The following is a 120,187-nucleotide window of genomic DNA, read 5'->3' on the forward strand; positions in this document are numbered from 1 at the left end:
GGGAGCGTCGCTGCACAGCTACAGTTCAAGTCGGAAGTTTACATACACCTTAGCCAAATACATTTAAACTGTGTTTTTTACAATTCCAGACATTTAATGCTAGTAAAAATTCGCTGTCTTAGGTCAGTTAGGATCACCACTTTATTTTAAGAATGTGAAATGTCAGAATAATAGTAGAGAGAATGATTTATTTCAGCTTTTATTTCTTTCACCACATTCCCAGTGGGTCAGAAGTTTACATACACTCAATTAGTATTTGGTATCATTGCCTTTAAATTGTTTAACTTGGGTAAAACGTTTTGGGTAGCCTTCCAAAAGCTTCCCACAATAAGTTGGGTGAATTTTGGCCCATTCCTCCTGACAGAGCTGGTGTAACTGAGTCAGGTTTGTAGGCCTCCTTGCTCGCAAACGCTTTTTCAGTTCTGCCCACACATTTTCTATAGGATTGAGGTCAGGGCTTTGTGATGGCCACTCCAATACCTTGACTTTGTTGTCCTTAAGCCGTTTTGCCACAACTTTGGAAGTATGCTTGGGGTCATTGTTCATTTGGAAGACCCATTTGCGACCAAGCTTTAACTTCCTGACTGATGTCTTGAGATGTTGCTTCAATATATCCACATAATTTTCTTTCCTCATGATGCCATCTATTTTGTGAAGTGCACCAGTCCCTCCTGCAGCAAAGTACCCCCACAGCATGATGCTGCCACCCCTGTCCTTCACGGTTTGGATGGTGTTCATCGGCTTGCAAGCCTTCCCCTTTTTCCTCCAAACAAAACAATGGTCATTATAGCCAAACAGTTCTATTATTTTTCATCAGACCAGAGTACATTTCTCCAAAAAGTACGATCTTTGTCCCCATGTGCAGTTGAAAACCATAGTCTGGGTTTTTTATGGTGGTTTTGGAGCAGTGGCTTCTTCCTTGCTGAGCGGCCTTTCAGGTTATGTCGATATAGGTCTTGTTTTACTGTGGATATACAGTGGGGAGAACAAGTATTTGATACACTGCCGATTTTGCAGGTTGTCCTACTTACAAAGCATGTAGAGGTCTGTAATTTTTATCATAGGTACACTTCAACTGTGAGAGACGGAATCTAAAACAACAATCCAGAAAATCACATTGTATGATTTTTAAGTAATTAATTTTCATTTTATTGCATGACATAAGTATTTGATACATCAGAAAAGCAGAACTTAATATTTGGTACAGAAACCTTTGTTTGCAATTACAGAGATCATACGTTTCCTGTAGGTCTTGACCAGGTTTGCACACACTACAGCAGGGATTTTGGCCCACTCCTCCATACAGACCTTCTCCAGATCCTTCAGGTTTCGGGGCTGTCGCTGGGCAATATGGACTTTCAGCTCCCTCCAAAGATTTTCTATTGGGTTCAGGTCTGGAGACTGGCTAGGCCACTCCAGGACCTTGAGATGCTTCTTACGGAGCCACTCCTTAGTTGCCCTGGCTGTGTGTTTCGGGTCGTTGTCATGCTGGAAGACCCTGCCACGACCCATCTTCAATGCTCTTACTGAGGGAAGGAGGTTGTTGGCCAAGATCTCGCGATACATGGCCCCATCCATCCTCCCCTCAATACGGTGCAGTCGTCCTGTCCCCTTTGCAGAAAAGCATTTCCAAAGAATGATGTTTCCACCTCCATGCTTCACGGTTGGGATGGTGTTCTTGGGGTTGTACTCATCCTTCTTCTTCCTCCAGATGGTCATTGGCAAACTTCAGACGGGCCTGGACATGCGCTGGCTTGAGCAGGGGGACCTTGCGTGCGCTGCAGGATTTTAATCCATGACGGTGTAATGTGTTACTAATGGTTTTCTTTGAGACTGTGGTCCCAGCTCTCTTCAGGTCATTGACCAGGTCCTGCTGTGTAGTTCTGGGCTGATCCCTCACCTTCCTCATGATCATTGATGCCCCACGAGGTGAGATCTGGCATGGAGCCCCAGACCGAGGGTGATTGACTGTCATCTTGAACTTCTTCCATTTTCTAATGATTGCGCCAACAGTTGTTGCCTTCTCACCAAGCTGCTTGCCTATTGTCATGTAGCCCATCCCAGCCTTGCTCTGGAGTAGGTTTTCATCAAGGATCTCTCTGTAATTTGCTCTGTTCATCTTTCCCTCGATCCTGACTAGTCTCCCAGTCCATGCCGCTGAAAAACATCCCCCACAGCATGATGCTGCCACCACCATGCTTCATTGTAGGGATGGTGTCAGGTTTCCTCCAGACATTACGCTTGGCATTCAGGCTATTGAGTTCAATCTTGGTTTCATCAGACCAGAGAATCTTGTTTCTCATGGTCTGGGAGTCCTTTAGGTGCCTTTTGGCAAATTCCAAGCGGGCTGTCATGTGCCTTTTACTGAGGAGTGGCTTCCGTCTGGCCACTACCATAAAGGCCTGATTGGTGGAGTGCTGCAGAGATGGTTGTCCTTCTGAAAGGTTCTCCCATCTCCACAGAGGAACTCTGGAGCTCTGTCAGAGTTACCATCGGGTTCTTGGTCACCTCCCTGACCAAGGCCCTTCTCCCCCGATTGCTCAGTTTGGCCGGGCGGCCAGCTCAAGGAAGAATCTTGGTGGTTCCAAACTTTTTCAATTTAAGAATGACGGAGGCCACTGTGTTCTTGGGGACCTTCAATGCTGCAGACATTTTTTGGTACCCTTCCCCAGATCTGTGCCTCGACACAATCCTCTCTCGGAGCTCTACGGACAATTCCTTCGACCTCATGGCTTGGTTTTTGCTCTGACATGCACTGTCAACTGTGGGACCTTATATAGACAGGTGTGTGCCTTTCCAAATCATGTTCAATCAATGAATTGAATTTACCACAGATGGACTCCAATCAAGTTGTAGAAACATCTCAAAGATGATCAATGGAAACAGGATGCACCTGTGCTCAATTTCGAGTCTCATACCACAGGGTCTGAATACTTATGTAAATAAGGTATTTCCGTTTTTTATTTGATTAAATATGCAGAAATTTCTAAAAACCTGTTTTCACTTTGTCATTATGGGGTATTGTGTGTAAATTTGTAATTTAAATTTTTTATTTAATCCATTTTAGAATAAGGCTGTAACGTAACAAAATGTGTCAAAAGTCAAGGGGTCTGAATACTTAATGCCATTACAGCTTTTGTGCCAATTTGCACTATTTATCAATCACACTTGCCGCTTATAATGATGTTTAGGCTACTGATGTTTTCATCATTTGACCACAGGTCTTGCTAACCGTGCATCTTGGTGGTTAGGGTATTTTATTTTATTTTGTCGTTATAAAAATAAGCTATTACCATGTTCCAACACATTATCTTTCTATTTTATAGTTGTAAAAAAGGCACTCCACAAATAAAATTGATTGAACACTTGAACATTTGTGTTTTTTGTTTTTACATATAGCCTACAGTAAATTAAACTAATGAAAATGCTATTGTGTTATTTTAAATAAAATAAAAATGGTATTCTAATCTTACCTTCATAAACACAACCAAATTATTATTTTTGCGATAGCATATATGAAATGTATTAATTACACTGTTAGAATGTTGCAGTCAGAATGACTGTTCATTAGCTTGAAGGGGGGTCAAATACAATTTTATTAATCACATTTGTATTTATTTTATTTTATTTCACCTTTATTTAACCAGGTAAGCCAGTTGAGAACAAGTTCTCATTTACAACTGCGACCTGGCCAAGATAAAGCAAAGCAGTGCGATAAAAACAACAACACAGAGTTACATATGGGGTAAAACAAAACATAAAGTCAAAAATACAACAGAAAATATATATACAGTGTGTGCAACTGTAGCAAGTTATGGAGGTAAGGCAATAATAGGCCATAGTGCAAAATAATTACAATTAGTATTAACACTGGAATTATAGATGTGCAAGAGATGATGTGCAAATAGAGATACTGGGGTGCAAATGAGCAAAATAAATAACAATATGGGGATGAGGTAGTTGGGTGGGCTAATTTCAGATGGGCTGTGATCGGTAAGGTGCTCTGACAACTGATGCTTAAAGTTAGTGAGGGAGATAAGAATCTCCAGCTTCAGAGATTTTTGCAATTCGTTCCAGTCATTGGCAGCAGAGAACTGGAAGGAATGGCGGCCAAAGGAGGTGTTGGCTTTGGGAATGACCAGTGAGATATACCTGCTGGAGCGCAGACTACGGGTGGGTGCTGCTATGGTGACCAATGAGCTAAGATAAGGCGGGGATTTGCCTAGCAGTGATTTATAGATGGCCTGGAGCCAGTGGGTTTGACGACGAACATGTAGTGAGGACCAGCCAACAAGAGCGTACAGGTCACAGTGGTGGGTAGTATATGGGGCTTTGGAGACAAAACGGATGGCACTGTGATAGACTACATCCAGTTTGCTGAGTAGAGTGTTGGAGGCTATTTTGTAAATGACATCGCCGAAGTCAAGGATCGGTAGGATAGTCCGTTTTACGAGGGCATGTTTGGCAGCATGAGTGAAGGAGGCTTTGTTGCGAAATAGGAAGCCGATTCTAGATTTAACTTTGGATTGGAGATTCTTTATGTGAGTCTGGAAGGAGAGTTTACAGTCTAACCAGACACCTAGTTATTTGTAGTTGTCCACATACTCTAGGTCAGACCCGTCGAGAGTGGTGATTCTAGTCGGGTGGGCGGATGCCAGCAGCGTTCGATTGAAAAGCATGCATTTAGTTTTACTAGTGTTTAAGAGCAGTTGGAGGCTGCTGAAGGAGTGTTGTATGGCATTGAAGCTCGTTTGGAGGTTTGTTAACACAGTGTCCAATGAAGGGCCAGATGTATACAAAATGGTGTCGTCTGCATAGAGGTGGATCTGAGAGTCACCAGCAGCAAGAGCGACATCATTGATATACACGGAGAAAAGTGTCGGCCCAAGAATTGAACCCTGTGGCACCCCCATAGAGACTGCCATAGGTCCAGACAACAGGCCCTGTTACCATTCATCCCAGCCGTTGAATTCCCTCATACACACATATTTCACCTTACGCCATTTAAATGCCCAACAAAACATAAGTTCAATGGAACCCTCTATTGGCTCTACTACTATTTATACATTACTTATATAACCACTGTAGTTATGGTCCGATTACCCATTAAACCTTATCACATAACCTTATTACCTAATCAAACAACGGCACAACCTTAAACTCATATCGGCCAGCTGGTAGCCAAGCAACCAACCGCACCGTGTCAGCAACCGAGGTCGCCGGCTCCAATCCCCTAGCCGACCAGGCGAAAAATCTGCCGATGTGCCCCCGAGCAAGGCACTCAACCCCAATTGCTCCCATAAGTCGCTCTGGACAAGAGCGTCCGCCAAATTACCAAAAATGCAAATGTAAATGTTCTCTACTTTCTCACCCATGATGTACGTCTACGTTCGGGTGAGCAAGCCCATACGTATATATCGTTATAAATTTATAGGTACCTCTCAAATAATCGCCCCGTGGTGTTCCCAACCAACTCCCAGTCTATCATGGCTCCAAAAGCCAAACTTTCGCTGTCTCCAGCCCCTCCCCTCGCAACTCTACCTCTTCCTTGTCCAGGGGGAACAGGCTTTGTGAGGACGCCACAGTTCAATCATATCAGCTCAAACGTTTCAGTTCAGTCACACAATTCATCACTTTAGCTTTATGTTCCCAATTGTTATTAACGGGTTATATGGTTTAAGCAACTACAAACCCAACAGTTATCCCCAAATTATCCAATTTGAATAGTTCACATACGTTTTTTTTATTTTTTATTTTTTTATTTGTTTTTTCATCAAGGTACATTATCATTCACACCCTCATGCATACAGTAACACTCTAATTTAAAGTACCTCCTGTGGATCTCTAACCATAGCTTGCACCGTTTTTTTAAAGTTACCCCCTATGGATGTTCTAACCATAGCTCGCACCGTTTTTTAAAGGTATCCCCTATGGATGTTCTAACCATAGCTCGCACCGTTTTTTAAAGGTACCTCCTATGGTTGTTCTAACCATAGCTCGCACCTCCCATGGGTTTTAACCATCACAATTATCAAACATTTGCATGGTATTTTATCAAATCGAATTAGTAATCTATAATCGTTATTTATAGAGTAATAGAGTTCACTTACATCAAACAGGTGCTTCACAAAATTAATTTGGATAAAGCCAATGTGCAGAACTTTAGTTATATAACAATAGGTGTTTGCTTACCTTTTTAGAAGCCCGGGCACTTTGTGAAACACACGGTTCGACGACAGCGATTGTCCAATAGGCTGGGTGAATTCCAGCGAAGTTCTGCTACCAGATCACAGTCGGAGGTCACCAATTGTTAGAAATTGCGTAATTCAAATCTGGTATTGGAATAAGAATCAAGAGATCTTCAATCCAAGCTAAATTTATTATATGCAAAATGTATGTATGATAAGTATGTTGGTTCGTATACGGGCTCACTGAAATACCTCGCAGGGCAGACAGAGAAACTAAAACATTGTTACAGATTGTTCCTCAAATACTCTGACAGTTCTCAGTTCCCGCTCTCTGCTGGGCCTATCAGAGTAGAGGCTGAGCATGGTTTAGACTTACTCAGCCAATCCGTTGGCGCACCCCTGTTGCCAGGCATAAGTTCTTATTATAACAACCTGTCTTGGTGAGAAGAGCCAGCTCCCCTAGTCACCATTCCTACTGCCAAGGATGGTTCACAGATCACAAAGGACCAGTATAGTCTAGCATTTGGAGACACAAATTATTATCTTATCTTACCCCCTAAAACAGCTCTTCACATCAATCACAGCTTGCCAGGTGACACAACCTACATCAGCACAGTCCAGAATGTATTCTTTCTATGTTAGTCATCCCATCAATTATGAGAATAATAAATCCCTCACTCAAAGCATTTCATGGCTACAGATGTGAGTGCAGATATGATAGTCATTTAGACAGGTTACCTTGGCGTTCTTGGGCACAGGGACTATTGTGGTCTGCTTGAAACATGTAGGTATTAAAGACTGGGTCAGGGTGAGGTTGAACATGTCAGTGAAGAGACTTATCAGCTGGTCAGCGCATGCTCTGAGTACACGTCCTGGTAGTCTGTCTGGTCCTGCAGACTTGTGAATGTTAACCTGTTTTAAGGTCTTACTCACATCGGCTACAGAGAGCGTGATCACACAGTCGTCCGGAACAGCTGGTGCGCTCACGTATGGTTCAGTGTTGCTTGCCTCGAAGCCAGCATAGAAGGCATTTAGCTTGTCTGGTAGGCTCGCGTCACTGGGCAGCTCGCGGCTGTGTTTCCCTTTGTAACCCGTGATAGTTTGCAAGCCCTGCCACATCCGACCAGCGTCAGAGCCGGTGTAGTAGGATTCGATCTTAGTCCTGTATTGACGCTTTGGTTCATCGGAGGGTGTAGCGGGATTTCTCATAAATGTCTGGGTTAGTGTCCCACTCCTTGAAGGACTCTCGAGGCCCAGCAGTTCTGGTGTTAAAGCCCCCATGCAAAAATAATCACTGTATGTCTGATAAATCACTGTGTGTGTTTATTTCATGAAAATTACTCCAGATGTATTTACCTGAGCCTCCTTTTGCCATTGAAATGTTCAGTCTGATCATGTAGGCTTGTTGATACAAATTTAAATATATTTAAATACACAACCCTTATTGGCGGATAGGATCGTTTAGACTCTAGAGCCTACCCCGCTTACCCCTTCAGAATACGAGGATACATATGCAAATAAAAGATGACTGGTCATTGGTCAGAATAATCAGATCAGATTGTTATGTCATGATCTTGGCCAAAAACTCCATCCCACCTCAACAGGCTGAAATTCCAGGATTTATTTTCAAACAGCTCTTATACAAAAAGAGCATTATCATCATTTTCACAATTTCAGATTGTTATTTTGACCTCAGAGTAGAAATTTAAAAATAACAGGAAAATCATGCTTTTGACTGCAGTGGCGCTTTAAGGAACTTACAGTAACTTACTTTCACTGAGTTTACTAATGACAATGCTCTCACTTCAAATGATCCAATGACAAAGCCTGTGGTCTGGATACACCCCTTAGAGACAGGCTCTTTGCAGGCTAAATGTTATGGGTAGCAACAGTCAACCTGATTCCGCTGGTCTCCTCTTCATACACACACACACACATTAACACATGTTCACACAAACACACATTGGTCACCTCCTCATGTTCTTACAGGTAATAAACTGGACGCTCCCCTTGGCTGTGACTGTGCATGTGTGCCTGCCTGGACCATGGAGCATGTGTGTGTGGGTGTGAGTGTGAGTGTGTTCTGACAGAGGGATGAGTGAATGTGTGTCAGTTGACTGTCAGACCCTCACACCTGCCTCAACTTGCCCACAGGTTCTGTACTTATAACATAGTCAGGTCAGGGAGTTGTGTCCTCACTACGGTATGTTCTGACTCGGATGGAGAGCTTATCCCATCAACAGCCACACCCTACAGCCTGTCTACAGCTCTCTTTCTCTCTCTCACACAGTACACAGACAGGTTGACAGGTTTTTAATCTGTACCTTCCCGCACAAGTCCCTTGGAATTTCCAGTCACTACCACGACCAAGGATTCCACGGGTCACCATGGAGACCAAGGATTCCTGAGGTCTAGGGCAGGGCAGTCCCAGGTAGGTGTGATTTCACAGGTTGACTAACACACACACTCAGACACACATAAATCCTATGCATACTTGGACTGTGAGTGTCTGATATATTTATTGTCTGCAACATTTGCTGATGAGTAGAGAATGATCTCTATCTCGACGGAGGGCGTGTGGACAGAAGGGCGGACGGACGGACAGACCCCCTCTAGTAAGACAAGCTAATCCTGAGCAGACGGTCACACATGATGTTCATATCATCTGCATTCCTCACACTCAGCCTACCATGTGGGAGTGTGTGCGTTCGTGCATGTGAGCATATGTGTGTGTTACACTTAATCCTCCTTGTCCCCATTTGAAAGAAAAGACCATAGAGTTAAGTAAACCTGGTCCCACAGAAAGGAAATGAATAGAACTAACATAGTCCTAAATGCACAGTAACATAGCCTTTCCACATATTATGGAACTGTTGTGGCAGAATTGGGGTGAGCCGTTGTAACTTCTCAAGCGTTATGCTATTGTTCTTTGTTGGACTGTGATGTTATGCCTTTCATAGACTCCTGTTATGTCTGCACCCTAACACAAGGCCATTGTGTTCTGGAACTGTTGCGTGTATATAATAACTGTTGTGCAAACAATATGATTGTATTTTCACCTCCCACCATATAAGGGACATGTAACCATTTATGCTTTGAGTTCTTCCCTGTGAAAACAGAGATAGATCTCCCTCGCAGCTGCTTGATTAAAGATTTTTCCTATTATACCATAAATGGCCTTAATATTTGGATCAAGTTTTTCACAATAGAACATTGCAGTGAATTGGAATGTCTGTTCTATTTGTTCCTAATTCTATAAATGGTGCCCCTCCATATAGGGAGAACTGTGTGCCTCCTCCTGCCCAGAGCAGCTGTGGCTGAGACAGGGAACATCCTCTGTTGATCCTCCCCATCATATGGAGCTTAGGCACACACATGGCCAGGGTCTGTCATATGGATCATATGGAGCTTAGGCATGCAGTATGCAGAATGCACAGAGCTTATGCACAACTGTACATTGATTCCAGGGTGTGAGAAGAACATTAGCTTACCCATACTACCGAGTGGGCCAGTGGAGTCAGTGATTAGCTCACAACAACATGGTGGTACCCCAAGGTTTTTGGAATGTTGTGACCCAACTAAGGACAAAATCATGCCTCTACCCATAACCTAGTACTAGACTGTGACCCTAGATGAACTGGTCTTGACCCACCTTGGGTAAACACTTCTCCACACTTGAGCAATGACTGACACACCCTAAAGTTATTGTGAATCTCTGGATCGTCGACTTCCTGATAGGCCGCCCCCAGGTGATGAGGGTAGGCAACAACACATCCACCAAGCTGACCCTCAACATGGAGGCCCCTTAGGGGTGCGTGCTTAGTCCCCTCCTGTACTCCCTGTTCACCCACGATTGCTTGGCATGACTCCAACACCATCATTAAGTTTGCCGATGACACAACTGTGGTAGGTGGCCTGCTCACCGACGACAATGAGACAGCCTATAGGGAGGAGGTCAGATACCTGGCAGTATGTTGCCAGGACAACAGCCCCTCCCTCAACGTCAGCAAATCAAAGGAGGTGATCGTGGACTACAGGAAACGGTGGGGCGAGCACGCCTCCATTCACATCGTCGGGGCTGAAGTGGAGTGGGTCGGGAGCATCGAGTTAATCAGTATCCACATCACTGAGGATCTGGGACCAAAAGGCTTCTGAACAGCTTCTACCCCCAAGCCATAAGCCTGCTGAACAGTTAATCAAATGGCTACCCAGACTATTTGTATTGACCCCTTTTTATTTTTTGCACTAACTCTCTTACACTGGCTCTATGCACACATTCACACATACTACACTGACACTCCAACACACACACACACACACACACACACACACACACACACACATGCACACACACACATATTGACACCACACACACTCACACACACTCACACATAGACGCACTTTCACACTCTTCACATACGCTGCTGCTACTCTGTTTATTATCTATCCTGATTGCCTAGTCACTTTTACCCCTACCTACATGTAAATATTACCTCAACTACCTTGTACCCCCAGCACATTGACTCAGTACTGGTACTCCTTGTATATAGTCTCATTATTGTTATTTTATTGTGTTACTATTTCCTTTTTTATTTAGCACATTTTTCAAACTTTTTAACTCTGCATTGTTGGGAAAGAGCTCGAAAGTAAGCATTTCATGGTAAAGTCTACACCTGTTGTATTCGGCGCATGTGACAAATAAAATGTGATTTGAATCTCAAAATGTGTGTGTGTGTGTCATTCCCTTGGTTAACAGCCCCCTGAAGCATGAAGAAAAAGGGGCCAGAGGGAAAACAGAGCAGAGGAGAGAATCTGTTCCAACATGTAGAGAGAGAGAGAGAGAAACAGAGAGAGAGAAAGAATTCCACTAATCACAATCCAAAACCTCACCCTACCTACCCTGCAGTTACTCACCCCTCTCCCTCCCAAAACCCACCCCTTCCTCCTCACACATCCTAACCCTTCCCTATCTCTCCCAAAATCAATGTTCCTCCCACAAGCCATCCCAGCCAAACCCAACTCTTTCATACTCCTCCCTGTCGCGCTCACCCTTTGTCTCTCACCTCTCTCCTACCTCCCTGTCTCCCCCTCACAGGTCGACACAAACACACACTTCTCCTCAAGCACTGTGGCTGAGCTTTGGTTCCTGTCCTCACCAGAGACCCATCATGTTGACAGGTTTATTCCCCTGGTGATCAGTGATTTTCAGTGCATACCATAGCTCTGTGTGTCACAATCCAAACCTCAATCCAAACCTCAGCCAGATGGAGCACAGTAACCTTTATTTACCTAACTTATTCACAGGAACTGACTGTACAGGGATACGACTTTTACTCCCTTACAAATACAGCTAATTATAAACCCACACCCTGTTGTCTTATCCAGACGAGATAACATACCACACATTACTGAAGAAACCAACTGACCAGAAAAAATATTGAAATGTTGTGGTGTTTTTTTTCCCCAAAACCACATACTATGTTAAAGTTTGCAAATTGTTTTGTTAAGGAAGTTTGTTTTCATTGTTGTGCGTATGGTGTATCTAGAATGGTGTGTTGGTATATATTGTCTATGCAGGTGTTATTGAATGGTACAATATGTCTGTGTGATGTATATATTTGCTGTGCTTGTCAAATTTAAATATTGAATGTCACATGACAGCTTTATTGAATGTTGTGAAAACCAATAAACAAAATGTTCCAAAAAAATGAAGTTTGTTTTATACTTTTTCAACAAGCATTGCAAAATCTGACAAGGTAGGAAAAAAGCTTCTGTTGAGACAGGCAATGCTGAAACATCAGCAACATCTGATATGTCTTAATATTATTTACTCAATCATTCACTATACATCCTGTCTTTTCAGCAGAAGAGAATTCTGCTTCTCCTTAGCAAGGCACTGCTTAGATAATGTCATAATCTGATCTATAAATCACATAATTTATAGATAACTGAGCATGACCAGATTCCTACGATATAGAGATGAGTGAATCTGCACAGCGAGAACAAACAAGCAGAATATCTCCTTTATTTGATCCGGTCATTCCCACAGGATGAACACACCTATGTAGATGGCACACTGACAGGAGCATAAGAACAAACACACACACACTCATGACTGACACACTGGCACTAGGTACACACACACAGAGGGCAAGGAGTTAATTGGTCAAATCATTATCTACAGTAAGCCTGGGTACAATTCCCTCAAAGTGGAGCTAATGTACACAACATACTATACTATAGGGATACTGCAGACATACTGTAAGGATTGTCTATACCAGGTCAAAGCAAAACGTTCACATCACACTCAACTCACATTCTCATTTGATAAAATATTGAATATTACATTAATTATCAATAACATAATCCTCTGCGAGGTCTGACTGTACTACACCAGAGTAAAGGGTTTATGCATCAGTGCTGACACATTTCCTGTTTTGCACACCTTAGACTGCCAAATGACTGTGTCATAGTCATCATTATATTGCTGTGTGTGTGTGTGTGTGTGTGTGTGTGTGTGTGTGTGTGTGTAAACTTCTGACCCACTGGAATTGTGATACAGTGAATTATAAGGGAAATAATCTGTCTGTAAACAATTGTTGGAAAAGTTACTTGTGTCATGCACAAAGTAGATGTCCTAACCGACTTGCCAAAACTATAGTTTGTTAACAAGAAATGTGTGGAGTGGTTGAAAAACGAGTTTTAATGACTCCAACCTAAGTGTATGTAAACTTCCGACTTCAACTGTATGTATGTATGTATGTATGTATGTATGTATGTATGTATGTATGTATGTATGTATGTGTGTATGCGTGTGTGTGTGTATGGTAAGATGTGCCTGATCTGTTATTCATCAATACATTAAGCTCTGGTTGGATATTCTCTGAACACAATTCTAAATGCTTTATCAAAGCCACCTGGGACCAGAAGAGAGAACAGAAGGATGAAGAATGCACCCACTGCCTCTCAACTATTACAGGAATTTGCCCTACAATAGATTCTTAGTGTTTCTGGGTAACTGTAAAGCTTGATTTGAAACATAAGTTTGGCTTACATTACTTTGACAATATAGTAGCAGTAAACTTCATGTTTGTGTTTCTTTTCCTAAACAACACATTGTAGCAACTAAGGGAACAGCCAGAGCTGGGTTTGAACCAGCGACCCTGTGGAAATATGGTGAGTGCACTACCACATGCCAAGATCCTGACATGTTGGCAGAAGCTGTGGCACACACACAGTTGTCAACGTCACTTATTCACACTCAGTGGACTGAGCATAAATAGCAGTGCAGTGCCATCTACTGGCCATGTAGTTACATGCCTTAAAAAGGAACAGTAGTCCTACATGCATCCCCATGACTCAACGCTGACGTGAAGGCAATGAACAGGTGATGATCGATTCCTGGTGGGCATCCACCATGTTGCTTTCACCTAGCCTGTGTTTTCAGATGAAGGCAGATGAAGGAGAGGAAGCAACTTTAGACTATTGAGATGCAGCCTAGCCTAGCCTAGCCTAGCCTAGCCTATGCCCCACTTGCTGCTGCTGCTGTTGATCACAACACCTGCTCTTTCCATGACATAGACTGACCAGGTGAATCCAGGTGAAAGCTATGATCCCTTATTGATGTCACTTGTTGAATCCACTTCAATCCGTGTAGATGAAGGGGAGGAAACAGGTTAAAGAATGATTTTTAAGCTTTGAAACAATTGGAGACATGGATTGTGTATGTGTGCCATTCAAAGTGTGAATGGGCAAGACATAATATGTAAGTGCCTTTGAACGGGGTATGGTAGTAGGTGCCAGGCACACCGGTTTGAGTGTGTCAAGAACTGCAACACTGGGTTTTTCACGCTCAACAGTTTCCTGTCTGTATCGAGAATGGTCCACCACCCAAAGGACATCCAGCCAACTTGACACAACTGTGGGAAGCATTGGAGTCAACATAGACCAGCATCCCTGTGGACACACTTAACACCTTACAGAGTCCATGACCCAACAAATTGAGGCTGTTCTTGAGGGCAAAAGGGGGTTCAACTCAACATTAGGAAGGTCTTCCTAAAGTTTTGTACACTCAGTGTATTTACAGTCGAGTTGGTGGTAAGACATAATGCATGGTGGGCACACACAGACAGTGTAAATATACACTCTGTCATCTCAGTCAGCTGTAATGGTTGTTTTGCTCAACTGTGAGGGTGAGCACTGGCGCCGTCGGTAATTATCAAGTGTGTACAGCAGGATGGGGAAGTGTTTTCCGGCTTGTAGCAGTATCACAAGAAGACCGCCAGATGCCGCCATCACCTCTCGCTGATCTGAAGGTGAGTTCGAGCAGAGAGCGCCCAACAAATATCCAAAGCCTTCAACATTATTTGCGTGAAAAAGTTAACGTTGTCCATTCCTATTCCCCAAAAAATAAATAAATATAAAACATTTGTCAATATAGACTGTATTTTAAGGGTTTTGACGACAAGGTGCACAAGGTGTCTTACTGTCAAGGAGATTTTTCTTTGGCTTCTTGCCCACCCATTCGTCTCCCGGGTAACGTCACACCAGACAATTCATTCCACAGACCGTCTCATCCAGACGAGCAGACACCTGAAGCTTCACTCATTCCATGTCCTCGAAACCTGAAGATGACACCACTCAACCACATATAGGCTACAGTATTGAGTAAAAACAGAAGAGCGGGTTATTTGTTATGTCACAATAACTTTGGGCAATTTGATGAATTTATTAAGGAGAGGCAATCAATGGAGACTTGAACATTGGAGAACTACATTTTGAATATAATTCTCCCTGGAGGACTTTTATTATCCTAGAATGCAATTCTTCGCACAGGTTTGCATAGATATATGGCGCCATAACTTTACAGACTATTGCCACAGCTATGCAATCAACCCATACAACTTCAAATCACTACACCATGCACGAATCACAGGAATCTCCAACCTTACCGATTTCGACACCAATTCGTTTCTTCCCGGTGATGGTTATAAACGGGAATAACGGTCACTACAGTCCCGAGATTTATGAGTTTGGGTTCCTTACCGCTTACGATTGTTATGGATCATATACGGACTCTTCATCTCTCACCACGGACACAGGTGCGCAACGTAATTCATATATATTGTATAATTTAGCCTGTGAATTCCAGTGTGGCTGTGCCCATGATCACTGAATGTCACCGTTTGTATTAATGAATTACGCACAGGCACATCCAAACCTGACAGCTAATGGGCAATACAATCCTTTTTAGAAGCAGAACATAAAGCTATTTGTTCTTTCTCAGGGAAAGAGGAGAAGGATCCAGATGTCAGAATGGTCAACCTTGATCATTCAATTCCACTGTCTGCTCCAAAATATGGATGTATCAATAACAGGCAATTAAGCACAATTATGCACATCCACATGTGGGAGCAAGGCAGCAGTAAATGAAGTGGAGAGGACAGAACAGTCAGAAAGTCAAAGCCAATACTCTCCTTTTATGACTAGCCTGTACTTTCCATTTTAGTAGCCTATGATGTGGCAATTTCTGTACTTTTCAGAAACATTGTGTTGGTTCTTTATGCCAGGTTTTGTTTTAAACCTAGTGCACAGGCTACATTGTGTAAATCAATGATTGGCTTACCTCTGGTGAACTGACATCTGACCAAATTACACAAGATTTTAGTTCTGGGTTAACCAAGATCAATGACAGGCCTACTAATGGTCATACACATTTTCTCAGAGAAAGAGGAGAAGGAGACAGAAGTCAGAATGGTAAAGGGAAAACCAAAGAAAGTCCGGAAGCCTAGAACCTTCTACTCTAGCCTGCAGCTGTGTGTGCTCCAGAGCAGGTTGAGTGAGGCAGTGTCTGGCGCTACCTGAGCGCGCGGAGATTGCCGCGTCACTGGGACTCACACAAACACAGGTGCACTATGTTCATATTCTGACCATGATGGAGGATTTTAAATAGTATTATTTTCATTATGCTAAATGTATTTCATATGTAGGTACACTGTATATAAGTGCAATATGCTTTCTGGCAAGAGGTATGGAGATGTAAGGCACTTGACTGGAGGTAGCAGTGCGCTTGTACATATGATGGGAATTTCAAACACCTCATATTCAGTGGGGAGAACAAATATTTGATACACTGCCGATTTTGCAGGTTTTCCTACTTATAAAGCATGTAGAGGTCTGTAATTTTTATCATAGGTACACTTCAACTGTGAGAGACGGAATCTAAAACAAAAATCCAGAAAATCACATTGCATGATTTTTAAGTAATTAATTTGCATTTTATTACATGACATAAGTATTTGATCACCTACCAACCAGTAAGAATTCCGGCTCTCACAGACCTGTTAGTTTTTCTTTAAGAAGCCGTCCTGTTCTCCACTCATTACCTGTATTAACTGCACCTGTTTGAACTCGTTACCTGTATAAAATACACCTGTCCACACACTCAGTCAAACAGACTCCAACCTCTCCACAATGGCCAAGACCAGAGAGCTGTGTAAGGACATCAGGGATAGAATTGTAGACCTGCACAAGGCTGGGACGGGCTACAGGACAATAGGCAAGCAGCTTGGTGAGAAGGCAACAACTGTTCTCACAATTATTAGAAAATGGAAGAAGTTCAAGATGACGGTCAATCACCCTCGGTCTGGGGCTCCATGCAAGATCTCACCTCGTGTGGCATCAATGATCATGAGGAAGGTGAGGGATCAGCCCAGAACTACACGGCAGGACCTGGTCAATGACCTGAAGAGAGCTGGGACCACAGTCTCAAAGAAAACCATTAGTAACACACTACGCCGTCATGGATTAAAATCCTGCAGCGCACGCAAGGTCCCCCTGCTCAAGCCAGCGCATGTCCAGGCCCGTCTGAAGTTTGCCAATGACCATCTGGATGATCCAGAGGAGGAAAGGGAGAAGGTCATGTGGTCTGATAAGACAAAAATAGAGCTTTTTGGTCTAAACTCCACTCGCCGTGTTTGGAGGAAGAAGAAGGATGAGTACAACCACAAGAACAACATCCCAACCGTGAAGCATGGAGGTGGAAACATCATTCTTTGGGGATGCTTTTCTGCAAAGGGGACAGGACGACTGCACCGTATTGAGGGGAGGATGGATGGGGCCATGTATTGCGAGATCTTGGCCAACAACCTCCTTCCCTCAGTAAGAGCATTGAAGATGGGTCGTTGCAGGGTCTTCCAGCATGACAACGACCCGAAACACACAGCCAGGGCAACTAAGGAGTGGCTCCGTAAGAAGCATCTCAAGGTCCTGGAGTGGCCTAGCCAGTCTCCAGACCTGAACCCAATAGAAAATCTTTGGAGGGAGCTGAAAGTCCATATTGCCCAGCGACAGCCCCGAAACCTGAAGGATCTGGAGAAGGTCTGTATGGAGGAGTGGGCCAAAATCCCTGCTGCAGTGTGTGCAAACCTGGTCAAGACCTACAGGAAACATATGATCTCTGCAATTGCAAACAAAGGTTTCTGTACCAAATATTAAGTTCTGCTTTTCTGATGTATCAAATACTTATGTCATGCAATAAAATGCAAATTAATTACTTAAAAATCATACAAATGTGATTTTCTGGATTTTTGTTTTAGATTACGTCTCTCACAGTTGAAGTGTACCTATGATAAAAATTACAGACCTCTACATGCTTTGTAAGTAGGAAAACCTGCAAAATTGGCAGTGTATCAAATACTTGTTCTCCCCACTGTACTTCTGCATGTCTACTCCTCTCCCAGGTGAAGATCTGGTTCCAGAACCGTCGCTCCAAGTTGAAGCTGTGGAGAAATGGGCAGATGCCACCAAGACAGCAGGAGACCCCCTGTGACTCCCCTCGGTCCAGCAGCTCTCCTCAAGCAACGGTGCACTGGGGCCTCCAGAATCACGGGATTACAGATAAGCAAAGAGCGGGATTTATGCCTCCGAACACAAACGCCCCATCATTTTACAGTAACTACTCTTGGTACTCATCAACAGACTCTGTGGCACTCTCCCAGCTGAATCCAGTACTACATCAGCAATCTAATCCTACAGATGATGTGGGGTCAATTTACTGATATACGGGACCAAAGAGACTTGTGTGGACTGCTTTCACCTGGCAGAAATATGACGGATTTGGGCTTTTAATGTAGCAGATGAACAGTTTGACTAGTTTATTTCAATGAATTCCTGTATGTTTGAGAATAACGTTGTTGAGATTGAATATTGTGTAACAAATGTGCCATATTGTAGAGAAGGGAAGAATGTAGCCTAAGGAATTCAAAGGGATAGTGCGAGATTTTGGCAATTAAGCCCTTTCTCTACTTCCCCAGTCAGATGAACTCATGGATACCATTTTTATGTCTCTGCGTGCAGGTTGAAGGAAGTTGCTAACTAGCATTAGTGGCAGTCTATGGGAACAGCTAGACTTCCAGTCATTACGTTAATGCTAGTTAGCATTTGCGCTAACGCTACTGTAGTACCTATGAGTTCATCGGACTCTGGGTAAGTAGAAAAAGGTCTTGATTGACAAAATCCTACCCTATCCCATTAAAAGGCATCGCTTCAGTAGAATTATGTATGAAAAATGTATGCACTCACTAACTGTAAGTCGCTCTGGATAAGAGCGTCTGCTAAATGACTAAAACATTTTTAAAAATAATGTGTCTCCTCAGTGATATAAACTCAGCAAAAAAAGAAACGTCCTCTCACTGTCAACTGCGTTTATTTTCAGCAAACTTGACATGTGTAAATATTTGTATGAACATAACAAGATTCAACAACTGAGACATAAACTGAACAAGTTCCACAGACATGTGACTAACAGAAATTGAATAATGTGTCCCTGAACAAAGGGGGGGTCAAAATCAAAAGTAACAGTAACAGTCAGTATCTGGTGTGGCCACCAGCTGCATTAAGTACTGCAGTGCATCTCCTCTTCATGGACTGCACCAGATTTGCCAGTTCTTGCTGTGAGATGTTACCCCACTCTTCCACCAAGGCACCTGCAAGTTCCCAGACATTTCTGGGGGGGAATGGCCCTAGCCCTCACCCTCCGATCCAACAGGTCCCAGACGTGCTCAATGGGATTGAGATCCGGGCTCTTCACTGGCCATGGCAGAACACTGACATTCCTGTCTTGCAGGAAATCACACACAGAACGAGCAGTATGGCTGGTGGCATTGTCATGCTGGAGGGTCATGTCAGGATGAGCCTGCAGGAAGGGTACCACATGAGGGAGGAGGATGTCTTCCCTGTAACGCACAGCGTTGAGATTGCCTGCAATGACAACAAGCTCAGTCCGATGATGCTGTGACACACCGCCCCAGACCATGACAGACCCTCCACCTCCAAATCGATCCCGCTCCAGAGTACAGTCCTCGGTGTAACGCTTATTCCTTCGACGATAAAGCGAATCCGACCATCACCCCTGGTGAGACAAAACCGCGACTCGTCAGTGAAGAGCACTTTTTGCCAGTCCTGTCTGGTCCAGCGACGGTGGGTTTGTTCCCATAGGCGACGTTGTTGCCGGTGATGTCTGGTGAGGACCTGCCGTACAACAGGCCTACAAGCCCTCAGTCCAGCCTCTCTTAGCCTATTGCGGACAGTCTGAGCACTGATGGAGGGATTGTGCGTTCCTGGTGTAACTCGGGCAGTTGTTGTTGCCATCCTGTACTTGTCCCGCAGGTGTGATGTTCGGATGTACCGATCCTGTGCAGGTCTTGTTACACGTGGTCTGCCACTGCGAGGACGATCAGCTCTCCGTCTTGTCTCCCTGTAGCGCTGTCTTAGGCGACTCACAGTACAGACTTTGCAATTTATTGCCCTGGCCACATCTGCAGTCCTCCTGCCTCCTTGCAGCATGCCTTAGGCACGTTCACGCAGATGAGCAGGGACCCTGGGCAACTTAGGCCTCTTTAGTGTCCTAAGTTTTCATAACTGTGACCTTAATTGCCTACCGTCTGTAAGCTGTTAGTGTCTTAACGACCGTTCCACAGGTGCATGTTCATTAATTGTTTATGATTCATTGAACAAGCATGGGAAACAGTGTTTAAACCCTTTACAATGAAGATCTGTGAAGTTATTTGGATTTTTACGAATTATCTTTGAAAGACAGGGTCCTGAAAAAGGGACGTTTCTTTTTTTGCTGAGTTTACATAGGATGTGGTTTCTAATTGGACAAGAGGAAGTACAAAATAAGTTGCTAACAATGTAGAGCTGGAGGTTGACGTCATTAGAGATTATTAGTAGAGCAGAAAACATCATGAAGCCAAACACAGCATCAATAACATCATGTCATGACATAATCAGCCCAGTAGATTTACAATACTCTGCAAACCTTGCAGTCCTAATGAATTTAACACAAGATCATCTTATGATGACGTCAGTCATAGAAAATAATGTTCTCCTCTGATTGGAATCAATTTGATTTCCTGAATCGAAAAGTCCTAGTCCAAATGTGTTATAGCAATATTGACCACATATTGTTTCCAAATATTTTGTCAGACAAAAAAATTAGGATAGACAGATCTGGTTTACTAATTGAAAGTGAACAAACATTTTATTTAAATAATATAACTTATTTTTCTACACAGCAGACATACAAAAGAATGCAGTAGTGCAGTCTCATTTGAATCATATCTATGCCCAGTTTCCTATTCTCTCTGTGGCACTAAGCCCTGGTCCTGGGTCAGTTTGGTGCTTTACCTCTTCATAGATGTGGATGTGACAGGGTTGTTGAACTGAGAACAGTAATTACACTTCTATTGGCATCGGCTCGTCCTCCTCAGGTAGTTTGGTGAGAATATCCACTCCACCAGAGGTGATGACTACTGTGTGTTCAAACTGGGCCGACCTAAAGACAGGCACACGCACACACACACAGAGGTTATACAAGGATATCAGTGGCACTTTGTAGGCTGTAACTCTCCAGCCTTTTAGGGCGTAACTCTCAGCCCTATGTAGGCTGTAAGTGGCCTACCTCTTGTCGTCCGCAGACACTGCTGTCCACTTGTCCTTCAGGATTCTGAACTCTGATGATCCCTCCATCAATATGGGCTCTGCATACACAGATGCAACGTTAACACACACAGCTAGCTACACACACTTAGGTTGACATTAATACACACTGATATACATAGGAAATGTGACTGACCTATAGTGAAAGACATCCCTTCATCCATGGTCATATCATTGTCATTAGCTGTCAGATAAATGAGAAAGCGATATTTAGGATTTGTCCAATATACTGTATGGACCACAGACAACTGTTGCTGTGTGGTACTTACCATGGTGCAAGATCTCTGGGTGGCCGTGGAAGTAGGAGCCTATGCCATGTCCAATAAAGTAGGGAGATACATGGAAACCATTGGAGTGGGCTATATCACTGTAGGAGGAAGAGAGGGACATTAGATTATACAAAACAACAGAGGTATCGTGTGTGTGTGTGTGTGTGTGTGTGTACCTGATAGTGTTTCCTATAACACACAGTGGAGCCCCAGGTTTACAGGCAGTGATGGCCTCATCTCTACACTTCCTGGCTGTCTCCACTAGCTTTTGCCCAACCTCGTCCACACAGCCAATCAGGAACGTCTCGGAGGTGTCACCATGGTAACCCTCCAGATAGACCTGATGAACGGGGGAGGGGGGTCAGGAATGTGGAACGGTGGATCGTGCATGTGTGTGTGTCTGCATGAAGGGGGATAAAACTCACAGTCACATCAATGTTGATAATGTCTCCATCTTGTAGTTGCCGGGTGTCAGGTATGCCATGGCAGACCACGTTATTGACCGAGGTGCAGACTGATTTGGGGAAACCCCCGTATCTCAGGGGGGAAGGGTATGCGTTGTGACGAATCGTCTCCTGATGGACGATGAAATCTATCTCATCTGTCGTCATACCAACCTGGGGTCAGAGGTGAATACAATGATGTTATTAACTTGGAATGTAAGAAAACAGACAGACACACTCTCTTACTCTCTCACTATAACACGGGCACACACACACCTTAAGACTGCGTCCGGCCAGCAGCAGTATCTGTCTGGCTAGCTGGCAGGCTCTCGTCAGGCCCTGGATTTGCTCCTGGTCTTTGATCTCTATGTAGTCTGGCCAGTCAGGAACCTGACCACTGTTCACATAGTCAGGCCTCAGGATGTGCTACAGACAGCGAGAGAGAGAGAGAGACAAAGAGAGAGAGAGGAAGAGAAAGAGAGAGAGGGAGAGACAAAGAGAGATAGAGGGAGAAAGAGAGAAGGAGGGGGAAGAGTGTGACAGAAGGGGGTGGGGGGCAAAGAGGACATTCATTTTATTGTACCACAATGTATGAGGTAAGTGATGCGTTGTAACTTGGGCACTGTGTGGGTGGGCAGTGTCTGGCAGAGCGAGGTATGTGAATAATTGTGGGATTTTGAGTACATACTGTACCTTGGGCACTGAGTAGGCTGGTCTGACCACACCCGGTCTGACTATACTGTGAAAGCTCTTCCACTTCCTCCAGAAGAACCGGCGGTGCTGCTGGGATTGGACGCCCCAGGGTGGGCCACACCCCCACAGACCACACCCCTTCTGGAGGAAACCCCCCAACCCTGGAAAGAGACAGACACAGACAGACATACAGATAATCAGACCGCAAAGGAAACTAAACCCCTAATAGCCCATATGAATATTTCTAAACAGTATATAACTTTCTAACTTTAAACCCACTCACACCCACAAACACCTCTCTCTATCGCTCTCTCACACACAAACCCAGAGCCCTTCTCTTGTACAGGATAACCCAATAGCAATGATTGTAGGTCCTTGTGGCAGAAAGAGAGAGAGGAAGAGAGAGAGAGAGAGGGAGAAAGAGAGAAGGAGGGGGAAGAGTGTGACAGAAGGGGGGCAAAGAGGACATTCATTTTATTGTATCACAATGTATGAGGTAAGTGATGCGTTGTAAATCTTGTATTCTTGTGGGCGCGTTTGAGTGGATCACTTTTGTCAAGTTGCCTTTCAAAGTGTGTTGCATTATAGTTATAAAAATTGTCCTACTTGCAATATTAACTACAAAAACCATGTGATCAAAGGTCAAGCAGTTTTGATGAAGTCGCCTTTAAGTCGTTTTTCACCAACTGCATTATCGGAGGTAGTATTTGTCAACCAATCATTAGGGTGTTTTTGTTTGACCCACACAAGACTTGGCTGAAACAGGTACCAACTTTGCCTCTCCCTAACCAATTCATTCTACACACACACATTACGTTTTCAGTTTGTGAGTGTGTAATATGGGGGTATATAAAAGTTTATTTAGACATTTATACAGAAAAAACGTTTATAAACAATAGCAGCAATATTCACACTGCCATGTTGATCTGAGCCTTGCTGTTGGAAAACCAATACAGTGTCCGACTTTGGGCTGTCGCAGATGCACGTATTGTTCTTACTCTTCTCAACGAGCAGCGGGTGCTGCCGTGGGCCCCACCCCCGTCCCAAAGCGCTCACAGGCGGCCCAGTCCTCGCGTAGCAGTCCCTCCCAGCTGCGGTCAGAGCAGGAGATGTTCACCCCTCCGCGTCCAGACTGCAAATGAATCGCGCATTCGGGAAGCTGCCGCTGGCTGATGTAAATATAGAGTGTTTTGTACTCACTTCTTGTCTCTCCCACGACATTGGGCTCCCGAGTGGCGCAGTGGTCTAAGGCACTGCATCTCAGTGCTTGAAGCGTCACTACAGACCCCCTGGTTCGATTCCAGGCTGTATCACAACCGGCTGTGATTGGGAGTCCCATAGGGCAGCGCACAATTGTCCCAGTGTCTTTGTAAATAAGAATTTGTTCTTAACTGACTTGCCTAGTTAAATAAAGGTAAAATAAAAATAAATACATATTCCTCTCTCCTACAGCGTCCATCACAATTATATGCAAATTAGGTGATGATGTAATTTAGCGACTTTTAGGGCAGCCAATAGCTACTTTCCTTACTGAGGAGTTGGCAACCCTGCTCCCGCCTGCCGAACACTTGACGTCGTTAACAGAACTGCGGGATAACAGTGTCCGACAGGCGGGGGTGAAGGTCTGTCTACCCGTCGCCCCCACCTCCCGCTAGCACAGCAGGCGGGAGCCTGGGGCGACACCATATGCTAGCTTGTTAGTGACACAGTGTCGCCCCGCCTCCCACTAGAACAACAGGTGTGTTAGCGTGCTTGCTAGTTAGGGACACCGTGTTCTAGTTAGCGTGCTAGCACACGGTGTCACACACGCCTGGTGACAGTTAATATATTCTCCGTTTCCCCACCGGATCTACATTGACATTTTAGTCATTTAGCAGACGCTCTTATCCAGAGCGACTTACACTTAGTGAGTTCATACATTTTGATACAGATCTACGTCTCATCAAGCGGTGGGTGTTACAAGCACCGGGAATCTTCCATTTCAACTGCTCCTCCTCAACACTTAATGCCACCCCCGTTTTCATTCCTTTCAACGGCGCCCTGCTCCGGAGAGCAAAGCATGTCACAATTCTTGTCCTAATCCCGAGCGCCCTCTTAATCGGCTCTGGGTGGAGGAAACACTCCACTCTGAGTTACCTTCACCGATTCAACAATCCCCAACCTCTCCTCCACCCAACCTGACACCACATACAGATCAACCAAACAGCAAGGATCATCTCGGAATATTGATTATTAGGGAGTTCTTACCTGCTCTTGTTAGACGTTTAGCAGCACAGGGCGCCGCCATATTGTTTACAAGTAACATTAGTGGAGGATCACATTACGTTCATCTTCTTCTTCAATGAGGTTTAACGGCGGATTTGTTGCATTACCGCCACCTACTAGACTGGAGTTCAACTCCCTTATCTTTCCTTGAAAAATAAAATAAACCAAAGCAAAGAAATATCCTACCATCTAACACTACACTCACAACTTAAACACTACAACTAATGATTAACCCCACCCTTCTCCACTGTTTAAATACACTCACTCCTACCTCATGCCCTCAACCTGAATTGATGGGACATCACCACTTAACACTCCCTGTAACTCTTCTGCTGTCAAGTCTCGCACACCCAAATATCTCTCTGCAGCTGTCACCACCACCTCAATTTTATTCAATTTGCATTCCATCCCTGCAGTACAATTAATAACCATTGCTATAAACGCTAAAAATCCAATCCTGCTGAACCATATATCACTTTTTGGTTTATCCCTCTGTACTGGTACAGATCTACTACTCACACCATTTCTCTCAGGATCCCGCCCCCTTGACCCATCTTCCTCTACTTTCTTCACTGCCTCCGCATATGACAACTTCTTCTCTACTCTTACCCTGGATACCTCAACCTGCTTCTCTCGCACTGGACATGTCTGATCCCCAGCCCCATGGACACCCCAACAATTAGCACACACCACCACTTTCGGCAGGATAGAACGGCTGACTCCGGTAAGACAAGGGGTGGCGGTCTGTGTATATTTGTAAACAACAACTGGTGCACAAAATCAAATACTAAGGAAGTCTCAAGGTTTTGCTCGCCTGAGGTAGAGTATCTTATGATAAGCTGTAGACCACACTATTTACCAAGAGAGTTTTCATCTATATTTTTCATAGCTGTCTATTTACCACCACAAACCAATGCTGGCATTAAGATTGCACTGAATGAGCTGTATAAGGCCATAAGTGAACAGGAAAACGCTTATCCAGAGGCAGCGCTCCTAGTGGCCGGGGACTTTAATGCAGGGAAACTTAAATCCGTCCTACCTAATTTCTACCAGCATGTTAAATGTGCAACCAGTGGAAAAAAAACTCTAGACCACCTTTACTCCACACACAGAGACGCATACAAAGCTCTCCCTTGCCCTCCATTTGGCAAATCTGACCATAACTCTATCCTCCTGATTCCGGCTTATAAGCAAAAACTAAAGCAGGAATCACCAGTGACTCGGTTAATAAAAAAGTGGTCAGATGATGCAGATGCTAAGCTAAAGGACTGTTTTGCTAGCACAGACTGGAACATGTTCCGGGATTCTTCAGATAGCATTGAGGAGTACACCACATCAGTCACTGGCTTCATCGATAATGTCGTCCCCACAGTGACAGTACGTACCCCAACCAGAAGCCATGGATTACAGGAAACATCCGCACTGAGCTAAAGGGTAGAGATGCCGCTTTCAAGGAGCGGGACTCTAACCCGGACGCTTAAAAGAAATCCCGCTATGCCCTCCGACGAACCATTAAACAGGCAAAGAGTCAATACAGGACTAAGATTGAATCGTACTACACCGGCTCTGATGCTCGTTGGATGTGGCAGGGCTTGAAAACTATTACAGACTACAAAGGGAAGCACAGCCGCGAGCTGCCCAGTGACACAATACTTCCAGACGAGCTAAACCACTTCTATGCTCGCTTCGAGGCAAGCAACACTGAAGCATGCATGAGAGCACCAGCTGTTCCGGATGACTATGTGATCACGCTCTCCGTAGCCGATGTGAGTAAGACTTTTAAGCAGGTCAACATTCACAAGGCCGCAGGGCCAGACGGATTACCAGGACGTGTACTCCGAGCATGTGCTGACCAACTGGCAAGTGTCTTCACTGACATTTTCAACATGTCCCTGACTGAGTCTGTAATACCAACATGTTTCAAGCACACCACCATAGTCCCCGTGCCCAAGGACACTAAGATAACCTGCCTAAATGACTACCGACCCGTAGCACTGACGTCTGTAGCCATGAAGTGCTTTGAAAGGCTGGTCATGGCTCACATCAACACCATTATCCCAGAAACCCTAAACCCACTCATTTGCATACCGCCCCAACAGATCCACAGATGATGCAATCTCTATTGCACTCCACACTGCCCTTTCCCACCTGGACAAGAGGAACACCTACGTGAGAATGCTATTCATTGCTTAGCATTCAACACCATAGTGTCCTCAAAGCTCATCACTAAGCTAAGGATCCTGGGACTAAACACCTCCCTCTGCAACTGGATCTTGGACTTCCTGACGGGCCGCCCCCAGGTGGTAAGGATAGGTAACAACACATCTGTCACACTGATCCTCAACACGGGGGCCCCTCAGGGGTGCGTGCTCAGTCCCCTCCTGTACTCCCTGTTCACCCATGACTGCATGGCCAGGCACGACTCCAACACCATCATTAAGTTTGCCGACGACACTACAGTGGTAGGCCTGATCACCGACAATGATGAGACAGCCTATAGGGAGGAGGTCAGAGACCTGGCCGTGTGGTGCCAGGATAACAACCTCTCCCTCAACGTGACCAAGACAAAGGAGATGATTGTGGACTACAGGAAAAAAAAGAGGACTGAACACGCCCCCATTCTCATCGACGGGGCTGTAGTGGAACAGGTTGAGAGCTTCAAGTTGCTTGGTGTCCACATCACCAACGAACTATCATGGTCCAAACACACCAAGACAGTCGTGAAGAGGGCACGACAAAGCCTATTCCCCCTCAGGAGACTGAAAAGATTTGGTATGGGTCCTCAGATCCTCAAAAGATTCTACAGCTGCACCATCGAGAGCATCCTGACTGGTTGCATCACCGCCTGGTATGGCAACTGCTTGGCCTCCGACCGCAAGGCACTACAGAGGGTAGTGCGTTTGGCCCAGTACATCACTGGGGCCAAGCTTCCTGCCATCCAGGACCTCTATACCAGGCGGTGTCAGAGGAAGGCCCTCAAAATTGTCAAAGACTCCAGCCACCCTAGTCATAGACTGTTCTCTCTGCTACCGCACGGCAAGCGGTACCGGAGTGCCAAGTCTAGGTCCAAAAGACTTCTCAACAGCTTCTATCCCCAAGCCATAAGACTCCTGAACAGCTAATCATGGCTGCCCGGACTATTTGCAATGCCCCCCCACCCCCACCCCATCTTTTTACGCTGCTGCTACTCTGTTAATTATTTATGCATAGTCACTTTAACTCTACCCACATGTACATATTACTTCAACTACCTCAACTAGCCGGTGCCCCCGCACATTGACTCTGCACCAGTACCCCCCTGTATATATAGCCTCCCTACTGTTATTTTATTTTACTTCTGCTCTTTTTTTCTCAACACTTTTTTGTTGTTGTTTTATTTTAATTTTTTATTAAAAATAAATGCACTGTAAGTAAGCATTTCACTGTAATGTCTGCACCTGTTGTATTTGGCGCATGTGGCCAATAAAATGTTATTTGATTTCCCCACTGCTTCACACTCCTTTGTTTCATGCCCTTCTGCACACTTCTCACACCTTGGAATCTCCCTCCTACACACTGCTGCCACATGCCCATAAGTTTGACACCTGTAACATCTTAAGGTATTCGGCACATATGCTCGCACTGGATAACTTATATATCCTAACCTCACTTTCTCAGGCAAAGACTCAACTTCAAACTCAAAAGAACAGACAATGACTCTTCTGTTTCCCCACTCTCGCCCCCCTGTTTACGTCGCACCAAACGACGAGCATCACACACACCGGGAATCATCTCCTTCAGTTGGTCAACTTTTACATTCACTGCTACTCCAGTAATCACTCCTCTCAATGGCGCCTTTTTCTTAAGAGCGAATCAATTCACAGTTCTTTCCCCCATTTGTTTAACTCTGAGCGCCTTCTCCCTCTGCCCAACAGAAACACAAACAATTATCACTAGACCACTTCTGGTTACCCTCACCAATTCCACTTTACCCAACGCTCTTTTCACCAATCTTGAAACCACAATTGGATCAGCCAAAAGGCAAGGATCCATTTTTCCCACAAACTTCACTCCTACTGTCACAGACTCATCTTTATTCTGACCCGCTGTGCAATCCTCGGGCTCCGAGTTCTTCACCACACCTTCCACCTCCGATACATCACCCTCACTTCCATTTCTACTCCTGCCTTCAGCTCACTTTGCTTACATTTCCTACCACTCTTCTTTAACAAACCTTCTCCCTTTTCCCTGCCATTTTTAACTGACTTAAACTCACAATCTTCCTCCATTTCTCTCTTAGACCTCCTCTGCCTCTCTTTTTCCCTCCATTCCTCCTCATTTATCCAAGTATACGTCTCCTTATGATAATACTGCATTTCTCCAAACCTATATCTGTTTCTTGCCTTCTCTAAGGACTCCATTTTCCCCCTCGTCTATTCTATCCTCGGCCTTGACCTCGTCATTGCTCTCCTCTTCTGATCCGCTGTCCTCCTCTCCTGAATCACCATCCCTCATACGAGCTGTTATCCTCACTATCGTCGGGACTTACTCCCTTTCCAACTGCTCGTCTTTTCGCCGAAGACGCCATGCCATCGAACCTGCACAGTTTCCCGCCTCGCCCACGTCAGCCGCTGGTGGCAGAATTTTACACAACGTGAATCATGAAGGTAAAAACGCATACAAATTCCTGATCTTGGATCAGTATACTATTTACAACGATCACATGACATTCACCTCATGGATTGTATTTATTCTTTGGTATTCTTCTTCTTAGGTATTATGGCAGACTACAACCAAAAAAGGTATATTGCCACCACCAACTGGACAGGTTGAAAACCAAAACAAGGTAAAAAAAAAAAGATCCATGTGATATGGAAACTTACTTAATCCACCCAAATAAAAATAGTACATTGACAAAAACAAAACAAAACTCCCACTTCTTCCTTCTTTCAAATCTCAATATCTCCCTTATCAGGCTCTAGGGCCTGAGAGGATGGTATGGCTTGTGCCAATATTCCATGTAACTCCTCCGCCGAGAAATCTTTCAGCCCCAGGAACCGCTCCGCCGCATCCACAATGATATCTATCTTCCTGGACCTTCTCTCCACCTTGGCAGTGCCATTAATCACCATAGCTATAAAGCCCACAAAGTCCACCATCTTAACCTTTACAATGTCAGGGTCCTGCTGGTGAAAGGCAACCCCTGCAGCCTGCAGTGAAGGCCTATCCACCACCATGGACTCTTCAGGAGCACCATTCAAACCTTCAACCCTTTTAACAGCTACTTCATATGAAATGTTCTGGACAGCCCTGACTTTGGCCACCTCATTCGCTTTCACCCTTGTCGGGCAATCAAAAGATGTAGCTTCATGGTTCCCACCACAATTGCAACGTCACATTTTCCTCACTTTTAAAACACATTATATGATCTTTTCCACAACTTGGACATCTCGGCTTCTCCCTTCTGCAAACACTTGAAACATGACCAAAAGCTTTACAATGATCACACTGCATTGGTCTTGGAATTAATGCTCTCTCTGTAGTTTATATACCCCAACTGCACTTGAGTAGGGAGAGACTCCATTAAAAAAAACTAAAGAACAGATACTCTTCACTTTTTCACCATTCACCACACGATTCATCCGACGTGCATCAATCACTCCAGGAATATTTTTCATCTCTTCAAAATCAACTTCCCACAAGACTCCAGATATAACCCCCTTAAGGGGTGCCCTGTTCCGAAGAGACACACACAACACTTCAAACCTATCAAATCGTGTGAGACGCAACGCAAGTTCCTTCTGATCCGCAGTAGCACAAAACATCTAAACAAGCCCGCCTCTCGTGATCCTCACAGCCTTCACTTTACCCAGCACTCTCTCCACCAGTTTGGATATCTCAAATGGTTTCTTCATGTAATCTGCTCAACTGCTCCTCATTAACAATCCGTACTCCTACTAGATACGAAGGGAAATTCTCATCACTGTTCACTACTTTGCACCGTTTTCCATTCTTTTGGACAATACTCCAATTCTCATTGATTCTATCGCCATTGGATTCAGAATTTGCTTCATCGTTCGCTTTTTCCATATTTTTCCAGCCTCCAAACAAACCCTTTGTCGTGGTGTGTGCATTTTATTTATCTTGCGGGTAGGCTAGACCGGCACTTTCAGTTCAATGTCATTGAACGAATGTGAACTGCGCTCACCCCGTTGATGGTCCCAGAATCCTTCTTTGGTATTACTGCGGTCCGCAAACAAAATGTGTAGGTACATGCCGGCACCTACAGTATTGGCTGTGTATCAAAAAATGTTTTGCACTACCAACCAACCCTGCACCCATTAAAACCTCACCACCATTCTACTACTTTAGCCTCATCTGATCCTACTCCAGGCCAGCAAGTGCTAGGATGATTTAAGATACTTCTGCAGTAAAATCGTGTACACCCAAGTACTACTTTTTCCACCGATACTACACATTCCTTTGTCTCATGTCCTCCAGCACACTTCTCACATCTAGGAATCTCCCTCCTACTCACTGCTGCCACATGACCATAAGCTTGACACCTAAAACACCATAATGGATTCGGGACAAAAGGTCTCGCGGGATAACTGACACATCAAAACTCAGTAGTATAGTGTCTTCTCTGTTTGACCTCTCCACCGGGTCTGCGTCGCACCAAACGACGAGCGTCACAGACAATCGTCACAGGGACTCTTCAACTTCAGTTGATCCTCCTCAATAGAACACCACTCCAGTTATCACTCCTTTCAATGGTGCCCTGCTATGGAGAGGAAAAAAAGTCACAATTATTTTCCCCAGTCGAGTGGTGCGGAGCGCATGCTCCCTCTGGACGACAAATGCAAAAACTCAACACAATTCCACTTCGAGTCACTTTCACCGACCCAACATTCCCCAATCTCTTCTCCACCCAATCTGACACCACATATGGATCAGCCAGAAGTCAAGGATCCATTCTCTCCAAAAAACTGCACCTGCCAGCGCAGTTAATTCATCCTCACTCTTGTCACGTTCAATTTCCTTCTGTAGCTCTTCCAAAAGTTCTGTGTGATCCACCATTCCATATTTACTTATATGTTCCACTTTTAGCCTTTTTTCCCTATCCGCCATCTTACCCCCACCTCATCTATGCGCCTCGTCTCCTTCTCAAAATCCATTGGATGAGAAAGCCAGAGCCCCCTCATGGATTGGATTTGCATAGATTCAATCAACAAAAAATTATGTTCAAGACAAGCAAGCACACATATTTTCTTTAGGAAAATACAGTTGAAGTCGGAAGTTTACATTCACCTTAGCCAAATACATTTAAACTCTGTTTTCCACAATTCTTGACATTTAATCCTAGTAAAAATTCCCTGTCTTAGGTCAGTTAGGATCACCACTTTATTTTAAGAATGTGAAATGTCAGAATAATTGTAGAGAGAATGATTTATTTCAGCTTTTATTTCTTTCATCACATTCCCAGTGGGTCAGAAGTTTACATACACTCAATTCGTATTTGGTAGCATTGCCTTTAAATTGTTTAACTTGTGTCAAACGTTTCGGGTAGCCTTCTACAAGCTTCCCACAATAATTTTGGCCCATTCCTCCTGACAGAGCTCGTGTAACTGAGTCAGGTTTGTAGGCCTCCTTGCTCGCACACGCTTTTTCAGTTCTGCCCACAAATGTTCTATAGAATTGAGGTCAGGGCTTTGTGATGGCCACTCGAATACCTTGACTTTGTTGTCATTAAGCCGTTTTGCCACAACTTTGGAACTATGCTTGGGGTCATTGTCCATTTGGAAGACCAATTTGCGACCAAGCTTTAACTTCCTGACTGATGTCTTGAGATGTTGCTTCAATATATCCACATATTTTTCCTTCCTCATGATGCCATCTATTTTGTGAAGTGCACCAGTCCCTCCTGCAGCAAAGCACCCCCACAGCATGATGCTGCCACCCCTGTGCTTCACAGTTGGGATGGTGTTTTTCAGCTTGCAAGACCCCCCTTTTTCCTCCAAACATAACGATGGTCATTATGGCCAAACAGTTCATTTCTCCAAAAAGTACGATCTTTGTCCCCATGTGCAGTTGCAAACCGTAGTCTGGCTTTTTTATGGTGGTTTTGGAGCAGTGGCTTCTTCCTTGCTGAGCAGCCTTTCAGGTTATGTCGATATAGGACTCATTTTACTGTGGATATAGATACTTTTGTACCTGTTTCCTCCAGCATCTTCACAAGGTCCTTTGCTGTTGTTCTGGAATTGATTTGCACTTTTCGCACCAAAGTACGTTAATCTCTAGGAGACAGAACGTGTCTCCTTCCTCAGCGGTATGATGGCTGCGTGGTCCCATGGTGTTTATACTTGCATACTATTGTTTGTACAGATGAATGTGGTACCTTCAGGCTTTTGGAAATTGCTCCCAAGGATGAACCAGACTTGTGGAGGTCTACCATTTCTTTTCTGAGGTCTTGGCTGATTTCTTTTGATTTTCCCATGATGTCAAGCAAAGAGGCACTGAGTTTGAAGGTAGGCCTTGAAATACATCCACAGGTACACCTCCAATTGACTCAAATTATATCAATTAGCCTATCAGAAGCTTCTAAAGCCATGACATAATTTTCTGGAATTTTCCAAGCTGTTTAAAGGCACAGTCAACTTAGTGTATGTAAACTTCTGACCCACTGGAATTGTGATACAGTGAATTATAAGTGAAATAATCTGTCTGTAAACAATTGTCCTAACCAACTTGCCAAAACTATAGTTTGTTAACAATAAATTTGTGGAGTGGTTGAAAAACGAGTTTTAATGACTCCAACCTAAGTGTATGTAAACTTCCGACTTCAACTGTACCTTGTCTAGTTCAGTGTAGGGTATTTTGTCCCAGTCTAAGTTAATTTATTGAACAATCAAATGTTAAATGTCATAAGAGGAAAATACAGTCTTTCCCGAGCTTCAGGCATACTGGTAACTGCCAAAATAAAGGAAACACGTGAGTAAACAAGGGATACAAAGTATATGTTATAGTGTGGGGTGCATTCACCTGGCATGGTTTAGGTCCACTTGTAGAATCTATGCCAAGGCGCTTTGAAGCTGTTCTGGCAGCTCATGATGGCACAACACCCTTTTAAGGCACTTTATGTTGATGTTTCCTTAATTTTGGCAGATTCGTGCATGTATGATAATACTTAATCCACAATTATTTTGTATAAACTATTGATCATCTTTGGCTACATTATGCTCTCTGGTGTATTTAGGAAATTGAGAGCGGGCTGCTGTAGTTAAAATTATTTAATCTTTTTTTTGCCTCTTGAGCCCGCTACAGGCTTGGGCCCAGCCCCTGACTCACACAATTGACAAGTCACATTTAATTATTATTCAGTTTTTTCCCCTAATATTTTTTTATCAGTTACCCAATCAAGGCAGGGCCACCCAGTTACCCATGTGGGCCGCCTACCTAATCTCCTCCCCTCATCTGATGATTAGCAAAGCAGCAGCAGCAGGCTGTCTACACTCATTGAGAGTGGGCTCCTGAGTCTTCCTGTGGTTGGCGGTTGCAGTAAAAAATATAATATATATATATATATATATATATATATATATATATATATATATATATATATATATATATATATATATATATAAAATATAATATATACTGTATATATAATTAAACATAAAAAAAAAAAACATTTTTGCTGCTTCTCGGGCCACCCATGGGTCTGTGCTGCATTAATCGGTCCCTGCATTGATCAGCCCTGCTTACAACCACACCAGCCTGAATATGTCTGATCTCAGCTAAGCAGGGACGGGCCTGGTTAGTACTTGGATGGGAGATTGCCTGGAAATACCAGAAGCTGTAAGCTTTTTGTCCAGTAGGGTGTACTCATCTCTTGTATTATCACTGAGCAACCAATGAGCCTTTTATGTTTTGTATACTCAGTGTACAAGGAGTACCAATACCATATCAATGTGAAGGGATACATGGTAATTGAGGTAGATACTGTATGTACATGTAGGCAAGGGTAAAGTGACTATGTATCAGGATAGATAATAATACGAGTAAAAAGTAGCAGCAGCGTATATGGTGGTATATGTTCTATACAGTAGCAGGGACTCCGGGTGGCCATTGACTAGCTATTCGACAGTCTAATTGCTTGGAGATAGAGGCTGTCTCAGAGCCTGTTGGTCTGAGACCTGATGTTCTGGTACCGTTTGCCTGACAGTAGCACAGAGAACAGTCCATGGCTTGGGTGGCTGAAGTCTTTGACAATTTTCTGGACCTTCCTTAGACACTTCCTGGTATAAAGGTCCTGGATGTGCTTCCCCTGCTGTTTCCTGTAGTCCACGATCAGCTCATTGGTCTTCCTGAAATTGAGGGAGAGTTTGTTGTCCTGGCAGTGTCTCTGACCTACTACCTGTAGGCTGTCTCATCGCTGTCGGTGATCGGCCTACCACTGTCGTGTCATCAGCAAACCTAATGATGTTGTTGGAGTCATGCATGGCCACGTAGTTGTGGGTGAACAGGGAGTACAGGAGGGGACTAAGCACACACCCCTGTGGGGCCTGCGTGTTGAGGGTCAGCGTGTCGGAGATGTTGTTGCCTATCCTCACCCCCTGGGTGTGGCCCGTCAGAAAGTCCAGGATGCAGTTGCAGAGGGAGGTGTTCAGTCCCAGGGTCCCGAGCTCAGGTGTGCATGCTTAGTCCCCTCCTGTACTACCTGTTCATCCACAACTGCGTGGCCGCACAAGACTCCAACACCATTGTTAAGTTTGCCGACGATGCGACGGTGGTAGACGTGATCATCGATGATGAGACAGCCTATAGGGAGGAGGGCATAGACCTGGCAGTGTGGTTCCAGGACAACAACCTCTCCCTCAACGTCAGCAAGACAAAGGAGCTGATTGTGAACTACAGGAAAATGGAGGGCCGAGCACGCCCCCATTCACATCAATGGGGTTGTAGTGGAGCGGGTCGAGAGCTTCAAGTTCCTCTGTGTAAACATCACTAAGGATCTATCATGGTCAAAACACACCAACAAAGTCGTGAAGAAGGGCACGACAATGCCTATTCCCCCTCAGGAGGCTGAATAGATTTGGCATGGGCCCTCAGATACTCAAAAGGTTATACAGCTACACCACTGAGAGCATCTTGACTGGATGCATCACCGTTTGGTATGGCAACCGCTTGACATCCAACCGCAAGGCGCTACAAAAGGTAGTGCGTAAGGCCCAGTACATCACTGGGGCCAAGCTCCCTGCTATCCAGGACCTCTATACCAGGCTGTGTCAGAGGAAGGCCCTATAAATTGTCAAAAATTCCAGCTACCCACGTCATAGACTGTTCTCTCTGCTACAGCACAGCAAGCGGTACCAATGCACCAAGTCTGGAAACAACAGGACACTGAACAGCTTCTACCCCCAAGCCATAAGACTGCTAAATTGTTAAATAGTTAATCAATTAGCTACCCGGACTATCTGCATTGACCATTTTTGCACTAACTGTTTTCACTCACCACATACACTGCACTTTATTCCTAATTATGTGTACATACAGTTGAAGTCGGAAGTTAGGTTGGAGTCATTAAAACTTGTTTTTCAACCACTCCACAAATTTCTTGTTAACAAACTATAGTTTTGGCAAGTTGGTTAGGACATCTACTTTCTGCATGACACAAGGAATTTTTCCAACAATTGTTTACAGACAGATTATTTAACTTATAATATACACTGTATCACAATTCCAGTGGGTCAGAAGTTTACATACACTAAGTTGACTGTGCCTTTAAACAGCTTGTAAAATTCCAGAAAATTATGTCATGGCTTTAGAAGCTTCTGATAGGCTAATTGACATAATTTAAGTCAATTGGAGGTGTACCTGTGGATGTAATTCAAGGCCTACCTTCAGACGCAGTGTCTCTTTGCTTGACATCATGGGAAAATCAAAAGAAATCAGCCAAGACCTCAGAAAAAAAATAATGTAGATCTCCACAAGTCTGGTTCATCCTTGGGAGCAATTTCCAAACGCCTGAAGGTACCACGTTCATCTGTACAAACAATAGTACGCAAGTATAAAACACCATGGGACCACGCAGCCGTCATACCGCTCAGGAAGGAGACGCGTTCTGTCTCCTAGAGATTAACGTACTTTGGTGCGAAAAGTGCAAATCAATCCCAGAACAACAGAAAAGGACCTTGTGGAGATGCTGGAGGAAACAGGTACAAAAGTATCTATATCCACAGTAAAAACGAGTCCTATATCGACATAACCTGAAAGGCTGCTCAGCAAGGAAGAAGCCATGAAACAAAAATAGAACTGTTTGGCCATAATGACCATCGTTATGTTTGGAGGAAAAATGTGGTGGCTTGCAAGCCGAAGAACACCATCCCAACCGTGAAGCACGGGGGTGGCAGCATCATGCTGTGGGGGTGCTTTGCTGCAGGAGGGACTGGTGCACTTCACAAAATAGATAACATCATGAGGAAGGAAAATTATGTGGATATATTGAAGCAACATCTCAAGACATCAGTCAGGAAGTTAAAGCTTGGTCACGAATGGGTCTTCCAAATGGACAATGACCCCAAGCATAGTTCCAAAGTTGTGGCATAATGGCTTAATGACAACAAAGTCAAGGTATTGGAATAGCCATCCCAAAGCCCTGACCTCAATCCTATAGAACATGTGTGGGCAGAACTGAAAAAGCGTGTGCGAGCAAGGAGGCCTAAAAACCTGACTCAGTTACACCAGCTCTGTCAGGAGGAATGGGCCAAAATTCACCCAACTTATTGCGGGAAGCTTGTGGAAGGCTCCTGAAACGTTTGACCCAAGTTAAACCATTTAAAGGCAATGCTACCAAATACTAATTGAGTGTTTGTAAACTTCTGACCCACTGGGAATGTGATGAAAGAAATAAAAGCTGAAATAAATAATTCTCTCTACTATTATTCTGACATTTCACAATCTTAAAATAAAGTGGTGATCCTAAATGACCTAAGACAGCGAATTTTTCTAGGATTAAATGTCAGGAATTGTGAAAAACTGAGTTTAAATGTATTTGGCTAAGGTGTATGTAAACTTCCGACTTCAACTGTATCTACCTCAATTACCTCATACCCCTGCACATCGACTCGGTACTGGTACCCCTTGTATATAGCCAAGTTTTCATTACTCATTGTGTATCTATTATTACCTTTATTATTGCGTGTTTAAATGTTCTACTGTTTCTCTATTTTCTTTCTCTCTGCATTTTTGTGAAGAGCCCATAAATAAACATTTCACTGTTAGTCCTCACCTGTTATCTACTATGTTATTTCCAATAAAAACTCAAGTAGTTTGATAACTTTAGGTAAGAATTACAATTGAGCATAGCAATGTAGGGTTAAAACAATGTAATGTAGGGTTTCAACAGCAGGATCAACTCCTCTCAGTATCAGGTCACCACGTGAGTGAACACTCAGTAGCAGGCCGACGTGTTAGAAAGAAACGTCTTCATATTCAATGGTCTCTGCCAAGAGATCTAGACCTTTATGGCACAGGAGAGAGAGAGAGAAAAAGAAAGAAAGAGAGAGAGAGAGAGAGAGAGAGAGAGAGAGAGAGAGAGAGAGAGAGAGAGAGAGAGAGAGAGAGAGAGAGAGAGAGAGAGAAAGAAAGAAAGAGAGAGCGAGCGAGAGTGAGAGAAAGAAAGAGAGAGAGAGAGAGAGAGAGAGAGAGAGAGAGAGAGAGAGAGAGAGAGAGAGAGAGAGAGAGAGAGAAAGAAAGAAAGAGAGAGCGAGCGAGAGTGAGAGAAAGAAAGAGAGAGAGAGAGAGAGAGAGAGAGAGAGAGCTAAAGAGAGAATGAAAGAGACAGAGAGACAGAGAGACAGAGAGAAAGATAAATATATTATTCTTCTCTTTCCTTGTTATATGTTCCTAATGACTAAACCCTATAAAAGCCCTCCACACATAACTGGATTTCAGCAGAGTTTAGACACACACTATGTCTTCTGGCATGGGTTTGGCACCAGGGTGTCAGTTTTAAACTGATGTCAGATCAGCGGAAAGGGGGAAAGTTTACACACAGTGTTTGAAATTTGGTTTATGATTTCTATTCAACCTGGTAAACAATGGGATGGGATTTGAAATAAGGCCCTATAGACGAACTAGCAAACAGAATATTTAGTTGAAATGCCCTTCACAAGGTATAGGATTACAACGTTTGGATTAGGCTAATATTGAATTACTGCTTCAGGGTTTCCAGTCCACCAGGTTGAGTGATTTTCAGTCTCAGAGAGAGCCTACAGCTCATGAAATTATTGGTTGAGGTGTAGCCTATAGGGCTATGCATGCAGAATACACCTGGTTTATTACTTGTTTTTCCTCGTTTTCACCCATGGAATGCTCAAACCGTGGAATGTTGTCACACGATTACTACAGCTAAATTAACACACGACACACCCCAACTTTTAGCACAAAAAGACAGATGAACATACTACACTAGACTAGTGGGTTTGATGCAGTCGTCTCAAATTGCACCAGAGCTGGCTTTTGATTATTTTTCAGTCCATGTCCCAGTCGAAGTTAATTTATTGAATAATAAAATATGAAATGTCTTAAGAGGAAAAATGCAGTCTATTCACGAGCTTCATTATCACCTTTTTATAGTAAACCAAGCATACTTCTTGGTTTACTGCCAGGACCGGATTAAGAAATCATAGGCCCCTCATCTTGGCAATAGCCTATCTCAAGATGAGCTACTTTGAAAAACAGTGCTGTTGTTAGCTACAAAGTATAGGATTACAACACTTGTATTAGGCTAGTTTTGGATTACAGTTTCAGGGTCCTGTCTACCAGGTTGAGTTAGTTTCATACTGAATAGTAGTGAGTTAGTGTTGTTTTCAGGCTCAGATTTCAAGCCGGTGCAGTAGGCGTATCCTTACAACACCCATTAAATGCTCAAACCGTGGAATGTTGTCACACGATTAATACAACTGAGTTAACACACCCCAACTTTTAGTACAAAAAGACAGATGTACACACTACACTAGAGGGTTTGATGCAATCGTCTCAAAATGCACCGGAGTTCGCTTTTTATTTAATTAATTTGGAATTGTACAGTGAAAGCCCTGGCGCTAGCGACTGTACGTGACGTCAAAACCAGTATGGCGGTCAAGGTGATTTCTGCATCGCTTGCTTTACGTTTCAGAAATCGTTTTTAATGTAGTCTACATGTTTTATCTGTTTTGTTGTACAGAGTTTAAGGGATCATTTGAGTGTGTTTAAGGCGGGTGAAGGGATTCATTGCTCCTAGTATCACTGCGCTAACGCCCGGTCTCTGGCATTGAATGAACATCCACAAACCGTTAGCGATAAATCTTTTAACATCGCAATACTACTATCAAGAATGTGCAATAATGACAACAGCATCGCTCAACTACCAACGTGTCTGCCTAAATACCCACTTGTCCGGTCTTTTCTTTGCGGGTTTAAACCTAACGAGTCATTGGAATGGTTTGTGTCTTCATCTGAGTAGCTAGATATTTTACTAACAAGCCAACTAACGCTAGTCAGTAGGTAGGTACTTTAGCTGGTTAGAAGCACAGTCTTCCTTGGTCAACTCGCCTGTAGTAATAGTTTGTGTGATGGCTTTTTCATTAGCATTCGTTTCACTGTGTTTTCGCTGCACAACGAGTCCCAAACTCGGTGCATGTTTCATTTTCCTCTTAACACTACACAGCTGATTCAAATTATCAAAGCTAGATGATTCGTTGATTATTTGAATCCGCTGTGTAGTTTTAGGGCAAAAACAAAAACATGCACCCCTTGGGGTCCGGAGGACCGAGTTTGGGAAACCTTGCCTTAACATTATGCTATTATTCGTATTGCTTGGCAGGTGCAATGCACCAAACGAGCGGACCCGAGCGAGCTGAAGGTTATCTTTCAGAAGGTAAGAACATCTCTGTTTGTCCTTCACGTTTATGCCTGCTGTATAGTTCATTTCATTGTGGAAAGATTTTGGGCTAGGGTGAACTAATCAGAGGTTAGAAGTCATGATTTAGCTTGAGGGTGTCTTGAGAGCTGTGTGACTTAATCCCCTACCACACACAGTGCTTGAATTGGGAAGGAGTTCACTGGAGCTGAGTACTGGCATGATGGCATCTCATATTTTTATACTGCTTGAACTCCTGTTCCTCTTATAGAATATTAACTCAAGTATTGTGGAGCTCCTGCACCTAAATATAAACCCAAAATGAGTACTGGTCGAGCACTATACACACACACATATGGGTGTATCTCCATGGTGTTGTATAGCCTCGTTACTGTTATTTTATTGTTGCTCTTTAATTCTTTTTTATTTTATTTTTTAACTACAGTTTATTTTAGTAAATACTTTCTTAACACTTATTTTTCTTAACTGCATTGTTGGTGAAGGGCTTGTAAGTAAGCATTTCACGGTAAGGTCTACCTACACCTGTTGTATTATGCGTATGTGACAAATAACATTTGATTTGTATCCTCAATCTGTTTTCCTCTTCATCTGTTCGACATGGAGGAGAAGAGGTTATAGACTATTGAAATGCACCCTATGTATTACTTCACTGAAAAAATAACTTCCTCTCTGGCATAGCTTGAGTCATGTGACATTTGAATGTGACAGGCAGTGAGTGAGGGAGTAAGCAACATGCATATAATTCCAAAGTTAAATACGTGTGCGTTGTTAACACATTGTATTTGTGTCATCTCAGGCATTGAATCATGGGAGGGCTGTCAGTACTGCCTGTTGCCCTTCCTGGCAGGGCTTCTATATACACTGAACAAAAATATAAACACAACATGTGAAGTGTTGGTCTCGTGTTTCATGAGCTGAAATAAAAAATCCCAGAAATTTTCCATACGCACAAAAAGCGTATTTGTCTTAAGTGTGGTGCACAAATTTGTTTACATCCCTGTTGGTGAGCATTTCTCCTTTGCCAAGATGTTCAATCCACCTGACAGGTGTGGCATATCAAGAAGCTGATTAAACAACATGATGATTACACAAGTGTACCTTGTGCTGGGGACAATAAAAGGCCACTTTAAAATGTGCAGTTTTGTCACACAACACAATGCCATAGATGTCTCAAGTTTTGACAGTGTGTGCAATTGGCGTGCTGACTGCAGTTATGTCCACCAGAGCTGTTGCCAGATATTGAATGTTAATTTCTCTACCAACATCGTTTTAGAGAATTTGGCAGTACAGTTGAAGTCGGAAGTTAACATACACCTTAGCCAATTACATTTAAACTCAGTTTTTCACAATTCCTGACATTTAATCCTAGTACTAATTCCCGGTCAGTTAGGATCACCACTTTATTTTAAGAATGTGAAATGTCAGAATAATAGTAGAGAGAATGATTTATTTCAGCTTTTATTTCTTTAATCACATTCCCAGTGGGTCAGAAGTTTACATACACTCAATTAGTATTTGGTAGCATTGCCTTTAAATTGTTTAACTTGTGTTAAACATTTCGGGTAGCCTTCCACAAGCTTCCCACAATAAGTTGGGTGAATTTTGGCCCATTCCTCCTGACAGAGCTGGTGTAACTGAGTCAGGTTTGTAGGCCTCCTTGCTCGCACACGCTTTTTCAGTTCTGCCTACAAATTTTCTATTTTCTATATTTTATTGAGGTCAGGGCTTTGTGATGGCCACTCCAACTTGACTTTGTTGTCCTTAAGCCATTTTGCCACAACTTTGGAAGTATGCTTGGGGTCATTGTCCATTTGGAAGACCCATTTGCGACCAAGCTTTAACTTCCTGACTGATGTCTTGAGATGTTGCTTCAATATATCCACATCATTTACCTTCCTCATGATGCCATCTATTTTGTGAAGTGCACCAGGCCCTACTGCAGCAAAGCACCTCCACAGCATGATGCTGCCCCCCCCGTGCTTCACGGCTGGGATGGTGTTCTTCGGCTTGCAAAGTACCCCCCTTTTCCTCCAAACATAACGATGGTCATTATGGCCAAACAGTTCTATTTTTGTTTCATCAGACCAGAGACATTTCTCCAAAAAGTACGATCTTTGTCCCCATGTGAAGTTGCGAACCGTAGTCTGGTTTTTTTATGGCGGTTTTGGAGCAGTGGTTTCTTCCTTGCTGAGCGGCCTTTCAGGTAACGTTTTACTGTGGATATAGATACTTTTGTACCTGTTTCCTCCAGCATCTTCACAAGGTCCTTTTGCTGTTGTTCTGGGATTGATTTGCACTTTTCGCACCAAAGTACGTTCATCTCTAGGAGACAGAATGCGTCTCCTTCCTGAGCGGTGTGACGGCTGCGTGGTCCCATGGTGTTTATACTTGCGTACTATTGTTTGTACAGATGAACATGGTACCTTCAGGCGTTTGGAAATTGCTCCCAAGGATGAACCAGACTTGTGGAGGTCTGCAATTTATTTTCTGAGGTCTTGGCTGATTTCTTTTGATTTTCCCATGATGTCAAGCAAAGAGGCATTGAGTTTGAAGGTAGGCCTTGAAATGCATCCACAGGTACACCTCCAATTGACTCAAATGAGGTCAATTAGCCTATCATGGCTTCTAAAGCCATGACATAATTTTCTGGTATTTTCCAAGCTGTTTAAAGGCACAGTCAACTTAGTGTTTGTAAACTTCTGACCCACTGGAATTGTGATACAGTGAATTATAAGTGAAATAATCTGTCTGTAAACAATTGTTGGAAAAATTACTTGTGTCATGCACAAAGTAGATGTCCTAACCGACTTGCCAAAAATATAGTTTGTTAACAAGAAATGTGTGGAGTGGTTGAAAAACAAGTTTTAATGACTCCAACCTAAGTGTATGTAAACTTCTGACTTCAACTGTATGTCCAACCGGCCTCACAACTGCAGACCACATGTAACCACGCCAGCCCAGGACCTCCACATCCGGCTTCCTCACCTGCGGGATCGTCTGGAGGGGATGTAATAAAACTCATTCTTATTGGCTGGGCCTCGCTACCCAGTGAGTGGGCCTGGCTGCCAAGTGGGTGTGCCAATGCCCACCCATGACTGCACCCCTGCCCAGTCATGTGAAATCCATAGTTTGGGGCCTAATGAATTTATTTCAATTGACTGATTTCCTTTATATGAACTGTAACTCAGCAAAATCTTTGAAATTAATTGTTGCATGTTACATGTATATTTTAGTTCTGTGTGTGTGTGTATTTGTATATAGCCACGTACTAGTCAAAAGTTTGGACGCCTAGTCATTCCAGGGTTTTTCTTTATTTGTACTATTTTCTACATTGTAGAATAATAGTGAAGACATTAAAACTATGAAATAACACATGGAATCATGTAGTAACCAAAAAAGTGTTAAACAAATCAAAATATTTTTGAGATTCTTCAATTAGCCACCCTTTGCCTTGATGACAGCTTTGCACACTCTTGGCATTCTCTCAACCAGCTTAATGAGGTAGTCACCTGGAATGCATTTCAATTAACAGGTGTGCCTGGTTAAAAGTTAATTTGTGGAATTTAATGCGTTTGAGCCAATCAGTTGTGTTGTGACAAGGTAGGGGTGGTATACAGAAGATAGCCATATTTGGTAAAAGACCAAGTCCATAGTATGGCAAGAACAGCTCAAATAAGCAAAGAGAAACAACAGTCCATCATTACGTTAAGACATGAAGGTCAGTCAATCTGGAAAATGTCAAGAACTTTCAACGTTTCTTCAAGTGCAATCGCAAAAACCATCAAGCGCTAGGATGAAACTGGGTCTCATGAGGACTGCCACAGGAATGGAAGACCCAGAGTTACCTTTGCTGCAGAGGATAAGTTCATTCGAGTTACCAGCCTCAGAAATTGCAGCCCAAATAAATGCTTCACAGAGTTCAAGTCACAGACACATCTCAACATCAACTGTTCAGAGGGGACTGTGTGAATCAGGCCTTCATGGTCGAATTGCTGCAAAGAAACCACTACTAAAGGACACCAATAAGAAGAAGGGACCTGCTTGGCCAAGAAACATGAGTAATGGACATTAGACCAGTGGAAATTTGTCCTTTGGTCTGGAGTCCAAATTGGAGATTTTTGGTTCCAACCGCCCTGTCTTTGTGAGACGCAGTGTGGGTGAACGGATGATCAGTATGAAAATGTATGCACTCACTAACTGTAAGTCGCTCTGGATAAGAGCATCTGCTAAATGACTAAAATGTAAATGTGTATTTCCCACCTTAAAGCATGGAGAAGGAGGTGTTATGGTGTGGGGGTGCTTTGCTGGTGACACTGTCTGTGATTTATTTAGAATTCAAGGCACACTTAACCAGTATGTCTACCACAGCATTCTGCAGCGATACGCCATCCCATCTGGTTTGGGTTTAGTGGGACTATCATTTGTTTTTCAACCGGACAATGACCCAACACACCTCCAGGCTGTGTAAGGGCTATTTTACCAAGAAGGAGAGTGATGGAGTGCTGCATCAGATGACCTGGCCTCCACAATCCCCCGACCTCCAACCAATTGATATGGTTTGGGATGAGTCGGACCGCAGAGTGAAGGAAAAGCAGCCAACAAGTGCTCAGCATATGTGGGAACTCCTTATAGACTGTTGGAAAAGCATTCCAGGTAGATGTAGAAAATAGTAAAAATAAAGAAAAACCTTGAATGAGTAGGTGTGTCCAAACTTTTGACTGGTTCTAAAATATATATATATATATATATATATGAGAACCTATGTATGCATGCAGGGCAGCAGACTGTACATTAGGCTATACAAAGGGAGGGGGGTCATATGTACAATGTGTATGTAAGGTAAGATGTCATATTAGTTAAATTATTGTTGAAAAGATTGTGCAGCATTTCTAAGAACCAGCTGAAGCTTTGAGGTCCATGTTGAAGGTCCTGAGCGGAACATAAATGAAGGCTCTTCTACCGTGTATTCTCAGTTGTACACAAGATTACTGTGGTTTCATGATGTTGTGCTTGAATGACATGCCCTCGCTCTTTTGAAAGCAGTCAGTGCCTCGTGTGGGTTAACAAAGCTGGTGAAAAAAACAGTGTAAAGGCCACCTGTATAAGATGGCTCACAAAGCATTGGAGAGGTTACATAAAGAGATAAAAAATACTCTGCAAAATTCCTTGTCTAAGGAATTGGACACTGAATCCTTGTAAATAACAGTCCACCATGAGCTGGCAGCAGGACAAGTCATTCATAATAACCCATTTAGTTATATTTAGAGTGATCGCCTATTTTATTGATTGTTCATAGACATTTCAGTTATTCACATACGTTGTATGCTATGTAAAGTGTATACTGCCATAACAAAATGAATGCCCTTATTGCGTGTCTACTCTGGAAGAAGTATTAAGAGCCACATTACCTCATCACACTCACTGCGATGGGTAAGGTCAAGAACCCAAAGTCACCCGGTATACTTTGTCTTAATCCACCTCAGTATGTCAGTGTTTTAGCAGGAAACCCAAAGTGACGCTGTGTCTGTTTGTTGTAACCCCTCTCAGCAGGCCAGTGTAGTTGATAATGGTCAGGGTTATGTTTCTAATACAGGGAAGGGAGGGAACCCAAGGTGACGATGTGTCTGTTTTTGTTGTAACCCCCCCCCAAGCAAGCCAGTGTGGTGGATGCAGATGGCGAGAAGTTGATGACCCCGGGGGACTTTGTGCAGAAGTACCTGGGCCTGCACACACAGATCCACCACAACCCCAAAACTGTCCAGCTCATCGCTGGTGTAGCCGATACAACCAAGGACGGGTGAAGAGCTGCCTACCTTCACCCTCTCTCTGTCATCCCTCTTTTTTCTCTATCTTTCTCTCTCCCTTATCCTGACTCCACCAAGTACATGGTTAACAGTTGAACATGCTTAGCCTTCTGTCTCCCTCCCATTCTAGTTCTGTCTCCTGTCTTGCACCCTCACCACATCCACCATGGGAGATTGTTTTCATTGAGCAGAAGGCTCCTGCAGCAGAGAATGATAAAGAGAGATCTCAGACACACATAGATAATGGTGATGCTTAGATCAGTTAATTAGGATGTTATTTGGTCTAAGAACAGAAGTTGACTTAATGGGTGCTCATAAATAATTATACAAACACACACTGCACAAGCCATTTCAATGCCCTTAATCCAATTAGTGAAGTTTCACTAATTGTTTAGCTACAATGGTCAACTAGTTGTAACGTCAGTCAGTCATGTAATGGATTAAATAATCATTAAAGGTGTGTGTGTGTGGTTGCCTTGCAGGGGGATGAAGCACATGTCTGTCATTCAGAGCTGTTTAAAAGTAATGACCTACAAGCAGCGAATCCCCAATGAGCCTTTTACTTTTCACTCAGTCTAGAGAAATTACCTGAAAATCCATTACAATTGGTTTACAGTATTTGAAATGCATGGGGTAATTTTAAGAAATAGTGCATGGCCTAATCTCTCCCTACATCATTGCTGACATTTTTATGATGTTTCAGTGAAAGCTGATCCTTTCTCCCTCTGATTGGATCTTGTGTATCTGAAGCTTTGTCCTTCATGGCATCGTGTGTATTGTTTTAATGTTGTCTCGCTCTCTCTCTCGCGCTCTCTCAAAAAAACACACACAGGCTGATCTCATTCCAGGAGTTCTTGGCTTTTGAGTCGGTGCTGTGTGTTCCGGACGCTCTCTTTATCGTAACCTTCCAGCTGTTTGACAAGACCGGCACTGGAGACATCTCCTTTGGTACGTACATGAGTGTGTGTGTGTTAGTGCTTGAGAGGGTGGGTGGGTGTGTGTGTGTGTGTGTGCGCGCATGGCATGGCTAATTAAAGGGAACCAATTATGGTTCATTAGTACAGTCACTCCGCTTAAAGGACACTGTTTAATCTGAATATGAATATAGGTTAATGCTGGTCTGTCATAGAATTAGAATGAGTAGAACCGATATTGTCCCTGTGTTCACAGATGCACAGAAAGAAATGTAATTCTGAGCGACGATGTGAAGACATTTAAAATGGTACACCCAATATGGCCGCCGTTCCTCCCATCACAAAACATTGCATTGAATGGGAATGTCCATTCTGCTCATTCTAATTCAATGGTTCTCTCGATCTGTCCATCCCTTGAACAGAGAATGTGCGGGACATCTTCAGCCAGACGACTGTGCACCACCACATCCCCTTTAACTGGGACTGTGATTTCATCCACCTGCACTTTGGACACGACCGCAAAAAACTCCTCAGCTACCTTGAGTTTACCCAGTTCTTACAGGTATATACTCACACACTCAGTCACGCTCGGTGACATATGCGCTCGTTGACATATGCGTGCGCGCTCGGTGAGATATATATGCGTGCGCGCGCTCGTTGACATATATTAGTGCGCTCGGTGACGTATATATGCGTGCGCACGCTCGGTGACATATGCGCACGCTCGGTGACGTGTGAGCGCGCTCATTGACATACACTACCGGTCAAAAGTTTTAGAACACCTACTGATTCAGGGTTTTTTCTTTATTTTTACTATTTTGTACATTGTAGAATAATAGTGAAGACATCAAAACTATGAAATAACACATATGTAATCATGTAGTAACCAAAAAAGTGTTAAACAAATCTAAATATATTTTCTATTTGAGTTTCTTCAATGTAGCAACCCGTTGCCTTGTTGACAGCTTTGCACACTCTTGGCATTCTCTCAACCAGCTTCACCTGGAATGCTTTTCCAACAGTCTTGAAGGAGTTCCCAAATATGCTGAGCACTTGTTGGCTGCTTTTCCTTCACTCTGCGGTCAGACTCATCCCAAACATCTCAATTTGGTTGAGGTCGGGGGATTGTGGAGGCCAGGTCATCTGATGCAGCACTCCATCACTCTCCTTCTTGGTAAAATAGCACTTACACAGCCTGGAGGTGTGTTGGGTCATTGTCCTGTTGAAAAACAAATCCCACTAAGTCCAAACCAGATGGGATGGCGTATTGCTGCAGAATGCTTTGGTAGCCATGCTGGTTAAGTGTGCCTTGAATTCTAAATAAATCACAGACCGTGTCACCAGCAAAGCACCCCCAGACCATAACACCTCCTCCTCCATGCTTTACGGTGGAAAATACACATGCGGCGATCATCCGTTCACCAACACCGCGTCTCACAAAGACAGGGCGGTTGGAATCAAAAAAACTCCAGACCAAAGGACACATTTCCACTGGTCTAATGTCCATTGCTCGTGTTTCTTGGCCCAAGCAGGTCTCTTCTTCTTGTTGGTGTCCTTTAGTAGTGGTTTCTTTACAACAATTCGACCATGAAGGCCTGATTCACACAGTCCCCTCTGAACAGTTGATGTTGAGATGTCTGTGACTTGAACTCTGTGAAGCATTTATTTGGGCTGCAATTTCTGAGGCTGGTAACTCTAATGAATTTATCCTCTGCAGGAAAGGTAACTCTGGGTCTTCCTTTCCTGTGGCGGTCCTCATGAGAGCCAGTTTCATCATTGCGCTTGATGGTTTTTGCGACTGCACTTGAAGAAACTTTCAAAGTTCTTGAAATATTGAATGACCTTCATGTCTTTAAGTAATGAAGGCTGTCGTTTCGCTTTGCTTATTTGAGCTGTTCTTGCCATAATATGGACTTGGTATTTTACCAAATAGGGCTATCTTCTGTATACCCCCCCTACTTTGTCACAACACAACTGATTGGTTCAAACGCATTAAGAAGGAAAGAAATTCCACAAATTAACTTTTAAGATGGCACACCTGTTAATTGAAATGCATTCCAGGTGGCTACATCGTGAAGCTGGTTGAGAGAATGCCAAGAGTGTGCAAAGCTGTCAAGGCAAAGGGTGGCTATTTGAAGAATCTCAAATATAAAATATATTTTAATTTGTTTAACACTTTTTTTGCATGATTCCATATGTGTTATTTCATAGTTTTGATGTCTTCACTATTATTCTACAATGTAAAAATAAAGAAAAACCTTTTGAATGAGTACGTGTTCTAAAACTTTTGACCGGTAGTGTATATGCATGCGTGTGTGTGCGCTGGAGGTACATTTTTACATTTACATTTTTGTCATTTAGCAGACGCTCTTATCCAGAGCGACTTACAGTTAGCGCATACATTATTTTATCGAACCCACAACCCTGGTGTTGCAAACACCATGCTCTACCAACTGAGCTACATCCCCTGCTGGCCATTCCCTCCCCTACCCTGGACGACGCTGGGCCAATTGTGCGCCGCCCCATGGGTCTCCCGGTCGCGGTCGGCTACGACAGAGGTAAGGGACTGGGGTTGTGAGGTAAGGGACTGGGTGGTGTGAGCGTGCATGGTCCTCTGTAGCTCAATTGGTAGAGCATGGCGCTTGTAACGCCAGGGTAGTGGGTTCGATCCCCGGGACCACCCATACGTAAAAATGTATGCGCACATGACTGTAAGTCGCTTTGGATAAAAGCGTCTGCTAAATGGAATATTATTATATGCGCTCGGCGACATTCGAGTTTGTCACTCAGATAGCATAACACGGTATAAATGTTGTTCTCTGCGCCCCATGACAAATGTGTAGGAAATGTAGCTTTAAAACAGCCCAAAACAATCTCTCTGGCCAAGAGGAAGGCATCTAAAGAATGCCATTGGCTTCGCCCACTACCACGCACCCCATGCTAACTTTGCCAGCACTGTTGAAAAATATCCTAGGGGGAAGCACTGCACACACTCTTCTCTACCTACAGGAGTTGCAGTTGGAGCATGCACGCCAGGCCTTTGCCCAGAAGGACAAGAACAAGAGCGGCACCATCTCTGCCATGGACTTCAGTGACATCATGGCCACAATCCGACACCACATGCTTACAACGTTTGTGGAGGAAAACCTGGTTTCGGTAAGAGAGAGGAAGTGTGTACTGTGTATATGATTGTGTGTGGGATAAGAGTGAGTCAGTGTGTAACCCCTTCCTCTGTGTGATTGTCCTCCCAGGCTGCAGGGGGCAGCACCTCTCACATGGTCAGCTTCTCCTACTTCAACGCCTTCAACTGTCTGCTCAACAACATGGAGCTGATCCGCAAGATCTACAGCACACTGGCCGGGACTCGCAAGGACACACAGGTCACTAAAGGTAACACACATGCGCACCTTGCCGATACAGGCACTAATGTATACCCACGCACAAATTCCCATCGTATACCCTTCCACACACACATTCACTGTACTGACACACGCACACTGGTCAGAAGTGCTCCAGACATGTGAGAGGAGTAGTGTGATCACACTTGCCAGTCGTCTGTTAGTTGCCAGCAGGAGAACTGTCATGTTGAAGAGAGAATTGACAAGATCTCGCAATCTCTCTGTAGGATGTGTGGATGCACAGCATGTGTGTTATGCAGACTATTAACCCATCTTTCTCTCACTCTCGCACCCTCACTCTGCCTCTATCGCCATCTCTCTAGAGGAGTTTGTCCATGCTGCTAACAAGTTTGGCCAGATCTCTCCCATGGAGATCGACATCCTGTACCAGCTATCAGGCCTACACTCCCACTCTGGGTAAAAACACACACAAACCGCTTAAGCCTTGTACTGTATGCATGCATACCTGTTCAGAGTGTTGTGGCAAACCAGAATGTTGTGGTAATGATGCGGTGTTGTGTCTCAGGCGTCTGAACTTTGCTGACATTGAGAGGATAGCCCCACTGGAGGAGGGAGCGCTACCCTACCACCTGGCTGAGATACAGAAACAGGTAAGAGACGTGCATTTGTGTGTGACTGCGCGTGAGTGAGTGAGTGAGTGAGCGAGCGTGCATGTCAAACACTTTCTCTCTCCCTCTCTGTCCCTCTGTAGCAGAGCCATGGTGATGGTTCCAGGTCCGTGCTGCTGCAGGCTGCAGAGTCGGCCTACCGGTTCAGCTTGGGCTCCATCGCTGGAGGTAAGGGACTGGGGCTGTGAGGTAAGGGACTGGGTGGTGTGTGGTAAGGTATGGCGGTTATTGCTAGTACTTTTGAATACTTTCATGGAATATATCCACCCCCCCCTCCCAAAAAAAGTTACTTGGTTAAAAAAGGTTTTGCCTAGTTTCAATAGTACAGTTAGGTGTGTGTGTGTGTAGCTACGGGAGCCACGGCGGTGTATCCTATAGACCTGGTGAAGACCAGGATGCAGAACCAGAGGAGTACAGGCTCGTTCGTTGGAGAGCTTATGTACAAGAACAGCTTTGACTGTGCCAAGAAGGTGCTGCGCTACGAAGGCTTCTTCGGCTTCTACAGAGGTACGGACGGACACTGTGTGTGTGTGTTCTTGGCTGCTCTCCTTTCTTCCCCTCTTGGCTGCTGTTTTCCTCCCCATCCTTCTCTTCTGCTCTTTCTCTCTTTCCTTCCCTCTTTTCTCCTGGTCCTCGTCTTTTTTTTATTGCCTGCTCTCTTTTGCTTTTCTGCACTGCTTGTCCCTTTCTGCACTGCACTTCCCTTTCTGCACTGCACTTCCCTTTCTGCACTGCACTTCCCTTTCTGCACTGCACTTCTCTCTCCTTCTCTGCTGTCTCTTCTGATGGAAAAAGGACTGCATCATTGTTGGCTCACCCACACTGCATCACTAAACCTGCCTCCGGCCATTCAGTTCTTCCTTTGTTCTTTAATTCTCACCTTTCCTTCATCCTCATCCTCACACTCTTTTCTCCTCCCTTCTGCCCTAAGAAACTGTTGTCATAATGAGACGTGGTTCATGTCATATGTGGACTCAATCTCCCATGCTGCCCTGCAGGTCTTCTTCCCCAGCTCATAGGCGTGGCTCCAGAGAAGGCAATCAAACTTACGGTGAGTCAAACTCCTCCCCCTCCACTCAGCCAATCACTATGGACATGCACCTTAAGATAACGCTTAACACTTATTCTGTCAAAACATTCCTGACTATTCTCTCTGTAGTATTTATTTGCTGATTTTTCTCTCTCTCCCTCTTTCTCTGTTCCCCCTCTCTCCCTGTAGATGAATGACTTTGTGAGAGATAAGTTCACTGGTAAAGACGACACCATTCCCTTCGCTGCTGAGGTGTTGGCCGGAGCCTGTGTGAGTGTGACAGATGACCAAACCTGTTCCTGTCAAACTTCCCAACTCTAAACGCATCCCATTCTATTCCACCCAGTCCTACCTAAATAGGAGGCTGGGGTAGCCTCCCTCCCTCATTCCATCTCTTTCTCACTCATTTCACCTAATGTCTCCCTCTCTGCAGGCAGGGGGTTCCCAGGTGATCTTTACTAACCCACTGGAGATAGTCAAGATCAGACTGCAGGTGGCAGGAGAGATCATAACAGGACCCAGAATTAGCGCCCTCGGTGTCATCCGAGACCTTGGCTTGTTCGGCCTCTACAAGGTAGGTGTGTGTGTGGCCATTACGTCTGGTGGCGTTGTTCTTGTATTTTGGTAAACAAAGGCCTTTTGATTGAAAGTAATGTCTTTCATTTACTCCTCGTGTGTGTGTGTAGGGTGCTAAAGCATGTTTATTGAGAGACATCCCGTTCTCAGCCATCTTCTTCCCAGTGTACGCCCACACCAAGGCTCAGTTTGCTGACGAGCAGGGTAGACTAGGCCCGTTACAGCTGCTAGCTTCTGGAGCCATCGGAGGTACACACACTTCACAGACCTACTCAGAGTTTCTATTAAATTCCATTTCATTTGATTTGATTGTCAAAAACAGTCACTCAGGTCACACCCTTTCTGACTCCATTTCCCAGGTATCCCTGCTGCCTCCCTGGTGACACCTGCTGATGTCATCAAGACGCGCCTGCAGGTAGCAGCGAGGGCGGGACATACCACCTACACTGGAGTCACGGACTGCTTCAGGAAAATCATGCAGGAGGAGGGATTCAGAGCACTGTGGAAGGGAGCTGGAGGTGTGTGTGTGTGTGTGTGTGTGTGTGTGTGTGTGTGTGTCAAAGTGACTACACAAGTGGGAATTCACTTACGCTCTCTCTCTCTCCCCAGCTCGTATGTGTCGATCCTCTCCTCAGTTTGGGGTGACTCTGGTGACCTATGAGCTTCTACAGAGGTGGTTATATGTGGACTTCGGAGGACAGTGAGTACACACACACACTCCCCACTGTTATAACTCAAGTTACCATTGTTAGTTAAGCTGCAATGTCTCATATTTCCCTGCATCTTTCTCCAGTCGTCCGGCAGGGTCTGAGCCCACTCCTAAATCTCGTATCTCTGAGCTTCCTCCGGTCAGTGCTGACCACGTGGGAGGCTACCGTCTGGCCGCAGCCACCTTCGCTGGCGTGGAGAACAAGTTTGGCCTCCACCTGCCCAAGTTCAAGTCCTCTGGAGTGGTCTCCATACATCCTGACCCCTCTTCTGCCCCCCCTCAAGATGAGGCTGCCGCCCCTTGAAGACTGGCCCTCTTACTACCACTAAGACTGGCCACCACCACTCCACTAAGGGCTATGCACTTAGACACACGCAACAGAAATACATACTGATAAACACACTCATTTTGAGGGGCCATGTACACCGAAATACACGCACACTCCTAGGGGCCATGTACACAGACATACACCCAAACACCCCAGGGTCTCCTCTAGTGGTCTAACCCTGGTCCTGGAGAGCTGACTGTAGGTCCATTGTCAAAGCAGTCAGTAAACCTGAACACTGTACTGTTGTATCTCCAGTGGCTACATGCTCCTCTCCTTTTCCATTCCACTTTTCACATGAAAACAGTGGTTTGAAGGGAGTCTTATCTCTCTCTTTCTCCCTCTATTCCTTTGCTTTCTCGCTCCCATTCCTCTCCATCTCTCTGGTGGCTCCTCTCTTCTCATGAATAACTGATTATCATTTTTTGGGGCTACTAGGATTGGACAGTGTGTAGGGGATATTTGATTGGACAGCATCTGTAAGGCTTTACTCTGAGTGGGCATTGCACAGGAAGTTACTGTAGATCTGCTGTACAGAGACGCGACACAGCTGGAAAGGAAAATTATTACTGTGATGTTAGAGAGCAATATTAATGTAACATTGGAGAACAATGTTATGGTAATGTTAGAGCAACACCATGACAATGATAGATACGTTTTTTAATGTAATGTTAAGCAACGTGACAGTAATGTTGGAGTTAATGTTACGTTAGAATGACGTTGGGCCTTCGTCTCTTGAGAATCACTTACTGATGTACAGACCTTTTCAACAGTGTTTACTGAGGAGAATCATGGGCAAAGGATTAGATAACTTAAATGCATTTAGTGTATTTTATTGAAATAAATCAATTATATGGTTTAATTTTACACACCTGACAGTATTTTATTTCAAGGAGAATGAACAGCAAAAATGGCCAACCAAAACCTAACCAATAGTTTTGTGGAAAACTAGACATGGTCACTTCATGTCATACAGATAAAATGTTATCAATATTTCGAACAAAATAAATTGGATACAGACCATATCTATACAGAGTTTGGCAAACTCCAACAGAGAATTTGTAATGGACAATGTTCTGACAAAAGTCTAGTTGGAATGCTAATTAGAATGTGGTGCCAACATGGAGGATAGTTTGCCAAATTCTGCATGTATCTATGGCTCTGCTTAGGTCCACATCTTCATATGAGGAAAGACTTCTTTACTCATCCTTTCAGGAAGGAGAAATTAACTGTTTTTCTATTGAGAGACCTACTAGTACAGTACATTTAAAAAGAAAAATGTATAACTTTGGTTCATGATAACTAAAATATTCAGTCAGCGTCATAACTTCAAGTAAAGTTCATTTAAAAAGCACCTTTTTTGTTGTGTAGTGTTAATGTTAAGGGATATATTAGTAACGCTAGCTGCAGAAAAATGTAATGTTTAAAATACAGTGCATATGGAAAGAATCCAGACCCTTCCCTTTTTCCACATTTTGTTACATTAGCCTTATTTTAAAATAGGTTAAATAAAATAATTATCAATCTACACACAACCCCATAATGACAAAGGGAAAACAAGTTTTTATAAATGTTTGCAAATGTATACTTTATTTATTTACATAAGTATTCAGACCCTTTGCTATGAGACTCGAAATTGAGCTCAGGTGCATCCTGTTTCCATTGATCATCCTTGATGTTTCTACAACTTGATCGGAGTCCACCTGTGGTAAATTCAATTTATTGGACATGATTTGGAAAGAAACACACCTGTCTATATAAGGTCCCACAGTTGACAGTGCATGTCAGAGCAAAAACCAAGCCATGAGGTCGAAGGAATTGTCCGTAGAGCTCCGAGACAGGATTGTGTCGAGGCACAGATCTGGGGAAGTTTAGCAAAACATGTCTGCAGCATTGAAGGTCCCCAAGAACACAGTGGCCTCCATCATTCTTAAATGGTAGAAGTTTGGAACCACCAAGACTCTTCCTAGAGCTGGCTGCCCGGCCCAACTGAGCTATCGGGGGAGAAGGGCCTTGGTAGGGGAGGTGACAAGGAACCCGATGGTCACTTTGACGGAGCTCTACAATTCCTTTGTGGAGATGGGAGAACCTTTCAGAAGGACAACCATCTCTGCAGCACTCCACCAATCAGGCCTTTATGGTAGTGGCCAGACGGAAGCCAGTCCTCAGTAAAAGGCACATGACAGCCCGCTTGGAGTTAGCCAAAATTCTCTGGTCTGATGAAACCAAGATTGAACTCTTTAGCCTGAATGCCAAGTGTCACGTCTGGAGGAAACCTGGCACCATCCCTACGGTGAAGCATGGTGGTGGCAGCATCATGCTGTGGGGATGTTTTTCAGCAGCAGGGACTGGGAGACTAGTCAGGATTGAGGGAAAGATGAACAGCGCAAAGTACAGTGAGATCCTTGATGAAAACCTGCTCAGGACCTCAGACTGGGGCAAAGGTTCACCTTCCAACAGGACAACGACCCTAAGCACACAGCCAAGACAACGCAGGAGTGGCTTCGGGACAAGTCTCTGAATGTCCTGGCCCAGCCAGAGCCCGGACTTGAACCCGATCGAACATCACTGGAGAGACCTGAAAAAAGCTGTGCAGCAACGCTCCCCATCCAACCTGAGCTCAGTTGGTAGAGCATGGCGCTTGCAACGCCAGGGTTGTGGGTTCGTTTCCCACAGGGGGGCCAGTATGAAAATGTATGCACTCACTAACTGTAAGTCGCTCTGGATAAGAGCGTCTGCTAAATGACTACAATGTAAAAATGTAAAGAATGGGAGAAACTCCCCAAATACAGGTGTGCCAAGCTTGTAGCGTCATACCCAAGAAGACTCAAGGCTGTAATCGCTGCCAAAGGTGCTTCCAACAAAGTACTGAGTTAAGGGTCTGAATACTTATGTTAATGTATTTATTGTATTTTTTTGCACAAATATCTAAAAACCTGTTTTTGCTTTGGGTATTGTGTGTAGATTGAGGGGGGAATTTAGTCCATTTTAGAATAAGGCTGTAGCGTAACAGGTTAAGGGGTCTGAATACTTTCGGAATGCACTGTATGTGCAACCGAATGTGATATAAAAGCATAGATAAATAAAATTGTAGCTAAAATCTGAGGACATGGCTGTCCTTGTCTATGAAGGTTGGAATGGGCATAGCATGGGTCATATTTTTCTGTTCTTCACCATCAGTTTAACACACAGTCAGCCCATAGGCAATATACACACATCTGGAAAATGAATAAATACAAGCTACAAAGTAGTAAAACGGTATAACGTTTTGCATATTTAGAAAAAGACTTGAGTTGGAAGAGCTGTGGACGGAACACTGTCGACGCTCTAGAACCCTGAGGGATAAACATCACACCTGCTCCAACTGAAGGGAGGGACGATTTGGAAGCAAGAGGGTAGTGGTCCCCAAAGTTACCCTGTTACCATGGTGATCAGGCGACTAGGCGCTGCGCGGCGAGCTCATCTCCTTCGTCTCGGTTCTCGTTGATCTCCACGAGCGTGTGCATGAAATGGGTCCACTCATCTGCCTTGGGCACAAAGATCTGCTGTGGAAACGAGAGAATATACACACAGGTATGACATGTACAGTATATCAAGAGCTTCAATATAAGGGATGAATCTCTCACCTCTCCTACGTCGTAGACCAGCACCTGCCCGTCTGAGTCTCCTGTAGCGATCTCTCTCCCTGAGTGAGACCACCGCACACGGTTCAGAGCAGGACACCCATCCACAACCACACTGGCACTGGGCACCTAAGACACACACACAATGTTTGTTGCATTGTTCATAAGCATATCTGTTGTTTTGTACTGTGTGTATAAATGTGTGTGTACCTCTGTGTCGTCGTTGAGGTTCCACAGGTCCAGCCGTCCTGATCCGTCCACACAGGCGAAGAGGGCAGGGTGAGTGGGAGACCACATGACATCATACACATAGTCACAGCTGTCCTCAAACGAATACAGAGGACGGGTACTCTACAGAGAGACGGGGAGAAAGGGTAAGTGTGTGTCGCCACAACGCATAGTAACCGGTGCCAGTAACAACAAGCCCTGGCCACAGGATGAACCATTCCTGCCCCCACTGCCACAAGATCTGCAGGTCATGGATCGACCGGTTTAGCCACCTCCGGACCCATGGCCAGCCAGACCCACACAACAACCCGGACTCGTGACACCTGGAGGGAGATCCCAGAAGAGAAGTGTGTGTGTTACCTTGGTGGTCCAGAGCTTAACGGTCCAGTCGAAGGAGGCAGAGATGAAGAGCTGGGAGAAATCCACAGGACCCCCAGCACTGTGACAGCTCAGCCCAGTGACTGGACCATGGTGCCCCTCAAACACCTCACTGATGCCTGCCTTACTGTAACACACACATACACAATGTTATAACACACACACATTGGTGTTGGCCACAAAGCAAAGTTATTAACACACACACACATACCTCCCGTGGCGGCAGGCGGTGTAGACTGATCCATCTTCACTCCCGACTACGAAGTTATTGACGTCACCCAGAGGAAACGCCATTGAGGTCACTGCTACTGCCTTAGACTGCTTAAACACCAGCTCCAGGCTGTCCTGTAACACACACACACACAGCGTTAAGACTGCCAAAACACTAGCTTCGCAATGTCCTAGAACACACACACACACAGCGTTAAGACTGCCAAAACACTAGCTTCGCAATGTCCTAGAACACACACACACACAGCGTTAAGACTGCCAAAACACTAGCTTCGCAATGTCCTAGAACACACACACACACACACACACACAGCGTTAAGACTGCCAAAACACTAGCTTCGCAATGTCCTAGAACACACACATACACACACACTGCAGTAGTACCTGTGGTTGAGACAGCATGTCTAGGCTCCAAGAACACATCTTTCCGTCAGTAGAAATGCTGATGAGGTTGTGAGCGTTTTGGGTCCCGACCATGTTCACACAGTTCACCGGGTGCTGAATATCACAGGACACGTTAGAAATGGGTGATGTTTCGATTTAGCTAACATGACATAGTTCAGTCTATATTTAGCTAATAGTAGCTTGCACCTGTAAGATAATATGTAAACAATTTCACATTTTGAAAGCTATTGAGCACTCAATGTAGAAAAAGTATGTGGACACCTGCTTGTCGAACATCTCATTCCAAAATCATGGGCATTAATATGGAGTTGGTCCCCCCTTTGCTGCTATAACAGCCTCCATGCTTCTGGGAAGGCTTTCCACTAGTTGTTGGAACATTGCTGCGGGGACTTGCTTCCATTCAGCCACGAGCAATAGTGAGGTCGGGCACTGATGTTGGGCGATTAGGCTCGCAGTCGGCATTCCAATTCATCCCAAAGGTGTTTGATGGGGTTGAGGTCAGGGCTCTGTGCAGGCCAGTCAAGTTCTTCCACACCGATCTCGACAAACCACTTCTGCATTGTGATGCTGAAACAGGAAAGGGCCTTCCCCAAACTGTTGCCACAAAGTTGGAAGCACAGAATCATCTAGAATGTCATTGTATGCTGTAGCGTTAAGATTTACCTTCACTGGAACTAAGGTGCCTAGCCCAAACCATGAAAAACAGCCCCAGACCATTATTCCTCATCCATCAAACTTTACAGTTGGCACTTTGCATTGGCGCAGGTAGCGTTCTCCTGGCATCCGCCACACCCAGTTTCGTCCGTCGGATTGCCAGATGGTGAAGCGTGATTCATCACTCTAGAGAACGAGTTTCCAATTGTGGCGAGCTTTACACCACTCCAGCTGACACTTGGCATTGCGCATGGTGATCTTAGGCTTAGGCTGCTTGGCCATGGAAACCTATTTCATGAAGCTCCCGACGAACAGTTATTGTGCTGACGTTGCTTCCAGGCGTAGTTTGGAACTCGGTAGTGAGTGTTGCAACCAAGGACAGATGATTTTTACGTGCTTCAGCACTTGCCGGTCCCGTTCTGTGAGCTTGTGTGGCCTACCACTTCGCGGCTGAGCCGTTGTTGCTCCTAGACATTTCCACTTCACAGTAACAGCACTTACAGTTGACCGGGGCAGCTCTAGCAGGGCAGAAATTTGACGAACTGACTTGTTGGAAAGGTGGCATCCTATGACGGTGCCACATTGAAAGTCACTGAGCTCTTCAGTACGGGCCATTCTACTGCCTATGGTGTGTCTATGGAGATTGCATGGCTGTGTGCTCCATTTTATACACTTGTCAGCAACGGGTGTGGCTGAAATAGCCGAATCCACTAATTTGAAGGGGTGTCCACATACTTTTGTAGTGTATATGAGTTACCGTGTGAGCGGATGCAGACAGGGGAGTTCTCTGTACAGATGTTCTTTTGTTGCTCCTGTTGTCCCATAGGACGATCTGGCCTGAGTAAGTCCCACCCACAATCAGGTTAGGATGGAACCTGGCGAACGCCGCTGACATCACCGCAGACTGGGGAAGAGACACAGAGAAGGGAATTATATCCACAGAGTGGTGTGTGTTTGTACCTGGCAGTGGAAGGTATGTGTGTGTACCTGGCAGTGGAAGGTATGTGTGTGTACCTGGCAGTGGAAGGTATGTGTGTGTACCTGGCAGTGGAAGGTATGTGTGTGTACCTGGCAGTGGAAGGTATGTGTGTGTACCTGGCAGTGGAAGGTATGTGTGTGTACCTGGCAGTGGAAGGTGTATTCGGGTGTGGTATTCTTATACTTCATATTCCAGACCAGAGCCACTCCGTCCGGCTCATGAGGAGCATCTTCATTGTTGTTGTAGGAGGCCACCAGCAGCTCAGGGTACTGAATCAAACAGCAGTCAGACAGCAGTCAAACAGAAGCTTATCAGGAGTCAAAGACACAGATTTCCATGACTCTAACAGAGAAACACAAGAGATTATATAACTCTTTAATCCAAATCATCACACACACTCTCCTACCTGAGGAGACCAGTCCAGACAGGTGACCACTCTGTTCTTGGACCAGCGCTCGTCAGAGAACACCCTACTGAGAGACATCTTAGCGCCCGCCTGCATCTCACTAAAAAGGAAAGAAGACACAGAGAAATAAGAATGTACACTCTATAGTTGTGTGTTCTGGTTTGTGTGTGTCTCACCGCTCCTTGTCCTCCAGGTCTCGGCCACTGTAGTCGAAGCAGACGTCCACTCGTTCAGAGAGAGCCCGCTCTACAATCCTGCTCCCTCGATCGAAGAACGTCATGAACTCCTCAGAGTGGAGCAGGTGCATCTTCTCCTCTTCAGTCAGCTCCTTGGGAGGGGCTACACGCACACACATGGATATCAGATGTGGTTTAGGCCAGGGCTGGTCAACTTACAGAGGTAGAAGGGTAAAGTCAATCTCACCTTCTTCCTGCTTCTCCTCCTGATCAGCTTCCTCCTCCTGGGTGTCCTCTGCTGGCTTGGGATCGACCATCTCTTCCTCATCTTCCTCTTCTGCTACACACACGCACAACATAATGCTCATAACAACACAACATACATGAAAACATTAAAAGTCTGTAGAATTGCTGATAACCCATAAAACACAACGTTGACCTGGTTTAGCCTGGGTGTGTGTTGGTGTATCAGCGGGGGTCTGTGTCTCCTTGGAGTAGGACACCATCTCTTTTGGGGGGAAATCCACCTGGGTCACCTTTGCCATGCCAAGCCTCAAACCTCGCCTGGACAGGAGACACCCACATAGTCAGAGAGACACATACCAACTTAAAAACACAGCCACACCATTATAGACTCTCTCTCACTCCACATCCAAACACACCATTACAAAGACAAACACTCTACCGGTGCTAGCAGACAGCAATGTGTATGATGCAAACAGGGGCCATTCAGGCCCAACAAAGAAATGAACAAGAGGAACAGAAGAGAGGAGCAAAACCACAGCCCAAGTAGGGGAATGTGTCTTATAGAGTAAGAAAGGGGTGAACAGTACCCCAGTAGTTCAAAGTCAGAGTGCAGCTGCAGAGTAGAGGGGTCAGGATCCCAGTGTAACGTCCTGATTCAGCCACAACACACCACCAGGGGGCAGCAGTTAGTCACACAGAGAGAGAGAGGGGGGAGAGAGGAAGCAAGAGAGATGGAGAGAGAGAAACAAAAAGAGAAAAGAACAGGGCGTGAGAGAGGAGAGAGCAGGAAGAGCGAGTGTTAGTAACACAGAGAAAGAGAGAAAGCAGGCAGGTCAGAATTTACACAAAGTTAGTAATATACACTGAGCGTGCAAGTACTTATTCACAAATACACAAACACACACACGTACCTGGTGTTTCCATCTCCGGAGTCCTGGCTTCTAGACTCGCTGCCCACTGACTTGGCTGAAGGAGACATAGGGGTAGGGACTAGATAGTGAAACAGACACGTATCCTCTGTTATTATCCTCAGAGGCTGGGCTGTGTGAGGGTGTGTGTGTGGGGGGAGTCAAAAAATGAGGGAGTGAATGAGTGAGTGAGTCAGTTGGTAGTAAATGAAGGGAGAGAAGAAGAGAGAAGAAAAAGTAGGGGACTGTCACGAACGTTGAGAGACGGGTCAGACCAAGGTGCAGCGTGAAAAGCGTACATGTTTATTTAACTTGATAAACAAAAACAAGAAACAACGTAACGTGAAGTCCTCAGGCTATACACATACAAGCCTAAACACGGAACTGAACCTAAACCCCCCCCCCCCAAAGGTGCATACTCTGGCCGCACCAACCTGACTCATTAGGGTAGGGTCCGGATCCGGCTCCGGGCGTGACAACCTCTCCCTCTCTGCCTCCCCGTTGCGCCCCTGGTCTAGTCTAGACCTCGGCGCGATGCGTCCCCTCTCCTTCCTCCCACGATGCACCAAGCCCTGTCTGGACGCTGGTGTGGGAGACCCCGAACCTGGAGAGGGGCTGACGTCTGGGCCTGGATCGGCAATCCCCTCACGATGCACCAAGCCCTGTCTGGACCCTGGTGTGGGAGGCCCCGACCCTGGAGAGGGGCTGACGTCTGGGCCTGGATCGGCAATCCTCCCCCGATGCACCAAGCCCTGTCTGGACCCTGGTGTGGGAGGCCCCGACCCTGGAGAGGGGCTGACGTCTGGGCCTGGATCGGCAATCCTCCCCCGATGCACCAAGCCCTGTCTGGCGCCTGGTGTGGGAGGCCCCGACCCTGGAGAGGGGCTGACTTCCGGGTCTGGAGTGGAGCCGCTGACCGGAGCTGAACTGGACCCCGGTGGAGCGGACTGCTCTGGCTCCGGAGTGGAACCGCTGACCGGAGCTGGACTTGGCACCGGTGGAGCGGACTGCTCTGACCCCGGAGTGGAACCACTGACTGGAGCTGGACTGGACACCGGTGGAGCAGACTGCTCTGACCCCTGAGTGGAACCGCTGACCGGAGCTGGACTAGGCACCGGTGGAGCGGACCGCTCTGACTCCGGAGTGGAGCAGCTGAACGGTGCTGGACCAGGCACCGGTGGAACGGGCACGGGCCGGGCCGGACTGGGAAGACGCACCACTGGTCTGGTGCGAGGAGCAGGAACGGGCCGGGCCGGACTGGAGACACGCACCACAGGTCTGGTGCGAGGAGCAGGAACGGGCCGGGCCGGACTGGGGACACGCACCATTGGTCTGGTGCGAGGAACAGGCACGGGCCGGGCCGGACTGGGGACACGCACCACTTGTCTGGTGCGAGGAGCAGGAATGGGCCGGACTGGGGACACGCACCACTGGTTTGGTGCGAGGAGCAGGGACGGGCCGTACTGGACTGGATACACGCACCACTGGTTTGGTGCGGGGAGCAGGTACAGGGCGTACCGGGCTGGCGACACGCACCACTGGTTTGGTGCGAGGAGCTGGCACGGGCCGTACCGGACTGGATACACGCACCACTGGTTTGGTGCGGGGAGCAGGTACGGGGCGTACCGGGCTGGTGAGGCGCACTGGTGACACAGTGCATAGAACCGGAGCAGGATATACTGGACCGTGGAAGCGTACTGGAGGTCTGGAGTGTACAGCTGGCACAACCCGTCCTGGCTGGATGCCCACTTTCGCACGACACGTGCGGGGCGCTGGCACAGGACGCACTGGGCTGTGAACGCGCACTGGCGACACAGTGCGTATCTCTGCATACCTAGGTTCCTCTATGAACCCACGCTCCTTCTGTTGCCTGACCAGCTCCTCTCTCCTTGCCTCCACTACTTCCTTCTCCCTTTGAGCATCCTGTAGCGCCTCCCTCTGAACGGATAACTCTTGCTCCCTCTGAGTTAACAGCTCCCGTAACGTGGTGGCCTCCTCTCTGACTCTCGATCCGCAGGTCTTGGAGGACCTCTAGAATAGTGGCCTCCTCCTCTCTAGTCAGCCCTTTCCCGGCCTCCTGCTCTCTCGTCGTCTACCCCGTGAGCCCCCCCAAAAAAAATGTTTTGGGGCTGCTACTCGGGCTTCCTCTTCGGCCGGCAACGTTGATGTCGCCGTTGATCCTCTCCTGCCTGGGCTTCCTCCTTCGCCCAGGGTCCTTTACCTGCCAATATCTCCTCCCAAGTCCAAAATGACTTCCCCTCCTGTGTCCAGTGTGTCTGCTGCTCCTGGGCACGCTGCTTGGTCCGTTTTTGGTGGGATCTTCTGTCACGAACGTTGAGAGACGGGTCGGACCAAGGTGCAGCGTGAAACGCGTACATGTTTATTAACTCAAATAAACACAACAAAACCAGAAAACAACGTAACATGAGGTCCAAAGGGCTATACACATACCAGCCTAACAGGAACAAGATCCCACAATAAAGTATGATCCCCAATCAGAGACAACGAGCAACAGCTGCCTCTGATTGGGAACCACACCCGGCCAAACATAGAAATAGAACAACTAGAACTTAAACATAGAAAATACAACAGATTTCCACACCCTGACTCAACAAACAAGAGTTCCATACGTCAGGGCGTGACAGGGACAAGTGGCATGCTGAGGCTTCATGCAAAAAGGCTTGTTAAAAAACAGAAGAGTGTGTGTCCGTGTGTGTGTGTGTGTGTCTGTGTGTGCGTGTGTGTCCTTACCGTTGGGTATATCAGAGGTGATCCCCATGCTCTCCAGCAGAGCCTCAGCCTCTCTCCTCTTCTTCTCCAGGTCAGAAGAGTCATCTGGTGCACCAACTCCACCCCCCTCCCCTCCCCACTTAGAGTCAGACCCCTACAGGGGGAGAGAGTGGAAGGGGGGAGAGAGAGAATGGGTAGAAAAGGAGAGGTAGCGTGAGAGGGATCCGTTGAATTGGAGAGACAGGGAGACAGATAATGTAATAAATACAATATAACCATGTATAAATACTGCATAGGCTATTACATGACACTGTAATAATAATAATATACTAATATTTATTTTACTTGTATTTATTCAAGGGAGCCCAATTGAGACCAGGGTCTCATTCTCAATGGTGCCCTGAGAACAAACAAATCAACATGATAATGCAATAAAACCGCAAAAGAAAAATAACCACAAGATACAGAAGATGCACTACATTTCAACAACACAAATTAATATATTACAATCAACCAAAAAACTCGCAAACTTCAGTGAATTCATTCCTCATCAGCGTTCTAAACTGCCCTATTGTCACCAGGGATTCAAGATGTAATGAGGATTGTAAATTATTACAAACATAGGTGATGTTAAAACTAAAGGCTGATTTACCTAGGTTGGTAGAGACACAAGGGACTTCAAGTGTTTTTTGTTTTTTTTAGGGGGTAGATCAGCTTTAATATTGCAGATAGATTGTAACGTCCATCAATGTAATTGTCTGCATCACTTCCAATCTCCCATATGTTTTTTTTCCTCGCAAATATATATATGCATATACAGTGGGGAAAAAAAGTATTTAGTCAGCCACCAATTGTGCAAGTTCTACCACTTAAAAAGATGAGAGAGGCCTGTAATTTTCATCATAGGTACACGTCAACTATGACAGACAAAATGAGAAAAGAAAATCCAGAAAATCACATTGTAGGATTTTTAATGAATTTATTTGCAAATTATGGTGGAAAATAAGTATTTGGTCAATAACAAAAGTTTCTTAATACTTTGTTATATACCCTTTGTTGGCAATGACACAGGTCAAACGTTTTCTGTAAGTCTTCACAAGGTTTTCACACACTGTTGCTGGTATTTTGGCCCATTCCTCCATGCAGATCTCCTCTAGAGCAGTGATGTTTTGGGGCTGTCGCTGGGCAACACAGACTTTCAACTCCCTCCAAAGATTTTCTATGGGGTTGAGATCTGGAGACTGGCTAGGCCATTCCAGGACCTTGAAATGATTCTTACGAAGCCACTCTTCGTTGCCCGGGCGGTGTGTTTGGGATCATTGTCATGCTGAAAGACCCAGCCACGTTTCATCTTCAATGCCCTTGCTGATGGAAGGAGGTTTTCACTCAAAATCTCACGATACATGGCCCCATTCATTCTTTCCTTTACACGGATCAGTCGTCCTGGTCCCTTTGCAGAAAAACAGCCCCAAAGCATGATGTTTCCACCCCCATGCTTCACAGTAGGTATGGTGTTCTTTGGATGCAACTCAGCATTCTTTGTCCTCCAAACACGACGAGTTGAGTTTTTACCAAAAAGTTATATTTTGGTTTCATATGACAATATGACATTCTCCCAATCCTCTTCTGGATCATCCAAATGCACTCTAGCAAACTTCAGACGGGCCTGGACATGTACTGGCTTAAGCAGGGGGACACGTCTGCACTGCAGGATTTGAGTCCCTGGCGGCGTAGTGTGTTACTGATGGTAGGCTTTGTTACTTTGGTCCCAGCTCGCTGCAGGTCATTCACTAGGTCCCCCCGTGTGGTTCTGGGATTTTTGCTCACCGTTCTTGTGATCATTTTGACCCCACGGGGTGAGATCTTGCGTGGAGCCCCCAGATCGAGGGAGATTATCAGTGGTCTTGTATGTCTTCCATTTCCTAATAATTGCTCCCACAGTTGATTTCTTCAAACCAAGCTGCTTACCTATTGCAGATTCAGTCTTCCCAGCCTGGTGCAGGTCTACAATTTTGTTTCTGGTGTCCTTTGACAGCTCTTTGGTCTTGGCCATAGTGGAGTTTGGAGTGTGACTGTTTGAGGTTGTGGACAGGTGTCTTTTATACTGATAACAAGTTCAAACAGGTGCCATTAATACAGGTAACGAGTGGAGGACAGAGGAGCCTCTTAAAGAAGAAGTTACAGGTCTGTGAGAGCCAGAAATCTTGCTTGTTTGTAGGTGACCAAATACTTATTTTCCACCATAATTTGCAAATAAATTCATTAGAAATCCTACAATGTGATTTTCTGGATTTTTTTTTCCTCAATTTGTCTTTCATAGTTGACGTGTACCTATGATGAAAATGACAGGCCTCTCTCATCTTTTTAAGTGGGAGAACTTGCACAATTGGTGGCTGACTAAATACTTTTTTTCCCCACTGTATATACACTGCTCAAAAAAATAAAGGGAACACTTAAACAACACAATGTAACTCCAAGTCAATCACACTTCTGTGAAATCAAACTGTCCACTTAGGAAGCAACACTGATTGACAATAAATGTCACATGCTGTTGTGCAAATGGAATAGACAACAGGTGGAAATTATAGGCAATTAGCAAGACACCCCCAATAAAGAAGTGGTTCTGCAGGTGGTGACCACAGACCACTTCTCAGTTCCTATGCTTCCTGGCTGATGTTTTGGTCACTTTTGAATGCTGGCGGTGCTTTCACTCTAGTGGTAGCATGAGACGGAGTCTACAACCCACACAAGTGGCTCAGGTAGTGCAGCTCATCCAGGATGGCACATCAATGCGAACTGTGGCAAGAAGGTTTGCTGTGTCTGTCAGCGTAGTGTCCAGAGCATGGAGGCGCTACCAGGAGACAGGCCAGTATAATCAGGAGACGTGGAGGAGGCCGTAGGAGGGCAACAACCCAGCAGCAGGACCGCTACCTCCGCCTTTGTGCAAGGAGGAGCAGGAGGAGCACTGCCAGAGCCCTGCAAAATGACCTCCAGCAGGCCACAAAAGTGCATGTGTCTGCTCAAACGGTCAGAAACAGACTCCATGAGGGTGGTATGAGGGCCCGACGTCCACAGGTGGGGATTGTGCTTACAGCCCAACACCGTGCAGGACGTTTGGCATTTGCCAGAGAACACCAAGATTGGCAAATTCGCCACTGGCGCCCTGTGCTCTTCACAGATGAAAGCAGGTTCACACTGAGCACATGTGACAGACGTGACAGAGTCTGGAGACGCCGTGGAGAACGTTCTGCTGCCTGCAACATCCTCCAGCATGACCGGTTTGGCGGTGGGTCAGTCATGGTGTGGGGTGGCATTTCTTTTGGGGGCCGCACAGTCCTCCATGTGCTCGCCAGAGGTAGCCTGACTGCCATTAGGTACCGATAAGAGATCCTCAGACCCCTTGTGAGACCATATGCTGGTGCGGTTGGCCCTGGGTTCCTCCTAATGCAAGACAATGCTAGACCTCATGTGGCTGGAGTGTGTCAGCAGTTCCTGCAAGAGGAAGGCATTGATGCTATGGACTGGCCCGCCCGTTCCCCAGACCTGAATCCAATTGAGCACATCTGGGACATCATGTCTCGCTCCATCCACCAACGCCATGTTGCACCACAGACTGTCCAGGAGTTGGCGGATGCTTTAGTCCAGGTCTGGGAAGAGATCCCTCAGGAGACCATCCGCCACCTCATCAGGAGCATGCCCAGGCGTTGTAGGGAGGTCATACAGGCACGTGGAGGCCACACACACTACTGAGCCTCATTTTGACTTGTTATAAGGACATTACATCAAAGTTGGATCAGCCTGTAGTGTGGTTTTCCACTTTAATTTTGAGGGTGACTCCAAATCCAGACCTCCATGGGTTGAAACATTTGATTTCCATTGATAATTTTTGTGTGATTTTGTTGTCAGCACATTCAACTATGTAAAGAAAAAAGTATTGAATAAGATTATTTCATTCATTCCGATCTAGGATGTGTTGTTTAAGTGTTCCCTTTACTTTTTTGAGCAGTGTATATATATATATATATATATATATATATATATATATACATATACATACACATACACATACATACATACACATACACATACATACATACATACAGTGGGGAGAACAAGTATTTGATACACTGTCGATTTTGCAGGTTTTCCTACTTACAAAGCATGTAGAGGTCTGTCATTTTTATCATAGGTACACATCAACTGTGAGAGACGGAATCTAAAACAACAATCCAGAAAATCACATTGTATGATTTTTAAGTAATTAATTTGCATTTTATTGCATGACATAAGTATTTGATACATCAGAAAAGCAGAACTTAATAGTTGGTACAGAAACCTTTGTTTGCAATTACAGAGATCATACGTTTCCTGTAGGTCTTGACCAGGTTTGCACACACTGCAGCAGGGATTTTGGCCCACTCCTCCATATAGACCTTCTCCAGATCTTTCAGGTTTCGGGGCTGTCGCTGGGCAATACGGACTTTCAGCTCCCTCCAAAGATTTTCTATTGGGTTCAGGTCTGGAGACTGGCTAGGCCACTCCAGGACCTTGAGATGCTTCTTATGGAGCCACTCCTTAGTTGCCCTGGCTGTGTGTTTCGGGTCGTTGTCATGCTGGAAGACCCAGCCACGACCCATCTTCAATGCTCTTACTGAGGGAAGGAGGTTGTTGGCCAAGATCTCGCGATACATGGCTCCATCCATCCTCCCCTCAATAGGGTGCAGTCGTCCTGTCCCCTTTGCAGAAAAGCATCCCCAAAGAATGATGTTTCCACCTCCATACTTCACGGTTGGGATGGTGTTCTTGGGGTTGTACTCATCCTTCTTCTTCCTCCAAACACAGCAAGTGGAGTTTAGACCAAAAAGCTATATTTTTGTCTCATCAGACCACATGACCTTCTCCAATTCCTCCTCTGGATCATCCAGATGGTCATTGGCAAACTTCAGACGGGCCTGGACATGCGCTGGCTTGAGCAGGGGGACCTTGCGTGCGCTGCAAGATTTTAATCCATGACGGCGTAGTGTGTTACTAATGGTTTTCTTTGAGACTGTGGTCCCATCTCTCTTCAGGTCATTGACCAGGTCCTGCCGTGTAGTTCTGGGCTGATCCCTCGCCTTCCTCATGATCATTGATGCCCCACGAGGTGAGATCTTGCATGGAGCCCCAGACCGAGGGTGATTGACCGTCATCTTGAACTTCTTTCATTTTCTAATAATTGCGCTAAACAGTTGTTGCCTTCTCACCAAGCTGCTTGCCTATTGTCCTGTAGCCCATCCCAGCCTTGTGCAGGTCTACAATTGTATCCCTGATGTCCTTACACAGCTCTCTGGTCTTGGCCATTGTGGAGAGGTTGGAGTCTGTTTGATTGAGTGTGTGGACAGGTGTCTTTTATACAGGTAACGAGTTCAAACAGATGCAGTTAATACAGGTAATGAGTGGAGAACAGGAGGGCTTCTTAAAGAAAAACGAACAGGTCTGTGAGAGCCAGAATTCTTACTGGTTGGTAGGTGATCAAATACTTATGTCATGCAATAAAATGCAAATTAATTACTAAAAAATCATACAATGTGATTTTCTGGATTTTTGTTTTAGATTCCGTCTCTCACAGTTGAAGTGTACCTATGATACAAGTTACAGACCTCTACATGCTTTATAAGTAGGAAAACCTGCAAAATCGGCAGTGTATCAAATATTTGTTCTCCCCACTGTACATACACATACACATCCTTTAAAAAATATATATTTCCCTTTATTACTTTCCAACCCCACCACCCCTTCCCTAATTGGAGTAAACTAGTGAACAACAACGCTTAGGCCTCTACTTCCAGCTTATACATACTATATACATTTTATGGACACAGTCAATTTTACAATAATTCTATTTTGTTGTTTGTTTTTACTCCTGAACTTCCTCTACCCTCAACCTCTCCGATCATTTTCATGATGTCCATCCGGTTTGCTTCTCAAATCAAATCAAATCAAATTTGATTGGCCACATGCGCCGAATACAACAGGTGCAGACATCATCTCCTTCGTCTTGGCCCTTAACCAACAGTGCATTTATTTTTAACAAAAAAATAAAAATAAAACAACAACAAAAAAAGAGCAGAAGTAAAATAAAATAACAGTAGGGAGGCTATATATACAGGGGGGTACCGGTGCAGAGTCAATGTGCGGGGGCACCGGCTAGTTGAGGTAGTTGAAGTAATATGTACATGTGGGTAGAGTTAAAGTGACTATGCATAAATAATTAACAGAGTAGCAGCAGCGTAAAAAGGATGGGGTGGGGGGGCAGTGCAAATAGTCCGGGTAGCCATGATTAGCTGTTCAGGAGTCTTATGGCTTGGGGGTAGAAGCTGTTGAGAAGTCTTTTGGACCTAGACTTGGCACTCTGGTACCGCTTACCGTGCGGTAGCAGAGAGAACAGTCTATGACTAGGGTGGCTGGAGTCTTTGACAATTTTGAGGGCCTTCCTCTGACACCGCCTGGTATAGAGGTCCTGGATGGCAGGAAGCTTGGCCCCAGTGATGTACTGGGCCAAACGCACTACCCTCTGTAGTGCCTTGCGGTCGGAGGCCAAGCAGTTGCCATACCAGGCGGTGATGCAACCAGTCAGGATGCTCTCGATGGTGCAGCTGTAGAATTTTTTTGAGGATCTGAGGACCCATGCCAAATCTTTTTCAGTCTCCTGAGGGGGAATAGGCTTTGTCGTGCCCTCTTCACGACTGTCTTGGTGTGTTTGGACCATGATAGTTCTTTGGTGATGTGGACACCAAGGAACTTGAAGCTCTCAACCTGTTCCACTACAGCCCCGTCGATGAGAATGGGGGCGTGCTCAGTCCTCTTTTTTTTCCTGTAGTCCACAATCATCTCCTTTGTCTTGGTCACGTTGAGGGAGATGTTGTTATCCTGGCACCACACGGCCAGGTCTCTGACCTCCTCCCTGTAGGCTGTCTTCTATATGCCATACCATATCTTTCTAACTGTGCTCTTTCACAAAAGCTCTCAACCTATAACCTATATACTTATTATGCTTATTATGGACACAGTATGCTTACATTATTAGTTATCTTGTTGTTATTGGTTGTTGTTAGTTGTTATTGGTCCCATCCTTCAACTCCATTCAACACCACCCATCTATCTCTTAACACCATCCATATTGGATTTCTATTTACCATATATTTTTCAACTGTATTGTGATGTTTTACAAAAGTTCTGAACCTTTCTATTCTCATTGTTTCTACAGATTGTAAATTGAATATAAAATGTTTTGCTAAAAGTATTATTATATTATTGATCGATTGACTATGACTTTTCAGATCACCCAGTAATGCTATCTGCAGGGTTAGCTCCAGGTAAATATTGCAATCCTTTAGCCATTCCTGGACCTGTGTCCAAAAACAAGCTACAAATGGACAGTACCAAAACAAATGATCTAATGATTCTGTCTCTTCGCAGCAAGATCTGCAGAGCTGGGAAGATTGTATCCCCAATATAAATAACATTCTATTGGTTGCAAGAATTTTATATAATAATTTAAATTAAAAAATTCTAAGTTTTAAATCCGGCGTCGTTTTGCGTATCAGTTCATAAACACTATGCCATGGAATTGGTACGTCAAAAATCTCTTCCCAACTATTTTGCAATCTATACAGTGAGGGAAAAAAGTATTTGATCCCCTGCTAATTTTGTACGTTTGCCCACTGACAAAGACATGATCAGGCTATAATTTTAATTGTAGATTTATTTGAACAGTGAGAGACAGAATAACAACAAAAAAATCCAGAAAAACGCATGTCAAAAATGTTATCAATTGATTTGCATTTTAATGAGGGAAATAAGTATTTGACCCCTCTGCAAAACATGACTTAGTACTTGGTGGCAAAACCCTTGTTGGCAATCACAGAGGTCAGACTTTTCTTGTAGTTGGCCACCAGGTTTGCACACATCTTAGGAGGGATTTTGTTCCACTCCTCTTTGCAGATCTTCTCCAAGTCATGAAGGTTTCGAGGCTGACATTTGGCAACTCAAACCTTCAGCTCCCTCCACAGATTTTCTATGGGATTAAGGTCTGGAGACTGGCTAGGCCACTCCAGGGCCTTAATGTGCTTCTTCTTGAGTCACTCCTTTGTTGCCTTGGCCGTGTGTTTTGGGTCATTGTCATGCTGGAATACCCATCCACGACCCATTTTCAATGCCTTGGCTGAGGGAAGGAGGTTCTCACCCAATATTTGACGGTACATGGCCCTGTCCATCGTCTCTTTGATGCGGTGAAGTTGTCCTGTCCCCTTAGCAGAAAAACACCCCCAAAGAATAATGTTTCCACCTCCATGTTTGACGGTGGGGATGGTGTTCTTGGGGTCATAGGCAGCATTCCTCCTCCTCCAAACACGGCGAGTTGAGTTGATGCCAAAGAGCTCGATTTTGGTCTCATCTGACCACAACACTTTCACCCAGTTCTCCTCTGAATCATTCAGATGTTCATTGGCAAACTTCAGACGGCCCTGTATATGTGCTTTCTTGAGCAGGGGGACCTTGCGGGCGCTGCAGGATTTCAGTCCTTCACGGCGTAGTGTGTTACCAATTGTTTTCTTGGTGACTATGGTCCCAGCTGCCTTGAGATCATTGACAAGATCCTCCCGTGTAGTTCTGGGCTGATTCCTCAGCGTTCTCATGATCATTGCAACTCCACGAGGTGAGATCTTGCATGGAGCCCCAGGCCGAGGGAGATTGACAGTTATTTTGTGTTTCTTCCATTTGCGAATAATCGCAACAACTGTTGTCACCTTCTCACTAAGATGCTTGGCGATGGTCTTGTAGCCCATTCCAGCCTTGTGTAGGTCTACAATCTTGTCCCTGACATCCTTGGAGAGCTCTTTGGTCTTGGCCATGGTGGAGAGTTTGGAATCTGATTGATTGATTGCTTCTGTGGACAGGTGTCTTTTATATAGGTAACAAACTGAGATTAGGAGCACTCCCTTTAAGAGTGTGCTCCTAATCTCAGCTCGTTACCTGTATAAAAAGACACCTGGGAGCCAGAAATCTTTCTGATTGAGAGGGGGTCAAATACTTATTTCCCTCATTAAAATGCAAATCAATTTATAACATTTTTGACATGCGTTTTTCTGGATTTTGTTGTTGTTATTCTGTCTCTCACTGTTCAAATAAACCTACCATTAAAATTATAGACGGGTCATTTCTTTGTCAGTGGGCAAACTTACAAAATCAGCAGGGGATCAAATACTTTTTCCCCTCACTGTATGGGACGGCTGTCATTCTTAAATGAAACTGGTATACTTTTTTATTTATCACAGTTTTCTTTAACCAATTATGTTCTTTAATGCAAGGCCGACAGACAAGTTCCTTACTTTTTCCCCCTTCCACTTTCCTCTTCCATTTTTGCGGTAATGCTGCAATTCTTTGGTTGTAATTTTGGGTAGAGCAGACATTTCCATATGTTTCTGTTAGCTGCATGTGCAACATGACTCCACCAGTCCTACCGATGAGATCATTTACGAAGATTATACCTTTTTTAAACATTTTGTCAAAAAAAAAAGTTTTTTTTATCAATTAGTATATTTGAGTTTAACCACAATATTTGTTGCATTATTTGTTCTGTTGTTTCTGGAGGATTAAATTGAAATTGCAACCAACTTTCTATGGCTTGTTTTAGAAATAGTGATATTTGGGAGATGATTTCCCTTTTCAAATAACTGAAAGTGAGAGGTTGTAATCTGAATAAAGGGAAAAAGGCCATTCTTGAACATTGGGTGATACGATCTTACTAATTTGCTAGAGAACCAGTTCGGATTTAAGTAGAACTTTTGTATGACTGAAGCTTTTAGTGATAGGTCTAATGTTTTAATATTTAATCATTTCTGTCCTCCGAATTCATATTCATTATATAGATTAGCCCGTTTAATTTTGTCTGGCATGCCGTTCCAAATAAATTTGACCATTTTTTTTCTCATATAATTTAAAAAAGTGTTCACTAGGCGTAGGCAAGACCATAAGCAAATAGGTAAACTGGGATAATACTAAAGAGTTAATCAGGGTGATTTTCCCACAAATAGACAGGTATTTACCTGGTAGCAAGATCTTATCTATTTTTGCTAACTTTCTATTAGAATTTATTGGAGTGAGATCATTTATTTCATTTGGGATATGTATTCCGAGTATATCCATATCACCATCAGACCATTTTATTGGTAAACTACATGGTAATGTACATTTTTTATTTTTTAGTGATCCAATACGTAATATAGTACATTTATCATAATTTGGTTGTAATCCAGAGGTTAGAAAATGTATCTAGATCTTCTATGAGGCTGTGGAGGGATTCAAGTTGTGGATTTAAAAGAAAACATGAATCATCAGCTTACAATGACACCTTTGTTTTTAAGCCCTGGATTTCTAATCCCTTTATTATTGTTGGATCTGATTTTAATAGCTAACATCTCGATGGCCATAATAAATAGATATGCCGATAGTGGACAACTATCGGCATATCTATTTTCCACTTGTATCCTGTTTCAGTAATAATGAAATCAGACCTTCTTCTTGAGTGTCTGATAATCTACCGTTTACACTCGCAAACTTCAGTGAATTGATTCCTCATCAGCGTTCTAAACTGCCCTATTGTCACCAGGGATTCAAGATGTAATGAGGATTGTAAATTATTCCAACCATAGGTGATGTTAAAACTAAAGGCTGATTTACCTAGGTTAGTAGAGACACAAGGGACTTCAAGAGTTAACTAACCCTGTAAGCGGGTTTGGTGCCTCTTATTTTTATACATTAACAGAGAAATGAGATATGTTGGAAGCTTGTCCAGCAGAGTTTTGTAAACAAAAGGGAAAAATGAAGTGATCTACAGGAATTTAGAGAGGTCCAGCCGACCTTCTGATAAAGGATGCTGTGATGAGTATTAAACCTGTCTCCTGTGGTAAAGCGAAGTGCGTTATAGTACACTGCATCCAAGGGTTTTAGAGTAGCGGCTGCTGCATTCTGATAAATGGTGTCACCATAATTAAGAGCTGGCAGGAAGGTTGCCTGCAGGTAAACCTGCTGTTTAGGGAGAGGCATGATCGATTTCTAGAAAAGAACGCATAAATGTGTAAACCATCTGAAATATTTCTATGAGAATTAGAAAACAACATACATTTAGTTTTTCCAGCAATAACTAACCATTTCAAATCAACAAGGGCTTTCTGCAAGGCAACTAAATCAGATTGAAGCTCTAACATAGCCTGGTCAGCAGTAGAGGCGATAGCATACATAACAGTTTCATCTGCATACAGATGAATGTTACAGGGATGTGAGCCCCCACAACTCCTCTGCATCAAGCCAGCCATTAGCATGTTCTACTTCTCTTCTTTCTACTTACATCCTTCTTCTTGTTATTCTCTTCCTCCTTTCTCTTCTTTTCCTCTCTGATCTGGGCCAGGCGCTGTTTCTTCCTCTCCAGCTCTGCTTTCAGCTCACTCTTATCCTGCTTATCCGCCATGCTGCAAGAGAGAGGGAGAGAGAGGGAACAAGAGAAGTCAATATGAGTTTGAAGATCTAACTGCTTGTGTGTGTGTGTGTGTGTGTGTCCGTGCGCGTGTGATGGTAGCTGCTGGTGGTATCACACTGTAACCATGTGAACACAAGGGGATAACTGTTCATGACAATGTGTCCTTTATCTGTGTGTGACATGGAAAATAAGAAACAAAGTCTTATCTATGCCACGCCTATGTTTAGCTGGGTTGTTATATGTTGAACAACCGAATTCGGTCAGATCTTATCATGGGCAGAGCCGGGATAGAAATAACCCATACATTTCATATTGATTCATTTAGTCCTACTTTTTGTCCATTGATTCATGCAGCAGATAGAATCATGAGATTACAACATGAATCAAAGGTTTGTTATTAACAGTTCAGTGAACACCAAATTAATTAGGTGGTTTATTGGAAACGGGTTGAGCGGCACATTGAATGAATTGGTCACATCACATCTCAGTATGATCATCTGATTCTGCGAGAGCAGGAGCTTGCTCGCTGGCAAACAGTCATCATCTGAGTCATGCTCGATACCAAACTAGCCAGCGACGGAGCACACTGACCGCATTAAAAGACGCAACCCTTCATTTGAACGCTGCTTCATTGTACAATAGTAATCTATTTATCCACAAGGCAATAATCTCCTTGCCATTCTTGCAAGGCACGGGCGTTAGCTAAATAGCTAACGTTACAGCTAACCGGCGATAAACCTGAAAGTGACACTGACAGCTAACGTTAGCTAGCTAGCAAGCTAGCTAAATGCCACCAAACAGTCAGTATGTTTCACGGTGACCATCAGACATGATCAACTCGCGTATCACGTTTTTAAACTACTAAAACATGAAAGTAGCTAGTATTGCACTTACTTTATATAAACAATGCTTTAAATTAACTTAAATTCGCGTGGAGTTACAGTAGATAGCTAGCTAACAGTACAGTACTGGGTAAGTAGGTGATGGAACTGACAGCTCCCCAGGCCCAAACAATGATGATGTCAATCATAGGAAGTAAGGAATACCTTCCCCCCAGAATCTAATCTAAGGTCAGTTTTGTGTTTATCCCATCCTGGTTAAATCTGGAATTCGGGGTGGATAATCTGATTCTAGATCTGTGAACACCCGCAACTTCGACACAGATTAGTGCTATCTGGAATCCTTGGGACGTCCATAATCAACATCGACTTAACCCTAACCGTATTTAACCATTTTTAAGGGACGTCCCAAAGATTCCAGATAGCAAAGACCTTTTAGCTACATGGATGGAAACTGAGGCAGGACAAAATTACATTTGAATAGCCTCATGTACCGCTAGATGGCGCCAATGGTTAATCTAAGATAGCAGATTGACCCTGGCTTGCTCTCATCAAGGAGTTATAGAATAATTCCCTGTAAACCCTGGCTCTCATCAACATTAAAAGCCTGGGGTCAACATGATATTCCAAGGTAGATCAGGTTTCAGACATCTATACTTTGGGGTCATCATGCTCTCTTTCTGATGTTACACGTCTTTGAGTTTGTATACATGTGTTATAACACGTGATTGATATGTGAAATAAGGAATTAGTGGATTCACATAGGACCAACTGTTGTTCAGTTAATTGCTTTGTACTTCTGCTAGAATGGATAAACTGTTATATCAACATAACTGTTGAGCAAGTATATGAACTATTTGTTTAGAGTTAAGGGTAGTGGGTTGGGGTAAGAGTTAAAGGTTGAAATTATGTTGGTTTGAAAGCCTTGTACTTTGATCTTCTGCTCAAGCATGGCCAGATACTGATGACCCCACGTTCCATTTCCACTTGCTCACTGCAGCTGCTTTTCAAAATGGCTGCCACCTCTCTCTATGCCTTTCTTATAGCCCAGCGGACATTTGATGCTCTTGGAATGCCCTGGCTCTGATCACATGGCAGCAAGCAGTAGTCTATGATCTCTTGCTCTCACTCTCGCACTACATTAATGAACTCAATTTCTATAGGGAATGACTGTCATGTTTATACAGCATAAACTGTAATGTTATTTCGGGCTCTTTGTGTGTGGATGGGAAGAGAAAGAGTGTGTGCGCTTCTGTTCAATCTACTGTACTTATTCAATATTCCTCTGTAACAATGACTGTACAGGGCTATCGTTCTGTTACCATGGAAACTCATCAGGTTACCATGACTGAGCAGGTGCATATCGGTTGTGTGTCTGTGCCTCACTCGCTTTCTCCACCAAATAGAACCCGTTTCATACCCCCCAACATACACACTCTTTCTCCCCCCAAACTAAAAAACAAGCGCTCATTCTGAGAAAAAACATGAAATATTCACACGTTTCATTCAAGCCTGCAGATATGTATTCATAGATGGAAAACAGTGAGTTTAGTGATTGTGAATCTTATGCTTATCCTCTACTCCCAGAACTACTGTAGGCTCTCACACACTAACACATCACCACAAGAGTGAGTCTTTACTAAGTCGGGTGTGTGTGTGTGTGACAATCATCTTACCCCTTCTCTATGATAACTTTGTACTGTCAGAATCAGAAAGGGTCTGTCTGTTGTTGTTACAGAGACAGAGCTCGGCAGCAGAACCCACTGTGAGTTTATTATTGTTCAGTCAGTGCCATTGACCTGCCTTCACCTGGTCGGCTCCATTGGGGTGTAAAGGGTTAAGTCATTCACCCAATGAACACAAACAAGTCCAAAGATAATGTGTGTGTGCATGTGTCCCTGTGTGCGTGAATTCCACAGTGATGTCACGAAAGCTTCACCACAACATAACATAGAGGCCTAGCTGCAGGCTGATGCATTGCACCAGATTTGGAACAAAGCATTTTCTCCATCTAGATCATATCACTGTCTTCCTGTTCCATGCATGTTCACCTCTTTCATTTTATAGGATGCCTTTTTAACATGTTCCAATACAACAAAACTCATGTTTTCAACTCACCGTGTGTAGTAGCAGAATTCAAGCATGCACACACACGCACACACAGCGAGTGAATATTTATAAATTGTGTAATACACATGGTAAGAATCATGTAAGAAACAATACGTTTCTAACTATTCATTAAATATTGCTTTATCTCTGACACTTAATGTGTGGCCTATACCTAAAGGCATTCATCTATCTCTATGTATTAAATAATAAGGAACACCTATTGTAGTCATATTGAATTTTGTTTTTAGCCTCTACTATTTAATTATATATTTTGTATGTGAGAGGAGGAGAGATGAACTTGTGTCTTTCGGCCATTTTTGGGGTGTCGCTTCATTGTTTCGCGTCATCTCATCCACAGCACGAGCTAGGTGTGCGCAAATAATAGATATATGTTCAGTAGAACTTTTGTCCCAAACATTTTTGGGTGGTACACTTTTGGTAGCTGATCATCTCAGATCTGTATATTTAGGTACATCATCTAATATGATCAATTGAAACTGTCATTTAAATGCACATAATTCAACATATGGCACAGAATTTTAAGATAATGGCTATACATACATTATTCGAACGTTCTAACTGTAATTCTATATTCCACCATGGAGCGAGCATATCGGTTCTATTTATTGTAATTCCATGGCGCTAACCTCGCGATAGCCGCTTCAAGGATTGGAGCATTACCGTTCTCCTAGCAGCAGGATATTATGCTGGCAGCACGAGCACAGATTCTTTTGTTTTCAAAATAAGAGTCCCCCTGCAAAGACATGCTAAACTCTGGGAATATCGATTTTTTTTAAGCACTAGTGCAGTACAACTGGTTTTCAAAGAATTGCAACCACCTTTAAACAAATTATTTTATTTCATTTTTAATATTGTATTATTTATACCAGCATTTATTTTGAAAGTTTACACAAATACTGATATGTTGAAAGCTACGGTGTAGGCTATATTTAAAATACACTTTTAATAAAATACAAATATGTTATTGTAATTATTCAATAGTCTGCAAAACTTAAATGGTTCTCTCGTGCTGGGCAACGGGTTTAATACAGAGCAACGATGACTCCTTACTCCACCCAATACTTTCACTGCAACGCAATACACAGTATATGGGATACGTATTGGCTTGTAGAGAGAACTGTTCTACTGGTCTCAGCTAAATTGAGGTGGGAAATACTCAGTAGGGTCTCTACTAACCAAATGTGTCGTTTCGGAGGGGGACTGTGTCGTACATACCCAGCAGCACTTCGTTCTCCACCCCCTCCATTGCCCCCAATGTAATACACTGTAATAGACTGTACATGGGATACATATTAGCTTGTAGAGAGAACTTTTCTACCCGTCAGCTAAAGTAGGGTGGGAAATAGGAATTCATATTTTCCCGAAAATCAACCAAGTTTCAATACCAGGAATAATTAATATATCTATCCAGAGAGTCCCAGGAAATACCGCAAACATCGGAAGTGCCCATTTAAAGAGTTTAAAACAAAAGATATGGTCACTATTCCAGGGTTCTCCCAAAATAAGATTATCGCTGCGCCACATTGCTGGTTTGGCTGCGCCACTATGTAAAGATTTCACAGCAAGTGAAACTGACATTTAGTAATGATCGAACAACTTTGATCGCCAATGACAATGTTGTGAATTGCGAAACAGGCCGTTCATAAATTCCGGGCGTTATCATGTTCCTCAATTCATTTAGTGCATTTCAGCAGTAGGCCTGGGGTAATCTCTCGTGGACAGGTTCACGTGTAAATGTCGAGAATCTGTCAAAAGTTGTCAAGTAGAATTATGTGATTACGCGCAGCAGTAGTTCCTGGTTTTGGGTTTTCTTCATTGATTATTTGGACGGATCAGGATTAGGCGAAGGTGGTGCTGTAGTTATTCTAACCCCTGGGAAACACTAAAGACGGACCATTCGTTCTACATTAATATTTTCATTAAATGCCATGTTTTACATTAGCACTGTCGTAGTAAATATATTTGTTATAGTGAATATGGAATATGATATGTTGAGTAAAATGTTGTGCTAAGATCTATTTAGGTCAGGAGCTGGTTATAAGTTCTGTTCCTATCCAATAACAATGGACAAAAGGGTCCTATCTTGTCAGCCTTGTCAGCAGGTGGCCAAGGACAACACCCACGCCATAGGCCTCTCAGTTCTTCCAACTCACGAGTTCTGCCTTGACACACACACAAACACATCATTACTGTTAACACACACACACACAAAATCCCCTCTTTTAGGCTGAACATTTGAAGACAGAGAACCCGACTCAGAGCCAATGCAACAGTGACACTAGCCTGGAGGGGACCTCGCCCAACTCATCAGGACCAATCAGAAGATCAGAACTACTAGATTCAACCTACTTCATTTATTGCATAAAATGTCTGCACACAATGTTTCGGGGCTCTCTTCAGATAGCTCCCTAAGAGTTTGACGAACGAGTCCGTGCACGCGATTCCAGATATCTTTACCTCTGAATAAACTGCCTTTATTATACCATATCCACCCTGTCCAAAGTCTCTACTTGGTCTCAGTTCTCCAGTAAACTTGTGATTATCAACAGCACCCGCCAAACAATTGTCTAGTGCATATAATGTATATATCAATATGATATAGCACATCGTTATTTTATTCAACATAGGAAATGTGAGATAAAATAGATGCTGCTGTGCTGGTGAACAGCTTTGGAACACTGAGCCATTGACTGCACCAGGTGGCTGTGTAACGAGTGGGTTGCTTTTTGACAATAAGGCACTGGTATGTCTACAACCATAACGTTTTGAACCTAGAAGATGACCGAGAGACAAGAAGGAGTCGACCGGGATTGGCAAGAGGACTGTCAGTTTTACATGTAGCTAGCTAGATAATGAACTGAATTGCAATTATCATAAACTACCTAAGGTAACTATATCTGTCAGATGGCGTAGCAGTGCGGTCGTGTTCTTTGTTGTGTGTCCATGTAAATAGCCAGTTTTTTGTATTTTGTATTTTTTCATCCTTCTACAAAATATACTTTCCTGCAACCCGCCTCACTCAATGTGGAAAGGAGTCTATTATTGACTTACCTTTTTATCTAGAATCTCCAGTTGAAACTAGCTAGCCAGCTAACTAGCTACTTGCTATTAGCCACCGTTAGCGGTTTTCACCCAGAACATCAGATTTTCTGCCGGAATAACTGAATCACTGGACATTAACACCGGATCGCAACTATCTAGCCGCAACCGAATGGATGTTGCTGTTGGCTAATCACCACTGCACCGAAGCAAGCACCAGTTAGCCTTGAGCTAGCCTCGAGCCAGGCCCATATCCTGGCTATCTCCCTCTCTGTCTACCGGACGGGAGTAGCCAGCTAACTAGCTACTTGCTATTAGCCACCGTTAGCGGTTTTTCACCATTGTCTGTGGCCTGCACTACCTACCAGCCAGCTCTAGCCTGGACTATTATCGGCCAGTCTGCACAGCGCGTTATCGACCCAGAACATATCGGTTTTTCTGCCGGAATCACTGAATCGCTGGACCTTTAACACCGGATCATCGCAACTAGCTAGCTGCAACCAAATGGATGTTGTTGTTGGCTAATCAGGCTTGAGCTAGCCTCGAGCCAGGCCCATCTCCCGGCTATCTACCTCTCTGTCAACCAGACGGGACCTCCTAGTGTTGACACGGAGCCCCGCCGATCCAAAACGACTTGTCTGCCGACAAAATCGTCTGATGTGGTTTCAACAGGCTTCCCGTTACAACGTCGACCACGAAGATCCATCTGCTAGCCCCGGCCCGCTAGCACACGCAAGCCATGGCCTCTTGCTCGCCAGTGCTGTAGCAGCCCCCAAACTACCTCCAAACTCTCCTATTGCTGTTCACCGGACCTTATGATAACTTAGCTATACAGCTGATGCCTGCTGGACTGTTCCTTTATACGGTACCGCATCCTGTTTATGTTTAGCCTCAGCCCAAACTTTGTCGCCATTACCAGCTGTTGTCTTAGCTCTCTCGACTAACACCTGTGATTGCTTTATGCCTCTCTCCCATGTCAATATGCCTTGCTTATTGCTGTTTCGGTTATTTCTTATTGTACTATTTCACTGTAGATCCCCTAGCCCAGCTCAACCTGCCTTAGATAGCTCCTTTGTCCCACCCCCCATACACGCGGAGACCGACTCAATCGGTGCCTCCAGTGATGCTATCTCTTTCATTGTTACCCAACGCTTAGCTTTACCTCCACTGTACTCATATCCTTCCATATCCTTGTCTGTACATAATGCCCTGAATCTATTCTACAACGCCCGGAAATCTGCCCCTTTTTTTCTCTGTACCCAACGCACTAGAAGACCAGTACTTAAAGCCTTTAGACGTATCCATATTCTACTCCTCCTCTGTTCCTCTGGTGACGTAAAGGTTAACCCAGGCTCTGTAGCCCCCAGTATCACTCCTACTCCCCAGGCGTTATCATTTGTTGACTTCTGTAACCGCAAAAGCCTTGGTTTCTTGCACGTTTACATCCGAAGCCTCCTTCCTAAGTTTGAGTTATTCACTGCGTTAGCACACTCCGCCAACCCTGATGTTCTAGCAGTGTCTGAATCCTGGCTTAGGAAGGCCACCAAAAATTCAGAAATGTCCATCCCCAACTACATTTTCCGTCTCGATAGAACTGCCAAAGGGGGTGAGGTTGCAATCTACTGTAGAGAGAGCCTGCAGAGCTCTATCGTACTATCCAGGCCTGTGCCCAAACAGTTTGAGCTTCTACTTCTAAAAATCCACCTTTCCAGAAATAAGTCTCTCACTGTTGCCGCTTGTACAGACCCCCATCAGCCCCGACCTGTGCCCTGGACACCATATGTGAACTGATTGCCCCCCATCTATCCTCAGAGTTCGTACTGCTTGGTGACCTAAACTGGGATATGCTTAACACCCCGGCCAACCTACAATCTAAACTAGATGCCCTCAATCTCACACAAAATTATAAACGAACATACCAGGTACAACCCTAAATCTGTAAACATGGGCACCCTCATAGATATCATCCTGACAAAATTACCCTCTAAATACACCTCCGCTGTCTTCAACCAGGATCTCCATGATCACTGCCTTATTGCCTGTGTCTGTAACGGGTCCGCGGTCAAACGACCACCCCTCATCACTGTCAAACGCTCCTAAAACACTTTAGCGAGCAGGCCTTTCTAATTGACATGGCCTGGGTATCCTAGATGGATATTGACCTCATTCCGTCAGTAGAGGATGCCTGGTTGTTCTTCAAAAGTGATTTCCTCTCAATCTTAAATGAGCATGCCCCATTCAAAAAATTCAGAACTAAGAACAGATATAGCCCCTGGTTCACCCCAGACTTGAATGCCCTTGACCAGCACAAAAAAATCCTGTGGCGTACTGCATTAGCATCGAACAGCCCCCGCGATATGCAACTTTTCAGGAAGTCAGGATCCAATATACACAAGCAGTTAGGAAAGCAAAGGCTAGCTTTTTCAAACAGAAATGTGCATCCTGTAGCACTAACTCCAAAAAGTTTTGGGACACTGTAAAGTCCATGGAAAATAAGAGCACCTCCCATCTGCCCACTGCACTGAGGCTAGGAAACAATATCACCACCGATTAAATCTACAATAATCGAGAATTTCAACAAGCATTTTGCTATGGCTGGCCATGCTTTCCACCTGGCTACCACTACCCCGGCCACCAGCTCTGTACCCTCCGCTGCAACTTGCCCATGCCCCACCCGCTTCTCCTTCACACAAATTCAGACAGCTGATGTTCTGAAAGAGCTGAAAAATCTGGACCCCTACAAATCAGCTGGCCTAGACCATCTGGACCCTTTCTTTCTAAAATTAGCCGCCGAAATTGTCGCAACCCCTATTACTAGCCTGTTCAACCTCTCTTTCGTAACGTCTGAGATCCCCAGAGATTGGAAAGCTGCCGCGGTCATCCCCCTCTTCAAAGGGGGTGACACTCTATATCCAAACTGTTACAGACCTATATCCATCCTGCCCTGCCTTTCGAAAGTATTTGAAAGCCAAGTTAACCATTTCAAATCCCACCGTACCTTCTCTGCTATGCAATCCGGTTTCCGAGCTGGTCATGGGTGCACCTCAGCCACGCAGAAGGTCCTAAACGATATTATAACCACGATCGATAAAATATAGTACTGCGCAGCCGTCTTCATCGAACTGGCCAAGGCTTTCGACTCTGTCAACCACCGCATTCTTATTGGCAGACTAAATAGCCTTGGTTTCTCTAATGACTGCCTCGCCTGGTTCACCAACTAATTCTCAGATAGAGTTCAATGTGTCAAATCGGAGGGCCTGTTGTCTGGACCTCTGGCCGTCTCTATGGGGGTGCCACAGGGTTCAATTCTCGGGCCGACTCTATTCTCTGTGTATATCAATGATGTCGCTCTTGCTGCTGCTGACGCTCGGATCCACCTCTATGCGGACGACACCATTTTGTATACATCTGGCCCTTCATTGGACAATGTGTTAACAAACCTCCAAACGAGCTTCAACGCCATACAACACTCCTTCCGTAGCCTCCAACTGCTCTTAAACACTAGTAAAACTAAATGCATGCTCTTCAACCGAACGCTGCCTGCACCCGCCCACCCGACTAGAATCACTCCTCTCGGCGGGTCTGACCTAGAGTATGTGGACAACTACAAATACCTAGGTGTCTGGTTAGACTGTAAACTCTCCTTCCAGACTCACATTAAGCATCTCCAATCATAAGTTAGATCTAGAATCGGCCTCGTATTTCGCAACAAAGCCTCCTTCACTCATGCTGCCAAACATGCCCTCGTAAAACTGACTATCCTACCGATCCTTGACTTCGGCAATGTCATTTACAAAATAGCCTCCAACACTCTACTCAGCAAATTGGATGTAGTCTATCACAGTGCCATCCGTTTTGTCACCAAAGCCCCATATACTACCCACCATTGTTACCTGTACGCTCTTGTTGGCTGGCCCTCACTACATATTCGTCGCCAAACCCACTGGCTCCAGGTCATCTATAAATCACTGCTAGACAAATCCCTGCCTTATCTTAGCTCATTGGTCACCATAGCAACACCCACCCGTAGTCTGCGCTCCAGCAGGTATATCTCACTGGTCATCCCCAAAACCAACACCTCCTTTGGCCGCCATTCCTTCCAGTTCTCTGCTGCCAATGACCGGAACGAACTGCAAAAATATTTTAAGCTGGAGACACTTATCTCCCTCACTAACTTTAAGCATCAGTTGTCAGAGCAGCTTACCGATCACTGCACCTGTACACAGCCATTCTGCAATTAGCCCACCCAACTACCTCATCCCCATATTGTTATTTATTTTGCACCCCAGTATCTCTATTTGCCCATCTATCATTCCATTATTAATACGAAATTGTAACTATTTTTGCACTATGGCCTATTTATTGCCTTACCTCCATAACTTACTACATTCGCACACACTGTATATATATTTTCTGTTGTATTTTTGACTGTATGTTTTGTTTACCCCATATGTAACTCTGTGTTGTTTTTATCACACTGCTTTGCTTTATCTTGGCCAGAACGCAGTTGTAAATGAGAACTTGTTCTCAACTGGCTTACCTGCTTAAATAAAGGTGAAATATGTTTTATTTTTTTAAGCAATGCATGTTGACAAGCTACCTCACGTTAGCTAGATCCCATTAGCTATAGCCTACAATTGTAACTCGCAGGTGTAGCCTACTTAAGCAATAGAGTCGATACTTAAAGAATTTAGAGGGTTATCACTTAGCTAGCTAGCTACCTAGGCAAAAAAAATTGACATTACCATCTTTGAGGGCAGTTTGACTGCAAAATTAGGTCTCAACAATTACATGCATCCAAGTTAACTAGCTAACCACAGTAAAATAAGGAGGAGAATGATGGAATAAGTTGAGGTAATAATTGTTAGTGAGATGAGACATGGTGCCATAATATAATACAATTGGTTGGCATATCATATTTTTTTAAATCAGCTCTATTGTCATTTACAGACATCAATCATGAAATAGTCAACTGATACATGAATCCTAAAGTAATATTTTATTTTGTTAATCTCTGCAGGTTTGTCCTTTGTCCTCTGGTGGAGATGGATGTCACCATAGAGCCCCACAGTGGATAACCGTGTAATTCTCTCTCGGACAAGGTGAGTTTTATCAATATATTAGCCTCAATTTACTCTCAAATTCAAAACTAGCAACAGAGAAGACCTCAGCAAGACTACAAATTCCTGCAGGAAGCTCTAGCCGACACCGTCAGCAACCGTTCACCAGCGCGATCAGAGACCTGTGCTGTATTGAAAATGAATAGAATAAAGTGTTGAACTTCTTCCGTCCTTTTTGTCTTAACTAGCTACTGACTACACTTCAGCTAGCTAGCAGAGCAGTAGATAAAAAAATAATGGTTTGTACAGTATGTCGACTTTGGTGTCTATTTCAGGCCTTATGGCATTTTTCAAGGATGAGCATAAGAGTATTAAAAGGGGAGAAGACCACTATAAGTCTGGCCATGTGGAGAAGTGCACCTATAGTGAGGGGTAACTTACCGGTTTGGTCAGGGCCAGCATGAGAGAAACAGTTTATCCTGTGTCGGTGAGTGTAGCTATTAAGTTACGTTTGAGCGTCTTAGCAATATAATGTGTTCTATACAGCTGTCAATGTCAGTTTAGTGTGAACCCCTTTTTACTCCATCCAACACAGGATCAATGTTCTCCAGTGTAACCAACTTCATATAGCCACCCAGAAGAAAGGCACACGGACACCCACACTTCAGGTTGACTTGGTTTTTATCTGCAGTAAAAGTTATCAAACAGTGATGACAGGCATTGACAGGACGGTCACTGGTTAGGTAGGACACGAGATATCTTTTAGATAGGAGAAACAGTAATGATACATGCCCTCAATGTGAAGTGACATCAATCCATAAATACAGAGCACAACCCTTTTTATATAAACCTTAAGGTAGAAATAAAATAACTCACTTAATCTTTCATTAAAGAAGTCTTGAATTACCAATAAATCACCTGTTAGCAAAAGCTAGCGTGACATTACAGTGCTAATAAGCTCATCATTAACATGGTTAGCTAACCCAGCAAACACTTGGTTAACTTGCTGAAATAGGCTTTAAATCAATTAACGGCAACATAAATATATATACACAGTCACATTCGCTATTGACTTATATGAACCAGTTTTCAAAAGACACTTGTGTTACAGTTAACAGTTATGTACAGAGGAAGGAAACACAAACCTGCTCTCAGAATAGCTCTGGCTGAAGAGCAGGCAGACCAACTTTCCAAATAGGGGAGAAGCACTCAAAACCCACTAGTTGTTCTTTCAAATAAAATAATACAAAAAGGTAAGTCTGAAGACCTCTTGTATTGCCAACCTTTACAACAATGGCAGTAAATATTTTTAAGAATTCGACAACACATAATGAAAAGGAAACTTTATTCATATCACACCTTTTTTTGAAGTGAATGGTTTCACCCACTACACTGCCCGGGAACGGCGGTGTTCTTTTGATATTTACATTGTGCGCAGCGTGAGCGAGGTTGATGGAAACTCTTCATTTTCACACCAGCACACAACCCCAACACAGAAAACCAGGACATGGAAGTAGTATGCTCAAGGTAAGTTTTATTTTAAATCCATGGGTTAACATGGATCGGACACCGTTTCCCCACCTCCCACAGCAGACTGCACGATTTCCCGGACTGTGTCGACACAATACAGCCTCCCCTCAGGTAGGTTACCCTCCCCCTGACTCCCTCAGGTAAATATCGGGCATGCAAAAGTGACACTAACACACTACATTATTCTGATATGGCACTACAACAAGATAGTTATTCTAAGGGAAGGCAAGGCAAACAATATGGTGAAAAGCACTACAATCTCGCTCTGGTGCTGCACACAATATGGGACCCACCCTTGGCCCTGCTCTACTCTGCCAACCCCTCTAACGGACTCTCTACTGCTATGGGACAAAATAGGGAGGTGGAAAGACAGACAAGACTAAATATAGAAAGGGTGGGGATAGGTTCTCGATTTCTAGGGCCCGACAAGAACCAAAATAAGTCTCTGTATGGCGATATCCAGATCCGCACAGCTCCCCCTGCTGGAACGCGCCCGGTCTGAGACTCTGCTTGGCGACTTCGCCGATGGCCCCGCCTCCGGTGCTAAACAAGAGGAATACAGACGGCAGGGAACACTGCCAACAAGTGGCTTTCGGTGGCGTAGCAAAACGGCCCAGAGAGAGAAAGAGTAATGAAAGGGGAACACAGGAAGAATCACAACCCTTACTTAAAAGAGCTAAAGCTCCTAGATGTGCGTTGTACCAATGCCTCTCTTGGTCCTCTGCTTTCAGATCACCACTCAACTCCACAGCCCCAGTTCCTTGTTAGCGCAGCCGCCCACTACCTCACTCAAATGCACCAGTAAGACTTCTGGTCCCGCAGACACTGGTCCAGTGTGATTACAGTAAACACCCAAGACATGGAAACTTGCATAGGGGACCAATCCCCACGGAGAGACATTCTCCCCTCAACTCCCAGGCCCGAACAGCATAAAACACCAGGCTTTTAAAGGAAATTACAGCCAATCCCCAGCTACCTGTCGGATTAGCAAACTCGCTGTAGGTGCGTCTGATCACACCAGCCCCGCCACCCACTTATCTACCAATCCATCTCGTGACATCAACATTCTACAAGGAAAGAGCATTAACCAGATTACCCCGGATACCAGACTTAGATGAGTGATAACTCAGTTCTAGAATGTTGTCATTGATGAGAATGAATCTAAAAATCTATTGACTTTTAGACATCCAGTCTGTATTGTAGTTGCATGACCAGAGACAAATCTTCAAAGGCACAGTATGTATTTATTCGGAGTGGTACATGCATTCACACAGTCTTGATTTATAGGATCCTTCCCACTATATGATTGATATGTCAATTGATAAAATCCCAAGTTATCTATTAGAAGTTTATGGAAAAACTGCACTTGTCCTCATGTGAAAATTACAGTTTATTAAATATTCTACAGCTGTAATGTCATCAATCAAATCAAACTTCATTTATACAGCACATTTCTTACAACAAATGCATTTCAAGGTGTTCAAAGTCATACATTGAAAGGCATGTGGCACTTAACATCCTTCCTCTTGGCAGGTCTCTATAGTTGACCAGGGAATTCTCTCTACCACATGTGAATGCCTCCGTGGAGCTCATTACATTTACATTTTCGTCATTTAGCTGACGCTCTTATCCAGAGCGACTTACAAGTGTAGCCATGCAGACTATTTTGTAGTTTCACAATATCGGCCGTGCAGATAAAAGACCCAAGATGGCGTAGCAGTGCGGTCGTGGTTTTATTCTGTGTCCTAGTGTAAATATCCAGTTTCTTGTTTTTTTTGTGTCTATTTTGTATATATTTCTCAATTTTACTTTTCATTCTTTAACTAAATATACTTTCCTGCAACCCGCCTCACCCAACGTGGAAAGGATTCTATTATTTATTTAGAACTTTCATCAAGAACCTTAAGCTGAAACTAGTCTAGCTGCAACTGAATGGCTACTTGCTATTAGTCACCGTTAGCGTCTTCACCATTGTCCGTGGCCTACACTATCCACCAGCCAGCTCTAGCTCTAGCCTGGACAATTCGTCGGCCAGTCTGCACAGCGTGCTATCGACCCAGAGCATATCAGACTTTCTGCCGGAATCACTGGACCCTAGCGCCGGATCATCGCAACCAGCTAGCTGCAACCTGTTGCTGGCTAATTACCATTGCCCCATAGCAAGCACCAGTTAGCCTTGAGCTAGCCTCAGGCCCATCTCCCGGCTATCTACCTCTCTGTCAACTGGACGGGACCTCCTAGTGTTGACACTGAGCCCCGCCGATCCAACAGGACTGGTTTGCCGACGAAATCGTCTGATGTGGTTTCAACAGGCTTCCCGTTGCGACAACCACGAAGATCCATCTGCTAGCCCCGGCCCGCTAGCACACGCAAACTACAACTGTGCTTCCTGCTAGCTGTGCTGAAGCACCAATTTGAACTGCTCTCGGACTCACATTGCTGTTCACTGGACCTTATGATCACTCAGCTGCACAGCTGATGCCTGCTGGACTGTTCCTTTACACGGTACCCTGTCCTGTTTATTCTGTTTAGCCTCAGCCCAAACTTTATCGCTATTACCAATTGTTGTCTTAGCTCTCTCTAATAACACCTGTGATTGCTTTATGCCCCTCTCCCATGTCAATATGCCTTGCCTATTGCTGTTTGGGTTAGTTCTTATTATACAATTTCACGGTAGAACCCCAAGTCCCTCTCAAACTGCCTCAAATAGTTCCTTTGTTCCACCCCCCATACACGCCGAGACCGGCTCAATCGGTGCCTCCAGTGATGCTATCTCTTTCATTGTTACCCAACGCTTAGGTTTACCTCCACTGTACTCATATCCTTCCATATCCTTTTCTGTACATAATGCCCTGAATCTTTTCTACAACGCCCGGAAATCTGCCCCCTTTATTCTATGTACCCAACGCACTAGAAGACCAGTACTTAAAGCCTTTAGTCGTATCCTTATTCTAGTCCTCCTCTGTTCCTCTGGTGATGTAGAGGCTAACCCAGGCCCTGCAGCCCCCAGTATCACTCCTACTCCCCAGGAGCTATCATTTGTTGACTTCTGTAACCGTAAAAGCCTTGGTTTTCTGCACGTAAATATCAGAAGCCTCCTTCCTAAGTTTGAGTTATTCACTGCGTTAGCACACTCCGCCAACCCTGATGTTCTAGCAGTGTCTGAATCCTGGCTTAGGAAGGCCACCAAAAATTCTGAAATTTCCATCCCCAACTATAACATTTTCCGTCTAGATAGAACTGCCAAAGGGGGTGGAGTTGCAATCTACTGTAGAGATAACCTGCAGAGCTCTATCATACTATCCAGGTCTGTGCCCAAACAGTTTGAGCTTCTACTTCTAAAAATCCACCCTTCCAGAAATAAATCTCTCACTGTTGCCGCTTGCTACAGACCCCCCTCAGCCCCCAGCTGTGCCCTGGACACCATATGTGAATTGATTGCCCCCCATCTATCCTCAGAGTTCGTACTGCTTGGTGACCTAAATTGGGATATGCTTAACACCCCGGCCATCCTACAATCTAAACTAGATGCCCTCACACAAATTATCAACGAACCTACCAGGTACAACCCTAAATCCGTAAACATGGGTACCCTCAGATATCATCCTGACTAACTTACCCTCTAAATACACCTCCGCTGTCTTCAACCAGGATCTCAGCGATCACTGCCTTATTGCCTGCGTCCGTAACGGGTCCGCGGTCAAACGACCACCCCTCATCACTGTCAAACGCTCCCTAAAACACTTCAGCGAGCAGGCCTTCCTAATTGACCTGGCCCAGGTATCCTGGATGGATATAGATCTCATTCCGTCAGTAGAGGATGCCTGGTTGTTCTTTAAAAGTAATTTCCTCTCAATCTTAAATAAACATGCCCCATTCAAAAAATACAGAACTAAGAACAGATATAGCCCCTGGTTCTCCTCAGACTTGACTGCCCTTGACCAGCACAAAAACATCCTATGGCGTACTGCATTAGCATCAAATAGCCCCCGCGATATGCAACTTTTCAGGGAAGTTAGGAACCAATATACACAAGCAGTTAGGAAAGCAAAGGCTAACTTTTTCAAACCGAAATTTGCATCCTGTAGCACTAACTCCAAAAAGTTTTGGGACACTGTAAAGTCCATGGAGAATAAGAGCACTTCCTCCCAGCTGCCCACTGCACTGAGGCTAGGAAATACTATCACCACCGATAAATCTACAATGTTCGAGAATTTCAACAAGCATTTTGCTACGGCTGGCCATGCTTTCCACCTGGCTACCACTACCCCGGCCACCAGCTCTGCACCCTCCGCTGCAACTTGCCCATGCCCCCCCCGCTTCTCCTTCACACAAATCCAGACAGCTGATGTTCTGAAAGAGCTGCAAAATCTGGACCCCTACAAATCATCTGGGCTAGACAATCTGGACCCTTTCTTTTCTAAAACTAGCCGCGAAATTGTCGCAACCCCTATTACTAGCCTGTTCAACCTCTCTTTCGTAACATCTGAGATCCCCAGAGATTGGAAAGCTGCCGCGGTCATCCCCCTCTTCAAAGGGGGTGACACTCTAGATCCAAACTGTTACAGACCCATCATCCTGCCCTGCCTTTCGAAAGTTTTTGAAAGCCAAGTTAACAAACAGATCACCGACCATTTCGAATCCCACCGTACCTTCTCCGCTATGCAATCCGGTTTCCGAGCTGGTCATGGGTGCACTTCAGCCACGCTCAAGGTCCTAAACGATATTATAACCGCGATCGATAATAGACAGTACTGTGCAGCCGTCTTCATCGACCTGGCCAAGGCTTTCGACTCTGTCAACCACCGCATTCTTATTGGCAGACTAAATAGCCTTGGTTTCTCAAATGACTGCCTCGCTTGGTTCACCAACTACTTCTCAGATAGAGTTCAATGTGTCAAATCGGAGGGCCTGTTGTCTGGACCTATGGCAGTCTCTATGGGGGTGCCACAGGGTTCAATTCTTGGGCCGACTCTTTTCTCAGTGTATATCAATGATGTCGCTCTTGCTGCTGGTGACTCTCAGATCCACCTCTACGCAGACGACACCATTTTGTATACATCTGGCCCTTCATTGGACACTGTGTTAACAAACCTCCAAACGAGCTTCAATGCCATACAACACTCCTTCAGTAGCCTCCAACTGCTCTTAAACACTAGTAAAACTAAATGCATGCTCTTCAACCGAACGCTGCTTGCACCCGCCCACCCGACTAGAATCACTACTCTCGACGGGTCTGACCTAGAGTATGTGGACAACTACAAATACCTAGGTGTCTGGTTAGACTGTAAACTCTCCTTCCAGACTCACATTAAGAATCTCTAATCCAAAGTTAAATCTAGAATCGGTTTCCTATTTCGCAACAAAGCCTCCTTCACTCATGCTGCCAAACATGCCCTCGTAAAACTGACTATCCTACCGATCCTTGACTTCGGCGATGTCATTTACAAAATAGCCTCCAACACTCTACTCAGCAAATTGGATGTAGTCTATCACAGTGCCATCCATTTTGTCTCCAAAGCCCCATATCCTACCCACCACTGTGACCTGTACGCTCTTGTTGGCTGGTCCTCACTACATATTCGTCGCCAAACCCACTGGCTCCAGGCCATCTATAAATCACTGCTAGGCAAATCCCCGCCTTATCTTAGCTCATTGGTCACCATAGCAACACCCACCCGTAGTATGCGCTCCAGCAGGTATATCTCACTGGTCATCCCCAAAGCCAACACCTCCTTTGGCCGCCATTCCTTCCAGTTCTCTGCTGCCAATGACTGGAACAAATTACAAAAATCTCTGAAGCTGGAGACACTTATCTCCCTCACTAACTTTAAGCATCAGTTGTCAGAGCACCTTACCGATCACAGCCCATCTGAAATTAGCCCACCCAACTACCTCATCCCCATATTGTTATTTATTTTGCTCATTTGAACCCCAGTATCTCTATTTGCACATCATCTCTTGCACATCTATCATTCCAGTGTTAATACTAATTGTAATTATTTTGCACTATAGCCTATTTATTGCCTTACCTCCATAACTTGCTACATTTGCACACACTGTATATATTTTTTCTGTTGTATTTTTTACTTTATGTTTTGTTTTACCCCATATGTAACTCTGTGTTGTTTTTATCGCACTGCTTTGCTTTATCTTGGCCAGGTCGCAGTTGTAAATGAGAACTTGTTCTCAACTGGCTTACCTGGTTAAATAAAGGTTAAATAAAAAAAATAAAAAAAAGATGTGAAATGCGAGTGGAGGAAGCCAGCCGTGCCCAACCAAGCGCAGTCAGTGGAGGACCTGTACCCGGCCGAAGACTACAACCCTCTCTCCCGAGAGCCCACAGAGGAGGATCTTCAGTGGTTAAGGAACCGTCTCTGGGGCAGGTTTAGTGGAATGGTATGTCTCCTTGAACCAGAACAACTGCTACCCTACCTGTCATCCCTGTCTGTACCGGAAATTGTAAAAATAAATAAAAAATAAAGGGTACCTGGGGCATGCAGGCATCCTGGCTGGCGTTTTGCTGTCGGTGGAGCAGCAGGAGGCTATACGTCAGGCAACAGTTGGACATCGCACCAACCCCAACGGGCGCACCATGAGGAGAGGGAGGTTGTCGGCCAAATGCGTTACTCCGTCGCTGCTAAAAAGGGTCCTCAGATCAGTCATTGGATGGGGTGTTGTCTGTAAAATGGAGCACCTAACTAAAGTAATGTAGTTAACGTAAGTTCAATCACAAAGGCTGGTCTGAGTGAATCTCCTCACAGTTTCATTCAGTAGTACAACACAATTCACATAGCATTTTATCATGGGCACAGTGGGAATGTATATCTGTGCTGTTTAAATTGTCTTACTCCCAGAGTGTGAGAGAGAGTACATGACTTCCAGCCAGATCTCCTTGCTGAGGGTGGCGTTGATCATGCACTGCTTCTCGTTGGGTGAGCCTGATGTTCCGCATGTCACGCCTCATGTCTAAAACATGGGGGAAAGGGGACAAAGTCAAAATGTCGATGCATCTACAAATTCAATGTTTTACACTATTGTATCATATTTTATGAGTTACTGACTTGTTCGTCCACAGGCTCGATGTGCTGTAGTCTCCACAACTGGACACTCTCGCTCGGATCACACTGGCACAGGATGTCCATGTACCGGATGGTCTGAGGGATGCACTCCTGTTGGACTGGAAAACAAAGAGACAGTCAGTGGTGGGTCTTTTTCAATGCTGTATCAACATCTTTATCTGGACAGAAAATTGCTTATCATAACACAAAACCACCTTGGACAATGTGACAAGTAATAATAATAATAATAATAATAATAATATGCCATTTAGCAGACGCTTTTATCCAAAGCGACTTAGTCATGCGTGCATACATTATATATATTTTTTTGTGTATGGGTGGTCCCGGGGATCGAACCCACTACCTTGGCGTTACAAGCGCCGTGCTTTACCAGCTGAGCTACAGAGGACCACAAGTGGTCCCTCAACACCCAATCCTCATGTCTCATTGTTTGTTCTGGTTTCCCAATCAACAATCTGGATCTTCCTCTTCTGCCATGGTGGATGAGCTACCTTTTCTGGTAAATACAGGGACATTTCTCTTTCCCAACAGAAAATGGCAGCTGCAGACCCGAGTGTTGTCACTGGGTTTCCAGTCTGTCCATCTGAAAGACAAAATTCAAAATTCAAAATATAAGTTACTTTTACTAACTATCCAAGTTGATTACAAAAATTGTAACATCTATATTAAAATACCATAACCCACAGACTTGACTATAGGAACGGTAAAATAGACTGGGCTTTGGTCTATTTGCACATCTAAAATCCTACTATGTGGATGGGACATTTTTGCTAGGATGGAGAAATTATCTGAAATGCTCGACTAGATGATCAGGACAATCTAGGGTACTATTTGCATGAAGAGGTGAAGTATTGCGATGAGTTATATGACTGTACTTCTGATTCTAATTCTCTAGAGGAAAGTTAAAACCCTCAGCCCTGAGGTCACTGAGACTGAGGAGGACCAACAGTGATAGGGGGATCATCTGAAAGGGACTGACATGCAGGGATGGAACATAAGGATCAGTCCCCTCCTGTACTCCCTGTTCACCCATGACTGCATGGCCAGGCACGACTCCAACACCATCATTAAGTTTGCCGACGACACAACAGTGGTAGGCCTGATCACCGACAACGATGAGACAGCCTATAGGGAGGAGGTCTTAGACTTGGCCATGTGGTGCCAGGATAACAACCTCTCCCTCAACGTGATCAAGACAAAGGAGATGATTGTGGACTACAGGGAACAAAGAGGACTGAGCACGCCCCCATTCTCATCGACGGGCTGTAGTGGAACAGGTTGAGAGCTTCAAATTCCTTGGTGTCCACATCACCAACGAACTATCATGGTCCAAACACACCAAGACAGTCGTGAAGAGGGCACGACAAAACCTATTCCACCTCAGGAGACTGAAAAGATTTGGCATGGGTCCTCAGATCCTCAAAGTTTTACAGCTGCACCATCGAGAGCATCCTGACTGGTTTCATCACCGCCTGGTATGGCAACTGCTCGGCCTCTGACCGCAAGGCACTACAGAGGGTAGTGCGTATGGCCCAGTACATCACTGGGGTCAAGCTTCCTGCCATCCAGGACCTCTATACCAGGCGGTGTCAGAGGAAGGCCCTAAAAATTGTCAAAGACTCCAGCCACCCTAGTCATAGACTGTTCTCTCTGCTACTGCACGGCAAGCGGTACCGGAGCGCCAAGTCTAGGTCCAAAAGGCTTCTCAACAGCTTTTACCCCCAAGCCATAAGACTCCTGAACAGCTAATCATGGCTACCCGGCTTATTTGCATTGCCCACCCCACCCTCTTTTATGCTGCTGCTACTCTGTTTACTATTTATGCATAGTCACTAACTATACCCACATGTACATATGACCTCAATTACCTCGACTAGCCGGTGCCCCCGCACATTGACTCTGTACCGGTACCCCCCTGTATATAGCCTCCCTAATGCTATTTGCTTTTATTTTTCTTAATTAACACTTTATTTTACATTTTTCTTTTTTAAAAACTGCATTGTTGGTTAAGGGCTTGTATGTAAGCATTTCACTAATGTCTACACCTGTTGTATTCGGCGCAATAAAATTTGATTTTAATAAAAACATTTTAGTAATAAAATAATGCTAAGGTAGCTAGCTAGGTAATTAGAAAAATGCTAAAACAAGAATACACACGAGAAATACACAATCAATTTATACGAAAAACTAAAAAGGCTATAATATCTATTTGCTAGGTTGCTTGCTACTTGTCGATGAAAGTTTGCATGGAGAAATGTGGAGGTTTTTCCCACCCTGCGCCTTGAGTGATACATCAAAGCTTGTGACAGGATGTCCAAGGACCTCCAGAGCCTTCTGACCAACTACCTGCGATCTCTCCAGAGCACAGAAAAGTACTGTAAACTCCACTCATAATAGTACAGTGCATTTGGAAAGTATTCAGACCCCTTGACTTTTTCCACACTTTATGTTACAGCCTTATTCAAAAAAATTATAAAAAATGTCCCCCCCCTCATCAATCTACATACCAATGACAAAGCGAAAACAGGTTATTCATTTTTGCTAATTTATAAAATAAAAAGCCCTGAAATAAGTATCCAGACCCTTTACGCAGTACTTTGTTGAAGCACCTTAAGCAGTGATTACAGACTCAAGTCTTCTTGGGTATGACGCTACAAGCTTGACACACCTGGTTTTGGGGAGTTTCTTGCATTCTTCTCTGCAGATCCTCTCAAGCTCTGTCAGATTGGATGGCTGTCTGCTGTTTTCAGGTCTCTCCAGAGATGTTCGATCGGGTTCAAGTCCGGGTTCTGGCTGGGCCACTCAATGACATTCAGAGACTTGTCCCGAAGCCACTCCTGCGTTGTCTTGGCTGTGTGCTTAGGGTCGTTGTCCTGTTGAAAGGTGAACCTTCGACCCAGTCTGAGGTCCTGAGTGCTCTGGAGCAGGTTTTCATCAAGGATCTCTCTGTACTTTGCTCCGTTAATCTTTCCCTCAACCCTGACTAGTCTCTCAGGCCCTGCCGCTGAAAAACATCCCTACAGCGTGATGCTGCCACCACCATGCTTCACCGTAGGGATGGTGCCAGATTTCCTCCAGATGTGACGCTTGGCATTCAGGCCAAAGAGTTCAATCTTGGTTTCATCAGACCAGAGAATCTTGTTTCTCATGGTCTGAGAGTCTTTAGGTGCCTTTTGGCAAACTCCAAGCGGGCTGTCATGTGCCTTTTACTGAGGAGTGGCTTCCGTCTGGCCACTCTATCATAAAGGCCTGATTGGTGATGCTGCAGAGATGGTTGTCCTTCTGGTAGATTCTCCCATCTCCACAGAGGAACTCTGGAGCTCTGTCAGAGTGACCATCGGGTTCTTGGTCACCTCCCTGACCAAGGCCCTTCTCCCCCGATTGCTCAGTTTGGCCGGGTGGCCAGCTCTAGGAAGAGTCTTCTTGATTCCAAACTTCTTCCATTTAAGAATGATGGAGGCCACTGTGTTCTTGGGGATCATCAATGCTGCAGACATTTTTTGGACCCTTCCCCAGATCTGTGCCTCGACACAATCCTGTCTCTGAGCTCTACGGACAATTCCTTTGACCTCATGGCTTGGTTTTAGCTCTGACATGCACTGTCGAGTGTGGGACCTTATATAGGCAGGTGTGTGCCTTTCCAAAGCATGTCCAATCAATTGAATTTACCACAGATGGACTCCAATCAAGTTGTAGAAACATCTCAAGGATGATCAATGGAAACAGGATGCACCTGAGCTCAATTTCGAGTCTCATAGCAAAAGGTCTGACTACTTATGTCAATTAGGTATCTGTTTTTATTTTTAATACATTTGCACAACAACAAAAAAATACTGTTTTAACTTTGTCATTATGGGGTATTGTGTGTAGATTGATGAGGACAGTTTTTTATTTAATCAATTTTAGAATAAACCTGTAACGTAACAAAATGTGGAAAAGGGGAAGGAGTCTAAATTCTTTCTGAATGCACTGTATACTTGATGCGCTCTGTAAATCTCCTTCACTATCGCAGTGTGCCTGTGTGATCGCATAGCATATTATCCAGGGCCACTGATAGGATTTAATGTACTCACTCAAACTCATGCCCTCTCTTCCCTGTAGAAGTCTCCCAGACTTGTATAAAAACCCCAGGTGAGTTTTCTGGGTTATGGAACTCCAGAGAGGCGCATCAAAAAACCTGCCAGCCTGTTGTCAGCTTTCGGCAGACACTTCCCTGAGGAAGGATGCAACGAACTAACCTTATCAATGGCCACATTTTGGGGATGACCAAATGTAATAAAGATACAGCCATGCATGAACTCAGCTACTTCCTGTTCTCTTCTTTTCAATTAACTCACATTCCAATAATCACAAAACAGCTAGGTAAATATTCAATAACTATTACCATTCCAAACAACTGATTCCACACTCTTTTTAACTAACCAACAGTTAGTTCCCCCTCCCTCTAGAGAAACTTCCCCATTTCTACACTTAAAGAGAGATAGAAAAAAAAGTATACTGCTGGGGGTCCGAAGGGCTGTAGTCATCTCACTTCAGTACATAGTCTTCCCTGTCACTTCAAAGACTAACATGGCGGTGACCTGGGCAGTCTGAGGAACTTGGCTCCAGTACTGCTGGTTGGGGTGCAGACGCCTGGTCTACTGAGGGGTCAGGTGGGTCAATGTCCATCGGCCTGGGCCAGGCAGAGGGGGATCCAGGGGTGGCTCAGGTAAGTAGCATTCCCATGTCTCACAGGGCCTTGATGGCTTGAAGGGTAAGGCACCTCATAAGGCCATCAGGGTTGGAGGTCGAGCAGGTGCAGCTTAGTGTTCCACAGGCTCATTCCTTGCACATTGGTGCAAAGGTGAGGTGTACGGCTTTAGGCGGTTGTAGTGGATCACTTGGGTCTTGTTAGACTGGTCCAGCAGGTACCTGATCCTGCAGGTTACACCAGGGTCCTCTTCTGTAGATCCAAGGCACTCCATTATCTCAAAGGGACCCTTCCAGTGTGGTGAAAGCTTGTGATGTGCTGTCATGGGGTTGTTAAGCCACACAAGGTCTCCTGGTTTGTAGGGGATGTGCCTAACATTTTTGTCATACTTCTGCTTATGTTGTAAGTGAGCATGTTCTCTCTTCTGTGCAGAGGGCCAAAGGGTTACCGCCAAAGGGTTACCGTGAAGGAGTTGGAGTACATTATCCAGCAAGGACTGAGGCACAATGACCTGATAGATGACGGACTTTGAGGCAAGGTGGTAGATCTGTCGGTAGAGTAGACCATTGTTGAATGTCAGTGGAATTCGTGCCAGAGTGCTCTGCTGGCCTGCAATGTTTCATCTGCCAATGAGGCAGTTTCTGCCCTTTTGTTCACCAACTGAGAACTTGGTGGACAAAGGTAGAGGACATTTCAGGCTGAGGTGTGTCACTTGTAGCTGGCTGAGGGGTTTATGGCTGAGGTGAAGTTCTGGAAGTCTGCTGAAGGTCAGTGGTACACCCGTAACTGTAGTAGTGTGGTTGACTGGTGAGGCTGACTTTAGCAACCACTGGAGAGCTTGACTTGTCAACAGGGGAACCAGTTGATTTGAATGCTGCTGGTGTGGCTACCTCTGGGCGACATGACAAAGCATCGGCATTCTGATGTCTGTGTCCTTCTTCTCTGTGAATGACAGTCAACTCAAAAGGATCATGCTCAAGAGCCCAACGTGGGTGTCAACCAGTCCTGTACCATCAATGGGGATCCTTCTAAAGCTCAAGAGGGGTTTGTGGTCTGTGTTATGAAAATAATTTAACAATCTATTTCAGTGTCTGTGCGTCTCCCAAAATCAAGAAACGGACAGAGCCCCGGTCTGCATAGTCAGAGATTTATTCATTGAGAATTCTGCCATGACAATTTCAGAGTCCATCTTTTATACTCACATGTCATACAAAAATCCCTCCTCTCTGTAGGCGGGCTGTAGTTTTCCACTTTAAAACTGCTCTCCTGACCATCAGTACACACACACACACATGCACATACACACACACACACACACACACACACTCTTCCAAGCCTAACAGTTTCTCTCCTCCCTTATCTTGGTTTCTCTGTTGCCTGTAGACAGTTCTCCTTGTCCTTTGTTGTCTGGTCTCTCTTACTCACATTGCTAAATAGTAGCTCAATGTCATAGTCTTTACTGGTCCTACACTCACACATTCTAACACATTTCACACAGTGTCAGGGTGTAATAATTAGTCATTAATAATTATTCTATCAGTCTGTGACAATGACAAATGGCTGTTTGTAGAGGTAGTGGCAGAAATGCCTAACAGACCAAACGATTGCCCAGAGTTCTCTGTCATAGGTTGACCATTTTGCTCTGCTTTGGTGAGGACATGCCTTTCCTGTTTCTGGGCAAGCACAGCACCGACCACAGAGCAGGAGGCGTCTGTGTAGAGGTAGAACGGCTGCATGAAGTCCGGGAAGGCAACTATAGGAGGGGCTCTGACAAGGCAATGTTTCAGGTAGGAGAATGTGTCTTGGCATGCCAAGGTCTACTGGATTAGAACATTATTTTCAGTCAGCATATGTAGCGGTACAGCATTGTGCGCAAAGCTCTGGATGAACTTCTGGTAATATCCACAGAGTCCCAGGAAGGCTCTCACTTCTGTGTGTGTGTGTGTGTGTGTGGGAGTAGACCAGTTCTTCACACATTATGTGGGTCTGGCTGAATTCCATTTTTGGACACGATACGCCCTAGGAACAGTAGCTGGTCTTGGGTGAGACAACACTTGGCAGGGTTCAGCTCCAGGCCGCTGGCTTGGAATCTGGAGAGGATTTCTTTCAGGCGCTGCAGGTGTTCCTCGAAGGTGCGGCTGTAGAGGAGGACATCATTCAAGTACACCAGGCAGGTTTTCCATGGGAGGCCTTGTAGTACCATCTCCATTTAGTCTCTGCATTCAGTCCCCTCCTGTTCTCTCTGTTCACCCATGACTGCGTGGCCACGCATGCCTCCAACTCAATCATCAAGTTTGCAGACAACACAACAGTAGTAGGCCTGATTACCAACAATGACGAGACAGCCTACAGGGAGGAGGTGAGGGCCCTGGCGGAGTGGTGCCAGGAAAATAACCTCTCCCTCAACGTCAACAAAACAAAGGAGCTGATCGTGGACTTCAGGAGACAGAGAGAGCACACCCTTATTCACATCGACGGGACTGCATTGGAGGAGGTGACTCGGTGTACACATCATTGACAATCTGAAATGGTCCACCCACACAGACAGTGTGGTGAAGAAGACGCAATAGCGCCTCTTCAACCTCAGGAGGCTGAAGAAATTTGGCTTGGCCCCTAAGACCCTCACAAACTTTTACAGATGTACAATTGAGAGCATCCTCTCAGGCTGTATCACCGCCTGGTACAGCAACTGCACCGCTCCCAACCGCAGGGCTCTCCAGAGGGTGGTGCGGTCTGCCCAACGCATCAACAGGGGCACACTCCCTGCCCTCCAGGACATCTACAGCACCCGATGTCACAGGAAGGCCAAAAAGATCATCAAGGACATCAACCACCTGAGCCACAGCCTGTTGAACCCGCTATCATTCAGAAGGCGAGGTCAGTACAGGTGCATCAAAGCTGGGACCGAGAGACTGAAAGACAGATTCTATCTCAAGGCCTTCAGACTGTTAAATAGCCATCACTAGCCGGCTACCACCCGGTTACTCAACCCTGCACCTTAGAGGCTGCTGCCCTATGTACATAGACATGGAACACTAGTCACTTTAATGTTTACATACGGTTTTACTCATTTCATATATATATATATATATACTATACTCTACTGTATTTTTGTCAATGCCACTCAGGCATTGCTCGTCCTAATATTTATATTTCTTATTTCCATTCTTTTTCTTTTAGATGTGTGTATTGTTAGATACTACTGCACTTTTGGAGCTAGGAACACAAGCATTTCGCTACACCCGACATCTGCTACATTTGTGTATGTGACCAATAACATTTGATTTGGATTTGATATGTCGCAGAACATTGGTGACTCTCGTTGGCTTCACTTTGAAGTGATACAGCTTCCTGTTGTGAATGCTGTTTTCTCACAATCTTGCTACTCCAGCTCCACTTGCCAGTAACCAAACTAAAAGGTCCATTGTTGAGAACCAGGCAAAACCAGACAGCGCATCCAAGGCATCGTCGACTCTCGGCAGGGGGTGAGAGTCTTTGATAGTCACAGCATTTAGCTTTCTGTAATCCAAACAGAAACGGTAGGATCCGTCCTTCTTACAGACCAGAACTACTGGCGCAGCCCAAGGACTGAAACGTTCAATGAAATCTCCCTTCAGGAGTTAGTCAACTTGGTTTTGTATTTCCTGCCTTTGGTCTGGTGTCATACGGTAGGCTGTTTGATGGGTGTTGCATCGCCTGTGCGGATACGATGTTTGATTATACCTGTTCGACCTTGGTCTTCTGAACTCTTGCCGAAGACATCTGTGCACTTCTTGAGAAGCGATTTCAGTGTCTGCACTTAAGCGGATGACAAGTTAGTCTCATCTATCTTCACAGGAGGTGCAGCGACATCCAAGGAAGGTGATGTGACACAGCATGTGTCTTCCACAACTGAGGTTTCAAGAGATGAGGTGGCATTAAAATCACCCATGTGTTGGCCAGGATGTAGCTCAATGTCATCTTTCGTTGAATTCAGCACCCGCACCACCATCATGCCATTTTGAACGTCGCTGAGTGTGCACGCTAAGGTGACATCACTAGTTGTGTTGGGCATGAGGACACCAACATAGTCCGTTGGCACAGGAGATGCAGGCATAGCTCCTGCCATACAAGCAGTGATGGTCTCAGTCCTAGCAGGAATCCGTATTGAGGTCAGCACTGAGACATTGCAGCGACATTGCAGCAACTTCACATCCTTTTGGGAGTAGAGGGAGCTCCAGGTTCCACAAGGACAGCTGTCCATTGCTCATGTCCAGTAGGACAGTGGTCACCAACCTTTTCAAGATCACTTTGAGTCAAAATGCAAGCCGAGATCTTTGTTTTATTTTATTATCATTTAAAAAATGTAAGCTTATGCAGCATTAACCTATTAAAAACAGTACTGTAGCAATGAGGTTTGTGCAGTAGGATGTAGGCCCAATAGATTATTGGCTTTAATTAAATTGCCCTGCCAATGCATTGTTGTTCGGGCAATTAAAAAATATATTTCAAAAATTTGAGGTAGGCTCTATGATCACACCAGTAATAGATCAGGTGTTGTATTACTTGTGAGGCACAGCTGAGTGAGCATACATTTGAATAACTTGCTTTTTATTTTACTGGGCTGAGAGTGCCTGGATCTGATGGTCAGTCTCAGCGGAGGGAGAGCGCAGCAGACTGAGGGTCCACCTCTCGACGTCCCTCCTCTCTCCCTTTCCTCTGCTGACACTGACCAAAAAGGGACACCGTCTTCCAGCTGATGGCGAAACTCGAGTCGCACCGCATTATTTCTGCCTCAGGCACAAATTCATGCGGTTACTCCTATGAACAGAGAAAGTGAAATTCCACGATATAAAAAAAATACCCAAGCCGCTAATAATAACAATGTAAGCCTATTGATACACTTTCCTACTCAGTCATTACAGCTGCAGTGCTGATTGTAGCGCAAGTGGAAGAAGGAAGAACCCACATTTTATGGCTTATAAATGTGTTGAATAAAAAGTGTTGACAGTGCTGAGTAAGAACTTAAACATGAACTCACTCATAACAGAAGCTCTTTGCTGTATTCGTCTCTAGTCATGGTTTTAAATGTTTTGAAATGTCACATTATCAACTTTGCTGTATATATATATACAGTGGGGAAAAAAAGTATTTAGTCAGCCACCAATTGTGCAAGTTCTCCCACTTAAAAAGATGAGAGAGGCCTGTAATGTCATCATATGTACACGTCAACTATGACAGACAAATTGAGAATTTTTTTCTCCAGAATATCACATTGTAGGATTTTTAATGAATTTATTTGCAAATTATGGTGGAAAATAAGTATTTGGTCACCTACAAACAAGCAAGATTTCTGGCTCTCACAGACCTGTAACTTCTTCTTTAAGAGGCTCCTCTGTCCTCCACTCGTTACCTGTATTAATGGCACCTGTTTGAACTTGTTATCAGTATAAAAGACACCTGTCCACAACCTCAAACAGTCACACTCCAAACTCCACTATGGCAAAGACCAAAGAGCTGTCAAAGGACACCAGAAACAAAATTGTAGACCTGCACCAGGCTGGGAAGACTGAATCTGCAATAGGTAAGCAGCTTGGTTTGAAGAAATCAACTGTGGGAGCAATTATTAGGAAATGGAAGACATACAAGACCACTGATAATCTCCCTCGATCTGGGCTCCACGCAAGATCTCACCCCGTGGGGGTCAAAATGATCACAAGAACGGTGAGCAAAAATCCCAGAACCACACGGGGGGACCTAGTGAATGACCTGCAGAGAGCTGAGACCAAAGTAACAAAGCCTACCATCAGTAACACACTACGCCGCCAGGGACTCAAATCCTGCAGTGCCAGACGTGTCCCCCTGCTTAAGCCAGTACATGTCCAGGCCCGTCTGAAGTTTGCTAGAGTGCATTTGGATGATCCAGAAGAGGATTGGGAGAATGTCATATGGTCAGATGAAACCAAAATATAACTTTTTGGTAAAAACTCAACTCGTCGTGTTTGGAGGACAAAGAATGCTGAGTTGCATCCAAAGAACACCATACCTACTGTGAAGCATGGGGGTGGAAACATCATGCTTTGGGGCTGTTTTTCTGCAAAGGGACCAGGACGACTGATCCGTGTAAAGGAAAGAATGAATGGGGCCATGTATCGTGAGATTTTGAGTGAAAACCTCCTTCCATCAGCAAGGGCATTGAAGATGAAACGTGGCTGGGTCTTTCAGCATGACAATGATCCCAAACACACCGCCCGGGCAACGAAGGAGTGGCTTCGTAAGAAGCATTTCAAGGACCTGGAGTGGCCTAGCCAGTCTCCAGATCTCAACCCCATAGAAAATCTTTGGAGGGAGTTGAAAGTCCGTGTTGCCCAGCGACAGCCCCAAAACATCACTGCTCTAGAGGAGATCTGCATGGAGGAATGGGCCAAAATACCAGCAACAGTGTGTGAAAACCTTGTGAAGACTTACAGAAAACGTTTGACCTGTATCATTGCCAACGAAGGGTATATAACAAAGTATTGAGAAACTTTTGTTATTGACCAAATACTTATTTTCCACCATAATTTGCAAATAAATTCATTAAAAATCCTACAATGTGATTTTCTGGATTATTTTTTCTCATTTTGTCTGTCATAGTTGACGTGTACCTATGATGAAAACTACAGGCCTCTCTCATCTTTTTAAGTGGGAGAACTTGCACAATTGGTGGCTGACTAAATACTTTTCCCCCCCACTGTATATATAGATTCTTTTTTTGCCTGCTAAATTACTGCAGATGTGGTAATCTGAGCCACCCGATTGGCCAGCGGTAGGCCTATAAAGCACTTGAAATGCTCTCCGGGCCTGCCGGGAAGGCAGAGATTGTACCTTCAAATGGTGAAATGGTTCAAAATGGGAACACTTCGCCTACCCGGCGGGCAGGGCAGCTGAATCGGGTGCACCTACCGCTAACTGCGCGAGAAATATAAATAATAAAAGGAACGCAAGGCTTTATCGTTGGGTTTTTTACAGATATTTTTGGCGATCGACTAGGAATGCCTTGGAGATCGACCAGTCGATCGCGATCGACCGGTTGGTGACCACTCCAGTAGGACGGTGCTGCTGCAGGAAATCCCAGCCCAATATCACTGGATGGTGGGCCCCTCTGATAACTTCAAACTCGTGCTGGAGTAGTTCTTTCCCTAAGGGAATGCCAACTGACAAAGTGCCAAGATTGTCCAAACATTGTCCAATGACAGAACGAGCAAGCACAAAGGATGTCTTCATCGGGTGCTTTTGCAGAGCTGGATGGGAAATTCTGAAATGCTCACTGATGATGGAAATGGTCGATCCTGTGTCAAGAAGAGCAGACACTTAAATTCCCTCAAAGATGGCAAGAATGCTAGCCATCTTGTCACTTTCGATTTTGAATTGAGGGGTGTCAACAGGGAGCTCTGGTGGACTAGCTAATGTTTGCTCCCCAACAATAGATAGTGATTGTTTCCCTGCTGTGTGGAACCAGACACGCTTGACTGCCCATATCTGTCAGGGGACTGGAACCGTACACTGTGCCTGGCATGAGGGCTTACCTCTCTATCTCTCCTTGGAGGTGAACTCGGGCTGCTGTATCGTCTGTCCCTTGCATCGGACTGGTGCCTGTAGTCTGGGTAGTGAGCTCTTGGTGGGTAGTCTGGAGAGTAGTAGTGACTGCGTTCACCATCAGTCCCAATCACGTTGGCCTTGGCGGTACTCTGGAGAGGCAGGACAGTACTGGCGGTGAGGCTCTGGACCAAGGCCATGTCGCTCAGGTGAGTAGTAGGCTCGTGATGGATGTTGAGCTTGACGGTCTGGTGAGAAGCCACATGCTCCTCTTGCCGCATCATTGGATGGGGTGGAGGTCCTGTCGGCCCAGAAGCCCAAACCCTGTGCAAGGTTCTGGTTTTTCTCCTGTAGCTGGCGTATCTCACTCTTGAGGCCGTTCACAGTGAGCGTCAGCTGTTCCACAGCATGAAGGAGCTTCTCATCTGTGTAATTAGAATGAACCATAGCAACCTGGTCTGGGGTCTGTGCCACTGGCAGGTACGCAGCATGTAGTTGGAGAACTGCACATGCCCTTTCACAGCGACATTCATTTCCATGAATCTTTGTCGGCAAGGCATCGGCCAATCCAGCCGCAAAGCGGCGAAACTTCTCCCCTTCCTGTGCTTTGTGGTCCTAGTCTGGGAAGGCCTTCAGAACCAGACGAGTGATGTCAGCACTGTACACATCCAAGCTCTCATCAGGCTTCCAAGGGCGAGCATTCACGTGTCTGAAAGAATGGAAGAGTGCCTGGGGCCAAAGACTTCCTTCAGTTTGGTCTTGACAACGGAGTAGGTCTTCTGAACAATTGGCAAAAGGCTGTCCCAGTAGAGGAATGCTGCATCAGCTAAGCGTGTGGGTAATACTGATGCTAGCAAAGGGTCCAACTCCACATCTGGCAGATTGTACATAGCCACTGTACACAGCCACTTCAAGGCAACGAGACCAGCTAGCAAAAGACTCCGTGCCATCTCCCTGAAAAGCTGGTGGTAGATCAATTTTCAGGTGCCCTGAGAAGTGTTGTGGAGCTATAGAGTCATTAGCATTGGCCCTGAGATTCAGGGTCATTGTTAGCATTGTTCAAAAATTCAGATTTGAGAATCAGACATGTTGTTCCAAGAAAGCAAAAAGCTGCAAAAAGGCTTTATACATTTGGCAAAAGTGACACTCTCAGAGAAAGAAAGTAGCTAGCCCTTACCAGCTGTTCAGATGAGTCCTTTATCTTTGTACTAGCTGGTGAAGCTATCCACAATGTACATGGAAAGATAACCAGCAAAAACACAAAGGAAATAGCACTACCACTGTCACCAATATAGTTTGAGGGTTCTTTCAATGGTAGATGGATGACTCTCTACGTGAACATAAACTGGATAGAGACTGATTACTATTTTGTAGATTGAATCATCAACTGCACACAGATACAGCCATGCATGAACTCAGCTACTTCCTGTTCTCTCCTTTTCAATTAACTCACATTCCACAAATCACAAAACAGCAAGGTGGTTGCTAGGTAAATACTCAACTATTACCATTCCAAACAATTTATTGGACACTCTCTTTTTAACTAACCAACAGTGAAACAGAAAAGATCAACTCTCATAATCCTACAATTCAAAAGGTTTCAAATCAGTGCAAGTCTCATTTCCAGGGTTAATACATTTGCATTCATCTAGATCAGACACATCACACAGGTGTGAACTAAAATATATATATCCCAGTCAACATTGAAGAATGGGTCAAATAGACAAAGTGAATATAAGTCTGTGCTTTCGCCCGTAGTACTTCTTATATGAATTTTAGACGTTACATACAATATATGTTGGTTGGCTGGTTGTCTGTGTGTGTGTGTTGCTGTGTTCCCAGGTAAGGCCCTTGCTTACAGTAGCACTGAAGGCTCCAGTATTCAGTCAGGCGGCTTGAAGATGTGTCACCATCCAGGCCCATGTCACAGCATTGGGTGTCTTGATAAGGAGATGTCAAATGCATTATGTACCTTTCATCACCAAAGCCTTGTTAGTATTTACTGCGTATATTGCTGAACAATTCAACCTATTTCTTAGTGTCATTGATATATGGAAATGCACTTATATTCAGTTCATAAGCATTGAATGTAATACCTCTAGGCCCCTGTGGTGAAACGACTGCTGTGCAAGGTATTGGGCAACCGCTTTATTCCAGGGCCCGTATTCACAAAGCGTCTTCAGAGTAGGAATAGTGATCTAGGACCAGCTCCCCCTAGTCAATGTAATCAAATTCATTGTGATCTAAAAGGCAAAACTGATCCTAAATCAGTACTGCTAATCTGAGATGCTTTGTGAATACGGGACTTGGTCTGTCAGCAGCATGTTTCTTTCTGTGATCCAACTCCCTATCCACCTGAAATGCAACAATAACATGAATAAAAATGTATCTAGTCAGTCAGTAATTTAGCTAACGAATGAAACACTCAGGTAAATGTGCATAAGCCTAATCAGTCAAATTATATCAAAACAGCTTTAGCCTATTTGCAGTAAAATCAGGAGGGGCATTTAGCTATATTGTCAACTTTTTCAGTCTCCAATGCATCCATAAACAGGCAGGGGAACAAAGTAGTTTGACAAAGTGTTCAATAGTCAGTAACTAGTCTTTTTAAAATATAGATAGCAATTACACTGCTCAAAAAAATTAAGGGAACACTAAAATAACACATCCTAGATCTGAATGAATGAAATAATCTTATTAAATACTTTTTTCTTTACATAGTTGAATGTGCTGACAACAAAATCACACACAAATTATCAATGGAAATCAAATGTATCAACCCATGGAGGTCTGGATTTGGAGTCACCCTCAAAATTAAAGTGGAAAACCACACTACAGGCTGATCCAACTTTGATGTAATGTCCTTAAAACAAGTCAAAATGAGGCTCAGTAGTGTGTGTGGCCTCCACGTGCCTGTATGACCTCCCTACAACGCCTGGGCATGCTCCTGATGAGGTGGCGGATGGTCTCCTGAGGGATCTCTTCCCAGACCTGGACTAAAGCATCCGCCAACTCCTGGAAAGTCTGTGGTGCAACATGGCGTTGGTGGATGGAGCGAGACATGATGTCCCAGATGTGCTCAATTGGATTCAGGTCTGGGGAACGGGCGGGCCAGTCCATAGCATCAATGCCTTCCTCTTGCAGGAACTGCTGACACACTCCAGCCACATGAGGTCTAGCATTGTCTTGCATTAGGAGGAACCCAGGGCCAACCGCACCAGCATATGGTCTCACAAGGGGTCTGAGGATCTCATCTCGGTACCTAATGGCAGTCAGGCTACCTCTGGCGAGCACATGGAGGGCTGTGAAATGCCACCCCACACCATGACTGACCCACCGCCAAACCGGTCATGCTGGAGGATGTTGCAGGCAGCATAACGTTCTCCACGGCGTCTCCAGACTCTGTCACGTCTGTCACATGTGCTCAGTGTGAACCTGCTTTCATCTGTGAAGAGCACAGGGCGCCAGTGGCGAATTTGCCAATCTTGGTGTTCTCTGGCAAATGCCAAACGTCCTGCACGGTGTTTGGGCTGTAAGCACAACCCCACCTGTGGACGTCTGTTTCTGACCGTTTGAGCAGACACATGCACATTTGTGGCCTGCTGGAGGTCATTTTGCAGGGCTCTGGCAGTGCTCCTCCTGCTCCTCCTTGCACAAAGGCGGAGGTAGCAGTCCTGCTGCTGGGTTGTTGCCCTCCTACGGCCTCCTCCACGTCTCCTGATGTACTGGCCTGTCTCCTGGTAGCGCCTCCATGCTCTGGACACTACGCTGACAGACACAGCAAACCTTCTTGCCACAGCTCGCATTGATGTGCCATCCTGGATGAGCTGCACTACCTGAGCCACTTGTGTGGGTTGTAGACTCCGTCTCATGCTACCACTAGAGTGAAAGCACCGCCAGCATTCAAAAGTGACCAAAACATCAGCCAGGAAGCATAGGAACTGAGAAGTGGTATGTGGGCACCACCTGCAAAACCAGTCCTTTTTGGGGGTGTCTTACTAATTGCCTATAATTTCCACCTGTTGTCTATTCCATTTGCACAACAGCATGTGAAATGTATTGTCAATCAGTGTTGCTTCCTAAGTGGACAGTTTGATTTCACAGAAGTGTAATTGACTAGGAGTTACATTGTGTTGTTTTAAGTGTTCCCTTTATTTTTTTGAGCAGTGTATATACAGTGTCCTCCGTAATTATTGGGAGAGTGAATAATGTTTTCGTCTTTTGGCTCTGTACTCCATTGTTTGTTGAAATCAAACAATGACTATGATGTTAAAGTGCAGACTGTCAGCTTGCATTTGAGGGTATTTTCATCCATATCGGGTGAACCGTTTAGAAATTACAGTACTTTTTGTATTGAGTCCCCCCCCATTTTTAGGGGACCCAAAGTATTGGGACAAATTCACTTTATATGTGTATTAAAATAGTGAAAAGTGAAGTATTTGGTCTGATATTCATAGCACGCAATGACTACATCAAGCTTCTGACTCTACACATTTGTTGGATGCATTTGCTGTTTGTTTTGGTTGTGTTTCAGATTATTTTGTGCCAAATAGATATGAATGGTAAATAATGTATTGTGTCATTTTGGAGTCACTTTTATTGTAAATAAAAATAGAATATGTTTCTAAACACTCCTACAATAATGTGGATACTACCATGATTAGGGATAATCCTGAATTAATCGTGAATAATGAGTAAGAAAGTTACAGATGCACAAATATCATACCCCCAAGACATGCTAACCTCTCGCCATTACAATACCCGGGGAGGTTAGCAGTTGAGGCTGCTGAATGGAGGACGGTTCACAATAATGGCTGGACAGAACAGCAGCGTCCGGTAAGATCCGTGGGGGTGGGGTGTGTATCTTTGTCAACAAAGACTGGTGCGCAATCTGTAATATTAAGGAAGTCTCAAGGTTCTGCTCACCTGAGTTAGAATACCTCATGATAAACTGTAGAACGTACTATTTACCAAGAGAGTTTATCTATATTTTTCGTAGCTGTCTATTTACCACCACAAACCGGGTGGTACTAAGACCGCACTCAACAAGCTGTATAGGGCCTTGACCACATCAGTCACCGGCTTCATTAATAAGTGCCTTGACGATGTCATCCCCACAGTGACAGTACGTACATATCCCAACCAGAATCCATGGATTACAGGCAACATCCGCACTGAGCTAAAGGCTAGAGCTGCTGCTTTCATGGAGTGGGACACTAATCCGGACGCATATAAGAAATCCCGCTACGCCCTCCAACAAACCATCAAACAGGCAAAGCGTCAATACAGGACTAAAATCGAATCCTAACTACACCGGCTCTGACGTTCGTCGGATGTGGCAGGGCTTGATACTATCACGGATTACAAGGGGAAACCCAGCCGAGAGCTTTCCAGTGAAGAGAGCCTACCAGACGAGCTAAATGCCTTCTATACTCGCTTCGAGGCAAGCAACACTGAATTGTGCGTGAGAGCACCAGCTGTTCCGGACGACTGTGTGAACACGCACTCCGTAGCCGATGTGGGTAAGACCTTTAAACAGGTTAACATATACAAGGCCGCAGGGCCAGACGGATTACCGCTGACCAGCTGGCAAGTGTCTTCACTGACATTTTCAACCTCTCCCTGACCCAGTCTGTTATACCTACATGTTTCAAGCAGACGACTGTTGTCCCTGTGCCCAAGAACGCCAAGGTAACCTATATAAATGACTACCGCCCTGTAGCACTCACATTTGTAGCCATGAAATGCTTTGAAAGGCTGGTCATGGCTTGCATCAACACCATCATCCCAGAAACCCTGGACCCACTCCAATTCGCACACCTCCCAAACAGATCCACAGATGATGCAATCTCTATTGCACTCCACACTGCCCTTTCCCACCTGGACAAAAGGAACACCTACGTGAGAATGCTGTTCATAGTCTACAGCTCAGCGTTCAACACCATATTGCCCTCCAAGCTCATCACCAAGCTAAGGTCCCTGTGACTGAACACCTCTCTCTGCAACTGGATCCTGGACTTCCTGATGGGCTGCCCCCAGGTGGTGAGGGTAGGCAACAACACATCTGCCACGCAGACCCTCAACACAGGGGCCCCTCAGGGGTCTGTGCTTAGTCCCCTCATGTACTCCCTGTTCACCCATGACTGTGTGGCCGCGCCCGACCCCAACACCATCATCAAGTTTGCCCATGACACGACAGTGATGGGCCTGATCACCGACGACGATGAGACAGCCTATAGAGAGGAGGTCAGAGACCTGGCAGTGTGGTGCCAGGACAACAACCTCTTTCTCAACGTGGGGCAAGACAAGGGAGCTTATCGTGGACTACAGGAAATGGAGGGCAAAACACGTCCCCATTCACATCGACAGGGCTGTAGTGGAGCGGGTCTAGAGCTTCCACATCAATAAGGACCTATCATGGTCCAAACACACCAACACAGTCGTGAAGAGGGCACAACGCCTCTTCCCCATCAGGAGGCTGAAAAGATTTGGCATAAGCCCTCAGATCCTCAAAAAGTTATACAGCTTGAGAACATATTGACTGGCTGCATCACTGCTTGGTATGGCAACTGCTCGGCATCCAGTACATCACTGGGGCCAAGCTCCCTACCATCAAGGACCTCTATACCAGGCGGTGTCAGAGGCCTTAAAAATGGTCAAGGGCTCAAGCCACCCAAGTCAGACTTTTCTCTCTGCTACCGCATGGCAAGCGGTACCGGAGCGCTAAGTCTGGGACCAAAAGGCTCCTGAACAGCTTCAACCCCCAAGCCATAAGACTTCTAAATAGTTAACCAAATAGTTACCCGGACTATATGCATTGACCCTTTTTGCACCAACTGCTTTTGACTCTATGCACACACACTGGACTCTACCCACTTACTCACACATATTTACACTGACACTGACACTCCAACTCATACACACACACACACACACACACACACACACACACATAACACATACACACTGTCGCCACACACACACTTAGACACTTTCACACTCATCACATACACTGCTGCTACTGTCTATCTATCCTGTTTCCTAGTCACTTTTTTATGTACATACAGAGTCTACCTCAATTTTCTCGTACCCCTGCACATCAACTCGGTACTGGTACCCCATGTATATAACTAAGCTATCATTGTTCATTGTGTATTCATTCCTCGTGTTACAATTTTTTAAATATTATTATTTGTGATTTTTTTATTGTATTCTGCATTGTTGGGAAGGGCCCGTAAGAAGGAGTTTCACTGTTAGTCTACACCTGTTGTTTACGAAGAATGTGACAATTAAAATTTGATTTGATTACAGAAAAAAGTTTGGAATTTTGGCTCAGGATTTTGGGTTTCAGTGGAATTGGGACGATAAGAAAATAGCCTAGGCTCTATATAAGGCTAATACGTGAGTCAATAGATAAATAATAGGCCTACACTTGATTTAGGATACATTATTGCATGCTAAATGTTTCTGATCAGTGATAGATGGGTCAACTAATAAATGAGCTACCACTTCCACTTGTCCAGCCAGAGATCAATTAACCAAATATACAGACAGAGATTCAGTGAAACAAAATCACATTGATTGATTATCAGACAAGTCACAGGCTTTTGGTCGGGAGAAGGACAGGCTACTATCCGAGTGAAGAGCAAAATCAACTTGTAAAACATGCTAGGAAAATGTTCTGATCAGCTAATATATGAGCAAACTAGAATAAAGATGATCATTAGCACTCACTTAACTTAGCTAACATTTCCCCCAGCCTAATTTTTAACAAATATCCAAATGGAGATTCAGTGAAAAAAAATCTGAAAGAGATTGATTTATCAAGAAGAGTCCTCCACGCAGCGCGATGGCGCTGTACCAATCAAAACTGAAATGATATAATCTAGGTGACCACACAAGACTATTGCTTTAAATTAGTATAACGGTTAGATATGACTTTGGGAGTTTCAATATAAGCAAGAATTTGATACATTCCTTCTATTGCATTTGCGTACTTTGTTCCAATATTTTCTTCATTCAGTCGATCATAGCTAAGGTGGGTATTGCTCTCTCTGCTCTTTTTCTAGGCCCAATGGCTGTTTCCTCATCTCCTCACTCCGCTGCCGCCTGCCTCCACTGCATTGTTCTCAACACCAGTTGAAATCAATTTAGCCTACTGTTTTCTAGAAATCTGGCTTTTTGGGGGGTTCAGGCTCATTTCTGTGATGTCGGACCAGGCCTGGGCTTCAGCTCACCGGGCTTGGGTTGGACCGGGATCGAATTCTAGTTCTGATGAGAACTTTAAACTGCATTCGGGTCTCGTGTGCAGTCCGGCGTATGCTTTGAATTCATGGCGACTTTGTGTGATGTAAATACACTAGGCTAAAGGTGAAGAGTGTCCCGGGATCCCGATTAAGGGTGTTAATCCGGAGTGGGAATTACTCAGTAGGGTCTCTACTAACCAAATATGGTAGTTTTGGAGGGGGACTGTATCGTACATAACGAGCAGTACTTCATTCTCCTCCCCCTCCATAGCCCGCAATGCAATACACTGTAGCATCCTCTGAGTGGCGCAGTGGTCTAAGGCACTGCATCGCAGTGCTAGCTGTGCCACTAGAGATCCTGGTTCGAATCCAGGCTCTGTCGTAGCCGGCCGCGACCGGGAGACCCGTGGGGCGGCACGCAATTGGCCCAGGGTAGGGGAGGGAATGGCCGGCAGGGATGTAGCTCAGTTGATAAGAGCGTGGCGTTTGCAACGCCAGGGTTGTGGGTTCGATTCCCACAGGGGGTATGAAAAAAAATAATGTATGCACTAACTGTAAGTTGCTCTGGATAAGAGCAGCTGCTAAATGACTAAAATGTAAATGTAGACTGTACATGGGTTATTTACACTAATACACAAATTCGCCGGTGCATGGACTCTACAAGGTGTCGAAAGCGTTCCACAGGGATGCTGGCCAATGTTGACTCCAATGCTTTCCACAGTTGTCTCAAGTTGGTAGGGGATCTCTACTCCGAATAGCTAGTTCCAGCTCATCCCACAGATGCTCAATTGGATTGAGATCTGGTGACTGGGCAGGCCACTGCAGTAAACTGAATTCACTGTCATGTTCGAGGAACCATTCCTGGACAATCCTAGCCCTGTGGCATGGGGCATTTCCTGCTGAAAAAATTAATTCACAGATGGATACACTGCTGCCATAAAGGGATGCACCTGATTGGCAATGATGTTCAAATATACTGTGGCATTCAAACGTTGCTCCACTTTTATCAAGGGGCCCGACGTGTGCCATGAAAACACACCCCACACCATCTTACCACCACCACCACCAGCCTGCAATGTTGATGGATGCATGTCCTCAGTGTAAAACAGCAGGAACCGGGATTCATCAGACCAGGCAATGTTTTTCCAATTCAAAGCAGATGTTTTCTTCAGAAATGTCAAAACAGGAAAAGGCTTTACCCTCCAGATGATAGGGGAAATTGTTAGATGTTGGAATAACATCAATATCTACATCTGACTCCCAGGACTGTACTTGCTCACTGATATCAGAGATTCTGTGAAGGGCCTCTACATTATTCATAAAAATATATAACTCCTGCTATGTCCTCAATGTTTTTAGATTCTATAGAGATCTCTATAGAGATTATCTTAATCTTAAGAGAGTCAAATATAAACTGTGCCCAGTATCGTCCTTTTTTTTGGCATTCATCCCAGAATGGCAGATTACTGAGCTCAATCTGTAGGTCAACCTCTCATTGCCAACTGCTGGAAGATCAATAAAGCTAGATGGGGATACAGGGTTTCGCATTACAGTGGTGACTTTTGACCTTACACAAGAAACATAAAGTACAAGGATGGAGTGCTGGTCCAAATCTTTTGTCTACTGGGTCCTACTGCACATTTACTGCATGTGCGTGGTGCTTCTCCCTTTGTAATAATTTTCTTGAAAATAATGTCAAGCGTGCCTTTTATGTTTGGAAGTAGAATGCTAAACATTGAAGCTTCTAATAAGGCAAAGGAATAATCGCTTGTATTTTCTCACAAATTACAATTTGGAGAGATGGGCTATGATCCATTAATCAGTCCAAAACCCAAGTCCAAGAGGTGAAACTTTGGATTGATTGTGACCAAGGTAGGTTTAAGAAAACCGTTGGAAGGCTATGCATTGTTGAGGTGATATAAAAATAAAATAAAATTGTATTTGTCACATAAACTTGTTTAGCAGATGTTATTGCGGGTGTAGCGAAATGCTTGTGCTTCTAGCTCCGACAGTGCAGTAATATCTAACAAGTAATATCTAACAATTTCACAACATATACCCAATACACACAAATCTAAGTAAGGAATGGAATTAAGAATATATACATATATGCACAAGCAATGACAGAGCGACATGGACTAAGATACAGTAGAATATTATAGAATACAGGGCGGGTAGTTTGCCCCCGGTAATGTGTTGGGCAGTCCGCACCACCCTCTGGAGAGCCCTGCGGTTGCGGGAGGTGCAGTTGCAGTACCAGGCGGTGATACAGCCCGACAGGACGCTCTCAATTGTGAATCTGTAAAAGTTTGTTAGGGTTTTAGGTGCCAAGCCAAATTTCTTCAGCCTCGTGAGGTTGAAGAGGCTCTGTTGTGCCTTCTTCAACACACTGTCTGTGTGGGTGGACCATTTCAGTTTACATTTTAGTCATTTAGCAGACGCTCTTATCCATACATTTTCATACTGGCCCCCCGTGGGAAACGAACCCACAACCCTGCCGTTGCAAGCGCCATGCTCTACCAACTGAGCTACAGGGGACTAGTTTGTCAGTGATGTGTACGCCAAGGAACTTGAAGCTTTTCATCTTCTCCACTGTGGTCCCGTCGATGTGGATAGGGGGGTGCACCCTCTGCTGTTTCCTGAAGTCCATGATCATCCTCTTTGTTTTGTTGATGTTGAGTGAGAGGTTATTTTCCTGGCACCACACTCCAAGAGCCCTCCCCTCCTCTCTGTAGGCTGTCTCGTCATTGCTGGTAATCAACCTACTACTGTTGTGTCGTCTGCAAACTTGATGATTGAGTTGGAGGCGTGCTTGGCCACGCAGTCATGGGTGAACAGGGAGTACAGGAGTGGGCCCAGCATGCACCCTTGTGGGCCCCAGTGTTGAGGATCAGCGAATTGGAGGTGTTGTTTCCTACCTTCACCACCTAGGGGCGGCCCGTCAGTAAGTCCAGGACCCAGTTGCACAGGGCGGGGTTCAGACCCAGGGCCTCGAGCTTAATGATGAGCTTGGAGGGTACTATGGTGTTGAATGCTGAGCTATAGTCAATGAACAGCATTCGTACATAGGTATTCCTCTTGTCCAGATAGGATAGGGCAGTGTGATGGCGATTGCATCGTCTGTGGATCTATTGGGGCGGTAAGCAAATTGAAGTGGGTCTAGGGTGACAGGTAAGGTAGAGGTGATATGATCCTTGACTAGTCTCTCAAAGCACTTCATGATGACAGAGGTGAGTGCTACGGGGCAATAGTCATTTAGTTCAGTTACCTTTGCTTTCTTGGGTACAGGAACAATGGTGGCCATCTTGAAGCATGTGGGGACAGCAGACTGGGATTGGGAGAGATTGAATCTATCTGTAAAAACACCAGCCAGCAGGTTTGCGCATGC

At 44.7% G+C, this 120,187-nt stretch overlaps 3 protein-coding genes and 1 pseudogene across 14 annotated transcripts; 2 read left to right on the forward strand and 2 right to left on the reverse strand.

The window, feature by feature from the left end:
• The first annotated feature begins 11,842 nt into the window (after positions 1-11,842).
• Positions 11,843-18,247, forward strand: LOC121581346 (annotated as a pseudogene).
• A 2,451-nt stretch (positions 18,248-20,698) lies between these two features.
• On the reverse strand, positions 20,699-24,928 carry LOC121581567 (methionine aminopeptidase 1D, mitochondrial). The gene is made up of 9 exons (XM_041897068.2): positions 24,841-24,928; positions 22,594-22,754; positions 22,177-22,326; positions 21,883-22,074; positions 21,634-21,797; positions 21,458-21,555; positions 21,325-21,372; positions 21,151-21,229; positions 20,699-21,024 (listed from the first exon to the last, which is right to left on the reverse strand). The coding sequence occupies exons 1-9, from the start codon at positions 24,896-24,898 to the stop codon at positions 20,925-20,927; spliced, it is 1,050 nt and encodes a 349-aa protein (XP_041753002.1). The 5' UTR covers positions 24,899-24,928; the 3' UTR covers positions 20,699-20,924.
• Positions 24,929-39,830: 14,902 nt separating this feature from the next.
• On the forward strand, positions 39,831-55,014 carry LOC121581176 (calcium-binding mitochondrial carrier protein Aralar1). Of its 3 annotated transcripts, none has more exons than XM_041896596.1 (18): positions 39,831-39,986; positions 40,706-40,759; positions 46,414-46,559; positions 47,399-47,514; positions 47,903-48,042; positions 50,490-50,636; positions 50,732-50,870; positions 51,202-51,295; positions 51,405-51,489; positions 51,591-51,675; positions 51,856-52,014; positions 52,506-52,558; positions 52,727-52,807; positions 52,971-53,111; positions 53,224-53,362; positions 53,473-53,631; positions 53,723-53,813; positions 53,907-55,014. In XM_041896596.1, exons 1-18 carry the CDS (start codon positions 39,975-39,977, stop codon positions 54,124-54,126), a joined length of 2,061 nt encoding a protein of 686 aa, XP_041752530.1. In that variant the 5' UTR covers positions 39,831-39,974; the 3' UTR covers positions 54,127-55,014. The 3 variants fall into 3 exon arrangements, with proteins under 3 accessions (XP_041752530.1, XP_041752532.1, XP_041752529.1); XM_041896598.1 differs by having other exon boundaries at positions 46,418-46,559; XM_041896595.1 differs by lacking the exon at positions 39,831-39,986 and having other exon boundaries at positions 39,993-40,759; positions 46,418-46,559.
• Positions 55,015-57,124: 2,110 nt separating this feature from the next.
• LOC121581177 (dynein, cytoplasmic 1, intermediate chain 2a-like) lies at positions 57,125-77,801 on the reverse strand. 10 transcript variants are annotated; one of them, XM_041896601.2, is made up of 17 exons: positions 77,673-77,801; positions 76,498-76,618; positions 65,133-65,265; positions 62,385-62,463; positions 62,061-62,123; positions 61,667-61,791; positions 61,475-61,567; positions 61,228-61,390; positions 61,052-61,151; positions 60,789-60,914; positions 60,424-60,570; positions 58,992-59,105; positions 58,588-58,721; positions 58,359-58,503; positions 57,981-58,121; positions 57,774-57,899; positions 57,125-57,692 (listed from the first exon to the last, which is right to left on the reverse strand). In XM_041896601.2, exons 2-17 carry the CDS (start codon positions 76,615-76,617, stop codon positions 57,579-57,581), a joined length of 1,923 nt encoding a protein of 640 aa, XP_041752535.1. In that variant the 5' UTR covers position 76,618; positions 77,673-77,801; the 3' UTR covers positions 57,125-57,578. The 10 variants fall into 10 exon arrangements, with proteins under 10 accessions (XP_041752535.1, XP_041752538.1, XP_041752537.1 ...); XM_041896604.1 differs by lacking the exon at positions 77,673-77,801 and adding an exon at positions 77,521-77,629 and having other exon boundaries at positions 62,385-62,439; XM_041896603.1 differs by lacking the exon at positions 77,673-77,801 and adding an exon at positions 77,521-77,629 and having other exon boundaries at positions 61,475-61,564.
• Between the last annotated feature and the right edge of the window lie 42,386 nt (positions 77,802-120,187).

This window comes from Coregonus clupeaformis, chromosome 14, assembly GCF_020615455.1.
Source record: "Coregonus clupeaformis isolate EN_2021a chromosome 14, ASM2061545v1, whole genome shotgun sequence".
NCBI classification, from domain to species: domain Eukaryota; kingdom Metazoa; phylum Chordata; class Actinopteri; order Salmoniformes; family Salmonidae; genus Coregonus; species Coregonus clupeaformis.

Bases quoted from the DNA above. Each gene is read 5' to 3' on its own strand.
- LOC121581176 (XM_041896595.1), top strand. From the start codon at position 40,627: ATGCACCCCTTGGGGTCCGGAGGACCGAGTTTGGGAAACCTTGCCTTA. The intron at 47,515-47,902 runs GTACGTACATGA...TCCCTTGAACAG, and splicing joins CACTGGAGACATCTCCTTTG to AGAATGTGCGGGACATCTTC. The intron at 48,043-50,489 runs GTATATACTCAC...CTCTACCTACAG, and splicing joins AGTTTACCCAGTTCTTACAG to GAGTTGCAGTTGGAGCATGC.
- LOC121581567 (XM_041897068.2), bottom strand. From the start codon at position 24,898: ATGTTACTTGTAAACAATATGGCGGCGCCCTGTGCTGCTAAACGTCTA. The intron at 22,327-22,593 runs GTACAGTATGTA...CGCTGTCTGTAG, and splicing joins CAGCCTACTCAGTGCCCAAG to CACATCCTGAGGCCTGACTA. The intron at 21,025-21,150 runs GTAGGCCACTTA...GCCTGTCTTTAG, and splicing joins GTGTCTGCGGACGACAAGAG to GTCGGCCCAGTTTGAACACA.
- LOC121581177 (XM_041896601.2), bottom strand. From the start codon at position 76,617: ATGGCGGATAAGCAGGATAAGAGTGAGCTGAAAGCAGAGCTGGAGAGG. The intron at 60,915-61,051 runs GTAGGAGAGTGT...TGTTTGATTCAG, and splicing joins GTCTGGACTGGTCTCCTCAG to TACCCTGAGCTGCTGGTGGC. The intron at 58,722-58,991 runs GTACTACTGCAG...TGTGTGTTACAG, and splicing joins ACATGCTGTCTCAACCACAG to GACAGCCTGGAGCTGGTGTT.